This window comes from Choloepus didactylus, chromosome 1 (assembly GCF_015220235.1).
Source record: "Choloepus didactylus isolate mChoDid1 chromosome 1, mChoDid1.pri, whole genome shotgun sequence".
Taxonomy (NCBI): Eukaryota; Metazoa; Chordata; class Mammalia; order Pilosa; family Megalonychidae; genus Choloepus; species Choloepus didactylus.
Genome location: NC_051307.1, coordinates 53,617,012 through 53,740,382, shown reverse-complemented (window position 1 = coordinate 53,740,382; position 123,371 = coordinate 53,617,012). Strand labels below are relative to the sequence as shown.

The window sequence follows — 123,371 nt, the reverse complement described above, 5'->3', positions numbered from 1 at the left end:
GGAAGGCTAATGTCCATGCCCAGTTTTGTCGTGTGTGCCTGTTATTTGAAGCACTTCCATCACACTGGGTTGTCTGGGGCAGCTATGGGCTATGGGGCTGGTGATGGGCAGGAGTGTTTCCTGTCCACCAGGATGATGGCTGTGAGCGGACACCCCCCTTTTCTTGGGAAGTTACGGTGTTTAGTGAATTTTCTCAGCCACTGGATTATTGTCTTTTGTCTCAGAGCTCTCTTAGTTCTGCTCTTGTCTTGACCTGCCCAAATTGCAAGTCTTTGAAGCTTTCTGTATTGGGCTTCTTAGAGTAATTGTTTTAGAAAAAGAAAAAAGGATTAAAAAAAAAAAGAAAGAAAGAAAATGGCCTCCTCACAGATCTAATGGGTTATTGAAATGCTAAGAGAGAAAGCAATTAGGGCCATTAAGGAAAGGTCCACAGGGCAGAGAGATCAGCTTTTCTTCGGGATTTGCATATGAGCCTCAGGGCCTGAGCTCTGTCCTTCCCCTTTCTATGTTCACCAGAACTCCAAAAATCCTCCGCTTTTATTTTGGAGTTTTTCGTGCTGTTTTTTTCTATGCCTGTCTCCTCTCTGCTGGGCTGGCTGCTCTCAGATTCTCTGGTGTCTGGTCTCAGTCTATCTATGGTTGGAGTTTGGATCAGTAGAATGAGTTTCCGATAAGAGCTGCCACTGCAGTTCTCCCTTCTCCTTCCCAGAGTTGACAGCCCCTCCTCCCACGGGACTGAGCCTGGCAAGGAGGGGTGCGGGTCTCCTGGCCACAAAAACTTACAGATTTCGCTGATCTCAGCAGTTCGACATTTTCATGAGTGTTGTATGAAGTATGCCCAAAGTCAGATTGCTCTGTGGTGTCCAGTCCACACAGTTCCTGGCTTTCTACCTACTTTCCTGGAGGAGTAACTAAAACATACAGCTCAGCAGTCCGCCATCTTGCCCCACCTCTCTTCTATTCTTATTGATTTCTCTCTACTCTATGTTATTGTCAAAGCTGAACATGTGCTATTTTACAACTCTAACACAAATTGCCCTTCTGCACTTTTGCTTGCATTACTTTATATACTTGAATTCAGTTACCTCTTTTTATTACCTATTAAAAATTCTTTTAGTAGTATCTAAAAAAATCACATTGTAAAGTCTTATGAAGACTGTCTTGTTGAAGGCCAACAAGTTCCCTGTTTGCTTATCATCTCTCCTTCTTCTGCGATTTTCTAGTGATATGCTTATTCCTCTCTTAGAAAACTGATATAATTCAGTTTATACTGAAGTTAGTTGTTTATATATATATATAACTTCCTTAAAAGGTTATATATTCCTCAAGATGTGGGTCTGAATTTTATTTATCACTGGAATCCTTGCAGTACCAGACTGGGGTCTTAATCAGGGTCTAGACTGTTTTAACATTTACTCTCTTACTGTTGCTTTCACCTCCACCAGTAATCATATTTAGTTTCACCTATGCTAGTGATGACTGCTGCCTCTTAGGATTTTAACATTTTTGCTTATTCTGCCACCACCAACTAAAAATAGAGACAGTTAAGAGTTAGCTGTTATTCTTTTCCTCACTGAGCCTCTCTCATCTTCTTTGTGTTTAGGTCTCTTGATCTGCATACAAATAAATATTTCTCTATAAGAAAGTTGCTTTTAAGGGGATTTGAATTCAAGAAATGTTAATAGGAGTATACCCATACTTTTTGACTGCTATAAAATTGCTATCTCTAAACAACTTAGAACTTTTTAAACAAATTATTATAAATCAAGCTACCCATTTATTGTTATTTAATACCTTTATTTATCTTTTTGTGTCTTTCTGCAACATAGATCAATTTCCTGAAAATTTTATGTTGACAAACTGAAATCACCTTATGGTAATTTCTTTAGTTCAAAGTTCAAGGTTCCAAACTTGGCAAACCATGCTTATTATTATACTGTATACATAATTAGCACAGGTATTAGTTTATATTAGGTAAGCCTAAAGTCTAAGACACCAGCTGATTGAAAATTTTCTCTTACTTTCTACTTATTAACTAGAATTAGGAAAATATTTTTGTTGTTAGCTGTGTTATGATTTAACAATAATAATTTTTTATTACTTTTTTTTACTTAAAAGACTTTGGTGATCTCACTTCTATACCTTTTGAAATTTTACATCAGTTAAAGTATTTTTGCTTCTTTGTATAAAGATTACAATATCATTTTTTTTCCATAAAATACAAGAACAACCAATTTCACCACTGAGTAAAAGTAAAAACTGTTATTCTTTTAAAAATTAGTCCCAAGTGTCATTTAGGAATTTAGTTGTAGGCTACTGTGCTGACATCATGACAAAGGTTGGGTCTAGTTTTGTTTTGGTTTTCTTTTCACTATTCAATGCTCATGGATTAATTACTGGAAGTGATCCAACTGTAAGGCAGGGATCTTTTTGGATCCTTGAGTTGCTCCTTGAGTTGGATGCTGGAGGGTGAAGCACAGTTTACTGGATCCAGGTTTACTACCTAGTAGACATCAAGCTCAAAAAATTCACTGTCTCCAACTTGGTATTCCACTCCCTGGAAATCTATTCAGTTCCAAAACATACCTCCAGTTCCACCAAATCCTTTCACAAACTGGGATTCTTCTTGTGACTTATTGTGACAATTTTCAGTGTAGCTCTGAATATTTTATAATTGTTAGCAAACCATTCTATCAGGGGCATGCTCTCAATCAGCTCATGTTCCTGTCCTGTATCTTTGTCTGTGAAATGAGATTTATCCTTCTCTTGTTCTGGAGTGAGAGAATTCTCTCCTCTTCTGTGCCTTGGCAATGAAGAACATATCTCATTATATCCAGATTTTCATAGACTTTTAGAATCTCTACAGCTTCCATTTCCAAAGCCTTTAGTGTATCTTCAACTCCAAAACAGTACTTGCCCTTGTCCTGACTGATTTCATCAAAATATTGTCCTATTAATTTCTTCTCTTGAATAAATTTCATGTTGGAGAGAAAGAACTCCAGTAGATAAGTCAGTAGATTGGTTGAATCTGTTTTCATCACCATAGGAGATATCAACTGATTTTAAAACTTTTGATTGGAACTGCTGATCAAACATATCAGATTGCCTTAGTTCAGTTTTAAAGTCAGCTGATCCAGCTAAAATGAGACCAACCAAATTCACTTTGTCCCCAGAAATAAACAGCAGCACAGCAGTAACAATAATAACTTAAAGGGCTTTTGTTTTTCTGTAGTTGCATACTGTATTGCTGGGAGTAGTAGAGAGAGCCATAGGGTTGAGATGCAGAAAAGGAAACATGAAGACATAAATGAAGTGTTGCAGAACTACTTACTTTTTAAGTAGGTTTCACTTTTTTCTTGCTGTCAATATCACATCTCATTTAGTTATCAGGATGATGTTCTGTTAAAAAGCTGGGTGAGAGTACGCATTGTGATCATTTGCTCAGAACTTCTGGTGAACAGCTGGAAATGAAATAGATTCTAGTCTAACATGACTTTCTTGATACATTTTACATGGAAACCATATGATATGATAGAGATCTCCCAGTAGAAGATGTTATATTTTTGGCAATCAGGAACAACTAATATTTGTCAAACTAAAATAATTCATAGGTGTTATTCACAAGTTTGGATATTTAATTGATTTGTGGAATGATTGAAAACCTACTCCTTACATATTCTGATTCCTTGATGATAAATATAAATTTCACAAGGGGAATCAAAAGCCTTGTGAAGTCATTATATTACAAACTATTTCAGGATTATTTTGCAGTAATTCAATATATGTTTATTGAATACCTATTCAGTGCTAGGTACTAGGGATACAGAACCATACTGCTATCATCTGAGGGTTTTCCGCTTTCTCAGGAGAGAGACACTAAGTAAGAAATGGCCAGCTATTTTATTAGAATCTGCTCTACCACATGCCTTTGGGCCATGTAGGCAGACTATGACCAGTGAGCTGTTGGGAGGCATCTGGAAGGATCTATTTATTCCAGTTGGTAACCAATATCTTTCTTAATTGAAGTGTTTTCACTTACTATCAGAGCTGAAGTTTTAGGCCCTAGAAGAAGTCATAGGCACAAAACAGAAAGTGCAAGTTCATTTCTGTATGCAAGGAAATCTACCACAACCTTGCAAAAGAAATAACTTTTGAATGGACAGAACTAAGATGCATTGGGCAAGAATTTACATTAATGTTGTATCCAGGCAAGAGAAAAGACTTCTAGATAGAAGATGATAGTTCAAACAATGCTATGAAAGCATTGAGGCCAACTTACATCTTGCTGCAAGGATCAGAACAGTATGCTGGTTACTTGTAGCCCAGGGGAGTGCCAGAAAATATCATATCTACATTTACTTAATTGTAAATGTTAAATGAATTGTTATACTGAGACAGTATGGTAAAAATATTATGATGTTGGGGTCAGGTTTAACTGGTTTTCATTTCTAGCTCTGATATCAGGCAAATTATTTAAAATCTCTGTGCCTCAGGGTTCTCATTTTTAAAATAGGATGATACCTATCCCTTGGATTAGTTTGACGATTAAGTAGACTATAACACTTCAAGTGGCTTAATACTGAACATGTCAAATGAATAAATGTAAACTCCTACATCTGGCCCAAGAATGTAGTCGATAAATACATATTAATTCCATTTTTCCCTTCACATCTCTCAACTTGTGTTACAATATCTACTGATTCTTCACTTTTTGGGGAAACAATTCTCTAAGAATGAAACTATTCTCCTAATTAGGTAACCATGATTCCAGAGTAGACTTTTTGGTGCAGCAGAGAGTAGTGGTTAAGAGCACAGACTCTGCAACTTTGGTGGGTACAAAGTCCGGCTCGGACGTCAGTAAGCTGAGTGGCAGCAAAAAACAGTCTTAACCACTCTGACCCTCAGTCTCATTTGTAAAGTATAATATACCTCACAGAATTTATATGAAAATTATGAGTTAATAAATTTAGAGCACCAGGCACATGTAAGCCCTTTTTAAATATTAGCTCAAAATAAACAAAATATAAGGCACCTTAAGTTGTGCAAAGAACAACATTCTGGAGTGAGAATTTGGAGACATAGCCTCATCTCTTACACCTGCTAGGTTCCTAAGTCAAAGTGTTTAACTACACTAAATCTTCGTCTTCCTTCTTATAAAATTAGATTGATATTTCCTACCTGTCTAGCCTATTTTACAGGGTCAAATTAGATGAGATGATGTAAATGAGAGTATAGATATCGTTTGAGCTATGTAATTATTTGAGATAATATTATCTTAATTATTTACAAGCTACCAATGCTATAAGAACCACTTGTTAGGCAGTTATATATGAACTATTTTATACTTTGCTGCATTGAATCGAATGTGCACCCAATCATATAACAACTAGATCACATAGATCTACCACATGGGTTTTCAGCTATGCTTCAACTTCATGCCCCTTATCTTATTTTTCTCCTCATTTATTTCTTTGAATGATTACTAATTTATAAAGATTTTTTTTCTTGACATTTAGATTCTGGCTTTTACAGTTAAATTCTCAAGGGTGAACTTGAGGCACATTTTTTTTTTTCATTTTTGCTAGTAAAATGTAATTGTATGAGCTCAGTAGAGAAGTCACTTCCACAAATAAAATGTTTAAATTACTCTATAAAAGCATACAATTTCAAGTATTTTAACCTACTTAAAGGAACAAGTGCTGTGCTGGGATTAAGCCAATCCAATTAATTTGCAGAAAATATACTAAAGATGTTTTTGTATATACAAGAATGAAAGGTGTAAAGGCTAGGATGGAACACTGATGATCTTTGTGGTGAATTAATCTGGACCTTCCCACCTTTTTACCCTCAAATGCTAACTGCATGATTTCTTTCCAACCTCATTAACTTTAAAGTGAATGTCATGAATAGAGAAGATAAACAGGATTAGAGGAAGAACAAAGGCTGGGGCAGGAGAGACAGGTTTGCAAAGTGAAGAGAATTGTGCTTGTGTTTTCAACACAAATAATAAAACTGTGCCCAATTTGGAAAGTTCTCTGGGTTTATATGTTATATGTTATGTTACATGTTATGTATTTATAGGTTAACCTCCTATTTTTCCACATATGTAATCTTTTAGAAATGTGCCATGTCCTGATATATATTTTTTAAAATGAGATCTATTACTGTTATTACTTGTGAAGTTGGTATTTCTGTTTAAGCTGTGTGAGTCTGGACAAATCCTAATTGTCCACAATGCCTTATGTGAAATTAATTCTTATTAGCTGTGCTATATCCTGGCCCATTTTTTTCAGATTCAGCTGGAGTCATAATTTGAACAGATTTAAATTCTCTATTTCTTTCTTTACCTCTGTTTACTATCTTTTATTTCTCTTTTAATTCTCTCTTGCCATTATTTTTGTCAACCTTCTCTCCCTCTTCTTTCCCACTATTTTTTTTTTTTTTTTAATTTTCATCCTTTTCAGTCTTTTCCTATGGTTAGGTTTAGGCTTAGGGTAGTTAAACCCCAGATATTTATTAATGGAATTGCGTATACACACACACACTCATATTTTTTCAATATATTCTTTCAATGAGTGATAATTTTCTGGCATAATTCTATACACAATTTTAGAGTCTTGCATGTATGTTTCTTTGTGTATCTTTGAGTGAAACTGTTTAGATATTAACTTTCCAAAAGGCTGTCATCATGTTTTCATACCCTGTGTTGAAGATAATTTGCTGAGAATTCTTGAATTTTTAAGAAAATACTCAGGCATGCATCATGTTTCTTGAAGTTTTGTTTTGATTGGTTATTTATTGGACTGATTATTTTCAGAGCCTCTTGTTTATTCAGGAAGGGAGCTCTGGCCATAAACTTGTGATTCACAAAAGCCTTTACTACTTCTTGAAACATTCATTTACAGGAAGCTGCCAAACAATCTGGTTGTCTGCTGTGATGAGTGTCCAGTGCCCACAGCTCAGTCAAGCTGCTTGTGGCAGGGCCTGAACACATCCACTTCTAAAATTGAGGGTGATGCTGTGCAAGCTGCTCTGCTATGGCGCCTGAACAGACCACAGCCTTGCTCATCACAAGACTCCACACAGCTGACTGAAATTATGATCTTTCTGACCAATATATATTTCATTTATTACTTTGATCTGTATAATGGTAAGGTGATTTCTTTTATTGTATTTTTAATCTTGAAATATCATTAAATAAGCAAATTACATTAAATTTAACAAAACTATGGGAAATTGAACACGTTTCATTCATTTACTCAATGAGACATTGATATTCATTTTCTCAGGAAAATAGGGGTATGGCTATTGCAGAATTATATTCTGCTAAGTCTAGTAAAACCAACAGATTATTAAAATTCAACTTGCCTAAGTTCACACAGCTATTAAGAACCAGTGCCAGAATTTGAGTCTAGATCTGTCAGTTTCCATAACCCAAGAATATTCTGTAATTTAACAATAAAGCCAGGAAATTGATTTCTGGGGAAAATGTTAGGTTAGGCTAGTGATTCTCAAAGTGTGGTTGCAGAATCTGTATCACCTGGCAAACTCCAATTCTAATATGTTAATAACCCTAACTTATTCCATATACATCCTGTGCTTTCCTGCCTTGTGTAAGCTGATATTTGGCTTTTTGTTTATTATCTTGGGTGAGAAATAATTCAGGGCTGAAAATAGAAGAGAAAATGTGTCTTCAAAAGTCTAAAACTATTCAAGAGTTTGCTTCAGCTACCTCTGAGGTAAACCTAACATATATGGAAAGAGTCCAGGTGGAACTTTCTCTCCTCACTCGGTACAAATGCTTTCCCCAGAACCAGGGCTGGGTGGAGGTGGATGAGATGGGCAGAATGAATAGGAAGTGATAAGAGCAAACCTTGGAGAGGAAAGGCTGAATTATGCCTTAATTCACATAGTTCCTCTACCACAGCTTGAAAATGGAAAAGAGATATTTGTCCACTGAGCCTAATGAAATGGGGAAAGTCAACCACAGGATCTGAACAGCCTATGCAAACAAGAATGGGGGTTTTCATAGAAGTAGTAAGTATGGAAGCAGAAGAGAGGGCCAGGTGTGGGTGATGGACCCCTCAATCAGTACAAGACTGGTGAGATGACTCAAGGACAAGGAATGCCAGACATCCCCATGCTGTGGTACCATGGTAGCTTTCTGGTCCACCCTTACCTCTTAGCCGTATCCCTGGGGAAGAGACAACCTCGATTTCATGGTGATTAATTTTCTGCCATCTCAGTGAAACTTGTCTCAGTATAGAAATCAAATGGTGTGATAAAAATATAGTCACATTTATTTTTTTAAACTTTATTTGAAATTAATTCAAACCCTATAGAAAAGTTGCAAGAATAGTATATAGATATCCTTTCCTACATGTTCTATCACACTTTTTCTCTCTATGTATTTACCCGCTATCATTAGTCTTTTTTTTAAGCCACATGAGAGAAAGCTATAGCTGTAATGCCCCGTCATCCCTTAATACTCTGATGTTTATCCACCCAAAATAAGGTCCTTCTCCTATATTACCTCCATGTACCCGCCAAAGCCAGATATTAACAATGATAAAATATCACCACCCAATTGACAGACACCACTCAAATTTCACCAATTGTTCCAACAATGTTGCTTTTCCTTTGTAATCCAGGATCCTATCTGGTAACCCATGTTGCATTGAGTTGTCACCTCTCTTCAGTTTTGTTCCGTATGGAACAGTTTCTCAGTCTTTCCCTGTCTCTCATAACCTTGATAATCTTAAAGAGTATGGATTTTTCATACTCTACCTATGTCCAAATAATGTTTTCTCATAACCATATTCAGGCTGTGCATTCTTGGAAGACATGCAACAGAAATGATGCTGTATTCTCAGTTCTGCACGTAATGTTGGAGGCACATAATATTGAGTCATCCTAGCAGTGGTGAGGTTAACTTTGATCACCTGGTCAAGTTGGAGTGTACTAGGCATCTCCATTACCCCTTTGTAATTAATTAGTTTTCTATGGGGAAATATTCTGATATTACACTACTCTTCTATTACTTATGAAATCTCCAACCAGCCTTAGCATCCATTGATGACTTCCAATGCACCATTCACCATTCCATACCGGTGGACAAATGGTTGATTTTTTTATATAATGCTGTCCTCACATATTAGTTGTCATTCTATTGTATGTCTCCATTGTGTTCTTCATCTCTTCTATTGTGCCTTTCATTTTCGTAGGTTCTGTCATTTGTTTTTTCAAGTTTTCGAGTTCTTCTATATGGACATCCTGTGTCTACTTAATATCCTGCATCTCTTTTGCCACACTTTCTTTCAACTTGTTAATTTGATTTAGAAGATTTGTTTGAACATCTTTAATTAGTTGTTTCATCTCCTGTGTCTCAGTTGAGGTGCTAGTTTGTTTCTTTGGGCCATATCTTTGTGCTTGCTGGTATGAGTCCTGATTTTTGTTGTCTAGGCATCTAATTTTCTTAATTAGTTTATTCTGGATGTCATTTTCCCTCTTATGCCTCGAGTTTTCTTGTTGGATGGGCTTTGTTCTCTGTTTGTCTCTCTCACTGGCCACTTGTCAGGTTGGCTCTGTCCCCAAGTCTACCTCAATAACCAGGCACCCACAGGGACCTGCCTTAGGGAAGGGGGATAGGCACTGGGAAACACAGCATGGTCTCTGTGTGTGGTAAAACAAGTCTGCTGGTTCCTAGTGGTGCTTTGTTTTTCACTGGCTAGCAAGACCTGGGTTTGTTTTAAGGCCCTGCTTTAACAGTTGGGTCATCCCTATTTCTCACCCCAACCAAGGTTGTTTCCATGCAGGGTTTGTAGACTAGCTCCAGTGACCCTAAAGTAGTTTCTGGAGAGTCTTTCAAAAGCCTTTCAATTCCCTTGCACTTTCTGTTCTGTACAGCAGATGGCACTGTTTGGTGACTTAATTGTCCTCAGAAGCTGTTTTGTCTCTAAGCACAGGCTTCGTCTGAACAGGTGGGGCTGAAACTGCAGGATTCCTATGCCCTCACTTTGCCAGTCAAAATCTGGCTTGATGTGGGGTTGTGTCCCCCACTTCACTTGTGGCAGAGGACTCCCCCAGCTGCCCCAGTTTTCCAGCCATCCCCCCAGCAAGGAAATGGCTGCCCCCTGCTGTTTCCCTCAGAGGTGGGGAAGGGCTTTCGGACCTAGGGCTGGGAACACAGTCACTGTCCACCTCTTCTCAGACTCTTTGTCCCTCACTGACCTGGGTCTTGAAATGTCTTCGCCTGTCTCCCGGGTCTCCAAATGGTGGGGGCCTGTCTCACTGCTGTGAGTGATTTTATAGTCTCCCTATCCCTGTTGGGAGGGATCCCAGCTGCTGTTTCTGTGCCCTTCCCGCACTGTGTGAGACCGAGTGGGGGGATGAGGAGGAGAGAGGACCGGCCAGTCAGAGACAGATTCCTACCTGATATTTTCTCTCTTTCTTCAATTCAGCATTTCTAGGGTCCTTCTCCAGTCTGATTCTTCCTCAAGAGTTCTGAACAATTCAGAATTGTCCTTTATTTTTATTGAATCTCTGGAGAGAGGTTTTCAGTAGCTGTTTACATTGCCATTTTGATGACTGTTGACATGGCCCGAGTAGTCCCAGTGTGTGAGGGCCTCCTCCGTGGGTCCCAAGGGAGAGGAAGTGTTTGTCCTATCTGTGGCTGCAGTGCCTGGGTCCTGGGAATCAGTTGTCATCCTATTGTAAGGGGGAGCTTTCCTTATTTATTTATTTATATTAGTGTAGATTCATGGATTCTTATTTTGTTCAATGGAATGACAACCCATTACTCTTATTGTATATTTAGATGTAAATTTTCCTCAATTTGGCTAATGTCAGCCCCTTCAAGCAGACCCTTGTGTCCTTTTGAAACATCTCCATCATTCTTTAAGCATTTTCTTGCTGTCTGGCACAATAAGAAATCCCAGGCCTATTTTGTTTTTCCTCACCCCAGTCCTGGAATCAGCCATTTTCCCAAGAAGTTTTGGTTCCTTTTAATGGAAGAAGGTATTCAGAAACCAAGATGTAGGTACTCCATGTGTTCATCACTCTCAGGACATCAATGATTCAAGGACCTATCAGCAAACAGAGTTAGATGGAATATATGTTCATATATTTGTAAACCTACATATACATGGTCATGTATATTTCTCTATATATGAGAACTTGAATAAAGAGCACATGCTGATATCTATTATTTCAATCCAAACCCTGAGGATTCTTTCTAACCTTCTCTCTAAATTTGAAAGTGTCTTTTCTGGCAGTAAAAATCTATTCCCTTCATCTTCAACACACACACACACATACAGGCATACATGTTTATTTGCTCATTCAATTTTCTCATTTGTTTATTATCATTAATCTCCCAATCACACTGGTTGCCTCTCCACCTGCCACCTCTGCATACCCCCAACTCACCTCACTTGCTTGGCTTCCCGGCACACAGCTGATGCCTCTGTGCAGCACCCTTACCCCCTTCTCTGGCCTGCTTTCTTGTCTGCAGGTCATGCAGCTGGCACCACTCGGCTGGGAAGCAAAGGAAAGGGAGATAGTTATATTTCATATACACCTGATTTTTGTGGATGGTTACATGTCCTTTTCAAAATTTACTACCTATCAGAAAACCGTCTAAATTGAGTTTCAGTTAAAATAATACATTTTTCTTGAAGCCCTCTCACATCCTCCAAGTTAGGATAACTTGTTCCTAGTTTTTGTCATTCTCCATTCTCAGCTCTGCCTTCAGGGCATTAGGTCTTTGGGAAAAAGAATATGCACATCACTCGGTTGACTGGACATTTCCTGTCCCTTTCTAGCAGACGTTTCCTGTGACATGTACTGGAACTGGCTGAGCCCTTTTCTTTCTTTTCTCCATATAATCTTTGAACAGATTTTGTGGATGACCTGAATCACCATAAACACCATCAATGTTTCTGTCGTTTAGTTTTATCATTACCTTCGTTTGCCATCCAGCATGTGCTCTGGGTATCTGTGCCTGTCTCTAAGAGTTGATCCAATTCTGGGGATGCAGTTTTGGTCCCTGTTTCTCCCACATTCAAGCTAATTTTCTGTTAACTTCTGTAACCACTTATCTCAAGATGTCCAAATCCTACCAAGGGCCGCAACTGGTCATTAGTGCCTTTGTCTCTGGGTTCATAGTTCTCTTAACTGTTGTGCACAGCCCTCCCCCTAAACTGTAAACTTTGAAAGAGCGAAACTTTTCTTTTTGATTTTTATATCCTCTATAGAATGTAAACCAAAGCTTGACACATGATAGGTACTCAACAGATTTTCCCTAAATTTGAATATATGATGAGCTACTTTTCTCTGATATCCCACTTTGGAATTGTTCCTCATCCATCTCACTGATTTGGGCTAAGATATGGCATAAGGAATATTTCCAATCTTGTAACTCCACCCAATATAACATGGTCAGTGTAGTGGAGTGTGAGATAATATAATTTCAGAAAATTTCCCCAAAACAAAAACTATATTTTTGTGGCAATCTATATATTTTTATCCAAAGTTTCAATATATCCAATGTATCCCAAATCCAATGTTTCAATGTGTATATTTGCCATCTATTTGGAACTTCCCCAAATCTTGAATTAATCATATTATTCAAGAAAATATTATTGATTTTTCTCCGAGATTCTCAGTTTCTGTAATCCCAGATGATTTTTACTCCTTTGATAATTAGAACAATATACGTAGAATTTTCTGGCCATTCACATGTTTGCCAGGCTGTGGCTTGGCATTCACAGGTCAGAATCACTCATAATTCAGAGACATCTATTCTCACTGCAAACACTTTTAACTATAATATATAAAATGCCAATGATTTTTAAAAGTCACTGTGTGTTGAATAACTGATTTATCATTGGATAATATAGAAATATCTCAGATACAAAACTAAAAATATTCCCTGCACTTGATCTCTGGAATCTACAAGTCAACAGACACTTGTTTTTTTGTTGTGGGTTTTATCTGATAGCTTAGTAAGAATCATAAGAGATAAATTATAGTTACAATTTGAGCTTTGTGTTCAACTAATTCTAAATTCTGTTTTTAAGGCAATTTCCTTAATAAATGAATATCCAGTTACATCATTCATTTGAGTTGTTTGCACATTGTAGGGTCTTAATTAATATTTGGTCTGTCAATATAATCCAACATAAAGACTTGTCCGTGCCCCAAATACTGATAAAGTAGGCTCTTGATTAAAACTATATTTCATACAATTAACTGACATTCAATGATAATTTGGAAAACATGAAGCCCTTGTTCCCATGACTTATTCACTTAGTGAAAACTTGACATGAGATGGGTGAATGGGCTCTCTTGAATTTCATTTTGTTCCACTCTTGTTCACCTTTTCTGTTTGTGAAACACATTCTTATTTTAAAGATTCTTGAACACACAAGAGAAATTGGTCATTAGATCTTTATGCTCTTCCAATGGAAATAGCAAGATTTTTGCTGAAAGAACATATTTTAATGGAGTTTGTTTTTTAAAAATGCACAATATAGTCAAAACTATATTTATTACAAAATAAATTAGAACCTTCAGTTTACAAAATAAATTTACAAAATAAATTTACAAAATAAATTTACAAATTTACAAAATAAATTTTACAAAATAAATTAGAACCTTCAGTTTCTCGAAAGCATTGTTACCACAAGTGATTTCATATTTCACATGCCAGGCCCAAAAGGTCCAAGAGAACATGTAAACCAAAAATTGGTAATAAAATCTTTTACTTTTTTGCCAAGTAGTGTAATATAATCCTGCCTTTTGACAGTCATCCAAATTTGCTCCTTAGAATCTTTCTTAAATGGAAGAGCTTATTTTTCCCTCCTATTTTGGTGTGGGAATTCATTTATTTATCATGATTGTTTCCTTCTCTGTCAAGACCAGGCATCTCTACAATTGGGCTATTTTAGAATTTATTTTAGCATATAAACAGAAACTAATAATAACATCCAATAAGGCCTGGCTTATTATGGAGTGAGCTTTAAATAAGTATTTGTTGGATCAAAATGACCTTGTGGAACACTGATGAGAAATCATCAGATATCGATGATGTCTGCTGACATTTATTGTAGCCACTTTCAAGTCAGACATAAAGCCTGCTTTCCATTCTCAGTCTGGCGAACCTATTATCCTTAAAGCCTTTGTTTGCAAAATACATTATCAGTAAAAGCAAAAAGTGCTGTCAAAAAGATACTGTGTGTTTACATAGAGCTCAGTTACCTATTTTACACAGTGGTAAAAAATAAAACCAGTCATGTCTCTCCTCCACTATAATGTAAGGCACTGCAAATTTATGAACCTCAACAACTATAATAAATGCACCCCAGGGAAAATATAATGTCTCTAAAAATTCACGTATGTAGTCTCACCAGAAGAATTTGCATTTGATTCATTGTGTTGGAACAACTATTGCAAGTTTTCTAGCAAAATGAATTTTACATACTCTACCTGGAAGTTCAAGTATTGAATGTGATTTGTAAGTTTAATATATATTGCAAGGCCAAACACTCCCTGTTGGAGTTAGAAATTGTATTTCACTTGAAGGTTTTAATGCAAGTTTAACTAAAGATGCATTAGTTAAAGGTTTTAATGCAAGTCTTATCAACATCGATTTCATTCGTAATATTATAAACAATTAATTTGTGGTTAAGTCTCCTTACTCTCCAATAAGAATGTACTCCGCTTTGTTGAGAGGGCCCTTGCTCAGAAACGCCATAGGTTTCTATAGCTAACAGTCCTTACTAAAACTCATCCATATCACTTTCATAAGTCACAGTTTATTTCCATTTTAATAAAAACTCTGAAACATGAAATGAGACTTTAGTTTTAGGATTTTGTTCCAATGTGGCATTCATTTAGGAAACTTCTTGCAGTTTGGAAGGGGGAAATATTTGGACAAAGCCTCAGGTTTTATAGATGACATAAAGGAGTTAAAAGACATAAAATTAGTATAACCTGGAAAGTTTTCATAATGATCCTCATTTGTAGATGGGATTTATTTAAAATAACAAATTTTCCATCTGTGGAATAAGCATTACTTGTGTAAATTTAAGAATAAAGAGGAACACTATTTTAAAAGCAAAGGCTAAAGGGTACTAACTAGCAACATTCCTTAAATATTGGAATGAAGTTCATTAAAATACCCAGAAAGCCAGAATATGTTTAATGCTATTTTCCTTTTCCTAAATGCTTGAATTTTAAAATAATCCTCAATTTTCCATTTCTAGATATCATAGTGGAGGAACTAGTGAGCTCAGAGACACAGACTTGCTTTATGAGTGACCACATGGAATCACAGATAGAACTTAAAGTCGGAAGTATGCAGACCTAAGTTCTTGTCGCAGTTCTGCCCTCTATTCATTGTATAACAATTCATGTTATCCCTTTGGGTCACATTTTCCTTTTTATAAAAAGAAGGATTGGGCAACATAACTTCCAATATCCTTTTTTGCTTTAAAATCAGATATATCTGTGTTCATTACTATTATTTTTGCCCCTAAGACTCATAGATGAATTCCATGAAATTAAAGACAGCCTTGTGTCAGTCAACCCATTCCATTTGTCTGAGTGTGCTGGAGCTTCCCCTGAGTTCTCTTCTATTTTCTACTTAGTAAATCACACTTATTTTCTCATTTTGTTGTGTAGTACTGGGTTCACAGGTGGCTCACTCCATCAACTTGGTTGCTATTTGATTTCAAAGTACTTTTGCCAGAATCTATAGAATATTACATTTGTCTGTACCTGAGCTATGAACTGAGTGACAAAGGGTAGGCAAAATCCTTGGGGACTTGATTTTAAGTAAATATGAGATATTATTATTGATAGGTCATTCAGCTTAAGAAGAAAGTTGACAACTCCAGATTCTTCTATGTATTAGCAAACTATTTGGAATGATTGAAATGACATTTATATTTGAATGACTCTGAGGGTCTGGCCTTAGGGACATTTACTGTTTGGAAAGGAACATGGTTTGTTTAATTGAAATTTCTCTGTCTGTTACAATTTCCCATGTCAGTGCAAATAAGTTTACATTCAGTGACAATTGTTAAATTTAGAAGAAACTAAAATGTTTGCATCCTTACAGTGTACATGTCTGTGAACATCAGTCTGCCAAAAAAGCTCTGAGTAGCAGCAGACACAGAACTTGGCCTTATGTAGGAAAAACTGCCAGACGGCAAGATAATTATTTAAAATATTGGGGTTTTCCACATTGGTTCTTCTTTGCCTTGAGGGAAAGAAGCGGATGTAAAGACATCTGGAAAGCTTTCATAAAGTGAGATTTTACTTATCTACCTCTGGGTAGATAGTTTTAATTTCCAAACTCTTTAACTGTAAGGGGAATACTTTTTTTCTTTGCTCTATGGAGTATTGTAGGAGAGAGGGAGAGCAAGACCTGTTACAAATAACAGCCCAATGTGGCTGAATCTCCCACATGTTGAAATTAAAGATTTTTTAAACTGGACAATGCAAGCATACCTAGGAGAATTATTTGTGTAGTATGTGGATATTAGACCTAAGCCCTTTTGTCCATTTTGTAGTGTGAATCAGAGAACAATTTTCTGTTTTTCCATCTGGTTCTGTTTGCTGTGATAGATTATTGATGTGACTTTAATACAAGGGAAGTTGTTGTTGCTGTTTTAATACAGTAAGAAGAAAAAAAGATTGCGGGGGGATTGAAATCAGCGTATGTGGAGTAAGAGTTCTTCTTTCTAGCTCTTCACTCTTTTTTGCATTTGGCTATTTTACTTTTGCACTGAATTGGGAATTTGTGCTTCCTTTTGTGTGAATCATCTTTGATTGATGGTCTTAAGCTTTAGAATTGTTGCAATGGAATTAGATTCAGTTGCAGAGAAGTGTATGCTGAGAGCTTTGCACCAGGCAAGAGATTCTCAAAATACTTGTGCCAATTTGGGTATATTATGTCCCTCCAAAAGCCATGTTTCAATCCAACCTTGTGGGATATTTGGATTATGTTGTTTCCATGGAGATGTGACTCACCCAACTGTGGGTGAAACATTTTGATTAGATATTTCCATGAAGGTGTGAACTTGCCCATTTGGAGTGTGTCTTAATTAGATCACTGGAATCCTTTAAGAGATGCTTGGGAGTCAGCAGATGCTAGGAACACCCCAGATGCTTGCTGACGCTTGCTGATGCTTAGAGATGTTTGGAGTTAGTGCAGAAGGATGTTTGGAGATGCTAAACTAGGAGATGCAGCCCAGAGTTTTCCCCAGAGAAGCTAGGAGAGACCCAGATACATTTTGGAGAAAGACATTTTGAAACACAACCTGAGATCAAAGGACCAGCAGACCCAGCCTCATGCCTTCCCAGCTGGCAGAGGTGGCCCAGATACCGTTGGCCATTCTTCAGTGATGGTGTCATCTTGTTGATGCCTTAATTTGGACACTTTTATGACCATAGAACTGTAAATTTGTAACCTAATAAATCCCCTTTATAAAAGCGAATCCGTTTCTGGTATTTTGCATAATGGCAGCACTAGCAAACCAGGACAATACTTATGTAAGAGGCAAAGAGAAGAAAATGAGAGAGAAAAAAAAGCATTTCCTTGATGAATAGATATCACTAAGTAGTTCCAAATACAAAGAACAAGCTCTAGTTGGTGAGGTCCAAACCTTGAATACTGGCTCCCGCTGTTCATGGGAGGACTTTCTGACAATACTTTGGGGAAACTTGGAAAATGTATATATGGAATTTTAGCAAGACGGATTTTGAACTGCTTTTGAAAATAAGAGTTAAGAAGAATACAGTCTTCAAAAACAATCTGAAGGTGAACATTTATTTAGTGCAAGAGGCATGGAAAAGACAGTCTGTTATAAACTATTTTATGGAAATATATATTTATCTGAAACTATTTCCCATCTTACAACCTTGATACAAACATCACACTTTCTACTTAGCATTACTACTGTTGGTTCTCCAATTCCATGCAATAAACTGTAGTGAAAAGTTCAGAATTGCTAAACTTTATAGCTTGAGTTTCAAAAATATTCTGGGTTGTTTTATTGGTATGGCAAGATATGGGGTGCCATGAATGAGCATTTGTTGGCCTGGCTTTCTTCAGGAAAGCTTTCTGTCTCTCTCTGCTCATTTGTTAGCTTTTCTTAGTTATTCTGCTTTTGGGTCATGGAGGGGAAGAAGGTAATTCAAAGACATATTTCTCTGCCAGGACACTAACAGCTTAGAAAAGACCACATCATATATGAGTTTCTTGGTGAGTTGAACTCGAGGGATTCCTGAATTTACTGAATCTTTTCATGTTAACCCTACAGGTTGCAAATGTGGCTTCTGTGAATTTACTTCATTTCTTCTGATTTTAATTTTTAGTGGTATACACTTTATATAGTTGAGAAATTATGTTCCTTTATTATTTATATGGAATTGTCACATACGTTCCTTGTGGAGGAACATTTCCAGATGGCCTATATGTTGTGATTTGCTGTAACAGTGTTTCTTCTAGTATGTAGCTAGCAATAATCATTTTTAAAAGAAGGTGGGAATGTGCAACAAATATATCTTTAATTACTCATGCTTTGGGTGACTATCCCTTCCTCACCCCCCACATTTAACTCATAGGCTTATCTAGTGGGTATGGCAGAAAAGCAAAAGATAGAAATATTTCTCTCCATGAAACAAAAAGGAAAAGAGTGCTTGAAGTATAGAGACTCTTTAAGTTTCCCCTTGAGAGGCCAAGAAAAAAAACAAATAGAAGAAAGAACATCTGGAAGGAGAAAATACACATGAGAATTCTTATTTGACTCATGTGGGTGACTTTTGTTTCTAAACTCTTTAATTACAATAAGAATAATTTTAGTTAATCTAAGGCCTCACATTGGTGGGGGAGAAAAGATCATTCACTTATAGTTTTACATGTATAAAACCATTTACTTACTCTTTTCTCATCATTCCATAAATGTAAACATAAGTTGAACTTCAATATGTGTTCTTTTCGTTGCCAAAAGGAACACACAATATATTATATATGAAATAAGTTGTTCTTCCTTTTAACTTGTACTTTCAATTCTATTTAAAATTATTCCTTAGTTAAAATGTTAATGATAAATTTTTTAATGTTTTATTATGTAGAAACTTACAAATTACTTGTAGAAGCTGCTTCAAATTACTAGCCTATGTTTCAAAATAGGCTAGCCTATTTTGTGGCATGACAAAATTCACCGACATAAATTTTGAAAATTGTAAAGAATTTTTCATTTGCAACCATGTTTGAAGACTTTCAAAATATTGTCTCATTGATTCACAGATGTGGTGACAATAGTAGGGGTGACATTGAATAACATATATTCAGACATTTAAAGGAGATAGTCTCATTAACTCCAGAGATGTCTGTTCTCTGTTAAATTGTTTTTTCCTTCATTGTGAATTTTGCAGATTTTGTTGATTTGGGTTTAGAGGAAAATACAGCCACATATCTCGCTTAGGATGGTCCATGTTTATGATGCTGTATGACACTACACTTTGAAGAGGGGTGCTGTCTTTTAAAGGCAGTCTTCTATTCTATGACTGTTCCTCTCTCTGCATCAATCAGTTTACACCGCAAGGGGTCAGAATTCATGAACAGATGTACATATATATTACTTAGGGGTCCAGTTTTAGGGCAGTGTTATTTCATCTTATGCAGTGTTTTTTACATTTTGAGTTAGAAAAATCTCCCTGAACATCTACATCATAACGTAGAGCTTCTTGCAGTTTGAATTTTCTAGCTACACACTTGACAGGGCATTTCTCTTAGGATTTCAGTCTGTAGCTTAATTCTTCTTTTCCCTTAGCTGCCTCGTTTCTCTTCCATCTGATGTCAATTCAGTGCTTTCATCTAATTTAAGATGAAGAAACAAGTGAATGACTGGCAATGAACAACAAAATCATAGATCAGGATGTCCCCAAAGCCATTATGAATGGTCTTGAAAATGACTCTTGTTCATGGAATGACTGGATTTGAAGTATGACTGAAATTCGGGAGTTGAATATGAGGATGACATAACTATGAATGCCTTCTCTAATGGACAGCGTCTATTATTTTCTTTCATGTTTTCTCTGACTCCTGGAAGTCATTGGAGTCTGTCTTCTCCACTGTACTGAAATCTTTTCTTGAGCAGGGGCCATATCTTGCCCATCTTTATTTCTCCAGCATTTAGCACAAATATTTGGCATGTAGTTGGCACTGATTCTGTTTTCTGAGCTGAACAGAATTCAGTAAATGTTAATGTGTCAGAACGACCTACTGTATAGTTATTTTTATTGGTAGAGAAATATTAAACATGAGGGGAAATACTTATATAATGTTAGCCAAAGATATAATACCTACTTTACTTTTACTCTTAATGACAGGAGGAGAATGTGCATAGTTTATAAGTCATTGGGATGATTTGGAACGATTACCAAGCTAATTATTGCTTTGAGTAAAGACAATTGTCTAATTTTTTAGGTAAAACACAGAGACATACTTCCCCAAGGAAGAAGACATTCTCATTATTTTGGAAACAGTAATGCATAGTTTTCTGAACAAGCATCTTTTGTATTCAGTCTGCTTTGTGTTAAGTTTAACATCACATTGGTCATGCTAGAAATTTCGTTTAAAATCATAGAATTTAAATTTTAGAATTGGAAAGGAATTTATCATTCATTTAGCACACATCAGTATGTTTTGCAGAAATACTTTTCACCATTCAGCAAGATGAGCACCAGCATTTGTTAACACGATGGCTCAAGACCTAAACTTTTAGTTATTACACTACGATCAAAGCTGAGGTTCAACTTGTGACCACTGGGAGTCACTGTGTAGCCGTCACAGTTAAAGAGGCCCAACACCATCCACTTTAGCTTTCTGGGCTATTGGTGAGATAATACTCATCTCTAACCCCAACCACTAGCCTTTTCTGTTTGCCAGACTGGTAATTATTAAGTGCCCACAGATGTTGGGTGCTGTATTAAATTAGGCACCAGAGTCAGAACAGGCTGCTTATGTGCCTAGCCTTGCCCCTGCCCCCTCACCATTAAAGCTCTTTAAACCTCCTTATGATTCTGATCAGTTTAAATATTTTAATACATTTATTTATGAATTTTTGCCTTAACAGAAAACATTGTTATTTTGTACTTGCTTATCACATTGACTAGTATGTAGTAGAGCCTCAATAAATCTTTTCTGAGTGACTGGAAGCTATTCCAATTATTCCTTCTTGTCTTTTTGATATTGTCCTTATTTCTTCTTGATTGGATTATTACCCAATCACTGCTACCTATCCTGCATTGCTCTGCTTACTATCCTCTGTTGCCACTGCAATAATGAAATTATTTGAAGTGAACAATTTTCTTGCATACCAATTATTCTTCCTCCTTCATTCTGCTACAAGAATTTAGAGGTCTTATTTCTACCATCTCAGTAAAGAATCACATCACTTTTCAATGGCACCATTAACAGTATCACTTTTGTAATGGAGACTAGAAGTGAACACGAAAGCTGTGGGATTTTGGAAAACAACATTAGTTATTGAAAAGAGTACTAAGCTCACAAAAGGAAAATCTACACTTTAATTTCATATCTTTCATCAATGAACAGTTTCAATATAGAGAAATTATATTGCTTATCACTTATTATATTGCTTCTTCATTTATAAAATCCACCTAACTTTTATCAAATGCCAAGTAGGGACAAGTAAGTACTAAGTATTGAGGGAAGTACAAAGATGAATTAAGAAGAGTCTAATGCCTTAAGAGGTTTACTGCACAGTTATGGAAGCTAGAAATGCATATAAAAATATAACAAATTGAACTTTTTAGGCAGCATTTAAGTACCAAATAAGTGGAACAGACCATAGAATTAAGATGTGGGTGATTCATTTTAGAATAGATCTGCCATGATAGGCTTCATAAAAAGTGGATTTTGCCATTGGTTTTGAAGGATGCAGGCACTCCATTTCCTGGAAGGGAGGGGAGAAAAAATTGGGAGGAAGGGTGTCGTGGTATGTCTTGGCAATAATAAGGGAATATTATGTCTGAGGAGGTGAACAGGTGCAGGGGAAAGCAGGAAAGACTATTAAAGAGGTAATGAGTGCATTTTGTGAATATATTTTTAATCATGGTTTAGTGATCATAATGGATGATACTTGCAATTGGTTCTTGGAGGTTGCTCCTCATTTTATATTGCACTCTTCTAGCTAGAACAATTGGATGTCTTCTGTAGGTACTTCATCCGGAGTTATCACATCTGGTAATTTTTCCTTGAAAGTTGTTACTACTGATGATACAAGTCTAAATATGGCCAGAGGATCTCAACTTTCTTGCAGAAGTATTGTCCTTTCATCGAAAGAGCCTCTTTCTTTTCAGTTGGCAACGGCTGGAACACAAGAGGCCTGAAATTGAGCAACCGATTTGTTACAAAGAGAACAGAGAACTGTAAGTTATATCATGGGGTTTCAGTTTTCTTTTTGCCTTCCATTTGTTTATATTTTCCAGAAATACTTCCCGCCAGACTAGGAGCTACTGATGCTGAGCTTGCATGATAAAACTTTGAGGCATTTGCAGATACATTTATGGCAGGAAAAGTTGCTTGTTGAACTAATTAAATTAAGTTCATATCTTTAAATATTTTAATCATTTGGAAAGTAGAAATGTGTGCTTAAGGTGAAAAAAAATTCTCTTTCTTATTCACTGTATTCTTACTTCCCTCCAACATGCAATGTTTAAGGGCTGCCAATTCAGGAAATCAGCCCTTTTATCCCATTACTGAGAAACAACCTTTATTCCCATATCTGCATAAAGACTTCTGTTCCTGTTAATGACAATAGATTTTTGGTCCCATTAAGGGAAGTGGATCTTTATTTTTGTGAATGTTGTAGAATGAGAAGGCTAGAACCTCACAGTAATAAAGATCAGACAAGCTGATTAAATGAAGAAAACCATAAAGAAAACAATTGATTCTTGTTAATGATTTTTGTTTGTTCAAAAGAGCTTCCATTAGTAATTTTTCCCCATGGAAGTAACAGTGAAGGAATGGATATCATAGAAAATAGAAACAGACCTATTATATATGCCTGTGTGTATGTGTATGTGTGTGTCTGAATTTTAGAATCAGATTCATTATATCGTGAACTCTCAGTTACCTATATAGCATATTAAGGGTATAAAAGGAGATAACAATTTTAGACTAACAACTGGAAGAGGCAAATGGAGTAGCTGATACAAAAATATCCTACTTCACATTCCAGTGCCTGGTACAAGACTGTGTTAATCCCATGTCTATTCCAGGCTTGCAGTATGATTGAAAAAAATATCTCAACAAAGTAAGTATAATAAAAAAATTTTCTATTTAAAAAAAAACTGTAGAGATTTTTTATAATTAACTTTTATAATATTGCAAATAACCTTTACATATATAAAATGTAAAATATATTAGGTAAGCTTGGAATAATCATATAACAAAATTTAAAAAATAATTGGTCACATATGCAACTTCTTTGGCCTTAGTTCCTTCTATTTGGGATTAATCAAAGAAGAAAAGAGACACCCATAATCTTTCTCCATAATGATATCAGGGGCATAATTATTGGTGAGCTTGGCCTAAATGTTGAACTAAGTGAATGAAGTAGGTCTACAGGACATCAAAACAATCAAAATAAAATTAAACAGTCACTAAGCTGGTTTTTTTTTTTTTTTCTTTTTTTTTTTACAAACATGTTCAATTATTTACAGGAACTTTTGCTTTGAATGGTTATGAGACTGAGACTATAAAATGCAACTAGAAATCCATGGCTGCACTTTTCCTTACCAAAAAAAAAAAAAAAAAAAAAAATTCAAATGGGTAAATGAGATAAATCAATGATATAATTGGTCCAAATTAAAAATAAAGATGGGAAAATTTTCTAAGGTATTTTAATTACTAGTCCTTCAAAATTACTTAATGAATATGGATTATGGTTTACATTTGCATTTTTAATTTATACCTGCCCACACACCCATCTCTCACAAGGGTTTAGTGCTGGTTGGGCAATAAATCTTATATATAAAAGAAAAAATTGAATGAACAAAGACTGGTATCTGTAAACAGAGTCCATATATTATTATTTGGTCTCAGAGCAGAAGAAAAAACATTGTATACGTAAATGGCCATTTGTCTTCAAAGTTTCCTTAGCTAAATTGAAAACAGTAATTCCAGGTTTTGTCTTTTGAGACCATAAAGGACTTTCTTGCTTTTAAAAAATAGATACATTTTTCTGTATAGTAGTGAAAAACCAGAATGAGAATTCTTTAGGAAATAGGGAGTTAGGAGGAGGCTTAGAAATTGTCTAATGACCAGTTTATCTCCTTCAATGTATAGATGGGTAAACTGAGCTACAGAGAGAGGTAAGCATGTATCAACATTTTTTTCCTTTAACTTTTTATTATGGAAACATTTTTCATATATATAAAAGTAGAGAGACTAGCATAGAACCATGGTCTCCAATATGTTAGTCACCAGACCATGTGGATACAGCATACTTCAAATGTAGCTAGTGATACATGCTGAAGTGATAATATTTTGGAATTAAACAAAAAATATTTTTAAATGAAATTTACCTGCTTCCTTTTACCTTTTTAAATATGGTTACTAGAAAATTTGAAATCACATATATAGCTCACACTATATTTTTACTGGAAAATCTCAACCTAGTACCCCCATTTGCCTATATACCTACATCAACAGTCATCAAATTATAAGCCCATCTTGTTTCATTTCTACTTCATGCACTTTACAACTGCCTTTGGGCATACAGATAATTGGTTCCAGGCTTGACATGGAACACCTTGTTGAATATTGCTTTTTCCCCTTTTAAACTGAAGTTTTTTGTGTGTGCAGGTTTTACTATCTCTTAATTATTCAAGATTACATTTCTGAGATTAACAGATTTCAATAGGTTAATAATGCATTCATGTGTTTCCCTTATAGACTATTATTTTAATTCAATTGATAAAGATTCCTGGATCTAATTCTCCATTTACATTAGCTGAGGTAAGACAGGGAAGATATCCCAGCTTTCTTTGGTGTTCCCAGCAAATGCTGTCCACCTGGGCAAATCTTCTTTAGGGACAGTTAAGGTGGAAGTTGATGCTGCATATATGTTGGCTTTCTTCTGTGTGCCGCCTAGATCCACGTCTACCTTTCTCTGCTCCTGGGAACTCTGACCTGGAGGGGCTATGTCACCTGGCTTCCCTGTTCTCTGTCTCCTTGGTGAGGATGTGGGGAACACCAGTGAGAGATGGGAGGAAGGAGGAAGAGTGAATTTGGGAATGTAGTCCCATGGTTCCCTTCCTGTAGGGTTGCTTGGGTGGTTTCTGTCCTCCTGGTCCCTCTGTCTCTGGATTTTGGTCACCACTCATTGCCCTGGCCCTTCAGACTAAGGGCTGCTAGCACTATACCCCCTACCAGCCCAGGGGGTACTGCCTTATCCTTTGTGGGTTACAAAATTATTTTGTTAACCCTGCCCCCCCCCACACACACTATCCTAGTTTTAATGTAACCTCTGTTTTCTGTGGGATCCTGACATTATATAAAGAATTCCAACCCTGGCTTTTCATGTTAGAATTCCAGTGTGACTTTTGATATCTCCTCATTCTTAACCTCAGAAGCTGAGTTTCTACTTGGAGAAGAAATTGACATGTTACTGGACACTCTGGGAGTTTACAAGCAAAGGCTATAGAACAAGGATTTTCTCACATTCCTTTCCACCTAAGTAATAAAATGTATGTTTCACTGGACTGAAAAATAGAAGTAACATTCCAAAATATCCTTAAAAACTAAACAATTTTTCAAGGTATCTGAGCAATAAAACGAAGGAATGAGGCAGCAGCTGCAGTCCTGAAGTCAATGCATTTGGACTTGACTTTAAATCAACGCCACAGACGAATGCAGTTTGCTAAGGAGAGCGCTAAGTTCTAGTGCACTTAAGAGCTTCAGGTTTCTAATAAGCATTTTCTTCAAAGCAGTGGCTTCATTTGCTCTGTGATTTTTGTCAAGTGCATAGCATATCAAAGGATAAGTGTTTGCCAAAGCTTTCCTTCAAGCCACAAAAAGGGGAGTTTTGTTTGAAGAAATTCAAGTTGCACTGGCCGGCTCCTACTGTGAAGATGAAAGGAATGACTGGATTTCCTCTTACTCTGTTGTTGTTTGTATCCCTCAAATATTTTAATCAACATGAAAGGACTTGTTGCACTGTGAGAGCTGCCCAATTTGAGCAAGCTATTTAGAAGCTGCCAAATAGATTTGTAGCTAATAGAGTTGTATTTGTCTGTGGTGTCAAAGAACAGATTTATGGGGGATGATGAATAAAGGCCAGAATGCCAGGCATGGGCTGGTCAGAAGATTATTTTCAAAATGTGTTTCTCCACTCAGATTCTTGATAAGTATTATGTGCATTTAAAGAAACTTCAAGAGAGTTTGTAAAGGCTTATTTTGGTCCGGCTACAATGTAGCATTGAAACATGATTATTATTAAACTGTGTGAATTCTGTTTATGTACATGGCTTATGAATCAAAAAGAATAATTTCACCTTGAAAAATAAAATTGCTTTTGAAATGATCTATATTTTACTGTATGAAAGTGTTCACCTTAATTTATTGCTTTATATTTTCTTTTTAAATTTCTTTTTAAATTTCTGCCAGTCTTTATCATATGTTGTATTTCTGTTTATGAGTCTGTCTCTGAGCTTTCTATTTTCTTTTATTGGACCGTTGTTCATTCTTGGGCCAATAATATACTGCTACCGCAGTGTGTTTTTTTCTTTCTTCTTTTCTATCTCTCTGTCTTTCTTTTTTTTTTTAACTAAGGCTGTATAGTATGAACCAATTTCTGGTATGCCAAATATTCCTATTTTTTCTTCTTTTTTATATAGACTGTGCTATTTGCCGACTTTTGTTTTTCCAAATAAATTTTACAGTACATGTATCAAATTTCTCAAAAAATCCCTACTGGATTAGAATTGGACTGAATTTATAAATTACTTTAGGGAGAACTGGCCTCTTTATACTTTTAAGTTGTCTCACCCGACGACATGGGATGCCTTTTCATTTATTCAGCTCATTTATAACCTACATTAGAGTTTAAAATTTTTTTTCCTTAACAGCCCTTAGTTGTTGTGTTTAAGGCAATTCCTACATTTACAATGTGTAAATAGTATCTCTTTTTATTATATTTTCTGACTGTTATTGTTGGCATGGAGAGATACTATTGAATTTTGGAATTTGATTTTATATCAAGAAACCCTGATCAATTTCTTTATTATTCTAAAAGTTTGGTCTGTCAGTCTCATTGATTATTGTATGAGGATGACACTCACCAGTTTTTTTTAAATGCAATTTTATTGTGATATGTTCACATACCAGGTTATCATCCAAAGTATATAATCAGTGGTTCACAGTATTGTCATATACATGTGTATTTATCATCACAATCAATTTTTGAACATCTTTACCCTTTAAAATAAATAAAAATAAAAATAAGAATAAAAATAAAATAAAAAAGAACCCCCCAAAATTCCATACTTCCTATCCCCCTTTATCATTCATTCATTTTTGGTCTTTATTTTCTTACTCATCTGTCCATACACTGAATAAAGGGAGTGTGAGCCACAAGGTTTTCACAATCACATGGTCACACCATAAAAGCTATGTAATTATACAATCATCTTTAAGAATCAAGGCTAATCTGGGTTGCAGTTCAACAGTTTCAGGTATTTCCTTTTAGCTGTTTCAATACACTAAAAACAAAAAAGGAATATCTAAATGATGCTTAAGAATAACCTACAAAATGACCTTTTGACTCTACTTGAAATCTCTCGGTCACTGAAACTTTATTTTGTTTCATTTCTCTTCCCCCTTTGGTCAAGAAGGCTTTCTCAATCCCATGATGCCAGGGCCAGGCTGATCCCTGGGAGTCATGTCCCATTTAGGGGAGAGGGCAGTGAGTTTACCTGCAGAGAAGGCTTAGAGAGAGATCACTACAGTTTTCATATTTACTAGAATTTATTTCTAGCTTCTTATAGATATATTTTGTTTTTCTTATCTTTTGTCCTAGCTTCTTAGATAACAAATATTATCAAGATATTTGATAACCCCGATTCTATACAACTTTTTCAACTACCTTATTTATCTTCTTATTTTGATACTATCTTCAAGACTGTTTTCAAGGTGGCTTTAATATGGCAAAATATCCAAAGTTTTATATGCCTGAGAAGACTTTTTTATCATGTCCTAATGTTTAAATGATAATACGGTTGAATATAAAATTATTGTTATAAAATGATTTCTTTATCTCCTTGCTGCTGAGAAGTCTAAGGTCAAGTGATTCCCATCCTTTCATAGATGATCTGCTTTTCCTCTTGGGAAGCTTTTGGAATTCTGCTCTTGTCTTGAAATTCTTATACAACATAATAAGATATCTAGAAGTGAGGCTGTTTTTATTATTTGTTTAGTTTGGTACTCTGAGGCCATTTAGTCTAAGGTCTTAAATCTTTAATTCTAGGAAATTTATCCTCATTATTTCTTCTTTCCTTTTTTACATCCTCTATTTCATAGACTCCCACCATCTGGATGTTGGCAGTAGTACTCTCCATAATTACTTGGATTTTTTTTTTGTCTGTTTGTTTTAATTTCTTATCATTTTAGTCTTTCCTGTTATATTCTTTAAGATTACCTCAATCTAATTTCCTGCTCAGTAATTTGTCTTTAAACTGTATCCTTCATGCTGTTTATTCCACCGCTTTTCTTCTTTCCTTCAACTACTATAGTTTTTATGCCAAATATTTTGATCTTCAAGTTCTTGTTACTATTTGATGTTGCTAGCATCTTCCTTCATCTCTTTAAGTATTTTATTATACTAATTTTAATGTTTTAATCACTTTATTCTGCTTTAATTCACATAGGTTCAATTCATTGTCTTTTTTAATGGTTATATTTATTCTTTTGTCTTATATGTGCATCATCCTGTGGGATTATCAGATACATGGTAGTGTCTATTAGGAAAAACTGAAGACCAAGGTTTTTTTCCTGCAATTTTATTGAGATTAATTCACATATCATATGATCATCCCAAATGTACAATCAGTTGTTCACATTATCGTCATATAGTTCATTCATCACCACAATCAATTATTTGAATATTTTCATTTCCAAAAAAATAATAAAAAGAAGAATAAAAATAAAAGTAAAAAAGAACACCCAAAACATCCCATCCTCCTATCCCCCCACTATTATTCATTTACTTTTTTTGTCCCTATTTCTCTACTCATCTGTCCATACACTGGATAAAGGGAGTGTGAGCCACAAGGTTTCACAATCACACAGTCACACTGTATAAGCTATACTGTTATACAATCATCTTTGAGAATCAAGGCTACTGGCTTACAGTTTAACAGTTTCAGGTATTTCTCTCTAGCTGTTCTAATACACTAAAAACTAAAAAGGGATATCTATATAATGCATAAGAATAACCTCCAGAATGACCTCTCAACTCCACTGAACACTAAATTTTAATTTGTGTGTCTTCTGGTAAATTATGGGAAATGGTGGAGAGTTTCTGGCACTACAGAACTGCTGCTATTCACTCTAGTTTATATCATCATCAGAGGTGGCTACTCTCTGAGGTGAGAAACTCACTGTTTTAATTTGCTAAAGCTGCTAAAACACAATATACCAGAAATTAACTGGCTTTTAACAATGGGGATTTATTAGCTTACAAGTTACAATTTTAAGGCCATGAAAATATCTGAATTAAGGCATCAGTGGGAAGATGCCTTCTCTGAAGAAATGCTGCTGGCATCCAAGGTTCCTCTGCCATCTAGCAAGGCACATGGCTGGCATCTGCTGGTCTGTCTCTCCTGAGTTTCATTGTTTTCAACTTCTGGCTTCAGTGGCTCTTTCAGCTTCTGCGTGTCCTTGCTTGCTTCTATGGACCTTTTCTCTCTCTAAACTCTGTAGGCTTTTTCTGTCCTTTGTCCTCTCTTAAAGGACTCCAGTAAAAAGGATTAAGACCCAACTTGAATGGGGCAGGTCACATCTCAGGTGAAATAACCTAACCAAAAGGCCCCACCCACAATAGGTCTGCACCCATAGGAATGGATTAAAGAAACATGGCATTTTCTGGGGTACATAGCTTCAAACCAGCACACTCACTTTCAAAAATTCTTGGAAAGGATGAAGGGATACAGTCTCCTGAGTAATCGACTAATCCTTGGTGTGGAAGAAGGAATGCTGGAGGACAGATGCTCAGCTTGTATCTGTTTGAATCCACTCCTCAGCTCAACAGAGCTTTTGCACCACCCCAAGATTACTTTGTGGATATTGGTGACCAAGGCTGTTACCAGCATACACTTCTGTGGCAAAGTGGCAGGTCATGACTTTCCGAAGCCAACATGTGGAGAAGAAAGGGCAGAATATGTTTTCCTCACAATAATGACCAGTTCAGGATGATTTTTAGTTCCTCCCTGTGGCTTCTTGCAGGTTTTTGCTGTGACTGGTTACTTTTGTTAGTTCCTCTGATGTGATCTTTCCTATAATTTCTGTAGTTTTTTGGGAGGGATCCAGCAGAAATTTTCTGAATGTTTTTCTGCTCACTTATCTTCCCCTCTCCTTCACTGCCTCCTCCCTTCCCTCCCTGTTTTCTCTTCTCCCCTCCCCTCCTAATCCCAGATAAAGAAAGCAGCAAGGTTAGAGGTATTAAGGTCTGGAGTTAGCAGGAACAAACTATTCCTGTTCATGTCAAGCTCTGTCCTGCAGTGTTCTGTTATGTGCAGAACCTAAAACAAAGGTTTGTAATGTTTTCAATCTAGTCAGTTTTCTTCTACTGAAGGTATTTGTTCAAGGAGAGGAGTTGTCATTGACAGGCATTGGTGATGCTTAGGAAATTTACTTATGCAGTGCCTCTTTCTTAAAAATCTCTCTGAGATTTTTCTATCTTCTAGTCATTCTGTTATCATTTCCCTCACCTTTTACTGGGTTTATATACTTCCATATTCCATATAGTTCATATGATCTCAGAATTTTCAGATCCCTAGAGTCTTCAGTTGCAGTTGCTTAAGGTAAAATTATTCTAAGAGATAGCCAAGAATTGTGCAAATATTCTTGGGAGACGTTCAGTTCTGTTTTTTCTTCTTAAAATCCAGGCATCTCAAGAACTTGTTGGCTTCTAACCATGTTTGTAATGACCACATGCATCCCTTTTATAAAAGGACAGTTTGATTAACTATGGCTCTTTCAGGATGGAATTAGAGATGAACATTTTCCAAGTTCTCTTGGCTTTCCTATATTTTCAAAGTTCCCACCAATGAACTAGTGTAATAAGTAAACATATAGGAAAGGGTACTTAAAATGAGTAATAAAATATTAAGGGACATGCCTAAAGTTCTAGGCCTTTTGATGTAGCAACTCAGGACCTGATAGTAAAGTCTGCCAACATTTCTGTGTTTCTCCAAATTCAGTGAGATGACAGTTTAGACATCTAGAAGCAAAATGTCTTTTCAAGTGACTGTATTCATAAAATCTATATGAATTTCTTTCTAATATTTCACACTTCAAAGAAATATGTTAAATACAAGAAGAAAGCAAATAATGTTATAATATCTGATTCCTGAAAAAAATTAATCAGTGAATACTGGCAGAGGTTTACACCTTCTAGAATTGGATCAAAATATGGAATTGCTTGTTCAACACCAGTTAATGCAGCATGTTGTCCAGACATGATGCCTCTTTATTCTTACAGCAACAGTTGAAACTAATAAAAAAGACATGTTTCATAAATGGAACATTTATGAGGAGAGAAAATATGTTTTCTTGGACCTTCAGAGTAAAAACTGCTATGAAAAGCAATAGCAATTTAATGCATAAAGATTTGTTCTTTTCAGCTAATAAAATGTTTTGGGTTGCCAAACTAAACACAATTGGGTCTCTCCATAAAACTGAAAAGGTGCTGTGATAAGGAAGAGAACTGGCAACTTCTTAAAGCATATGTCTACTTTGGTATAGACACATGCACATTTTCATTTGCACATACATTGCTAATGTTTTACTCTGCAATTTTCGCATTTCTTCACACATTTGATTAACCATATGCCTCTGATGACAATCCAATCTTAAAGCATGGCTTCATATAGTGAATGAGAACTATAATTAAGCTATAATTTTAGACTAAGTCTTTAATGCATTTTGATCTCTCACAAGGTTCTAATGTAGTTTACAAAATGTTCCCAGATGTGCAGTCTAGTTCCAGATCAATTTTATGTATGTACAGAAATTCTAATGCTTAAACTATAAAATATAACATTTATCCTCTTTGTTGTGGATGGTTACATTTGGATCATAATCTTAAAATTATTAAGATCATGGGAAGTTGTACAGAGTAATTTCAGTTTTTAAGTTTTGCATTTGTGCTGAAAATCAATGACCATAATCTTTGAAAATTTGGGTTCCATACATTAATCCTAGAAATTTAAGATATTGACATTTCCTCCATTTAATTTTCTATTGAATCTTTAGAGGAGAATGGCATGGTAAGGGACAGAATTGAGGGATGGAGCTGGCACAACACATTTGAAATTTAGGTAAGATATCTTTGTTTCTAATTATTTGATCCTAAGTATTTCCTAAATAATTTTTTTATACAACTGTGTGTCTGATATGATGCTGGGGATTAGGAACATAAGGGTGAATGAGTGTTTTGAAAGAGGTCTTGGTCTGGTTGAGTGGTAAGAAACATGAAAACATTATCAGGGATGAGTAGGATGTAACAAGGTGAACATAGAGGGGAACAACTCTTTAAGCAGAAGCTTCATTAGCAAGGATGTGAGTGTGGAAACAGCATAAGGAATCTCAAGCAGTCCTATGTCTCTAGGGAGTAAAGTTTAATGCCTGGAAAAGTAGCCAACAAATGCTGCACCAAATACCTTTTTCACTTGTCTTTAATGAGTTTGAAATTTATCTGCAATGGAAGCAAGTTAAATGCCTCTAAAAGGCTATAATGATTTGGGCCAAATGGTTAGAGGATTCTTTAGATAAATATACCAGTTTCAACTAAACCTATGACCTAGGGGCACCCCCAAGAACAGTTAGTGCTTATGGACATCAAGACACATGTTTTATTGAATGTTTATTGCAGCATATACTGAAACAAACCAAACTCTGTCAATGGAAGAATGTATAAATATATTGTGGCATATTCATACAATAGAGTACATCAGTGGAAAAGAATCAACCAGAGCAGCTACAAGAATGAATCTCAGAGACACAGTTTTTTTTTTTTTTAATTTTTATTTTGAAATAATTTCAAACATGTAGGATGGTTGCAAATACAATACAAACCCATATGGAGAACTCCAACACCCCTCCATCCCCAGATACCTGTATCTACCAATTTTATATTTTGCTACCTTTGCAGTACCTTTCTTTCTCTTTCTCTTTCCTTCCTTCCTTCCTCCCCTCCTCCCCCCTCTCTTTCTTTCAACTATATCTATTATCTTTCTATCAATTATCTATCTACCTATTTATCATCTTATGAACATCTGAGAGCAGGTTGCATATATCATACTCCTTGAACTCATAACATTTCCATGTATATTTCCTATGAACAAGGATATTCACCTATGTCATTAACTTAACTGCAGTTAATTCAAGAAAATTAATATGGATATAAAGCCTAAATTCTATGTTCCAGTTTTTCCTTATGCCTCCTTTGAGCTTTTCTCCTCCATTCTTAGATCCACTCCAGTATCACATATTGCATTGATTGTCATTAACTCTTAATTAACTGTTTTTTTTAAATTAACTGTAGAAATTTTTTTTTTAAAAGATATACAATAAAAAGCCATTTCAAACAAACCATAACAAGGGAGTAAGAAAAAGACAACTAACCTAAAATAACTACTTTACTTCCAACATGTTCCTACTCTACCCCAAGAAATTAACCTAATATAGCAACATTTCTGTGAACTTGTTCCTACCATACCCATCACAAATTAACAAACCATAGTCATTCCTGGGCATTCCCAGAACATTAAATTTACCTACGATAGCTTATCTGTTCTTATTGGGTTATCGTTGCCCCTTCATTAATTGCTCTATATTGCTAGTTCCCCTACATTCTATATTATAAACCATTTATTTTAGGAATGTGTTGTTTAACCTCCAGGTGTTTGTGAATTTTCTAAGTCTCTGATGGTTATTGACTTCTAATTGTATTCCGTTGTGGTCACAGAATGTGCTTGAATGGTTTCAATTTTTTAAATTCATTGAGGCTTGTTTTATGTCCAAGCATATGGTCTATTCCGGAGAAAGTTCCGTGATCACTAGAGAAGAATCTGTATCCTGGTGATTTGGGATGTGATGTTCTACATATGTCTGTTCTACATATGTCTGTTAAATCAAATTCATTTATCAGATTGTTTAGGTTTTCAATTTCCTTATTGGTCTTCTGTCTGGTTGATCTATCTATAGGAGAGAGTGATGTGTTGAAGTCTCCCACAATTATTGTGGAAACATCCATTGCATCCTTTAGTTTTGCCAGTGTTTCTCTCATGTGTTTTGTGGCACCTTGATTGGGTGCATAAACATATGGTTGTTATTTCTTCTTGTTGAATTGCACCTTTTATTAGTATGTAGTGGCCTTCTTTGTCTCTCTTAACATCCTTGCATTTTAAAGTCCATTTTATCTGAGATTAATATTGCTACTCCTGCTTTCTTTTGAGTGTAGCTTGCATGAAATATTTTTCCCATCCTTTCACTTTCAATTTCTTTGTGTCCCTGTTTCTGAGATGAGTCTCTTGTATGCAACATATTGATGGTTCATTTTTTTTGATCCATTCTGCCAATCTATATCCTTTATTTGGAGAGTTTAATCCATTTCCATTCAACATTATTACTGTGAAGGCATTTCTTGAATCAGCCATCCTATCCTTTTATTCTAACGATCTTGACGTTTTTTCATATTCATTGCTCTCAGTTTTTTTTATGAAATATTGTTTCTACAATGATAAATTTTGATATTATAGTATATTTTAAACAGAAGGATAAATTAAATGATATGTCAAGAAAATTAAATTTCTGATTATTTGAAACTACATTTTTAAACATGCTTTATTTCTTTTTCAATTTATATTCTTTTGTTGTTTACTTTATTAAATGTAACAAAATATGAATATAAACTTTTTATTTGAAAAATGAGCAAGGTTTCAGAAAAAAATGAACAAATAGTTGTTTGTTCCCCACCAATCCATTTAGACTTTGCTTGAGATTGCAAAACGAAGATTAAAAAAAAAAAGCACACCATGTTTCTTCCTGCCTTCCCTGCTACTACACCCCAAACTTCAGAGTGTAGCACACATTTTCTTGGGTGTTATCTATTTAAATTGATCATCTGGCTTCTCATGGAAATTAGTCATGTTTTTTAAAGGGATAGGACTAGAGGAAAGAGTAATATTCTGAAGCTCCAACTGACTTTCCTAGAACTTTTTAAAATTCAATTTAATTCAATCTTCATGGTTTATTCTTAAATATTACTCCATAAAATCCTGTCTTATTAGATAATATTGTCAAACAGCAATGGAAGTATATAGAATGTCAGGCCTAAATTCCAGATAAATATCTTTAACAAGGAGTTTTTATGAAGAATGAATGGGACAGAATATTTGAAATGGCTTTGTTAATGAAAAGAGTTATACAAATATGAGGCATTATTATCACTCATTATAGTTATGAATTTTAACTCCCATTTAAAATGTTTCTTGTTCTACTTGGCATTTGCTTGAATGCATATGTGGTTACTTTTACTTAATAGAATCTCTCCCCCTAAAATGAGATTCATAATGGATTCTTATTAAAATGGTATAAATGCCAATGTAAGATTCAGAGGAGGGAATTAGTTCTAATAACTACAATACAGTCAGCACTCAATCAATTTATGTATCTTGAGTTAATTTCTCTTAAATATGCTGTCATTACAAGTTCCATGAAAGCCTGGTTGAGGTATGTTAGAATTCTATTAATGCAGTAGAGCTATTTGTTTCCTGAATGCATCATAGATCAGTCTCTCACTTCCTCAAGCCTGAACTTTCTTCTTGTTTCTCCGACAGCGTGTGCTAAGAATGATAATCTGGTCAAGTAGCAGGGTGTAATATGCCTCTCTTGGTCATCACACAATGGATTTATTTATTTATTTTTTTTATGGTCCATGGAAGTTTGAAATACAAGATTATAGGTATGCATCTATGTATAAATATCCATCATATTGCTGCCTCCAGGGATGTATAGAGTGAGAAGGTTTAATTAATCAGATGCAGTGAATCATTATCTTTTCAAGCTTGTCTCTGGAAGGAAAGCAGATGCTTGAATTAGGTTGGACAGAAAAATGAAAACTATTTTCAGACCTGAAACCAACTCCAACTGACTTCATAGAGTGAGCTAGGTTATGTGAATTGTGAGAAATCCACTTTCCTCCTTAAATGGAAATAGTGTTTACTAATATAAAAGTCTTGTCAGGCCTAGGCAGAAGGAATATGATGATGGATAAATTGTCAAAGCAGATTTTTGGAGCTGACTTCTAACTGGCCAAGTTTAGGCAAAAAAATTTGCTTACAACAAGGGAAATAAAATCTCCCCTTTTCTGGGTGATATGAAATTGATTCTTTCCTATATTCTGAAGAAAGTTTATCTCCTCTTGTAGGTGAAAGAAAGTTTATGGATACTGCCCAACTTGGTGGACAACAAAGGGTCTGTGCTTAATATAGAGATTAAAAAGTAATGATAGCTAGCTAACAAGTACCAATTCTTTCCATGTTTCAGGCCTTGTGCTTCCCACTGATTAACTCATTTAATTCTCACAACATTCCTTGATGAAGAGACCAAGGCATGGTGAAGTTTAGTTATTTTAAAAAAGTTACACAGATAAAGGTAAGAAAATCATGGTTCAATCCCAGGGAAGTCTGGCTCCCCTTCACTTCACCACTACTCTGTTTTACGAAAGTGAAGGGTCTGATGAAAGCTCACTACAAAAATAATGCAATTGAGAAGGAAATTTTGTTGTTTCTGTCACATGTAACTTTTCTTTAAAGAATAACTGAACTTATAACCAATAATACTACACAGTTGTCTAATAACAGGTAGATCAAGCACCAGGATATCTTCTAGAGAGTGAGGATATTGACAAATCTCTAGAAACTTTGTATAATTTATGAAGTGTTTTTATTAATATCATTTTATTTATACAAATTTAGTCAATGGAAAGTTAGAAAGTCCTATTTAATTTGACAACACTTACCCTGCAACTCATAGCATATTAAATAAGCCTAATTACTTCTAGCACCTCTCTTTATACAAGGTATATATACAAATCCTTTGTGATTTTCTAAGGGCCCTCTGGAGAATCCCAAAGACAGTTGGTGATCAAAGAGAGTCATTTGTGGTTTAATTTTGGGAAGACAAAATGTCAAGTAGTTGTCAGGTTTGAACATTGTTAAATGGGTCACTGTGAAACAATATTTGGTTCCTCATTTAAAAAATAAATAGGTGCTAACATGATTACCAAAAAACAAAAATAAAAAATAAATTCTTTCAAAAGTGAGAAGACTTGTTCTTCTATGATAAAGAGCCAATAAATGATGATAAGCTTAATTCAAAGCATAGGAGATTATCCTGACAAAATACAGAATCTTTGCCTTCCAAGCAGATTATTCAAATGATTAAGAAAAGCCTTGAACAACTTCTTAATATGAGCAGAACAACTATCCAAGAAAACTTGGACTTTGTCATTTTAACAGAGAGACAACAAAACTCTAATTTTGTATGAAGATACTGTCTGATAAGAAGACCCTCACAAATCTTTTAAACCTATTGAATCTTAGCCAACCTTGATAATGACAAATAAAATTCCTTTTCTGTGAATATTCTACAAACTTCTATATCCATTCAGGTTTTTTCCTACATACTCCTGTTTCTCATCTGCAATAACCAACCATTTTACTTTAGGACAAAACTACTCTTTTTTCTTTAATGAAAACACATCCTGCATACATACCTTATATAATTAAGTTACCAAAAAATTATTGAAAATTGTCTTCAAGCCAACATCCTACAAAACACAATTATTTTTCATATAAAGTTTGTCACAATAAGTCAATCTGCTTAAATAGAAATGTACATTTTTTAATCATCTTAAAGATCTAGTAGATATAAGGTGAGCTGATTTTATCAGTAAACCTGTATAAATGCAGGAAGACCATACCCAAGCAGAATAAAATTATATGCTTGCATTGTACTTAGCTTGATAACTCAGAAGGCATAGCTGATTTTATTTAACTATTAAACTAGTCTCATTTGTAAAAGGTTTATCTGAATTATGTGAACTTGAATATTTTGTAAACATGTGGGTTTAATTCTACAGATTTTTTTTTCATTTAGAAATATTACAAGATTGGTTTCTTTAATTTCTGGGACTTTAGGAATATATATATATATATATATATATGCTTGTCTATCTTTAAGCCAATTCGAGTTGAGTTGTTTTAAAGAGGTTATAAATTAACTTGGTAATACCATTGAGTGGTAGAAAAATATTATACAGCAAGCACACAGACAGGCACCAAGAGCTTCCAGCTTCAGTTAAAATTTTTCAGCCACGAATCGTACATAAAAACCCATAAACACTGGAAACATAGAAATGCAAAACTCACTAGTTTATATAAACTATGCTTAGAATCTTGCCATTTCTTAAAAGACTCAGTACCAATTAAATAGGCATCTCATTCGACCTGTTTAATTTGGAAGGCTTTTTTCTTGAGTGTACCTCTGAGATGAATAAGTCTGTCTAATTGGAATATTCTCTGTAAGGGCTATTGCAACTCTAGGCTGCCTTTGGTAAGATTTTGCTGTATTTGTTAAATAGGCACAGCATCCAGCCTTCCCATTTTTGAGCATGTTTTATGCTGGGGGGCCAGAGGATGAAAAATCAAAGATTTTAGAGTTTGGAGATTCCATCTTCATCATTTCACTTCTTACCTTGTGCAAAGGACAAAGAAACCTGCAGTAGCAAAAATAAAACTGTGGACTACACCAAAAGGCCAGGATCTCAGGCTCAAAATTTGAGCCCTCTAATCAACAAAATTGACCCATTAATCTTTGGACTAAAAGCTAGTGATATCACAGACCTCAAACCCAAAGACAGTGGAGCTTGAATCTGAGAGAGGCTCACCCATGACCCTTGGGAACAGTGGGAGGACAGAGGACTCAAAGGGTTCATAACTAGTGCCTTCACCTGTCTTTCTTGTTTTCTCTAGAGTCATCAGCATTGGCCTTCAGATCCTGTTCTCATCACCAAAACTAATAAAAGAAAAAATTTTCATGCAATTTAGGATCTCACAGCTTTATTGAGCAATTCATGAACCTAGCAGCACCCCATTCAGAGAGTAGAAGAGAACTCCTGCACTGTATTTTATAGCGTGCCCTTCTGGCTGGCATCAAGCCAGTCCACATCATATTCTCACATAAGTATCTGTTTATCGTTTGTTACAAACATACATTTTTCTCAATTTGTTTATATTCTAATTGTGGTCAACATGTCTCCAGTGTTTCTTTTGGAGATATCAAGACCATTAATATAAATACAATACACAACAATCCGCAATTTAATCTTGGTTCACGATATTTTGGCATCCACTTTCATTAACATTTTAACACTATAATTCCTAATACAATCAATACAATAATTTCTTTAACATGTTCAGACATCCATTCTCCAAATTTCAAAAAGTTTCATTTTCCAAGCTATTCAAATATGTTATCTTGATGATTTTTCTTCCAAGTAAATATCATTTTTATAACACTACAAGGTGTGCAAGGACTCATAGCATGCTGCAATGTTTTTTCTGTTGCTATATAGGCAGCATTTAGTGCAGCTATTATTTTGCAAAATGTAGCTCACAATCCTTTCCTGCTTTCGGGAATAAGGGGTAGATCTGTTTTGTCTCTTCCTCCAAGTTTTGCTTCAACTGATCATACTTTGCCAATGTTTTATTTACATTAATTAGGGTAAATTCTTTCTTAGCAACATTATACACCTCATTGTTCAACCTCAGAGTTACTTTCTCTTTTATGGACTGGGGATAATGAATTTTTATGTGAATTGCAATGTTTGCAACTTGTTGAAATTTGATACAATCTCAAGCAAGATGTTCCACATTCCTTGCCTTATTCCAAGAAGCTGTATTCCTTTCATTTTTAGAGCATATTATCATAGTCCAATTACTTAGATTTCTCTAGCATTTTGGCCATAGGTGGATTTATTTCTGGTATCTGTGCATAACTAGGGATTATATAAGTACCTAATGTTCACTCTTTCATACTCTGAGCTGTTATCTATATACTTTCTATCTTTGTGGGTGTGTGGTCTGCTCTAAGCATTCAGACTTCTCTTCAAAATTGGGGTATTGCCATCATGTGATTTCCTGATTTCTTTATTCCTCCTTTTAAGGCTGATACATACATTTCACATGCTCTTAAGTAATCACATCCATTATCTTAAGTCACATACAATTTGAATCTAGTCAGATTATCAGCCATATTTTGTGCTTGTCATGAGTGTTCATCTTAAAATGTTCCACATATCTTTTGGCTTCTCTTGGAGAGTGCTGCATTGGTTTTCTAGCTGTATTTTGTCTATAGTTTTCCTACTCTTCTGAGTGTTAAAAATCCATTTGACCCTCTGTTTATTAAAAAAAAAATAAAAAGAATTAAACAGAGGGATACAAAGGCTGGAGAAAATGTGGAGAGAGGGATGCATCTATTCACTGTTGGTGGGGAAGTAGAACAGTGCAGCCCATCTGAGGGCAGTGTGGTGGTTTCACAAGAAGCTGAGTATGGGACTGCCATAAGGTACTGAAAACCCATTATTGAGTAAATACTTGGAAGAACTGAAAAGAGGAAAATGAATGGACATTTGCACAATGGGCTTTATGGTGGCAGTATTCACGATTTGCAATATATGGAGATGGCCTAAGGGTACATTGACTAATGAACAGAATGATGAATTGTGGTGTATGCATACAATAAAATATTGAGCAGTTGCAAGAAGAAATGAAGTTGTGAGGCATGCAACTAGGTGAATGGACCTTGAGGACAGCATTTTGAGTGAAATAAGCCAGAAACAAAATGACAAACATTATAATGCCTTACTAATGCAGACTAACTATAATGTGCAGGCTCTGAGAATTGAATCTTAGAGCACAGTTTATGAGGGGAAAGCTTATTGTAAAGGCCCCTAGATTGTAAGTTCTTACTGCAGTCACATCTATTACTGAGTTGTAATGGTTATCTCTAAATTCTGAGATGCTGAGCTTTTTGTGTACAGCCTGGTTGGTCTCTGGAATTTCATGTATCTGTGTGACACCTGAGACTCAGAGCTAGAGTTTGGCAGCTGTGAATATCAGTATTAGCCCATAGAACAACTGTTTAAAAAGCTGAAAAAGAGATTAGGCTTCAGTAAGAGACATGAATGAAGTGGATCTGGTTAGGACTAAGGCAAATCAGACTAAAGGGTAAAGCACGATATTGATGGGATTTTAAAACTCCAACTTCTGTGTGAGTCCGAAGGAAGAGACACTTATTTGGTGCAAAATCTATATTTTCTGTAGCACACTATCTAATTTAACTTGTATGGTCAGTTTATTCAAACACCATAATTACAAAGAACTTTGAACAGGGAGTGAGATCTGATTGGTTTCTACAAGCTAGTGGGAAGCCCCAATACATCCCAAAGTAAATTGAGCAGAGAATAAAAATGTACTTGCAAAGCCCCCTTGAGGGACTGGGGAAAATGTGCAAATATTAAACTTCTCTACCTGGGGATTAGTGATATTCTCACAAGCACTGGGGCTACCAATTTAGAAGGCCAAACCCTCAATCTTGGGGCTTGCCCTTATGAAGCCTGTTAGTACAAAGGAGAGGCTAATCCTACTTAAAATTGTGCCTAAGAGTCACCCCCAGAGAACCTCTTTCTTGCTCAGATGTGACCTCTCTCTCTACGCCAAGTTGGCAGGTAATCTCACTACTCTATCCCCTACGTGGGACATGACTCCCAGGGGTGTAAATCTCCCTGGCAATGTGGGACATGACTCCCAGGGATGAGCCTGAATCTGGCTTTGTAGGATTGAGAAAGCCTTCTTGACCAAAAGCATGAAAAGAAATGAAGCAAAATAAAGTTTCAGTGGCTGAAAGATTTCAAATGGAGTTGAGAGTTCATTCTGGAGGTTATTCTTATGCATTATTATTTTAATTTTTAGTGTATTAGAATAAGTAGAAGGAAATACCTGAAATGGTTGAACTGCAGCCCAGTAGCCTTGATTCTTGAAGATGATTGTGTAACTATATAGCTTACATGTTGTGACTATGTGATTGTGAAAACCTTGTAGCTCATACTCCTTTTAACCAGTGTATGGACAGATGAGTAGAAAAATGGTGACAAAAAATTAAATGAATAATGGGGGGATGGGATGTTTTGGGTGTACTTTTTACTTGTATTTTTATTCTTTTTTTGGGGGAGTAATGAAAATGTTCAAAAATTGATTGTGGTGATGAATGCACAACTATATGATGATATTGTAAACAATTGATTGTACACTGTGGATGATTGTATGGTATTTGAATATATCTCAATAAAACTGAATTTAAAAAATCCATTTGACCTATTCTCTTTTTATTTTTTTAAATTTTTTATTAACTTTAATTATCAAAAAACATTGCAAACAAAACAAAGCAAAAGAATAGGAAAAACAAATATCCTGAAATAACTTCATTGCTTCCAATATGCTCCTACCAAACCACAAGAAAATTAATGAATTATAGTCATACCTGAGCATTCCCATATCATTAAGATTATCATCAATATCTTATCTGTTCTTACTAGATTATCATTCCCCCTTCACTAGCTGTTGTCTATCTCTAGGTCGCCTATATTCTACAATATAAGACACTTGTTTTGCATTTTTCACAGGGTTCACATTAGTGGTAACATACAATGTCTCTTCTTTTGTGTCTGACTGATTTCACTCAATGTTATGTCCTCAAGGTTCATCCATGTTGTCATATGCTTCACAACCTCATTCCTTCTCACTGCTGCACAGTATTCCATCATATGTATGTACCACATTTTGTTTATCCACTCATCTGATGTAGGATATTTAAGTTGTCCTATACTCCTCTATATGAAAAGAACTATTTTCTTTTTAAAGTGTCCAATGATTCCTTTATCTATTTTCTGTGTTCTTGAACATGATTATGATTTCAACATATTCTAGGTTCTATAATTCTTCTTAAGTGGTATATCCATAAATGGTAGGCTATATGGTTCTTGAAAGCATTTACTCATTATTTGTGCTGTCACACTAGCTATAAATTCTCTATTGTTAAATTGTAAGGTATATCCTACTTTAGAGAAGATGACATATTTTTTGTAAGCAGTTAAGTTCCCAAATTCCAAAAGTTGAAATAATTGATGTCATCTGATAACCTGGTGGTATACTAAGGGTAATATTTTGTATAATAATCCTTATTCTGTATTTTTCCTCTGTATACGTTACCTGGTTCATCTGTGCAACCAAGTTAGGTCATAAAGTCAATGGATCCTTTTGCAAAATTTTTACAGATCTATAAGGGTTATAGTATAACATTGTATCATGCTTCCGGTGATCTAATTTTAGTTTGGGTATCTTCATCATGAACTGTGCCTATGTGGTATATTTTTAGGGTGAGAGTATAAGGTTATCAAGCCAAATGAGGTTATGGAATTTTCAGCTATAGCATTTTACAAAATTTTGTCCTTAGCAGTCCAGTCTGTAACTCATCCCTAAAAGACATGGGTCTGTCTGCAGTTGTCACCAATCCTGACATTAATGTTTTAGCTATTTAAGGCATTTGTTTTGGTTTCCAAAATTCAAAATAGTCAGTATGAGATGCCCAATAATATAAGGTAACATTTTCCCAATTGCCTAGTTCTTCTGAATTAGTTTGATGATAACCCTTATTTCCTGGTATATTAGCAATACCACCATAACAGGTAGTATTGATTATCACTTTTGAATTTTTCCCTAATTGTTCCATTGTACTACTTTTGCAAAGTTTATAAGTAACTCCCCAGTTATATTTGTCAATGCTCTATGGGTGAATTAAGGGTGGTATATCTCATTATTGGGAACTTGCACTATAAGGTCTCATTGGCCTTTTCATTGCAAATTTGCTCATAAGTTGTTTGATTCATTGACAGAGTACTACTAATGTTAGTCTTTTTATAAGGCATAACTGTATATTTATAATCATTCAAAAATGGTATAAAGCATATTGTCGACTCTGGTCCTGCAGAGATGTTCACTGTTGCTATTTACCAGTGCATGATTTCACATATAGTCATTATTTCATATCCTAATAGCCAGAATTTGTTTAATGCCATAGAAGAGTCCATAGCGCATGTCCTCTGTAATGCTCTTCTTCTTGTGCTTCGTTTATAATTTATGTGTAGGTACACATTTTGCATTTGTGTGCAATAATGGCAAATGATTTATTTTTAAATCATCAGTGAATGTCTGGTGGGTATGACCCACTTATAAATTCTAGTCTAAATTTAGGGAATTCTTATAGTTCACAAAATTGACCATGGTTAATACTAGGGGAAATATCCTATCTTGTTAAGCTCATTATCAAACCACTCCCAGAATATTTTTGGCTTAAAGAATTCAGCTTTTGATGTGGCTAATTTAGTTTCATGTATAATCATATTATGATAATGGAACATATTTGAGTATTATTTGTGGTTTCATAGCTCCATGGCACACTTATTCTCATTATTCTATTGTATGACAGTGGAGGTATTTTCACCTTAACCTTAGACCATTCTGTAGAATTTAACAATTGTCCTTGTGTGTATGAGAGTTATAAATTTGGTGCATGGCCATGGTATACTACTAGGTATAGTGCCATTTCCCTATTTTTTCCCTGCCTTTTTTTTTCCTTTTGCCTTTTCCTCATTATTATAATAACCATCATAATCATTGTCATATACATCATTATTAATTTCTCCAAATATCTATTGTGTCATAGCCAAATAGTATAAACCTCTTGCAAGTACCATTCACAACTTTTCCTATTTTGTGGGTCATGTAGGATCATGTCTGTTACAAGAGGTGTCATATTTCTGCCTGTAAGATTATAGTATCTATTCATAGCATATCCCAGTGTTGTTTGGCATTTTCCCATTGCTTGGCAAGCTACAGTATATTAGCATTAGTAGGACAATGGTAGTTCTTTTGTTTTGCCCCTGTGGTTAAATTATGAACGCTAATGTACTTATGGTGGTGATTTCCAAATTTACTTAAGCATCTCAAGCTATCATTAACATTTCTGCTAGAAATGTTGGTTAATCTGTGCAAGCATGAGAGAATAAATGTCCTAATTCTGATGTATTAATATACTCAGATAGGTATCCTGAGATGCAAAGTCCTGCTTGTTTCTGCTAGCCAGTATAGCCAACCAGAAATTAAATATTTTCCCTTTAGTTTGTGTAATTAGGTCCTTCGTAGTTGTGATTATGGTTGTAGATTCATTACCAGATTTACCAGTCATACTTTTTCCTTGCCTCCCATGATTGGTATTTTATTGGCAATATCACTCAGCAAAAATGTAGCAAGCATAGCAGTATTCAATAACAACAGGGTATAGCCTTTTAGTGCCTCATCATGGTTGATACTTTGCTCCACTGCTTCTCTCTATTCTAGGAAAGTGCAAAAGTTACTGCGGTGTAGGGCTGGTGCAGTAGGAGGTATGGGCATAACTTCGGATTACACAGAGTTAAAGTTGTTTGTTGGTGTGATGGTGATGTAGAAGTTGGAGAGGGTGGAAACATTGCTACTGGTTTCTCCATTCTTGCAGTGAGTTCATCTTCTAAGCAGGATGCTGACTGAGTCCAACCAAGACTGCCACAATCAGTGCTCTGCAACACATCTGCAAGTCAGAAAGGCATGATATTAGTATCCCATGCTAGATATCCTTTTTCTAGGGTTAGCCAGAAAGTCTTGTGTGAGGCTGGTGCTACAACTTCCCAATCTCCAAAGTTCTGTCCATGCTTCTAACAATTTTCTTTCTATTCCTTTATTTAGCCTGTCTTTCTGTATTACCACATATTTTCATTTCAATAGGTTGTGTTCTAACCATGTTTGTAGGACTAGGTAATTTTAACCTTTCCCTATGATTTAAGGCTTAAGCAGCATTCCAGACTTGTTTAGACCAACTTATCAGGTCAGAATTCTTTGTAAGTATTCTCAATGTTTCTTTTAATAATCCATTATGTCTTTCTATGCTTCCTGTTGCTGTTGAGTTGTATGCTGAATGAAACTTCTAGCATATTCCTTCATTCTTTGCCTATTTTTGCACTGTTTTTCCTATAAAATGACTACCTTGATCTGATTCTGTGATTAGAGGGTTTCAAGAGCTTTAACAATAGATTTGTAGTCATTCTTTTTACATGAGTCTACTATATCATAATAGTAAGCTTTAATTTATGTTAGTGGCATTGGACCTATATAGTCAATTTGTATTATTTCAAAAGCTGTTGCTGCTTAATGATTGTCAGATATAATGTTTTTTTTAAATTCAGTTTTACTGAGATATGTTCACATACCACATATCATACTGTTCATAGTACCTTCACACTGTTGTGCATTCATCCCTTCAATCTATTTTTGAACATTTTCCTTATACCAGAAAGAATCAGAATAAGAATAAAAAAGAAAAAGAAAACCCAAATCATCCCCCCAACCCACCCTATTTTTCATTTGGTTCTAGTTCCCATTTTTCTACTCATCCAGCCACACACTGGATAAAGAGAGTGCGATCCACAAGGTTTTCACAATCACACTGTTACCCCTTGTAATCTACATTGTTATATACTCATCTTCAATAGTAAAGGCTACTGGGTTGGAGTTTGGTAGTTTCAGGTATTTACTTCTAGCTATTCCAATACATTAAAACCTAAAAAGTGTTATCTATTTAGTGCGTAAGAATGTCCACCAGAGTAACTGCTCAACTCCATTTGAAATCTCTCAGCCACTGAAGCTTTATTTCATTTCATTTTGCATCCCCTTTTTGGTCAAGATGTTCTCAATCCCATGATGCCAGGTCTAGATTCACCCCCAGGAGTCATATTCTGCATTACCAGGGAGATTTACATGCCTGGGAGTCAGGTCCCATGTAGGGGGGAGGGCAGTGAGATCACCTGTCAAGGTGGCTTAGTTACAGAGAGGGCCACATCTGAGCAACAGAGAGGCACTCAGGGGGAGACTCTTAGGCACAGGTTTAGCCTCTCCTTTGCAGTAACAAACTTCATACGAGCAAGCCCCAAGACAGAGGGCTCAGCATGTCAAGCCATCACTCCCCAATGTTTGTGAGAAAATCAGCAACAATCCACGTGAGGAAGTCCAACAACTCCACATCCTCCCCCAGTTCCTCAAGGGGCCCCGAACATATATTTTTATTGTCTGCCCAAATTGCATTGGGATGTGTTGCTATTTCACTCTAACCTATACAGACCTGACATATCTCATTTCCTATTCAAAGTTCCATATAATTGTGGTGTTTGAACAAACTGACTATAGAAGTTATATCGTTTAGAAAATATAGATCCTACACCAAATAAACATTTCTTCCCTTGCTCTCCCATGGAAGTTGAAGTTTTAACACACGGTTAATTTCAACCTTAACCCTTTGGCCCGATTTGCCCTAATCTTAACCAGATCTGCTTCATTCATATCTCTAATTGAAGTCTGGGTTGTTTCTCAGCATTTTTTTTTTTTAACAGTTGCTGTATAGGTTAATGCTGACATTCATATCTGCCAAGCTCTAGCTCTGAGTTTCAGGTGTCACACAGATACCCAAGGTTTCAGAGACCAATCAGGTTATACACCAAGGGATCAACATATCAGAGTTTGGAGATAGCCATTACAATTCAGGAATAGATTTGACTGCTGTAAGAGCTTGCAATCTAGGGACCATTACAATAATTGTTTTCCTGTTAGGCTGTGCTCTAAGATTCAATTCTGAGTTTACACATTGTAGTTAATCCATGTTGGTGAGGCATTATAGTGTTTGCCTTTGTTTCTGGTATACTTCAGTCAAAATGCTGTCTACAGGATCCATTCACCTCCTTTCGTGTCTCAAAACTTCACTCCTCATAGTTGCTCAATATTACATTGCATGCATACACCACAGTTCACCATTATTTTTCCTCAGTCAGTATACACTTAGGCCACCTCCACCCCACTGCAAATCATGAATACTGCCTCCATAAACACCAGTGTGCAAATGTCCATTCATGTCTCTGCTCTCAGATATTCCAAGTACATACCCCATAATGAGGTTGTAGGACCTTACAGCCCCTACATACTTAGGTTCCTGTGGAAACACCACAGTGACCTCCAGAAAGACTACACCATTCTGCCTCCTCATCAACAGTAAATAGGTACATCACTCTTTCCACATTTTCTCCAGCACTTTTACCCCATTTATATTTTTCCTACAATTTTATAGAGATATATTCACATAACATATAATTATCCACAGTGTACAATCAGTTGTTCATGGTATCATTGTATAGATGTACATTTCTCACCACAGTCAGCACTTGAACATATTGATTACTATGAAAAAGGTTTTTTTGGCAAATAATCAAAAAGATAATAGTAAAAAGAAAAATAAAGTGTCATATACTACAATATATTAGTAAGGACAGAAAACAACACCACTACCAAGAATCCCATATCCCTCCCTTATATCCCCCTCATACACATTTAGCATTGACATATTGCCTTTGTTACATTTAATGGAAGCATATTACAATGATACTGTTGACCATAGACTCCAGCTTGCTTTGATTATGTTTTTTCCCAAATACCATCCCTTTTTCAACACTCTGCATGGTTGACATTCATTTGTTCTCCCACATATGAGAACATTTTTATATTTGTACATTTAGTAACAATCATTAGCCACCCCAGTTTTTGCTAAGTTATACAGTCCCAGTCTTCATCATTTATCTTTACCTCAAGTGTCATTCATGCGCCTATCCCACATAGGGATATTGTGCTGCCATCACACAGTGTTATGCTATTTCTGGATCTATACAATCAATCCTGCTGAACATTTTGTAGTCCTTCAGCATCAAATGACTGATCTCTACCCTCTTTATATTTCCTGGTAGCCTGTGTTATCAGCTTTTAACTCTCAAAATATGCTCACTAATGTTAGTTCATATTAGAGAGATCACACAGTATTTGTCCTTTTGTTTCTGGCTAACTTCACTCAACATAATGTCCTCAACGTTCATCCACGTTATTATATGATCCATGTCTTTGTTCTGTCTTACAGCTGCATGATATTCCAACATGTGTATATACCACGGTTTGTTTATCCACTCATCTGTTGATGGACATTTGGGCTGCTTCCATCTCTTGGCAATTGTGAATAATGCCACTATAAACATCAGTTTACAAATGTCCGTTTGTGTCTTAACTTTCAGTTCCTTTGAGTATATACCTACCAATGGAATAGCTGGGTCATACGGCAGATCTATACTTAGCTTCCTGAAAGACCTCCACTCTGTCTTCCAGAGTGGTTGCACCATTCTACATTCCCACCAGCAATGAATAAGTGTGCCTTTTTCTCCACATCCTCTCCAGCACTTGTAATTTTCTGTTTTTTTTGGATGATGGTCATTCTGGTAGGTGTGAGAAGACAACTCATTGTGGTTTTGGTTTGCATTTCCCTAATATCCAGTGAAGTTGAGCATTTTTTCATATGTCTTTGAGCCATTTGTATTTCCTCTTCAGAAAGGTGTCTGTCCATGTCTTTTGCCCATTTTTTAATTGGGTTGTTTGTCTTTCTGCTGAGTTGTAGGATTGCTGTATATATTCAGGATATTGAACTCTTATCTGATATTTGATTTCCAAATATTGTCTCCCATTGTGTAGGCTGCCTTTTTAATTTTTTAACAAAGTCCTTTGATGTACAAAAATGTTTGATTTTTAGGAGATCCCATTTGTCTATTTGTTCTTTGGTTGTTCACGCTTTGGATGTAAGGTCTAGGAAACCACCTCCTATCACAAGATCTTTAAGGTATTGCCCTAAGTTTTCTTCTAAGAGTCTTATGTTCTTAGCACTTACACTTAGGTCTTTGATCCACTTGGAGTTAGTTTTTGTATAAAGTGTGAGGTAGGAATCCTCTTTCATCCTTTTGGAAATGGATTTCCAGTTGTCCAAACATCATTTGTTGAAGAGGCTGCTCTGTCCCTGTTGCTTTGGCTTGACTGCCTTATCAAAGATCAATTGTCTGTAGATGCAAGAGTCTGTTTCTGAACACTCAATTCAATTCCATTGGTTGGTATCTCTGTCCTTATACCAGTACCATGATGTTTTGAGAACTGTAGCTTTGTAGTATGCTTCAAAGTCAGGAATTGTGAAACTTCCCACTTTGTTTCTCTTTCTCAAGATATTTTTGGCTATTCAGGGCACCTTGCTCTTCCAAATAAATTTGGTTATTGGCTTCTCTATTTCTGCAAAGTAAGTTGTTGGGATTTTAATTGTTATTGCATTGAATCTATGAATCAGTTTAGGTAGAGGTGGCATCTTAATTATATTTAGTCTTCCAATTCATGAACATGGTATGTTCTTCCTTTTTTTTAGGTTCTGTTTGATTTCTTTTGGCAGTTTCTTGTAGTTTTCTTTGTATGGGTCTTTTGAGGCCTTTGTTAGGTTTATTCCTAAATAGTTGATTCTTTTGGTTGTTATTACAAATGTAATTTATTTTTATTTCTTCCTCTTGGTGCATATTACTTGTGTATAGGAACACTACAGATTTTTGTGTGTTGATCTTTTAGCCTGCCACTTTGCTGTATTCATTTATTAGCTCTAATAGATTTGCCGTAGATTTTTCTGGATTTTCTACATATTGAATCATGTCATCTGCAAAGAGTGAAAGTTTTACTTCTTCCTCTCCAATTTGGGTGCCTTTTATTTCTTTTTCTTGCCTAACTGCTCTAGCTAGAACTTCCAGCACAATGTTGAATAACAATGGTGATAGTGGGCATCCCTGTCTTGTTCCTGATCTTAGAGGGAAAGCTTTCAGTCTCTCCCCAATTAAGTATGATGTGATTTGTGGTTTTTTCATATATTGCCTTTATCATATTGAGAAAATTTACTTCTGTTCCTATCCTTTGAAGTGTTTTCATCAAGAAAGGATATTGAATTTTGTCAAATGCCTTTTCTGCATCGATGAAGATGATCATGTGTTTCTTTTGCTTTGATTTTTTGATGTGGTGTATTACATTAATTGATTTTCTTGTGTTGAACCAGCCTTGCATACCTGGAATAAACCCCACTTGGTCATGGTGTATAGTTCTTTCAATGTGCTTCTGGATTCTATTTGTGAGTATTTTGTTGAGGATTTTTGCATCTACATTCATTAAAAAGATTGGTCTGTAATTTTCTTTTTTTAATGTAGTATCTTTGTCTCATTTTGGTATTAGGGTGATGTTGGCTTCACAGAATGAGTTGGGTAGCTTTCCCTCGTCTTCAATTTTTTTTGAAGAGTTTGAGCAGGATTGGTGTTAATTCTTTCTTGAATGCTTGGTAGCATTCACATGTGAAGCCATCTGGTCCTGGGCTTTTCTTTTTTGGGAGCTTTTTGATGACTGACTCAGTCTCCTTGCTTGTGATTGGCTTGTTGAAGTTGTCTATTTCTTCTCAGGTCAATGTTGGTTGTTTATGCTTTTCTAGGAAGTTGTCCATTTCATGTAAGTTGTCCAGTTTATTAGCATATAGTTGCTCATAGTATCTTCTCATTATCTCCTTTATTTCTGCACGGTCAGTAGTTATGTTTCCTTTCCCATTTCTGATTGCATTTATTTGCATCTGCTCTCTCTCTCTCTCTCTTTTTTTTTTTTTTTTTTTTTTTTTTTTATTGTAGCTAGGTGTCCATCAATTTTGTTGATTTTCTCAAAGAACCAGCTTCTGGTTTTGTGGATTCTCTCCATTGTTTTCCTGTTCTCAGTTTCATTTATTTCTGCTCTAATCTTTGTTATTTCTTTCCTTCTGCTTGCTTCATGATTTATTTCCTGTTCTTTCTCTAGTTCCTCCAGGTGGACAGATAATTCCTCAAATTGCTCTTTTTTCTCTTTTAATATAGGCATTTTAGGGCAATAAATTTCCCTCTCAGCACCACCTTTGCTTCATCCCTTAAGTTTTGATATGTTTTGTTTTCATTTTCATTTGCCTTGAGGTATTTACTAATTTCTCCTGTAATTTCTTCCTTTACCCACTGGTTTTCTAAGAGTGTGTTGTTTATTCTCCATATATTTGTGAATTTTGCAATCTTCTGCTTGTTATTTATTTCTGACTTCATTCCATTATGATCTGAGATAGTGTTTTTTATAATGTCAATATTTTTAAATTTGTTGAGACTTGCTTTGTTACCCAGCATGTGGTCTATCCTAGAGAATGTTCCATGAACACTTGAGAAAAACATGTATCCTGCTGTATTAAAGTCTCCGACTATTATTGTGGAGTTATCTACTTCTCCTTTCAGTGTTCTCAGTTTTTGCCTCATGAATTTTGGGGCACTCTGGCCTGGTGCATAAATATTTATGATTGTTATGTTTTCTTGATGAATTGACCCTTTAATAATATGTAGTGTCCTCCTTTGTGTCTTTTAATTGTTTTACTTTTGAACTCTACTTTGTCTGATATTAATATAGCTACTCCTGCTTTTTTCTGGTTGCTGTTTGCAAGAAATATCTTTTTCCATTCTTTCACTTTCAGCCTATTTTTGTCCTTGTGTCTAAGGTGAATTTCTTATAGACAGCATATAGATGGGTCCTGTTTTTATTCCATTCTGCCAGTCTATGTCTTTTTATTGGGGAGTTTAATCCATTAACATTTAGTGTTATTATTGTAAGGGCAGTACTTTCTCCCATCATTTTATCTTTTGGATTTTATATGTCACATCTTATTTTTTCTTCTCTCTCTTTTCAGCCTTCCTGATAATCTTCATTTCTACACTTTTCTTCAAACCTCTTTCTCCTATCTTTTCCTATCAGCCTGTAGCACTCCCTTTAGTATTTCTTGCAGCACAGGTCTCTTATTCAAAAACTCTCTCAGTGTCTGTTTGTCTGGAAATATTTTAATTTCTCCCTCATTTTTGAAGGACAGTTTTGCCAGATATAGAATTCTTGGTTGGCAGTTTTTCTCTTTCAGTATCTTAAAAATATCATACCACTGTCTTCTCACCTCCATGGTTTCTGTGGAGAAATCTGTACATAGTCTTATTGAGCTTCCCTTGTATGTGATGGATTGCTTTTCTCTTGCTGCTTTGAGAATTCTCTCCTTGTCTTTGACATTGGACAATCTGATCAGTAAGTGTCTTACAGTAGGTCTATTGGGGTCTATTCTGTTTGGGGTGTGCTGTACTTCATGAATATCTAATTTTCTGTCTTTCATAACGGTTGGGAAATTTTCAGTAATTATTTCTTCTATTATTCTTTCTGTCCCTTTTTCCCTTTCTTCTCCCTCTGAGACACCCATATGTATATTTGTGCATTTGATGTTTTCACTCAGCTCCCTAAGACCCTGCTCATATTTTCCCATTCTTTTCACCATCTGTTCTTTTGTGTGTGTGAATTCAGATGTCTGGTCTTCCAGTTACTTCTCCTTTCTTGTACCTGTTCAGATCTACTCTTGTATCACTCTATTGTCTTTTTCATCTCCATTATGCCCTTCATTCCCATAAGTTCTATTTGTTTTTTCAAGTTGATGAATACTTCCTTATGGTCACACAGTGTCCTCCTTATATCCTTCATCTCTTTTGCTATGTCTTCCTTCAGTTCATTGACTTGATTTTTTAGTTGATTTAGCTTTGTTTGAACATCTCCAGTTAGTTCTTCTTCCAGTTCATTGAACTTATTTAGCAATAATTGCTTCAACTCCTGTGTCTCAGTTGAACCAATAGTTTGTTCCTTTGGCTGGTCCATATTTTCATGTTTCCTAGTATGGCTCATTATCTTAAGCTGTCTAGGCATCTGACTTTCTTGATTAGTTTATTCTGGAGCTCGTTTTCAGTCTTTTACCAAGGTTTTCTTGTTGAATGGCTTTGTTCTCTAACCTTTGGTTTTCAGTTCAGCCTATTCTAGACCTTTAACTTAGATTCTGTTTAGTTGATCAGAGTTTTTCACCTCCTGTTTTTCTGTTTCTTGCCTTGCCTCTATGTAGCCTTCTTGTGTGATGGTCTCCTCAGATATGGTCAACCCCAGTCAGGTTTTCCCAGTCCAGAGAGGCCCAGGTCTCAGGAGGAGAGTGTGTTCTTTCCTTGAGTATGAGACCCTCCTGTGAGGGCTTTAAACTCTGTGCATCTCCTATGCTTTCCAGAAGGTGGTGCTTGCCAGCCCACAGTTACCCCACCAGTGTAAGGAGGCATGGAGCCTTTAGTTCTCCAGGTGACCCTGACCCTGTCAGAGACATGGCTGACTGAAGCTGGTTTCTGAATTCCAGCCCCTGGGATATGAGTTCCCAAAAGGAGAGCTACCACTGGAGCTGGGCCATGCTCCCCTTTTCTTGGGAAGTTATGGTGTTTAGCAAATTATCTCTATCACTAGACTTATTGCTTTGTGTCTCAAACCTATCTTTGCTCTGTGCTTGCCTGGGCCCAAATTGCAAGTCTTTGAGGCTTTCTGTAATGGGTTTCTTAGAATAATTGTTTTAGAAAAACAGAAAAAGATAAAAAAGGAAAAGGAAAAGAAAAAGAAAAAGTAAGGGCCAGTATGGACTATTTACAGTCCTTGAAGATCTACTGGGTTATTGAAATGCTAAAAGACAAGGAATTGAGGATGATTAAGGAACAATCCAGAAAGCAGGGAAACCAGCTTTTCAGACAAGGGTCCTGGCCCTCTGTATTTGCATATGTGCCTGATTCTGTTTGTGACCTGCCCTTCTCTGTATTATGTTCACCTGAACTCCAAAAAGTCTCTGTTTTTATTATTTATTTATTTATTATTATTTTTTTTTTCTGTTTTTGCTAGCCTCTCTGCTGGACTGACTGCTCCCAGATTCTCTGGTGTCTGGTCTCAGTCTATCTATGTTTGGAGTTCAGATCAGCCATCTGAGTTTTTAATCAGAGTTGCAACTGCAGTTCTCCCTCTTGGTTCCCAGCATCGATAGCCCCTCCTCCCACAGGACTGTGCCTGGCAAGAGGGGCATGGGCCCCCTGGCTGTGAGAACTTACAGATTTTGCTCATCCCAGCTGTTCCATGCATTCATGAGTGTTGTATGAAGTATGTCCAAAGTCAAATTGCTCTGCAGTGTCTGGTCCATGCAGTTCCTGGCTTTCTACCAATTGCCCTGGAGGAGTAACTAAAACCCACATTTCACCACTCTGCCATCTTGCTCCACCTGTCTAGAGACAATGTTTTTATTATTATCTGATTTAAATTTTGTACAGATCTCATATTTTTGAACAATGTTTCTTGCAATGTGTGCATATGTGGGCAAATTCTTTTTTATCCATTTATTTGTACCATGTAATCCTTGGTGTCCTGTCTGCAAATGCGCCCAGTCATACATTTTCCTTCGTAGTGTCATGTCACCTTTCTGAAATTTCCATTCTCTCTTTTCTTTCTTACTACCTTAGACATAGTTGCTCCATGCCCATTTTTTTATCCTAGTTAACCTGTCCACTATATTATTATGTTTTGTTGTCTTAGATTTGTCCTTTTATGTGAGGGTACATGTTTGAACTGGCTACTTTATCTCATATTTCTTTGCCCCAAATGTCTTGGTTATTAATTTGACAATTATTCACTTTCCATGATCCAAACCATATTGTCATCCCATTAAGCTACTACCCTTCAATCTGTAAATACGGATATTTTCTTCTTTTTTTCTATTAGTGTTTGTTCAAGTGCTGGCCAGATTGCTACAAATTCTGCATATTGTTCTGAATGTCCTTTCCCTCACTAGTTGAGGTTTTTGTATCTTTGGTCCTCAAGGCCACAGCCTTCCAGGGTTACAGAGGAGGTCATGGTGGCTCTGAATTCTGTAAACCATGTATTTTTTGAGTGCCTCAGACCAGGGGTGTTCCCATTGCCTAATTGCTTGTGTTTGGATCCCCTCAACCCTTGGGAATTCCTGTAAGGTGGCAGTTGGCTTTACTGAGATTTCCTCATTTAATGTAGAGGGTCCACCATCCTTCTGAATGTCCCACTCAGAAATATACCATTTCCAGTTGAGCACCTCTTAAACCAACACAATTCCTTGTACTCATCTGGTGTTAGCTTGGCCCATGCCAGTATGGGTTGCAGGATTCTTAGCAGTATGCTAAATTTTTCCATTAATTACTTTGCACATTCTAGTGTTTCATCTGGTGCTCAGGCATCACGCAGAAATTTTTTTAGTACTGAAACTATTGTATAGAGTTTGGGGTCTTTTGGTGCCTTGGTCCATAAGAACAAATGTTGCAAAACCTTGTGTAATTTAACATTCTAGTTTACATTTAGAGTCTGGTGGTATCATGCTAATGTGTAAGTTGCAAAGCATCTTTTAGTTATTGTAATGCTAGTTCCTGCTTTTCTCTTCCAGTACATTTTGCTGTTCCTTGTTGTTTCATATATTGGTTTCAGCAATATACCCTTATGGTGTATATGCTGTTTCCTATAACCAAATAAATCCATCATTTTTTTGTGTTTCTTCCTTTGTGTTGGCTGGTTGTAGCTGTTGCAATTAGTTTCTGGTTGGATTTGTTATCATTCATTCTTCTGAGGACCAGTGTATTCCTAGCAATTTTACTGTAACATCTTGTCCTTTTATCATATCAGGATTGGTATAGATACGTGTTAGAAAATGTATGTAAATCTTGTGTTAACATCTTGTGTGCTATTTCTGGGGTATTAATGTATCCTTGTGGTAATCTAGTGAACATATACTGCCTTCCTTCCAATGAGAATGTTCTCATTGGTTGGCTTTGATTAGCAATAGGTATTATAAAGAACCTATCATTAAGATATATGGTTGTATATCATGTACTTTTTCCTGTTGTAATTTTTAAAATTAGTGTACCAATATCTACTTTCCAGAGTAGAGCTCCAATTTATGACTAGATGTATTGAGATTTCTAAAATCATAAGTTAATCTATAGGATCCATCTGTTTTTTTACCTGATCAAATGGGACTATTATAAAGTGAGATGGTGGGGATTATTAAGTTTTCTTCTGGTAGCTACTGTACCTTTTTGGCAATATTCTAGAAACCTCCTTTTAAATTACTTTTGTGGGGTGTGAATTACCCTATTTACATCTGGTAACACTAGAGGAGTCCGTTTAGCCTTTGCTAATGCAACTGTCATATATTCTTTATTTCTATTTACATTCCCAATATGTTTTCTAAATTAGGTCCTCTTAGGCATTTGTCTTCCATTAGCTCATTTCTTTGATATAATATTCTTGTTTACCCAAATTCCTATACTAATTTTGCCTCCCAAACCTTCAATATAATCCCTTTGTTATTTTCTTTCTCTGTTAATCTGGCTTTTAGTCATTGTAATTTGGGATTCAATATCTACCAACTTCAAGTGTTGTTCATTTTTACAATTATCCTTACAAATGCCATCCTTACACCAGGGCAATTATCTCTGACTTTGGCCAGGAGTCACAGATTGCCAAGACCTTATAGCGATATAATGTTTCAATGGCCTCCATCCTTTTTCATGATTTATATTGCATTGTTTGCCTCATTGCCCTAGTTATGTAATTGTATTGACTATTAGTATGACTATCATAAATCTTGGTCAGTAGCTACAGTTCATCAGGCTATTAGTTGCATCCCCAGCAAAGGACCAAGTGCCTGTTCTACTGCTGTTAAATTTGATAAAGGCCACTTTTAACTTCCAGACCTTAGCTATCCAACCAACCAGTGATCTTTCTATTTCTGGATATTTTTCTTCAAAACTTCTAAGTACTTGCTTTAGCCTAGGATCATTTGATACATTTCCTAATTGTACTAATTTGCTGGCTGTTAATGGCAAATTACATCCTCCTTTGGACCATCGATCTAATAGCCACTGGATTTCAGTTGTTTCTCCATTTTGCAAGAATTCTTGCATTGTTGATAACTTCTTGCCTAGTAAATGCCCTTTGCTCTGTTACTGCATAGGGTCATCCCCATTATTGTTCTTAGTAGTTTTAACTGTAGCCATGGCTCTCGCTTCCCATCCATCCAGGTTGTGTGGATCATCTGGGTAATCATTGTCTCCTGTCAAGGGATCTAGGTCATCTCTGGAGCCAGTGGGTTGGGATTTGGGATTGGTCTTTTAGACATAATCCTTCTGGCCAGAATTTCCCTTTTATTTCTAACTTTGTCTATGTTGGTTATTGCTACCAGAAATAAGGTATTTTGTCCTTCTGAGCATTTGGAACTATAGGCTATACATAACTCTTCTTGTAGGATGATCAGGCCAACAGCCAAAGCATTTCTAATTGTACATTTTGTCTCATGAATCCTCTATTGGCCTCCAAGGATCCTCATTTTTTTAAACACATAGTTTTCACTGTTTAGTTGTTTAAAAAGATTTTTCCTCATCTTGACTATTCTCCAACTTTTTCTCAGGTCATTTTCCCAAATGTAAATGCCAATTAAAATTAAGAACATACCTACTGATTCTCCCCTCCTATAGTTTTTTTTTTTTTTTAAATTAGAATTCAGAATTTAAATCAGTTGCAGTGCCCTGACAAGGCCTACTATGCCAATTGTCATGTAAATATAGTTGTCATAACAAACCCAAAGCAGATAAAAATCTAAAGCAAATTTAGCACTTGAAAGCAGATCTGACAGGTCACTAGTTTGGTTGCTCAATTCAGTTTATTTGCTTGCTTAATTGCAAACTGCCATATGACCAATGCACAATGGCCAGGTCAAGAGTACACAAGACATTTAAAGGTGGTAGATATGAGAGTCTTGATAGTACATCACCCGAGGGTGGGAAAAAGTAGGCCATGCCTTTAACGAGGGGTATCAGGAGCCAGGTCCGACAGCATTCAGTGGAGATTCCAAATCCACAGAGGGAGGCACTGATCTGGTTGCACTGAGTCAGCTAGAATGGCAGCAAATATGGCAGCATGGCATGGGCATTGGAACTGGGGGTCAGAGTGACTGGGTGTCAGCTCACCTGATGCTCATGGAAGTGGTGTCTGCACTGGATTTTATAGGAAGTATCCTTCTGGCTGGCATGAAACCAGTCAATGTCATAGTCTCACATAAATGTCCAGTTACCACTTGTTACAAAAATATGTTTTTCTCAATTTGTTTTACATTCTAATTGTGGTCAACATGTTTATAGTGCTTTTTGAGATTCAAGATCATTAATATCATTTCAACACACAACACCTCCAAGTCTGAAATGTCAAAGACAGGGTAATAGATACACATCTTAGTTTTTAATATTAACAGGTAATTTGAATCAAACCCTGGAATTTCTTTCACAATAATTCTTTGGGACATATTCAAGTTCTTCCATGTTTTTATTTTTCCCTGTATTAACCAGACACCCGAACTTCTATGTCATTCTGAAATTTGAACGTGGGCAATCAAACTTAAACATTTCTGATTGAGTGAATTATTTTCTGATGGAGGAAGGTTATTTTCACAGTCTGATTCTATTATCATTTAGTGAACTGAAAGGGTAATTATTAAATAATATGGCCTATTTGGAGAATATGACGGTTTATAGCATTTTTGTATTTCTTTAAATTTAAATTTCTTTAAATTCTTCTTTCTTTCCTCCCTCCCTCCCTCCTTCCCTTCCTTCCTTCCTTCCACCTTTCTGTCTCTTTCTTTTCCTTTCCCTCCTTCCTTCCTTCTTTCCTTTTTCTCCATTTTTTTCTCTTTCACACCCTCTTTTTCTTTATTTCTTATAGGAAGTTCAACAACCCAATAGACCTACTTATCAGCAGGTTAAAAATTATGGAACTATTAAACTATTGCCTTCATAAACAGCTACTCACTAACCAAGTAAAGCTGAGAATTCCCTACCGAGTCTATTGCAAACATATACAAAAACATTTGGTGACATAAAATTTATGTTTTAAGATTCATGAATCATATTGGAAAAGTTGATATTTAATAAGAACTTTCAAGTATTATGTTAAGGCAAAATAATGCTTCAGAAATTTATAACTGATAGCAGCCTTAACCTTTCTGATTTTTAAATATTGTGATTTTGGTAAAAATTCAGCAGATACATAAGAAGTGAAATAATTTTATGGTGTTGAAATAATTAAAATAACTGAATCAGTTTCATGAGAAATATGTAAGGAGAGCTAATTTCTATGATTTAAAATATTCTTTAATATTTGTGCAATATTTCTGACTGTCTATTATAGAACAATAATAAGAATCGATATAGGGCTTGTAGGGAATAAAAAGAGCAGCCAACTGAATTATCTTACCTGGATATATGCCAACTAGCAGACACTGAAAGTTTGAATCCTTGTCCTAATGCTGTTCTGACCATAAACTTTAAATGAACCCAAATATATTAACTATGTTGATATATTAAAATGAGATGCCTCTACTAGTATTACATCCATATGTGCTGACCGTAATTGGGAAAAATTAGATTTAATGTTTACAAGACATCAGGCCCCCAAAACAGCTGTTCTCAGGGCCTGTGCCCCCTTTGGGCCTTTATACTTAAACGTCCCAGAATACGTATTCCATTCATTCCAGGAAGGATGAAGTACACTTTTAACCAGCAGCAATTATGGAAAATGTCCAGATTATAAAAGTTTTATAAATCATTTTATGGATGATATTAAAGCATAATAGCCTTTAATTACTTATATCATATACTGTCACATTCATACTCTCAAAACAGGCATAGCCATAGAGCAATTTAAATGATCATGTGTTTGCACATAATGCCAAAATCTACAGTACTCATGAGCTTCAGTGTAACTGTCATGGGACTGCATGCTGCTTACAGTATTTCCTTTCCTAGTATTCTTGGAATTGTGTGAATGGTTCATTACAGACACATATTTAGCACAGCTCAGCTGGCAAAGCAATACGACTAAGAGTTACATTATTCTAACAATAATTTCTAAAAAGTATTTTCCTTAATAACTGACACTATGTATGGTATCAATATTTTGATTGAAAAATAATAATTTTTGAAATAACACCTATAAAATGAAGTCATGCCTGCCTAAAGTAAGTTTGAAAATTAAATAAAGAAATATGTAAATTAATTTTTCCCGGTTGTAAGTTAGATAGTGAGAATTCTGTTCTTTTGTATATCTCAGCTTAATTGAGAGAGGAAATTTGTCCAAAGTGCAAGAAGTGTCAGTGAACAATGCTGGAAATCATATACAGTTTTTCTTTCTCATTCAGATTACCCCCATCCTAGCTAATACAGATGTGCCTTGAAAATGAAAATCACTATTAAGAACAATAAAGGGTCTGAGAAATTGGTCTACCTACAAGCTAATGAATTAGCCTGCCACAGTTTTATGAATTTTTAAATAAAACATGACATCCCCAAGTTAAAGGACATAACTACTTACAGAATAGTAAGCAGTATGTGCTTCATGTGTACATTATTTCCCCTTCCTTCCCCATGCCCCAATTTTTATGAGGGACACACAGAAGGACCCAGATGGATTCTGTGTATGCAGTAGGTTTATCTCATAGCTGAGGAACCCCAAGCTTAGGGAACTCACAAATTCATAATGAGTTGCAAGCAATCTTACCCAACTTTTGCCATGAAGGGAGACAGTATCTTTACTGTACTGGACAGTGTGTTTACTCTTTCTCTCTTCCTTCTGCTATGGAAGGAGACCCACTATCTCTGTCTTCCAAGAGTGTTTGCTGTACAAACATTCTTGAAAAGAAGGTCCAGAACAAAATGCAATTAGTGTCCCTGTTGATAAAAAATGTAGAAACATGAAATAGCCATGGAAATTTGTCTCCTAACACTATCCATCCCTTGTTTCTACAAAATCTTGGCTCATGGCAGATATTTCCAGGAGTCGCCACTCTAATTAATTTATCTGATAGAGGCAAGGGGACCAAATCTGTTCACTTTTTCTCAAATAGCATTTAATTAAGGCTATTTTCAATAAGATTCCAAGCAACATGATGGGGCCAATGTATGATTTACCTCAACCATGTGCCTTCATGAACAAGTAAGGTCTCCTTTAGAAAGCCAGTTTGTTTCTCCTTAAGTTTCTGTATTGACCTTTTTACTTGGCTCAAAGAATTAAGTCAGGTGTAGAAGGATGTATTGGAGATAGGTCAGACTTTTCTTGGTCATAAGAGGAGGAGCTGTAGGACATTCTCTCATTCATATCAACCATGATTGGTGAGTTCAGGCTCACGTGAATCTTTCCTGAGGCTGAGGTGATATGTCCTTAAGCTTTTTGCAGTGTATTTGAAGTTCTCTTATGACCACCATGAAGATGCAAGTCACCATGTCTTTAAAAAGGAGCTATTAATGTTGGACCTACATGAGAAATACAGTCTTAAGGGAGTTCCTGGAAAGAAAGTGTTGCTTGCAATTAATTAATCAAGTGGGACCTATATAAGTCATAGGGCACAGGTTGAGAATACTTCCAATTATTTTCCTGGCTGACTGGTAGGCTTTAAGCTCTCTAGCGCAGTTTGAATAATCAAGTCTCCTCCTGAATTTTAGAGGGTCTGCCAATTTATTCGCACTACCAGCTGGTTGGCATTCTTCTATCCCACAGAGTGAGAATGGGGGTGGGGTAGATATCTGGGGATATTTTCAGAGTTAGGACCATCCACCATTCTTTCCAATAGACATCTCAATAAGATTAGGAGAAATGGTAATCAAATCATGGTCAGAATTGGCTGAAGGTGGATGGCAGACCTAGGATTAAAGATAACATAAGATATATAAGTCTGTAACATTTGCACCAGGACATTTCCCTTCATGAGGAAGGCAAGAGGGGAGGTTCTGAAAAAGATCATTATCTTTTCTTCCCCATTACTTCTGCAGCCCAAGTTGTTCCTTTCTTAGGCTCCAGGGTTGTTGCTCTCCCTTTACCTCCATAAAATCAGTATGTTCATTCCAATAGCTAGACCCTCACCTTTTCCCAATTATCCCCTTCTCACATGGTCTTATTTTCCTAGGGCTACCCTAACAAAGTACCACAAACTGGGTGCTTAAAACAACAGAAATTTATTCTCGCACAGTTCTGGAGACTAAAAGTCTGAAATCAAGTTGTCGGCAAGACCAGGTTCCCTCTAAAGCCTCTAGGGGAGGATCTTCCTTGCTTCTTCCAGCTTCTGGTAGTTTGAGGCTTTCCTTGGCTTGTGGCAGCATAACTCTAATCTCTGCCTCTGTCTTCTCATGGACATCTTCCCTGTGTGTCTATGTCTCTGTATCCAAATTCCCTCTTTTTATGAGCATATCAGTCATATTAGATTTAGGGCCCAACTTACTCCAGTATTATCTCATCTTACTAATTACATCTGCAAAGACCCTATTTCCAAATGAGGTCACATTCTGCGGTTCTGAGTGGACATGAATTTTAGAGGGACACTATTTAAACCCACTACACACACCCAGCCCTTTCAACCAAAAGGAAGAGGTAGAAAAGCATTTTTACAAAATTATACAGACCTATTGTGTCTCCTACTTTGGCCTTACTGTAGGAAGATCCAGCAAACAATGTACATCCAAATGGTTATGATCCTTATGATCTGAGACCATGTCAAGCCAACAAAAGATCTAGTTGACTGAATCAGAATTAAGTTTGAATCCCTTAGGCTCAATTTTGACTGGGCAGCCACCTGGACAGGATGACAATCAGGCCTGTCTGCAGATGCTATTAGGAGAAAGAAAGTAGCTTCATGCTCTGGAATGGCCAGAATGAATGTCAAATTTTGAAAATAGTTCTGTATAGCCCCCTACCCATTCATCATGATCATCTCTAGGAACTGGTTGAGAGTTGATTATTCTTTTCTGAGATAGCCTTATTTAGTGACCAAACCACCTTATGAAGATTTGTGAACTAGGAAGGGGTGATAAAGCTAAAGAAAGAAAATATTTCAAGCTGCTTTTTGAGGAGAACATTCCAGAAGTAAGTAGTATCAGATGCTTAGGGATGGCAGGTAGTGTGCAAGATACATCAAACACCTTAACTGTTAACCAATGGTTGAGGGATTTTGCAATAAAAAGTATATCACTGTCAGATTGCAAATGATCTGGGAAGCAGAAAACACAACTCAAAAGCCAGTAGAGGGGAGAATGTTTCGGACTTTGGAGAGAAAGACTTGCCTTGCTGACACCTCAACTTTGGACTTCTCTTAGCTTCAAAACTGAGGGAGACAGAATTATCAGGACCAGACAAGAGAAAGTCAGAACAAAAAATTCTGCATCTGTCCTGCTTCAGGCCAGTACCAGCCCAAACAAGGGCAAGGAACATGGTGATAATTTCTTGAGAGCTGGCGGGGCAAGATGGCAGACTGGTGAGCTGTATGTTTTAGTTACTCCTCCAGGAAAGTAGGTAAAAAGCCAGGAACTGCGTGGACTGGACACCACAGAGCAATCTGTCTTTGGGCATACTTCATACAACACTCATGAAAACGTGGAACTGCTGAGATCAGCGAAATCTCAAATGCCACGAGGCCAAAAACAACAGAAAATTATAAAGCATATGAAAAAACCAGACGATATGGATAACCCAAGCCCAAGCACCCAAATCAAAAGACCAGAAGAGACACAGCACCTAGAGCAGCTACTCAAAGAACTAAAGATGAACAATGAGACCATAGTACGGGATATGAAGGAAATCAAGAAGACCCTAGAAGAGCATAAAGAAGACATTGCAAGACTAAATAAAAAAATGGATGATCTTATGGAAATTAAAGAAACTGTTGACCAAATTAAAAAGATTCTGGACACTCATAGTACAAGACTAGAGGAAGTTGAACAACGAATCAGTGACCTGGAAGATGACAGAATGGAAAATGAAAGCATAAAAGAAAGAATGGGGAAAAAAATTGAAAAACTCGAAATGGACCTCAGGGATATGATAGATAATATGAAACGTCCGAATATAAGACTCATTGGTGTCCCAGAAGGGGAAGAAAAGGGTAAAGGTCTAGGAAGAGTATTCAAAGAAATTGTTGGGGAAAACTTCCCAAATCTTCTAAACAACATAAATACACAAAACATAAATGCTCAGCGAACCCCAAATAGAATAAATCCAAATAAACCCACTCCAACACATATACTGATCACACTGTCAAACATAGAAGAGAAGGAGCAAGTTCTGAAAGCAGCAAGAGAAAAGCAATTCACCACATACAAAGGAAACAGCATAAGACTAAGTAGTGACTACTCAGCAGCCACCATGGAGGCAAGAAGGCAGTGGCACGATATATTTAAAATTCTGAGTGAGAGGAATTTCCAGCCAAGAATACTTTATCCAGCAAAGCTCTCCTTCAAATTTGAGGGAGAGCTTAAATTTTTCACAGACAAAGAAATGCTGAGAGAATTTGCTAACAAGAGACCTGCCCTACTGGAGATACTAAAGTGAGCCCTACAGACAGAGAAACAAAGACAGGACAGAGAGACTTGGAGAAAGGTTCAGTACTAAAGAGATTCGGTATGGGTACAATAAAGGATATTAATAGAGAGAGGGAAAAATATGGCAAACATAATCCAAAGGATAAGATGGCCGATTCAAGAAATGCCTTCACGGTTTTAACGTTGAATGTAAATGGATTAAACTCCCCAATTAAAAGATATAGATTCGCAGAATGGATCAAAAAAAATGAACCATCAATATGTTGCATACAAGAGACTCATCTTAGACACAGGGACACAAAGAAACTGAAAGTGAAAGGATGGAAAAAAATATTTCATGCAAGCTACAGCCAAAAGAAAGCAGGTGTAGCAATATTAATCTCAGATAAAATAGACTTCAAATGCAGGGATGTTTTGAGAGACAAAGAAGGCCACTACATACTAATAAAAGGGGCAATTCAGCAAGAAGAAATAACAATCGTAAATGTCTATGCACCCAATCAAGGTGCCACAAAATACATGAGAGAAACATTGGCAAAACTAAAGGAAGCAATTGATGTTTCCACAATAATTGTGGGAGACTTCAACACATCACTCTCTCCTATAGATAGATCAACCAGACAGAAGACCAATAAGGAAATTGAAAACCTAAACAATCTGATAAATGAATTAGATTTAACAGACATCTACAGGACATTACATCCCAAATCACCAGGATACACATACTTTTCTAGTGCTCACGGAACTTTCTCCAGAATAGATCATATGCTGGGACATAAAACAAGGCTCAATAACTTTAAAAAGATTGAAATTATTCAAAGCACATTCTCTGACCACAATGGAATACAATTAGAAGTCAATAACCATCAGAGACTTAGAAAATTCACGAATACCTGGAGGTTAAACAACACACTCCTAAACAATCAGTGGGTTAAAGAAGAAATAGCAAGAGAAATTGCTAAATATATAGAGATGAATGAAAATGAGAACACAACATACCAAAACCTATGGGATGCAGCAAAAGCAGTGCTAAGGGGGAAATTTATAGCACTAAACGCATATATTAAAAAGGAAGAAAGAGCCAAAATCAAAGAACTAATGGATCAACTGAAGAAGCTAGAAAATGAACAACAAACCAATCCTAAACCAAGTACAAGAAAAGAAATAACAAGGATTAAAGCAGAAATAAATGATATAGAGAACAAAAAAACAATAGAAAGGATAAATATCACCAAAAGTTGGTTCTTTGAGAAGATCAACAAGATTGACAAGCCCCTAGCTAGACTGACAAAATCAAAAAGAGAGAAGACCCATATAAACAAAATAATGAATGAAAAAGGTGACATAACTGCAGATCCTGAAGAAATTAAAAAAATTATAAGAGGATATTATGAACAACTGTATGGCAACAAACTGGATAATGTAGAAGAAATGGACAATTTCCTGGAAACATATGAACAACCTAGACTGACCAGAGAAGAAATAGAAGACCTCAACCAACCCATCACAAGCAAAGAGATCCAATCAGTCATCAAAAATCTTCCCACAAATAAATGCCCAGGGCCAGATGGCTTCACAGGGGAATTCTACCAAACTTTCCAGAAAGAACTGGCACCAATCTTACTCAAACTCTTTCAAAACATTGAAAAAAATGGAACACTACCTAACTCATTTTATGAAGCTAACATCAATCTAATACCAAAACCAGGCAAAGATGCTACAAAAAAGGAAAACTACCGGCCAATCTCCCTAATGAATATAGATGCAAAAATCCTCAACAAAATACTTGCAAATCGAATCCAAAGACACATTAAAAAAATCATACACCATGACCAAGTGGGGTTCATTCCAGGCATGCAAGGATGGTTCAACATAAGAAAAACAATCAATGTATTACAACACATTAAAAACTCGAAAGGGAAAAATCAATTGATCATCTCAATAGATGCTGAAAAAGCATTTGACAAAATCCAACATCCCTTTTTGATAAAAACACTTCAAAAGGTAGGAATTGAAGGAAACTTCCTCAACATGATAAAGAGCATATATGAAAAACCCACAGCCAGCATAGTACTCAATGGTGAGAGACTGAAAGCCTTCCTTCTAAGATCAGGAACAAGACAAGGATGCCCGCTGTCACCACTGTTATTCAACATTGTGCTGGAAGTGCTAGCCAGGGCAATCCGGCAAGACAAAGAAATAAAAGGCATCCAAATTGGAAAAGAAGAAGTAAAACTGTCATTGTTTGCAGATGATATGATCTTATATCTAGAAAACCCTGAGAAATCAACGATACACCTACTAGAGCTAATAAACAAATTTAGCAAAGTAGCGGGATACAAGATTAATGCACATAAGTCAGTAATGTTTCTATATGCTAGAAATGAACAAACTGAAGAGACACTCAAGAAAAAGATACCATTTTCAATAGCAACTAAAAAAATCAAGTACCTAGGAATCAACTTAACCAAAGATGTAAAAGACCTATACAAAGAAAACTACATAACTCTATTAAAAGAAATAGAAGGGGACCTTAAAAGATGGAAAAATATTCCATGTTCATGGATAGGAAGGCTAAATGTCATTACGATGTCAATTCTACCCAAACTCATCTACAGATTCAATGCAATCCCAATCAAAATTCCAACAACCTACTTTGCAGACTTGGAAAAGCTAGTTATCAAATTTATTTGGAAAGGGAAGATGCCTCGAATTGCTAAAGACACTCTAAAAAAGAAAAACGAAGTGGGAGGACTTGCACTCCCTGACTTTGAAGCTTATTATAAAGCCACAGTTGTCAAAACAGCATGGTACTGGCACAAAGATAGACATATAGATCAATGGAATCGAATTGAGAATTCAGAGATAGACCCTCAGATCTATGGCCGACTGATCTTTGATAAGGCCCCCAAAGTCACCGAACTGAGCCATAATGGTCTTTTCAACAAATGGGGCTGGGAGAGTTGGATATCCATATCCAAAAGAATGAAAGAGGACCCCTACCTCACCCCCTACACAAAAATTAACTCAAAATGGACCAAAGATCTCAATATAAAAGAAAGTACCATAAAACTCCTAGAAGATAATGTAGGAAAACATCTTCAAGACCTTGTATTAGGAGGCCACTTCCTAGACTTTACACCCAAAGCACAAGCAACAAAAGAGAAAATAGATAAATGGGAACTCCTCAAGCTTAGAAGTTTCTGCACCTCAAAGGAATTTCTCAAAAAGGTAAAGAGGCAGCCAACTCAATGGGAAAAAATTTTTGGAAACCATGTATCTGACAAAAGACTGATATCTTGCATATACAAAGAAATCCTACAACTCAATGACAATAGTACAGACAGCCCAATTATAAAATGGGCAAAAGATATGAAAAGACAGTTCTCTGAAGAGGAAATACAAATGGCCAAGAAACACATGAAAAAATGTTCAGCTTCACTAGCTATTAGAGAGATGCAAATTAAGACCACAGTGAGATACCATCTAACACCGGTTAGAATGGCTGCCATTAAACAAACAGGAAACTACAAATGCTGGAGGGGATGTGGAGAAATTGGAACTCTTATTCATTGTTGGTGGGACTGTATAATGGTTCAGCCACTCTGGAAGTCAGTATGGCAGTTCCTTAGAAAACTAGATATAGAGCTACCATTCGATCCAGCGATTGCACTTCTCGGTATATACCCGGAAGATCGGAAAGCAGTGACACGAACAGATATCTGCACGCCAATGTTCATAGCAGCATTATTCACAATTGCCAAGAGATGGAAACAACCCAAATGTCCTTCAACAGATGAGTGGATAAATAAAATGTGGTATATACACACGATGGAATACTACGTGGCAGTAAGAAGGAACGATCTGGTGAAACATATGACAACATGGATGAACCTTGAAGACATAATGCTGAGCGAAATAAGCCAGGCACAAAAAGAGAAATATTATATGCTACCACTAATGTGAACTTTGAAAAATGTAAAACAAATGGTTTATAATGTAGAATGTAGGGGAACTAGCAGTAGAGAGCAATTAAGGAAGGGGGAACAATAATCCAAGAAGAACAGATAAGCTATTTAACGTTCTGGGGATGCCCAGAAATGACTATGGTCTGTTAATTTCTGATGGATGTAGTAGGAACAAGTTCACTGAAATGTTGGTATATTATGTAACTTTCTTAGGGTAAAGTAGGAACATGTTGGAAGTTAAGCAGTTATCTTAGGTTAGTTGTCTTTTTCTTACTCCCTTGTTATGGTCTCTTTGAAATGTTCTTTTATTGTATGTTTGTTTTCTTTTTAACTTTTTTTTTCATACAGTTGATTTAAAAAAGAACGGAAAGTTAAAAAAAAAAAAAAGAAAAAAGACAAACAGGGAAAAAAAAAAAAAAAGATGTAGTGCCCCCTTGAGGAGCCTGTGGAGAATGCAGGGGTATTCGCCTACCCCACCTCCATGGTTGCTAACATGACCACAGACATAGGGGACTGGTGGTTTGATGGGTTGAGCCCTCTACCATAAGTTTTACCCTTGGGAAGACGGTTGCTGCAAAGGAGAGGCTAGGCCTCCCTGTATTTGTGCCTAAGAGTCTCCTCCTGAATGCCTCTTTGTTGCTCAGATGTGGCCCTCTCTCTCTGGCTAAGCCAACTTGAAAGGTGAAATCACTGCCCTCCCCCCTACGTGGGATCAGACACCCAGGGAAGTGAATCTCCCTGGCAACGTGGAATATGACTCCCGGGGAGGAATGTAGACCTGGCATCGTGGGACGGAGAACATCTTCTTGACCAAAAGGGGGATATGAAAGGAAATGAAATAAGCTTCAGTGGCAGAGAGATTCCAAAACGAGCCGAGAGATCACTCTGGTGGGCACTCTTACGCCCACTTTAGACAACCTTTTTTAGGTTCTAAAGAATTGGGGTAGCTGGTGGTGGATACCTGAAACTATTAAACTACAACCCAGAACCCATGAATCTCGAAGACAGTTGTATAAAAATGTAGCTTATGAGGGGTGACAGTGGGATTGGGAATGCCATAAGGACCAAACTCCACTTTGTCTAGTTTATGGATGGATGTGTAGAAAAGTAGGGGAAGCAAACAAACAGACAAAGGTACCCAGTGTTCTTTTTTACTTCAATTGCTCTTTTTCACTCTAATTATTATTCTTGTTATTTTTGTGTGTGTGCTAATGAAGGTGTCAGGGATTGATTTAGGTGATGAATGTACAACTATGTAATGGTACTGTAAACAATCGAAAGTACAATTTGTTTTGTATGACTGCGTGGTATGTGAATATATCTCAATAAAATGATGATTAAAAAAAAATATATAAAAAAAAAAAAAAAAAAAAAAAAAAAGCCAGTAGAGGGGGGCAAGATGGCAGCATAGAGAGGAGTGGAATTTATTTAGTCCCCTGGAACAACTAATAAAAAACCAGGAACAACTAGTAAATAATCAGGAATAACTGCTGGGGGACAACTGTGACTGTCCACATATTGTACACCACTCTGAACTGGGTGGAATGGCTGAGATTGCAGCACAAAATCTGTAAGTAAAAACTGCAGAACTGCACCAGGATTCCCCCCATGGCAGGCTGAGCTGCAAAACCTCACTGTGGGAGAAACAAGCAGTCCCAGAGCAAGCTAATATAGCTCAGCCCAACTCCAACTGGGGTTTTAATCAACAAATGTGGACAAGCTACAAATATAGGCAAACCCCTAACAAGCAGAGAGAGGCTTTTAGTGATGACTGACCTTAAAGAGACAGAAAATTCCTGTGTCCCAGGAAAGGGAGCCTAGAAGACCAGGTTCTGTCTCTGGCAGATGGGTGAAACTGGAGAGCCATAGACTGCCTCTGAAAGGGGGCTTTATTTCCCTTTCTCTCTCTCTCAATCTGAGTGACTCAGTGGAAAGAGCCTCAGCCATTTTCAGTTCACAGCACTCTGACCCAGACAGGGATGGAGATAACAGAGTCAAAGAGACAAAGAAGCTATTCAAATGCAGAAGACAACTCCCTATGGGGTGCATCTACCCTAAGAAGAAGGAGGTGGAGCCCAGCTATAGTGCCAGCTGACCCTTCAGAACTCAGACTCCAGGGGAAAACAGCCAAAACAGAAACTTAAGGGGCCACACCTCCTTACACCAGTTGGGAGTGACAGGCTGACAGGCACCATGTGCTGGGCAGGTTAGGGAAAACACAGCAGCTAGAGACCTCACAAGAAAGTCTGTCAATCTTCTAAGACACACCCTCAGGGAAACTTGGCACTGTATATAACCCCATTCTGAGATCTGAACCTATTCTGGTCTGGGAAAATCTGGGGTAACCAAGGAAACCAGATGCCTAGACAACAGAAAATTACAAACTACACTAGGAAAAATGAAGATATGGCCCAGTCAAAGAAGCAAACTTACACCTCAATTAAGATACAGTTGAGAAATTGTTTCACTTTAATGAAACAATCTATTAAAGATTTTCAAAGAAATATGCTAAATCAAATCAAAAACAAAATCAAGAATTTCAGGGAAGATATGACAAAAGAGATGAAGGCTATAAAGAAAACACTGGGTGAACATAAGGTAGAAATCAAAAGTTTCCAGAAACAACTGGCAGAATCTATGGAAATGAAAGGCGCAACACAAGAGATGAAAGACACAATGGAGACATACAACAGCAGATCTCAAGAGGCAGAAGAAAACACTCAGGAACTGGAGAACAAGGCACCTGAAATCCTACACACAAAAGAACAGATAGGGAAAAGAATGGAAAAATATGAGCAATGTCTCAGGGAATTGATTGACAACATGAAGTGCATGAATATATGTGTCATGGTTGTTCCAGAAGAAGAGACGGGAAAAGGGCCAGAAACATTATAGAGGAAATAATCAATGAAAATTTCCCATCTCTTATGAAAGACATAAAATTACAGATCCAAGAAGCACAGAATACTCCAAACGGGATAGATCTGAATAGACCTATGCTAAGACACTTAATAATCAGATTATCAAATATCAAAGACAAAGAGAGAATCCTGAAAGCAGCAAGAGAAAAGCAATCCATCACATACAAAGGAAGCTTGATAAGACTATGCACAGATTTCTCAGTAGAAACCATGGAGGCAAGAAGGAAGTGGTGTGATGTATTTAAGATACTGGAGGAGAAAAACTGCCAACCAAGAATCCTATATCCAGCAAAACTGACCTTCAAATATGAGGAAGTGTTTAAAATATTCTCTGACAAACAGACAATGACAGAGTTTGTGAACAAGATACCTGCTCTACAGGAAATACTAAAGGAAGCCCTACAGACAGATAGAAAAAGATAGGAGCGAGAGGTTTAGAACACAATTTTGGGTGTTGGTAGCACAGCAATATAAGTACACTGAACAAAGATTACTGTGAGTATGGTTGAAAGAGGAAGGTTAGCAGCGTGTGGGACACCAGAAAAAATGAGGAAAGATGAAGACTGGGACTGTATAACTAGAAGGGTCAACAATTGTGATTAAATGTACAAATATGTTTTTAAATGAGGGAGAACAAATGAATGTCAACTTTGCAAAGTGTTAAAAATGGGGTTGCATTGGGGGAAAATACAATCAATGTAAATTAAAGACTATAGTTAACAGAAACATTGCATTATGCTTCCTTTAATGCAACAAAGGCAATATACCCAAGCTAAATGCATATAAGAGGGGGACATAAGGGAGGGATATGGGACTCTTGGCATTAGTGATGTTGTCTGACTCTTTTATTCTACTTTAGTTTAATTCTGTTTTTCCTTTTGTTGCTTTTTAGCTGTCATTTTTTTTTCTTTCTTTTTCTTTTGTCTCTACCTTTTTTGACTCTGCCTCCTTCTTTGTAGAAGAAATGGAGATGTCCTTATATAGATAGTGGTGATGATAGTGAATGCATAAATATATGATTATACAGGGAACCATCAATTGTTTACTTAGGTTGGAAAGTATGGTGGGTGAACAAAACTGTCTTAAAAAAACAGATTGATGAAGAAACCTTGAGGGCATTATATTGAGTGAAATAAGTCAGACACATAGGACAAATATTGTATGGTCTCATTGATTTGAACTAATTGTAACATGTAAACTCATAGACATGAAATATAAGTTACCAGGACATAGAATGAGGCTAAAGAATGGGGAGCGTTTGCTTATTATGAGCAGAACGTTTAACTAGGTAGAACTTAAGTGATTGGAAATGGATAGAGGTGATGGTAGCACATTATTGTGAGAAAAACTAACAGTGCTGAATGGTATGTGAATGTGGTGGAAAGCAGAAGCTTAGAGTTATGTATGTCACCAGAAGGAAAGTTGGAGGCTAAAATATGGGAATGTATAATGAGTCTTGTGGTGGACAATGTCCATGATTAACTGTACAAATAATAGAAATCTCTTTCATGAACTAGAGCAAATGTATGACATTATAACTAGAAGTTAATAATAGAGGGGTATATAGAGAAAACTATACATATTGCCAACTATGTATTACAGTTAGTATTATTTTATCATTCTTTCATCAACAGTCACAAATGTACAATACCAATACTATGAGTCAATAAAGGCGGGAGGGGTGATTAGGGGTATGGGAGGATTTGAGTTTTCTTTTTTCACCCTTATTTCTTTTCTGGAATAATGAAAATGCTCTAAAAATTGAAAAAAAATTGTGGTAACAGATGCATAGCTGTATGATGGTACCATGAGCAATTGATTGTGCACTTTGGATTTTTGGATGATTGTATGGTATGTGAACAATCTCAATAAAATTGAATTAAAAAAAAGACAAGTAGAAATATAACAAGATTCTCATAGGAAGCAGAGTTTTTAAATGACCTTGAGTTCTTTCCACTGAACAGATTGACCATGTCTATTTTTGATTATGCATCACTAGTACTAAGGTTGAATAACTGAAACACAGTAGCAGAACTCACTGGGTTTCTGTTGAGCAGAACTAAAAGTCCCAGTCATTTATATGGTAACCCCTGGGAATTGAGGGCCTACTTAGTCTCAAGCTCTCGAGCTCTGCTTCAGGCAGTGGAATGGGGAAGAGTCTCCGCAGAGAGAGAGATGCCCATTTTTTCTTGTAAACTCGAGATACCACTGGGACCAGGCCGATTGCATCTTGGAATATGCCATTTTCCACTTGGCAAGTGAATATTGTTGGTCTCTTCCGATCTTCATAGCTATTGGTTATATGCTGACCCACCTCAAAAATGGGAATATCAGTCAAGGAATCATATGACCTCCTTGTGCTAGTCATTCATTTTTGGCAAGAGCTCAATGGCAAGCTAATAGCTGTCTTTTGAAATGAGTATACCCAGTGGCTGTATCAGGGAGATGATGAGCCTAAAATCACAAGGAGCTCCAATGAGTGGAGGATTCTTTCCTCTGCCACAATGTCCAATACACAAAAATCTCTCCAGTCACAGAGCTTCATAGCTCAAAGAAGTCACTAGAGTTGTGGGACTGCAAAGGTGGAAGGTGTGTCACAGCTTGTTGGGGAGCTTCCAGCGCAACCTGTTGATTACACCTTTTCTCAAAGGATTCTGATTTTCAGGTTAGCTAAAATAAAGAACAAGTAGAATGCTCAACAGAGACACATACTGTTTGCAATGCCCAAAATGTCATTAATATGCTGGGTGTCCTCTCTGGTCATCAGGTGTCTAAAGAGACAGCATTTTTTTCTTTGATATCTGGAGGCATTGAGCATTGTGAATCCACCTAAACAGTCCCATGAAACTACTTGGCAAGCAGGCCCCTACATTTTTTGTTCAGAGTTTTTAGATATCTTGTAGGAAGAGTTGTGATATTATTGCATTAAGGACCATGAAACTGGGCTTCTGACATGCAGACCAACAGTATAATATCATCTATAGAGTAAAAACTCTGGGCATTAGAGGATAGAGGCACTCGTGCTAATTCCTGACCCACCCACTGGTGGCAAGTCACAAATATTGGTTTGTCCCACCAATATAGCTCTACATGTGGTTTTCCCTTATTGGGAGACTCCTCTAAGACACTTATGGGATGGTAAAATACAAGCATATAACAAATAAATCCTACTATACATTCGTATGTAAAAGCATCAACAACAGTATTTTGATTGTCCCAAAGGACTTCACCTATTAAATCACATTAGTTTCTCTCTCTCATTGTGAACCCTGCCCAAGCAGCATCAGTTGAATTTGGCCATTTCTTCTCTGCAGGACTGTGTAGGATGGTGACTTGGGTGCCTATATTTAACAGAGGCATACAAGTTTGAGTTTTTCCCCTCTCTGAAGTCCCCCGGAATATTTAAACAGATGTATATGGTTATCAGTCCCTCTTGGGGGCAAAGAAACCTCAGCTTATCCTAATAATCTTTCTCCTTAAAGCAACTGAGTTCAGGGTAGAAGGGGCAGGAGGGATCAAGAACATGGAAGTAATGAAAGACTGACACTATTAAGTGTGGCACTTCTGGGTTTTAGTGGTGCAGGAGCTGCATGTAGCTCAACTGAACAAACATTTAATATCTTTGGCTGACCCAATCTCCCATATAAGATGGCAAGTTCATCATTACTGACACCATCTATTTCAGCTTTGGGGGCTCATATCTCTAGTCACATAGCCTTTCAGCTGGGGCTGTGATGCTTACTGCCCCATTATCATGATAGCATCCTTACCTCCTCCTGCCTGGACTAGAGTGACCAACAACCAATTGGGACAACTTATTTCAATCCTATCTCTCATCACGTAGCCTTTAAAATCCATTAACAGCTTTTCTGTCTGGTGGCGGCCACCAGGTGAACCAAGATGGGTGCTTACCAGTACATAACAGGAGTTATGGAGGAAGAAGCACTCCGATGTGGTGTGGTTTCTTCTGAGGGTCCGCTGCTGGCAATACCGCCAGCTCTCTGTGTCCACAGCTGCCTCCCCAACTCTCACCCCTATCCCAACTGACCCGATAAAGCATGCAGACTGGGATACAAGGCCAAGCAAGGGTTTGTCTTCTATAGGATTACAGTGCACCGTGGTGGCCGAAAATGCCTGGTTCCTAAGGGTGCAACCTGTGTCAAGCCTGTCCATCATGGTGTTAATTTGCTCGAAGTCTTCAGTTGCTGAGGAATGAGCTGGATGCCACTGTGGGGTGCTGAAAGTCCTGAATTCTTACTGGGTGGGTGAAGATTCCACATACAAATTCTTTGAGGTTATCCTCATTGATACATTCCATAAAGCTATCAGAAGAAATCCCAACACCAGTGGATCACCAACCCAGTCCACAAGCACAGGGTGATGCGTGGGCTGACGTCTGCAGGCTGCAAGAGCTGTTGCCTTGGAAAGGGCCACAAGTTCCACTACACTATTGGTGGTTCTCCCCCTGCAGTTTGGAGAAGGCGCAATACCCTCCAGCTCCACCATTACCACTAATTACTTAATGTTTATAAAATTCATACCTAATAAACAATTTAGGACAGTTAAAAAAATCCATTAACAGTAGGATAGTAGGGGACACTTACTCTTTCCCCTCTTGCTCACTCCTTAGGCAAAAGCATTTGCTACTGAATCCCAGGGAGTCTTCTCATGGCCTCTGTCTTCCAGAAAGACATGGCTCTTCCTGCATCCCATCCTCATTGACAAAGATAGTCACGAACTGTGAAGGATATGAGATTTTACCTTATTTGCAAACTAACAAGTTAGCATGATATACTTTCTTGGAAGTTGGCAGAAGACATGAGATTCCAAGTCAGACACAAAGGACTTTGCCTAGCAGGCAACATGAGCCTCATGTTTATGATGATGCACCTTGCCTTTCAAGTCCCATAGTGTGATTTATGGCACAACTGAGGAACACTGACCTTAGGGAACCTGGATCTTTTATGATGGACTGCAAACAAATCTGACCGACCTTTGTCCTAGAGGAAGATATTATCTTTATCATACTGGGCAGTAAACATACCTGCTCTCTTCTCTGAAGGGAGACACTTGATCCTATATCCTTCAAGGTTGTTCTCTATGCAGACATACTTGCAAAGCTAGTCTGGAACAAAAGGGCAGTTAATGCCTTTGTTTGCAAGATCTGAAGAAATCCTAAAGACTCATGGAGAATTTTCTTCCAACAATCACTTAAAATTAATGACCCTTTCTTTTTAATATTCCTACCAAAATATTATTCCATTTAATTTTATTCTGTAAAACTGTGGATTAGTATAGAGTTCATCATGAATAGACAAATGGGAAACAGAAACTCAAGTGTGAGCCCACCAGACTTGTGCTTGTGGATCAAATATTATTCAGCCATTAAAAGGAATGAAGTCCTGATACATGTGACAACATGGCTGAAACTTGAAGACACCATGTTGAGTGAAATAGGTCAGACACAAAAGGACAAATATTGTATGATTTCACTGATTTGAAATAATTAGGATAAGCAAACCCATGGACTCAGAATCTAGAATACAGGTTACCAAGGAATAGGGTGGGGATAGGGAATGGGAATTTAAGGCTTAAAATGTTCAGAGTTCCTATTTGGAATGATGAAAATATTTGGTAATGGATGGTGGTGATGGTAGCACAACATTGTAAATGCAATTAACAACATTGAAATATATATCTGAATGTGATCAAAAGGAGAAATTTTAGATTGTATATGTGGTAGCAAAATAAATAAAACTTAACATACACACAAAGTGAAGGGTCACAGGTAACTCGTCTTACACATTAGGGCATGCTGATCTACTAATAAGGTAGGATTCATTAATTAATACAACATATATTTGTTGAGCTAAACACTGTTTTTGGTTTTGTTCATATGGAATACAGCTTCTCCTAAAAGTTAGAGATTCGGTGTTGTGCTGGTTTATATATATTATGTCCCCCAGAAAAAAGCCATATTCTTTAATGCAATCTTGTGGGGGTAGATGTATTAGTGTTAATTAGGTTGGAATCTTTGGATTAGGTTGTTTCCATGGAGATGTGACTCACCCAACTGTGAGGGACATCTTTGGTTAGGATGTGACCTCTGATAGAATGTTTCCACGGAGGTGTGGCCCTGTCCATTTAGTATGGGCCTTGATTAGTTCACTGGAGCCCTATAAAAGCTCAGGCAGAAGGAGCTTGCTGCTAGCAGCAGCTTACAGAGACATTTTGAACACAGCCATTGAAAGCTGACACTGACATTTTGGAGAATGCCATTTTGAAACTCAGCCTGAGAGCAAGCAGATGCCAGCCACAGGCCTTCCTAGCTAACAGAGGTTTTTGGATGCCATTGGCCATCCTCCAGTGAAGGTACCCTATTTTTGATGACTTATCTTGTATACTTAATGGCTTAAGACTGTAACTTTGTAACCAAATAAACCCCCTTAATAAAAGCCAATCCATTTCTGGTGTTTTGCATTCTGGCAGCATTAGCAAACTGGAACAGGCATGTAAAATAACTATAATTCAATTTGATAAGAACAGAGATAAGGTGGCACTTCAGAAAAGAGACTGATCCTTTATGGGGAGAGTGGTAGGAATCTAGTAAAGAGCATGCTCCTTTATATGGGTCTTGAAAGTAAAGCATGAGTTTTCCAAGGATAATGTGGTTTGGAAGAGAAAAGAATTCTATTCAGAAAGAAGTGTGATTGATGGCAAACATTGACAGGGTCTTTCAGGAAATAACTTTTAGTTTGAATAAATACAGTACAGATGAAAGAATGGTATAGGAGATACAACTGGGTAGCTAAGTGGAGCCAGCCCAAGGCAGGCCTTGACTAGTTGTATTACTGAGTTTGGGCTTTATTGATAGGTAAAAGGAAAATCTTTGAAAGTTAATGGATCAAAGTGTGGCATGATCACCCTACATAAGGTGAGAACCTCTTGACAATAAATGTGATTATATTTGTGAAATATACTAGAAGGCATGGTCAAAGAAACAGAAAGGAGTGGAAAATATCAGAGACTTTCGAGGTGGTCTTTTGGAAATTGATTGGAAGATATATGTGTAAGAAAAGGCAGGAAAAAATTAACAATAATTACTTACTTAAAAACTTTTGAAAAGTGGACAACCAATGAGGAGAAACTGTGCAATTGTATTTTTCACCTCATATTGGTGATGGTAAAAGTTTTATTTACAAAGCTTCTAAAAATAAACTTGCTAAATATTGCAAGGATGAGCATGAATTGATGTTGTGCTCCTCTGTTGTCTTGTTCCATTTTATGCACTTGTACATTGGCATAGATTGCATAAAACTGTCCTAATTACCAATGTTACACATGTTTGAAATGGTCTCTTATCCAAAAGTAGAATCACTTTGGACATTTTTTCCTTTATGTAACTATTGTGACATTAATATATTTACCCAATGAACTGAAAGTAGAATAAAGCATTTGCTATAAATTCTGAGATTTTAAACTTGAGGGCCAAACACTCAAGGCATCTTCCCAAATTGCTGCTTTGTTAAACAACTTAGAAATCAAATATCTTCATTTCTATGTTCTGAGGCTATTAATATTGTTGCTCTAGTTTCAGTGCAGTAGATAACAAGAAAGGGAAACTTTTTACATGCAGTAATCAGTGGCTTCATGCAGAGATAAAAAATACAAAGGATCTTTGCAAATAATTAAATGTCTTAATTCTGGAGAGTCTTTGATTAACACATTGGAAGGCAAAGCACCTCCAGAGTTTTGGAATGTGGCATTGTGATAATACCTCAGCTGATCTTTCATTGTTCTAGCTGAAGATTAATTATCTCCCTTCCTCCTATAATATCCGTTTAGTGTCTTATAAATTGGATCCAGCTATTAGCACTATTCATTTATTTCCTGTGAAGAAGGTCTAAGCTTTATCTACTTGAGTGTTAGATTTAGTATCCCTTTTCATTTCCTTCTTAGCTAAATACATGTTCTTCTAAATAGCTTTATTCTAATGTCTTTTCCTCACTTCACCTCCCACCACAAAGGGAAACAGACACACATACACACACTCACACACTAATACAAAATATCTTTTTCTCCTTTTCTTGGTTACTTTATAATAAGGTTATTGTACTTATTGAGATTTGAAAAACCATCATAAAATGGGAGAAAGCTTTTTTTCAGTTATCATAATTTGTGTCAGCTCTCTGACTTCTCAACAACACGATATTGAAAGGGAGAGAGAAACAAGTTGGGCTTCAGTAGTTGTCTGTCTTCTAAATTTATACAGTAAAATGGCATCCAGGTAGGCTGGCAGAATGTTTTGTAGGGAACAATATTCTTCTTCTGTTTGTGTTGTGGTGGGCAATCTAGTCAGTCAAGGGATTTTTAACCTTCTAAGACATTTTCCCTAATTGGATGTACACCCCAAAGAAGAGCTGGGATTATGTGGGGAGTGGAGTCCAGCTCCCAGCCTGGTAAGCCAGGGTACCAGACCTATGGCCAAATAATTGCAGCAGCCTTAAGGATGATTCTAGACCTACAGGGACCAACCGAGGTGCAGCAGGGCAAGTGATCAGAAAAAAGGAAGATGTTGGATTATTTATGATCTCAACTGAAATGAATATTTATTGAATTTTCACATGTTGAAGTCTTTTCTGGACTTAAAATATAATGGGAGAGTTCAGAAAAGAAAAAAAATCAGTTGAGTTGACTATAAGACTAATTTAAACTCTTCTACATATAAAATGATCAAAATATAAAATTTTTTAAAAACTGAGAAACCGTTTTCAATAAATATTACAAAATATTAATATTTTCAGTAAAAGATTCATTAATCTATTGGGATAATCAAAAACACAAAGTAAACGCAGCAGGGACTTTTATCAATACAGCAAAGGATCTGAAAAATGAGAAAAATAGTTCCCAAAAAGGGAAATTACAACTGGTTAATGAAATAAGTTCTCCTGATATAATTAAAAAATTTTAGGTCATAATGTCATTTGTTGACATAGTTACTATCTCTTGTTTAACTTTCCTTTTTTCCGCCTTAGGGTGCATGGTAGTCAGCGGTTCTTCTTGACCAAAAATATCAGATTTCTCCCTGAGACCAAAGATGTGAAAAGCAAACATTGAAAAGTAGAGTAAATTTAGAGAATTTGAGTTCCTTCTCTGCCTTATTTCTGACAGGGCCAGTAAAGTAGAGGTGCAGATAAAATTCTGAGCCATAGAGGCTGGTGGTAGAAAGACTTCTCTTTAGCTTAAATTAACTTTTCTCAGTGTAACTTCCCATATTTCAAAGCCCAGATGCTGATAAGATGAGATTTGAAAAACCGTTCATAAAGTGGGAGAAAGCTTTGTTTCATTTATCATAATTTGTGTCAGCTCTTTATGACTTCTCAACAACACGATATTGATAGGGAGAGAGAAACAAGTTGTGCTTCAGTAGTTATCTGTCTTCTAAATTTATACAGTAAAATGGCATCCAGGTAGGCTGGCAGAATGTTTTGTAGGGAACAATATTCTTCTTCTGTTTGTGTTGTGGTGGGCAATCTAGTCAGTCAAGGGATTTTTAACCTTCTAAGACATTTTCCCTATTGGATGTACACCCCAAAGAAGAGCTGGGATTATGGGGGGAGTGGAGTCCAGCTCCCAGCCTGGTAATCCAGGGTACCAGACCTATGGCCAAATAATTGCAGCAGCCTTAAGGATGATTCTAGACCTACAGGGACCAACCGAGGTACAGCAGGGCAAGTGATCAGAAAAAAGGAAGATGTTGGATTATTTATGATCTCAACTGAAATGAATATTTATTGAATTTTCACATGTTGAAGTCTTTTCTGAACTTAAAATATAATGGGAGAGTTCAATCGACTCCTATTCTTCAAGAGATCTGGAAATGTATTTCATTTTTCCTGAGGTAGAAAATTTCTGGTAATTTTTTGTTGAGACAGAATGTAAACTTATACTACTGGTTGATGTGTTAATTCTTGAGAACAAATGAAAATATACATTCTTATTATAAATGCAATTTAGAATGTCCGCGTTATATTATTTCGCCTTCTAATGTAGAAAATAATTATCCTAATAGTTAATGAGTAATAACAAATATTTATTATGCTTATTATTTTTTGAACATTTTATTATGTGTAAGACTTTAGACCAAGCATTATACATAGCAAAGTCATTTAAGTTTTGCCACCCTGAGTGGTAAGCATTGTAAATGAGAAAGCTGAGGTTAGACAGATTAAGAAAGAGCCAAATTTAGGCAATCATTAAGTGGCTAAGGCAGAATTTGGAAGCAAGTAAATTTCTTAAATTACTCTTTTGACAAATATTTATTATAGACCTATTATAAATCAGGCACTGGTATAGGCTTCTATTGTTACTGTCCATGCTCCTTCGACTTCACCAAGCTCCCCAAGGCCTAACTGTATATAGTGTTGTATTTAAATGATTTAAACAGTTAAAGTGCTTAGAACAATGTCCACCCAGCCCATGGTACACATGTAATAAATGCAACCTATTGTGTTATTATCCAGAGTTAACAGTGACACTGTAAGATGAGATTTTATCATCATTAATTCTATACATAGAAACTTAGATCACTGTTGTTGACAGCACCATCATTGCCCAGTGAAATGGAAAATCCTCTAAAACTTGATGATTCTTTCTTCCTGTGTTGTGAGCCACAGAATTTAATTTTTTTTTTTCAAGTAAGTGTGGAAATCCTCAAATGTTTGCTCATCTCCTTGTTGTCCTAAAGCTCTGGAGCACCCATCTCCTTCCTTATGAAAATGGAGGGCTTATTATGCTGAAGACTATCGCTTCTCAATATTCTTTATTGACACTCTGTTGAGTTGATTTTCTCTCTCGCTCTGTTTTCCTGCTACTTATTTGTAGAGAAGTATGTATTTTAAAAGTTGTTATTTCTCACTCCACTTGTGGGTTTCTGTTCTCTCTTTGTGCACTTTCTTTTATTTGGCAGCAAGAAATATTGAGGTCCTACAGGGCAGGGTTATTGTCTATTTTTATAGTGTTATGCTCTTGTGAAACTGTTATTCAATTTAAAGAATAAATTGCATTCTATGTGAAATGCCTCAGGGCAAGGTTGGCCAAACGACCTGGCTTTGTGTACTTCTATTTTAAAAAATACACCTTTGGTTACTGTCCTTTTGGAATGGAAACATGTTCCATGTTTCTGGTCTGCAATGGGTCATCTTAGCATTTTCTATTCCAGACCATGGAAAGTAGGAGCTATAGAAAAACACCTAGTCAGAACTTTACTTCCAATGTTTTCTCATGCTGCTAAGGCTTCTTTTAAAGCTGATTTGGCTATGCTGACCTATTTTTATTATCTTAGTTAGTTTTCAGAAAAATTTACTGTTTCAAAGAGGAAAAGAAAGAGACTTTTTGCTTTTCTCTTTGGGAGGAGCTAGGAACCTAGTGAATGAATTTGGGGGTATTTTTATATTAATCATAGCTTTTTTTTTCAATGCCATACCCAGGAATAAAGTTGTTATTGGTGGGGTATTCAAAGTTTTAACAAAATTCTAACATATTTGTATGTATGATTCAGGCATGATTCAATGATGTGAAAGATAATTTTCTTTATGGGAAGTCACTGCAATCTTCTGGAAGCTTCCATAGTTTTCTTGCATTCACCCATGTCCTGGAATGTTACTGATAACCCTTTGAGACCCTTGATGTCAAAAAGGAACTTGGCACCATGCTTAGAATAAAACCTGGTTCAATTTTTTTGGGATATGATGGGTCTTTTCATCTTTCTTTTTATATAGCACATTATTTATCTTTATTTCATGTGAAATATATTTGAATAAAAGTAGTTCCAGGAAGGTCATGAACTTAGCAAAACTCCCCAGTTAAATAAAGGGCATATCAATTCCATATTTTTTTATTATGCTGCTTATTTCTCCAGTTGAGAAATACATGTTGGAGGAAAGTATTTCATGATACTATTTACATTTAAATAAAGTTTAAAGTATCAGGAATGGAAATAGAATTTATCAAATAAAAATGCAGAATACTAGGAAAAAAAGATTTTTTGTTTTCTGAAATTTAGAAAATAATTGTCATAAACTCTTTCTTTACTCATAAAAAGACAATTTTACATGGTGATATAATGGGGTCAGGATCATACTGTTTCAGTTAACCAAATTACACTGGATGAATAAGGTAATGGTTTGTTTGAAAATGGATACACTCTGATACTAGAGTTTGAAAGATTCCCCATGTCTTCTTAATAAAGCTCATCATTTCAAGCTTCAGCAAAACACTTTAATGATGATGTAATTAACTTTCAATGTGACTGAATTTGCAGGTAGTTCTGATATTATAATTTTATTTTAGAGAATATATAATGTGGTTGCTGTGTACAAGCATGTCTCCTTAATTGGGGCAAAATAGGGAATTATACTGACTGTCTAGATTCCTTTTTTCTTTTTTTTTTTTTTAAACTATATAAACATTGACCTTTAAATGATTAGTTTTCCAAAGGTTTGCTGCCAATGCATACAGATAACCTAGTAACTAATTCATTACAAATGAAATGCGATTAAATAAATGAAAATTAATAGCTATAAATGTATAAAGTTTTCACCGGGGAAGATTCATTCAGCCTTTATCAGATACAAATACTTCTCAATTAGCCACGACATTGAAGTGGGGTGGGAAGATACAAGACAAAAAGAGCAAAATGCCTGGGAAAGAAAATTATAAACTTTGCCACAAAATTATTAACTTCCGGTCTTTGGTTTCAGCAATGAAGGGGTATCATATTACTTTGTTGTTAGGAGAGGCCACTAATATAAAACACTGACCCAGTTTCTCATTCTATAAAACTCTTTGGGAGAATCACACTCCACTGGCAAAATTCAGTCTTTAGAAGCATAAGCACAATTATTAGATGCTTTTCTCTGAGCTAAATTATTCCCCTAGTTGTTTAAACAGGAAAAAAAAAAGTTCTTTGAGACTATTCAATAGAAAAGTAGACTAAAGAAAGCTTTATAGTGACAATTACTACTTCTTTCACATCATTAGTTGATATAATCTTTCTCCTTCTCAGTAGTAGTTTTGACTATACTCATTTCAGTTCTGAAAATGAAATTCCCATGGACTGGTTGAGGCCAACAACTTAGCTCGATAAGATTGTAAATTTAGATTTCATAGGGCATTTTTCTCCTCTTACAGTTTTATACTCAGGGAAGCTAAACCACAGTCATCTATGCTGTTTCTGAGAAACAAATATACCAGTTTATTGGATTTCGTTTTGGTGAAATTAGAGACTACAAGCTTAATTTTAAAAGCCCCACATTTTAAAGTACTCAATAATTTTGGAAATTTCTTCTTTTACACTTTAATTTAATTGTTATAAATTCTGTCTGGGCTGTGATGTTGTCATTTAATGAAAGTGGAAAGAATGCAGTGTTGGTAATTAGAAGGTGTTGCAATCTTATTTTTGCCACTAGCTGACTTTTCAACATTCTTCGATGCACTTAACTTCCTTGAGCTCAGTTGTCTTTATTAGTAGACTAAGGGATTGGACAAAATGACCTTATTTTGCTTCTGCCTCCTGCATTTGTACCTGCTGTGATTCTTTCCAATACCAAAGCTGCTTGTTTAGAGATTTTGATGTTTCTGAACAGAACTCCTCTTTATTGTGGCCTACTTTGTATTCATTTCCTGACTTACGTTCACTTTGTGAGGTACACAGTCTATATTTTTATAGACAAATTTACAGAAGAAGAAATCTGGTTATGTGCACTTATTTAACAAGTTTTATTTGTTTTATTATGCTCCAGGTATTCTTTTTTTTGTTTGTTTCTTTTGAGTAGTTGTAAGTTTACAGAAAAATCATGCATAAAATGCGGAGTTCCATATACCACCCTATTATTAACACCTTGCATTAGTGTGGTGCATTTATTAAAATTCATGAAAGAACATGTTTATAATGGTACTGTTAATTATAGCCCAGCATTTACAATAGGGTTCATTGTTTGTTGTACACAGATATTCTTTTAATATATATCATTAAACATAATAGGCAAAGATCACAGCTTGTATTTCACTGAGGAGACAGAGAGAGACAAGAATTAAAACCATGATACACTTGAATACTAATGTGGGAATGGGTCTGTTGTGTTCAATGAACAGCAAGGGAATCAGGTGTGCAGGTGGGGCTCTGCAAGCAAATGGGAGAGTATTAGAAGCATGGTAAATTAATTTCACTACTGGCCCCCACATTTTATGCCTTCCTGACTATACTCTTTGGTAGTACTGCTCCAAATTGACAATGAGTTTGGCCATGCACCAATGGGATATGCAAACCTGATTCAAAGAGAGGCTGGTAAAAACCTTTCCACTTCCTTTTGGAAATCTGCCACTACCTTGGAACAAACCTAAACTAGTGTAAGGAATGGAGCAGAGCTGAGTCATCCACCTGAGGCCATCCTCCATCAAAAAGCACCAGGTGACCCACCAGCTGACTGCAGACACTACAACTGTCAAAAAAAAAAAAAAAAAAAAAAAATTGGGACTTGGTAAAGAGAAACTTTATTCAAAACAATTACTGCAAAGGGTGAAAGGGGCTATTGCAATACGAAGAATGCCCTTGACCATAAGGTCCATGAGCATCTCAAGAGTTAGGCAAAAATGGTTTTTCTTTTGTAGAGAGGAAAGAACCAAGTATAAGGAAGTGGGATATAAGGTTGGTATGATCAGAATATTTTATGATGAAACAATTCATTTTTTGGAGGGTGCCCTTAAAGTCAGGGATCTGGAAGGAGGAGTGAATCTTAACCAAAGTTTGTTTAACAAGCGTTTTGTTCTGACTGATTGATGGAGATGAGTGGTTTAGCTAATTACTTATAAGGCAAAGAATGGGAATGTGGAGGGTGTGTGACTGACCTTGTCACAGGTAAACAAGTGGGTGTCCATGAGTCTTATTTAAGTCGTGCAGGGAAGTGTGATTCTTTTCAGTAAGCTGTTTTCTGGCATAAAAAACCTCCACTGTTTTCCAGGATTACAGGGTTCAGGTAAAAATTTAACATTGTCAAAACTGACCTCTAGATTCACATGAGCTAATAAAGTGTAGTTGTTTTGGGTCATTAAGTTAAAATGTGGCTCATTATGCAGCAGTAACTGATTTAAAAGTAAAGTCAGTGAGATAACAGAATTTGGGGGTAAATCCTATGGGACCCTTTAAACATTGTAAGGATTTTGGGTTTTACTATGAATGAAATGAGACGCCATTGGCAAGGTTTTGAGCAGACAAATGACATGATCTTATTAATATTTTAAAACTCTCACTCTAGGAGCTGTGTGACCATAACTCTTCATTCCAAGTCTTTCTTCCCTGCCCATCCTTATTCACAACCCCAAATGCAGAAGAGGGATTAGAACCTTATTTGACCTGATGTTCAATATATGAAGAGAAATGTTTGTGTTTATCTAACTTGGATTTATCAAGACATTCATGTGGCAGCAAAGATTTGTTCTGGAATTTCATCTTTTTTTTTCCCCAGGAAATTCTACTCTATTTTGACAAAGAATAATTTCTTTATGCCAGGTACAACTTTCTTATCTAATTGTTTTTTTAAAGAGAAATAGTAGTTTTACATGGGATTAAAGTTTCATGCAGATTATAAGAAAAGAGGCAGGGGAATCAGACTATATGACATCCTTCTAATATTCTGGAATGTAAGATCCCTGCAAACTCAGTGACCTGATAAAATGATTGAATTGTTCCAACCCAGGTCTTGAAGGGCTCAGGTCAGTGCAGCTGCTAGACAAAAGAATATGCCAGGCATGGAGTCAGACGTGAGTATTATTAGGACTTACAAACAGGTGAGGGTCCCCAGTGACAGTCATATGAGGAAACTAGAACTCGTGCTCTGCAAGTGTGGGGAATGCAAGGGGCAGCTTATAAGGGTTTAGGACAAAGACATTCCATAGGGTATGAGAGCAGAGTTTCAGCAGGTTCTCATGACATAGGGGTTTGGAGGTTTGTTATCAATACTGATCAAAGGAAGAGAGTTTAATGCTTTGTTTACAATACCAACTGTGATAGTTAGGTTCATGTGTCAACTTGGCCAGATGATGGTGCCCAGTTGTCTGGTCAAGCAAACACTGGCCTAACCCTTTCTGCAAGGACATTTCATGACAGGTTAATAAACCAGAAGGCTGGTTTATTAAATCATCAGTCAGTTGATTGTATCTGTAGCTGATTACATCTACGATCAACTAAGGGAGTGTCCTCTGCAATGAGAGAATCCAACAGTTGGATTTAATTTAATCAGTTGAAGATTTTTAAGGGAGAAGGGAAAACTTTCCCTTTTTCTTCAGCCAGCCAGCCTCTCCTGGGGAGTACATCGAGGACTTCATCGGAGTTGTCAGCTCACGACCTGCTCTACAGAATTTGGACTCGTGCATCCTGCCCTATGGAATTTGGACTTGTGTATCTCCACAGTTGCATGAAACACTTTTATAGAATCTCACATTTGCATATATCTCCTGTTTGTTCTCTTTCCCTAGAGAACCTTAAGTAATACACCATTTGTACCTTCCCCACCCCCACCCCACCCTGAGGAGTTCTGATGACCTTTAACTTCTGTCCTGGATCTCCACACTAATATTTTAGAATTCTATTTTCTTCTAATATTCTAGGAACCAAATTTCCCAAAGCAGTTGTTTACTGCATCATGCAGGTGATATTTCTTGGTCACTGAGCAAAAAGCATCAGCCACAGCATTTGTTCCAGAACTTCACACCTCTATACTCAAAGCTATGAGTCAGTTTGATTGTTTTTCTTTTTTTTTATGCAATTTTATTGAGATATATTCATATAAATACAATTATACAAAGTGTACAATCAGTTGTTCACAGTATCATCATATACTTGTGCATTCATCACCACAATCAATCTTTGAACATTTTCATTACTCCAAAAAATAAAATAAAAATTAAAAAGCATCCAAAACATCCTATTTTCCTCTTCCCCCCATTATCCATTTCCTTTTTTAAATACAGTTTTATTGAGATATATTCACACACCCTACAGTCATCCACAGTGTACAGTCAATTATTTACAGCACCATCATACAGTTGTGTATTCATCACCAGAATCAATTTTTGAACCTTTTCCTTACTCCAAAATAAAAATAAAAGCAAACAAGAACACCCAAAACTTTCCATCCCCTCCTTCCCATGCTATCCTTCATCTAATTTTTGTCCCTGTTTTTCCACTCACCTCTCCATTCACTGGATAAAGGGAGCATGAGCCACAAGGTTTTCATAATCACTCAGTCACACTGTGCAAGGTACATAAATAATTGTCTTCAAGAATCAAGGTCACTGGGTTGCAGTTCAACAGTTTCAAGTATTTCCTTCTAGCCATTCCAACACACTAAAAACTAAAAAGTGATACCTAAGTAGCACATAAGAATACCCTCCGGAGTGACTCCTAAACTCCATTTGAAATCTCTCAGCCACTGGAACTTTATTTTGTTTCATTTCTCTTCCCCTCTTTGGTTAAGAAGATTTTCTCAATCCCACAGTACTGGGTCTAGGCTCATCACCAGGAGTCATTTTCTGCATTGCCAGGAGGATTCGACAACCCTGGGATCGGGTCCCACCTGGGGGGAATGTAGTGAGTTCACCAGTCGAGTGGTCTTAGGGAGAGAAGGCCACATCTAAGCAACAAAGAGGCTCTTTGGGAGAGACTCTTAGGCACAATTATAAATAGGCTTAGCTTCTTTGCAGCAACAAGCCTCACAAGGGAAACCCCCCACATTGAGGGCTTGGCCCACCAAATTGGCAGTCAATGTTTGTGAGAAAATCAGCAATAACCCAGGTGTGGAAGACCAAAATTTCCACATTTCTCCCCAGTTTCTTGGGGGGGGGGGAGGCTGTAAATATATTTTTTATTATCTGCCCAAATTACTCTGGGATGTGTTACTATTTCACTGCAGCCTAAACTAACCTACCGTATCTCACTGCCTATTCAAATTTCCATGCAATTGTGGTGTTTGAACAAATCGACTATAGAGTTGTACTGTTTATAAAATTTAGATCCTGTACCAAATAGATATCTCTTCCCTTGGTCTCATATGGAAGTTGAGGTTTTAAAACACAGTCAGTTTCAACCTTTACCCTTTGGCCTGGCTTGCCCTGGTCTTAACCAGACCTGCTTCATTCATATTACTAATTGAAGTCTGGGTTCTTTCTCAGCTTTTTTTTTTTTTTTTTTTTAACAGCGGCTGTATGCACTAATACTGACATTCATATCTGCTGAGCTCTAGCTCTGAGTTTTAGGTGTCTCAGAGATATGCATTGTTCCAGAGACCACTCAGGTTATACGCTAAGGGATCAGCATCTCAAAGTTTAGAGATAGGCATTACAATTCAGGGATAGAGTTAACTGCTGTAAGAGCTTACAATCTAGGGACTATTACAATAGTTATGTCCATGTTAGGCTACGTTCAGTGATTCAATTCTGAGTTTACACATTGTAGTTATTCCATATTGGTGAGGCATTAAAGTGTTTGCCTTTATTTCTGGTGTACTTCACTCAAATCCTATGTACAGGATCCATTCACCTCATTGTGTGTCTCACAGCTTCACTCCTCCTTGTAGTTGCTCAATGTTCCACTGTATGTGTACACCACAGTACACCACTCCATTCTTCAGTCAATGTACCCTTAGGTCATCTGCACCCTTTGCAAATCATGATTACTGCCTCCATGAACACCAGTTTGCAAATGTCCATTCATGTCTCTGCTCTCAGATCTTCAAATGACATACCCCATAATGAGGCTGCAGGACCTTTTGGTCCCCACATACTTAACTTTTTGTGGAACAACCACACTGACCTTCAGAAAGGCTACACCATTCTACCTGCTCATCAACAGTAGATAGGTACATCCCTCTCACCATGTTTTCTCCAACACTTTTATTCCTATATATATATTTTCCTACAATTTTATAGAGTTATATTCACATACCATACATTTATCCACAGTGTACAATCAGTTGTTCATGGTATCATCATAAAGTTGTACATTTATCACCACAATCAGCACTTGAACATATTGATTACTACAAGAAAAAAAATTTTTTTTTAGCAGTAAGAAAAAAAATGATAAGAAGAAAAATAACATGTCATACAATACTACATACTAGTAAGGACAGCAAATAACACCATTACCAAGAATCCCATATTCCTCCCCTATATCCCCCTCTCATATATATTTAGCATTGGCATATTGCCTTTGTTACATTTAATGGAGGTATATTACAATGTTACTGTTGACCATAGACTCCAGTTTGCTTTAATTATGTTTTTTCCTGAATACCATCCCTTTTTCAACTGTCTACATAGTTGACATTCATTTGCTTTCCCACATGAAAAAAACAGTTTTATATTTGTATATTTAGTAACAGTCATTGGTCACTCCAGTTTTTGCCAAGTTATACAGTCCCAGTCTTTATCATCTATCTTTACCTCTGGTGTCATACATTCTCCTATCCCACCTCTTTCAGCTTTACTCGCAGACATCTTTGTTCAGTATACTGAAAAATGAAATTCTATTTCTGGATCTATGCAATCAATCCTAAACATTCTGTAGTCCTTCAGCATCAAATGGCTGGTCTCTGCCCTCTTTCTATCTCCTGGTCGCCTGTGTTGTCAGCTTTTAACTCCCAAAGTTTGTTCATTAATGTCTGTTCATATTAGTGAGACCATACAGAATCTGTCCTTTTGTTTCTGGCTAACTTCACTCAACATAATGTCCTCAAGGTTCATCCACATTATTACATGATCCATGTCTTTGTTCTGTCTTACAGCTGCATAATATTCCATTATGTGTATATACCACAGTTGGTTTATCCACTCATCTGTTGATGGGCATTTGGGCTGCTTCCATCTCTTGGCAATTGTGAATAATGCCACAATAAACATCAGTTTACAAATGTCCATTTGTGTCTTAACTTTCAGTTCCTTTGAGTATATACTTAGCAATGGAATAGCTGGGTCATATGGCAGATCTATATTTAGCTTCCTGAGGAACCTCCACACTGTCTTCCAGAGTGGTTGCACCATTCTACATTCCCACCAGCAATGAATATGTGTGCCTCTTTCTCCACATCCTCTCCAGCACTTGTCATTTTCTGTTTTTTGGATAATGGCCATTCTGGTAGGTGTGAGATATCTCATCGTGGTTTTGATTTGCATTTCCTTAATAGCCAGTGAAGTTGAGCATTTTTTCATATGTTTTTGAGCCATTTGTATCTCCCCTTCAGAAAAATGTCTGTTCATGTCTTTTGCCCATTTTTTAATTGGATTGTTTGTCTTTCTGTTATTGAGATGCAGGATTCCTTTATATATTCGGGATATTGAACCCTTATCTGATATGTGGTTTCCAAATATCATCTCCCATTGTGTAGGCTGCCTTTTTACTTTTCTGACAAAGTCCTTTGATGTCCAAAAGTGTTTAATTTTGAGGAGATCCCATTTGTCTATTTGTTCTCTGGTTGCTCGCGCCTTGGGTGTGAGGTCTAAGAAACCACCTCCTATCACAAGATCTTTAAGATATAGCCCTACATTTTCTTCTAAGAGTTTTATGGCCTTGGTGAAGGTGAAAACCTTTTTATTTTTTAAAAAGAGACTTTTACATAATTAGAATTAGTTGAGAAATCATTGAAAATTAAACTTGGAAAGACTATTGTTAAAAATAGTTATATAATATTCGCTGATATTTCAAGTGATTGTCTGAGCACTCTGTTCAGGATGGGTCATGTGGAGGGATTAAATAATGGGTGGATGCCAAATATGAAAGCATCCTCCAAAATTGTCTTAGAATGCCTTTAGGTTTTTTTAAAGCTCAAGTACTCATATTTAGAAAGCACTAAGGAAGGGATTTCACCTGTAATTTTTCCAAAAGACCCCTTTGGAAAATGATTGATTGGCATTTGGCAGACATCCCTTATTGTGTCACAGTTTCATTATGGTCTTTTTAGCTTCAATATTAGGAAAAGAATATTTCAGAGTAAGCAGCTCTGTGCTATTCCCAAAGGCAATAACTAGAGGATTAAATACAATCAGTTTTCTGGAGCCATAAATATGCTATTGAACATATGTTGGAATAGTCCATAAGGATGCATATAATGAAGAATGAGCTAAAGATTTTTTTTTTTTTTTTACTCTAAAATTTCTTCTACTTAGGAGCAAAAGGCATTTGAAAATGCAAAAAATTGTGGATTTAGATTCAAAAACCATCAACTTCAAGGTAGTTTTGGCTGTGGAAATCAAGTTCAGATATTGTTACATATATGGGATGATGTTTACCAAAATCAGAGTTTCAGAAGATAGCAGAGTGATGCTAAAAGCAATTTTATAAGTTTTGATAGATCTTTCTATTTAAAAGTTTTGCTAGATGGTAATGTGATCACCAATTTTTGGAACAAAATACATCTCATGCTATATATCTGAAGTCTAACAATGGGTAGTCATTTATATTCTGTCTATTGAACCTGTCAGCAGTGTTTGATATAGTTGATCTCCTGTCCTTAATTGACTCTTTATTTTTATTTTCAGGACACTGCACTTGCTTGGCTTTCTTTGTAACTCACCAGTTGCTAATCCTCAGTGCCTTTGCTAGTTCCTTCTTTTCTTCCTGACCCATTAACTTTGGCATAGCCTAGAACTCAGGTTTCAGACTTCCAGTTTTTAGCTATAGTCTATTAGTAATCATATCTAGTCCCAAGGCTTTCAATACTATCTATATGTTGATGACTCCCGAATTTTTAAGTTTCCTGTCCAGCCTGTGCTTTCAAACTACAGACTCAGATGTCAACATTTCCACTTGACTGTCTAACAGACATTACAAATGGAACATGGAGTTTTCAAAGCTCCAAGAATTCTGCCCCAAATCTGCTCTCCACCCTCCCACCCCAAAACAAACCTGTTCTACATCCACTCTTCCAGTGGCTTAATCTGAAACCACTGGAGCAACACTTGTCTCCTTTCTTTTCTCACATTCTATATCATATTTGTCAGGAAATTATGGTAGATCTATCTTCAAAATATATCCACATTTGACCCCTTCTTGCCACATACACTGATGCTTCCCTAGTCTGAACCATCATCCTTCTAAAATATGAGCCAGAACACATCATTTATTTCAAAGCAAGAAAATGGTCAATGTCCCTCCTGCTCTGCAACCCTCCCCTCTTCTCTACCTCCTCTCCTACCATATGCACACATGCTCAGTCATCTTCAATACACTGATTTCCTTGCTGTTGTGTGAACAGACCAAACATGCTCCTGTTTTAAGGTTCTATTCTGGAATGATTCTGGAATGTTCTTCCAGATATCAACTGGGTTAAACTCACCACCTTGTCTAAATCCCACCTTTTCGATGAGGTTTACCCTGTTCACTGTAATTAACACTAAAATATGACAAGCCATACTCCACCCACACATCCCCTACCACTCCCACTCCCATCCTTGAACTCCTATCTGGACTTCCTTAACATGCTTAATTTTTTTTTTTTTCATTTTTTCCATAGAACTATTCACTTTTATTGTCTTTCCTCTACCAGAACCTTTCATTTTGTTCACTGACGTATCCAAGGACCCAGAAGAGTGCTTGGCACTTAGTAGATGCTCAAAACGATTTCTGAGGGAATGAATGAATGAATGTGAGAAAACCAGAAAAGCTATAAAACCTGGCCAATATCTCATCTGCAGGCAGGAAAGAGCAAGGAGACAGAGTAGTTTTGAAGAAGACAGTAGTTTAAAAGAAAAAACTTGTACTCTTTACAATCTACTAGGTCCAGCTTATTTTATTAACTTTAATACATTTACTATTTCTATGCAAAAATGTTTAAAATTTCAAGATTATTTATCATGGAAAACAAAATTATGTATGTTTTGTATTAAAGGGAAGAAGAACCAATGATTGACTTAGGAAAACAATAGGATAACAAAGAACTAGTGCTGCGATCTGTGAAGTGATCAAAACTCCAATGCCAGGAGGACTTCAAAGACAACAACTTCAAAGCACCTGAGTTTTAAAACTGGGTATAATGTCTGGCGTGATCTGGCAGGTTTTGAAAGGATAACATTCTGTCTGAATGGTGATAAGGCTTCATAAAGATTTATAAGAGTTTCTTGAAGCTTATGATTTGTATATCTCCTTCATCTTTTCCTTCATTTGTTGTTATAAATCCCAGCTGTTAACTGTATGCAGTTTTTTAAAGGCTTGTGTGCTATATATTTTATTCCTAGAGACTGTTTGGATGCCTTCAATTCCTGCATGGTGTTCAAATCTTAAAAACTTCATACTAGGAAGAAACTCTTTAGAAAATGGAAAAAAAAATCAGGTGATAGCAAATATTGTTAGTAACATTGAGCAATAGGAAAACTTAGTTTAATTTAAAAATAGCTATATGACTGAGTTCCATTCTCAATATGTTTGACTGAAGTGGAACTAGGAATTAAAAAAGAAATGAGGAAATTGAATGGACATCAACAGTGAATTTCTTGGGAACAGGGGGGAATAAACACAATAGTTGAACATTAACAACAACATTAAACCAATAAGTTTTCATGCAGCATTATTTTGAGAATTTGGCAAAATGTGTATGTCAAGTTCAAAGCTTTCAAAGACTCCCTTTGGACTACTCTAAAGCAAATTTGCTTAATTAAATTTCTTTAATGATTAAAAATATTTTTGGACTCAAGTTAAAATATTTACTTTTGATAGAAATAAGTGAGTTTCATTTATTCTTGTTACTTAACATAGAAAGCCAATACCTAGTTATTTTTGAGCCATTATGAAGCAATTTCAAGCACTCAGGATGACTGCTAATTTTTGATAAGTTGTAGTAGGAAGAGAAATGTGCAGCACAGAGCATTGGGACGAGGCAAGGGTCCAGTGTGCCGTTTTTCTGTACTCGTACTATCAGTATGAGATAATGGGTATAAAAATAGGTTATATAAGATTGTTTCCATAAATAAATAAATTGGAAATTCCTGCAAAAAAGGCATTCTAAAAACAAAATTGTTAGCATTTACATGAAATTGACCTTTATTGCTCACAAACATAAAATTAAAAAGTTTAACTGGAGTTTTAATTTCTTTGTGATCTTAATTATGCATCGATTAAATCTTCTATAAAACATGAATGTGCATGAAGTCCACTTTAAATCAGCATTCAAATCTGCCTCCAACTTTTATGTATATGTCCAATCTTTAATAGAATAGCTAAAATATGGCAAAACAGGAAAAATATTTAACTGCTTCACAAACAATATGGAATTAAAAATAATATATTGATAAAAGTGGGAAAAAAGTTAAATTTTCATCTTACTAGTTAAACTTCGTGTTATTTTTTCCCTAATATATGCTACCACAGTTAGAAAATACTTCCAGTGTGAAAGAACTAAGACCACAGTGTGCTGTCTAGAGTGATTTATGATCTTACAATGCTTATAGTAATGTTAAGTTTCAGCTCTGGATCACACTATTATAACGTGTCAAACATTTTTCAACTACTTCAACAGTTGACTACACCTGTTTCCACTTTGCAAATCCTTTCAAGTTCATGGCACTTTGATCGAAAGGGAAATATTTAACTTGTGTCTTTCTTTTTCAATCTAAAACTTGAAAATTTGTACTTATTAAAGATTTTTGTATGATGTATTAACACTAGTGGGATAATAAATTGTTAAAGTTTTGCAATTTTCTTTCATTTGTAAAGGAATTTTTCCTGGAGTTTCATTTGGGCTATTTCCAAGGAAGTAAGTAGGACAAATGTAAAATTTTACTAAATTTATTGTAATAAATCAAATCTCTTAATGCTTAATCAAAATATTTTGGGTATACATCTCAAAATTTGATATATATCTATATACATATGCATCCCTATTTAAATATGCATCCATATTTAAATATTTAATGCCAACAGTAGGTAACGTTTGTCATATAGTTATTATTTGGCATTTTGGTCAGACTACTTATTTTGGCAGCTGTAAGCAGAAAGAGAGTGAGGCCCTTGTTATCTTGTTATCTTAATACTTTCATATGGCCTAATTGTCATTGGAGGTCACCATTTTTCTGTTCAGTCAACCCTAATAAGTTGAAACCACGGTGATAAAATAAGCATCTCAATATTACTTCCCTCACTCTTAGTACATGCATTTTATTAATTCCAGATTACATGAATAAGGACTTGAGGAACCATGTTTAAATTGAAAATAACAATGACAATATAGATTTTCACAAGAAGAGACTGGGAATGTTTTCTACAGATAAAAAGTTTCACGGGGTGCTACAGATAAATTAGACAAGCATTACTGAGTAGATTTTTCCTCATAAATTAGATTTTATGGATCCTAATTTTCTCAGCTTTCAGATACTCCCTGGTTTTATGAAGCATTTTGAGAAATTCTCCTTTCCTATCCACATGGAATTGTAATAAAGGGCTTTACTTACAATGTCTTAATCTAAGCAAGTTATAAACTAAGTATGGAAGACTCAGGTTTTTTAGCTAAGCAATCCCCCTTAACAGAGATAATATTATAAGGGTGAGCTTGGATTAGAAATTTCAAAATATATTATCAACATGCTTGAGGAAGATTTCCAAGTATGTAATCTAGTGTGCTAGGTGACTCTGTAAAGCCATAAAATTCTTTTTGGTAAAATGAAGACACTCATGCCTTCAGTGAGCCCAATTTTCTCAAGTTTGACAGCATCACAATTCCCACTGGAGAGAGCACCATCTGAGGGAAATCTTCAGTATTTCCCATGTTGGAGCACCCATATATTCACCAAGAATGATTTCTGTGCAAGACATTGTTGCATTATGTCTGTTGTTACTGAGAGGTTAGGCTCCATGTGAAATGTAGAATCCCAAGCTATAAGTGATTATGCTTTATAGAGCCATGGAGTGAACAAAATAGGGGAATTTAAAATTATATTTTCTTATTTATAAAAATTGAGATGACCTCTAAAACTCCAGAGAATTTTCCAATGTGAGTTCAACTTGTAAACTCTATAGGATGGGTGTGGTGAGAAATCGACCAATTAATAGCAAAGGGAATAAAGGTATATTACTGTGCTGTTTTGAGGTGTGAAGATCATCTTTGGGACACATCTAAATACTGTCCGGCATATAATAGGCTTTTGAACAGTGGTACCTTTAAAAAAAAGAATGTGTCTAGTATTCTCAAGATGTCCATCCAAATTCACAGTCATATTATTACAGCTACATTATTTTACAGCTACCATCATTTTCTTGGACAGTTATCAGAAATCGCTTTCTCTGTTGAAGTTCTTGGTCCCACTACAGCAACTCCTTAAATGGTTACTGGAATAATGTCTATTTAAAACATTCAGCACTAATTCCACCCATTCTTTTTCCTTCTAATTATCTTGGGTTGGACTGGGCTTCTTGACTTTTGCAACTAATATATTCCCCAAAGTCTTCTATCCTAATCAACCTTTTAGTGATATAGAAAATATCCAGATATACACTCTAATTTATTACACTATTCAACAAGGGAGTATCTTGAAGATTAAAAGTTCAAAATGCAAAAGACACAGTCTCAGTATCAAGGCCATCACAATCAAGTTAGGTAACAGAAACACATAAAAATAACTACTAGATGGTGGCAACTGCTATAACAGAGAAATGGGCTCTTAGGAGGAAGAGATGAGGTCAATTTATTCCCTCCCAGGGTTGGTTGAGTGCTTTTAATCTCTTTTGCTCAGAAACACCTAGGGAAAGGATTTATAGGTAAGACTAGATTGACCATATTTTGTTAATCCTTCAAATCCTGTTTTACTTTAAATTAACCCAGAACATTATATTCATCTCCTTTCTCTTTATTTTTATCATGGCTTTCATGCTGATTTTCATATCATATTGTTGTGTCTTATGGAATGATCAATTAATACTCACTTAGGCTTCAGCATAACTTGTCAGAAGTCTCTTTGTTATGATGAATATAAATAGTGCAAATACATTGCAGAAAAATTATTAAGAAAATGAAAGCTGTTTTAATAAATCACTTAGTAGCATGGAATTCAGCATACAAGGTGGTTTGGGGATGCTACCCACCATGGTCATTTGTATACTTAAATTAATTCTTTTTTCAACTGTACTTTGTTGGCCTTGTTTGATGAACTATATGGGATAAGTACATAATACAGCTGTATGTTTTAAAACTATGTTATTATTCACTTTAGTCACTCATTCTGAATGGTCTCTCTGAAAAATAAAAATCCTGAATAAGTTTTTTTTAAATTTTACCTGTTAATGATATGTTTGAGAATAAAGAGTATTCCTAGATATAACTTAGATAGCTTGTCCTGCTATCCATTACTCAGAATATCAAGACATCATGGACTTACTTCATTTGATAGTCTTCATGTCATTGACAATTCCAGCTCAATATTACTACTGTAGACTACATACTTTTCATTTTTTAACATGTTTTACCCCTTATTGTCTCTTTTTTCCTGGTTTAAATCATCCATCCACATTTTTTCTGACCTGGCATTTGGAGTCTTTCTTACTATTTTGTCATTCCCTTCTTTTTCCTGAGTTTAAATCTATGATGCTTTTGAGTGTTGCTTCTTTGACTTTGTTGAACTGCATTAAAATATGCTTGAAATTTTTAATTATGTAATTGCCATTAGGCCTATGGGTAACTTCACACCATGGCTAACATGCTGAAAAAATATCCCAGGAAACTTGTTTTTGTAGTTATTCCCTTTCCTGATAACCTCTAACAGGCATTCATTGTCCTCACGAGCTCACCCTCCTGATTGTCCAGGGGGATCTCCCTCTACTCTCCTGGTATTAATGCTGTTTGGAATGTACACTGCGTTTAGAACTTTGTCAAAACTACACTCAACTCACTCCCTTCAAAAACTATTTATCTTATTATCTGTTCCTCTGATCCTAACCTATGGTGGACAGCTAAAAATACTAATCTACTCAGTGAAATAATGAAGGCTAAAATGATAAACTGCACATTCAACATAACTTATTTCCTAGAGCCCTCTGAAAATGCAATATATTTAATCATGGAAATGAGAACAGTGGCAGATATTTCTGGTATAAGGTAAAGCTGTTAGGAACATACTTGTGTGTTACATGAGTTTTGGGAAACTCAAAGTCACACCAAATGAGTTCTCTGTTTCTTATGTATTTCTGTGTCATTGTATATGAAATCATTTATGATGGTCTTCATTGCTTGTGATAAAATTTCACAGTTGCTGGTTGTTTCACAATTTTTCCTTGTGAAATATATGGATCTTTAAACTTCAGTGAGTCTATATTCTAAAGGGATGTAGAATAGCAATAATCAAATATGCTATTACTATGACATTTGCCATTGAGTTAAATCAAATAAAACCTGCATTGACTAAGTAACACTGTTGGCAAAATAATTTGTTTGTGCCATGTGAGTCTAAATGATTTTGCTAATTTGAGAAGAAGAAACTTTTCACAACATGCTAGAGTCTTAGGTTTTCCATCAAATTCCTCTAGACTATATTTTTGAAACAAACAAAGGCAAGGAATGGAAAATACATGGATTCTAGTTATGGAGTAGGCATTTTTGAGGCCCAAATGTAGGAATTTCTGCACTATTTTAATGTTTGATGAAAAGTACTTGAAATTTGGTACATATGGTAAGCATCATACCTACCCAAGTGTTTTTCCTTTACACTCTTGCCCTTTGTAATTTTCAAAATGTGTGGGGTTAAGGTGGCAATTACATAAGCATCTGGACCCTGCTCTCTCTTAAAATGGAACAAAAGGTGTGAAATAGGGAACACTTTTGTATGTTAGTGTGTTTACAAATCACTTTGGGTTTTCCCCATGACTCACTCACAAAGTGATTGAAGGGTGATGATGTTTACAAATTAGCCTTTCCTTCTCTGTGAAGTTTCAGGCTTGAGGCTTACGCATCTTCAGAAAGACAGTCCAACAGCTGCTGCCTTGCTATAGGAATCAGAAACAGGCAGATATAAAAGGAAGTAAGGACAGGGGCAGCTGGCCAAGACAGAGGAGTGAGTGCTGACTCAGCCTCTGGCACAAGCCTCCAGGCACAATCAGTGGCACATTCTTTTAATTCCTGGTTTGCCTTAGGATGTTAAATTAGATTGTTTTCCAGGAGAAGCTCCCTAAATAGTATGCTCTGATTTTAGTAAAAAAACTGATTTATGTTCTTAAAACTGAAGGAGCGTCTGCTGACAGTTCTAATTGCTGTTCGAAAACCAGAAAGGAGAGCTTGTATTAAAATAATTTTCTTCACAGTGAGATTACTAAGAATTCACCTAGGCAAATTGTTTAAAGCCTACTCATACAAATCAGTTTATGTCAAAATAAAACAACAAAAAACTTAAATTAAAAAAATTTGGAAAAATTTCATTTCCAGGTATATAAATTTCCAAGTCTATCAGTAATTGGAATTGTTTTTAAAAATAACTCCTAATTTTAACTTTTCTTAATTTTAAAATATCAATAAATATTAAATTACAGTATCTTGTAATTCATAATTAACATTTAATCCTATATCTCTAGCAACTGATGAGGTGTTTTATTGATTTTCCAGACTTTCTTTTTTTTTTTGGTGAGAGCATCTATTGTTGGTGACTTCAATAGTTTAATAAAAGCAATGATTGCTAAAAAATAAAATGATGCTGGCATTTTCGTATAATGGGCATACAAAAAGTCCTGTATAAAATTTGCCTATACCATGTCTATACCCAATAGGTGATATAACAATTGAATAAAACAATGCAGGTATTTTATACATCACAGTATACTTTGGCTATAATATTAATAGCTTGCAAGCTACATAGCCAGATTTATATAATTCCATTTAGACAGGCATACTGATTGAAAATTCAGTCTTTCAATTTACCCTGTCTGTATTATTTCTAAAGCTCAAAATAATGATCTTGTTGAGAAGCACTGGCTGTCTCTTCTTTTAATCCCTTCTCCTTTGGGAATGTAAAGATATTACACAGTTGTCTCAGCTGCTACTTGGCATTCAAACCAGATCCCTGAGCTGCCAGGCATTTCTAAATCTCACTCTCTCCTCTTTTCCCAAGTCGTTTACAGTTGCTGTATGGCACCCATAAACTGCATCTCTAAAGGGAATATCCAACTGACAGCAGCAGAACAGGCAGTTCTTGAATCTGTTTGGGTCTCTCTGTGAAGACTGTAACATACACAAGTAGTTACACATTCAGCCATCTAACTCAGTGGACTTCTCAAAGACCAATTGATGTTCCAAATTTGTTCCTCTAAGGTATTGCTCTAGGACAGAAACCTTCCAAAGACAACAATCTAGGAATTTCAAAACCTCAGGAAGTTTGTCAAAATATGTGTGGCAATACATTTTTTGATCCAACATTAATGATGAAAAGTCCATTTCAGTGCCTTAAATGCCTTGCAACATTTTCAAGTCACTAGTGTTAGCTTTATGTTGACAGTGATTTCCATATGTATAAATAGCAATGGCCTGTTCTTTCTCTTCATCTAATCAAACCTGTATGTGTGTGTATCAGTAAATACGAATGTCTCAGGCAGGAAAACAAATTAAAAACTTGCTACATTGTGTCAGATGTTAAAGTGACAAGCAACTTGCCTTTGAGATCTATATTAACAGACATTTTGTAAGAAGGCAAAGTTAATGTGCCCCTGGAGCTACAATTTAAATGACTTTAGCTTTATGGTCTTTTAATGTGGGACCCTTCAGCCTGGAAATGAGGTAGATTTTCCATCCTCGGACTGAAATCTGCTCAGCGGGTAGCTTCCCTGCTATCCTCTGAGCAGCTGTTAGTAGCAGGAGAAACAGTGCCCTGCAATAAAATTGATTGCTTCAACCTACACTTCTTTACACTCTCCACAGCTCCATTTTCCGTTGGTCTCCTAGCACCTGCTCCCCAAAGCATCAGATCTGATCTCCCATTGGTCCAAATGCAAATTCCAAAAGGGAAATGGCTGGCCAGAAAATTCATGGCACTGTTCTGTGAGAATTGTGGGGACTTGAGCGCCTGTTATCGCTAAGGTCGTCAAGATGATAACAGGAAAGGTCTGCCAAGGTGGGGGTTTTATTGTGATTAAGATCTTGGTTCTAAATCAAGACGTGGCAGCTCGTATCTCTAAATCATTCCTGCCTAGACACTGGGGAGGACAGAGTGCATTAAGTGAATTTCCAGCAATTTTGAGCCTTATAAATTTTCCTGGGCTTCCTGGAAGCCTCACATATGGATAAGTAATACCTACTTGATATTTCCTTTCAGATTACTGAGGATCAGTTGTCAGTCCTTAGAAATGTCCACTTTGAATACAAGACAGGAGCTGGTATTTTCATAACTTGGTTTTATCAGGGGAGTGGTTCAGCCTTAGGTGTCAAGGGTGATTGGTGTGATGGCAAAATTGTTAATCTTAATTTTAAAATGTCATAACACTTCATTTTGGCAATTAATAACTGTCACCCTGCCTTTCTACTTGGAATTCTGGTTGTGCCTTATCCCAATTTAATACCGAAATAATATTCAAAGGCGCTTCCAGGCAACTTTTCCTAATGAAATGTTGTGAATGATTAAATCTTGTCATTATGTAGTCTTTGCATTGTTGTATCATGTAAAGTAATTTGCACAAACCTTTATTGTTTGTTTGGCTCATGATTTAGAGTATTACAAAATTCAGAAAGCTAATTAAATATAGTCTTCATATGTTACTTTTAGAATGTTCTACCAGAACTTGGGTATTTGCAACACCTTATCCCTTCCTAAACCATTTTAGTGAAATCTAATTTTCAATTGTTTTCAGCAAAAAAGGTACAAAGTTTAGAGTTAGAATTTATCCTAGACAAATTCATCATGAAATACCACAGTAATTGACCAAGCCAAATAACAAAAATGAAATAATTAGTGAGAAAAATATGTATCTATTTTAGAATGAAAACATGGGGTTTCTTTCCCCTCCAAGGGGAACTCTCTACTTAACACTTTACAAAATGTTGCCACTCTGTGAAAAACAAAAAACATATGAGGGGTTAGATGGAAAAAATATGGAAACCAGATTTCACCAGGGTTGTTAATATTAGTCCTAGGGCATTCTGTTTGGGAGTTCCTTGCACACAACAGTGGAATTCCTGAAAAGATAGTTTGACCATTGACAGAATTATGTCACTCCCAAGACTGTCTGCTTCAGGGAAACCATTATGTGCCTCACAGTTCTTGCTTAACAGTAAACCCAGCACATTTGCTTGCTTCAGGTAATTTCACATTAACTTTGACTGAAATATTTGTATTAAAAGTCGAATGTGCTAATATACTTAAATATAAAAATTTAAAATCCAGATTATTCTCTGTGTGTTTTAAACGTGATATTAAAATAGTTTATGTAAGAAGAGCACATGTACATAAAAATTCCATATTAAGGTCAGAATAGAACTTAAAAAAATAATCTGTGAATAAAAACATAATTATCTAATTTCTGGGGAATAGATATCAATATTGTAACAATTTTTGCATTGAAAACCATAAGGAAACACAAATACTTGACTAAATTAAGTCCACCTAAAATACGTACTAAATTTATTGTTCTAATCTGTCAATTTCAAAAGAAATCAAAGAGTGGAGTGGATTGGAGTAAAGATATTGATAAACTGAAAGTTGGGGTGGAGTTGGGTTTTTAAGAAGGGAGGAGTTTTGCTACTCCCCAGCATGTTTCTATAATTTAGCATGTTGGGCCATGTTTACTTCTGAATATCAAAGGATGTGATCTCATTCTTCAAGAAGACGCTCAATTTGTAAAGCTCTGGAAGGAAGAAGTTATGGACATTTTAACCTATTTCTCCCCAGCAGGTTTCTATAATTTTGTAGCAGATTGGACCACGGGATACAATGTTGGTGGTTGTGAACACTCTAAGGGCATGGTAGGATATGGGTACATTCTCCAAAAAGATGTCCAATTTTTGAATGTTCTGACTAGGCATATCTTAACAGTCCTCAGAGTAAATGAGAAGGTTTTGGGAAGAGGCTATTGATTAGTAATTATAAATGATATTATGTCTTAAGTTTTTCGATTCACCATTAGTAGTAATAATAAGCTACTGTGCTCCAGGGACTGTACTAAGTCATTTCCGGCATATCAACCCCTCCCACCAACAGTATGAAGTAAATATTAGTAAAGCTGCTTCAGAAAGGTTAGATAACGCTCTCAGAGTCACATGGCTAGAAAGACACAGGAATTTCATTCAAAATCAGATCTAAATCCTTTCAAAGTTCTTGTACCACAACTCCACAAAAGAACCCTGAGCTTTATTTATTCTCTTTCTATCTTTCTGCACTTCTCACATTTTTTGTATTAAAATACAGGAAATGACTTTATTCCTTTGATCTTTTAAAATATGTTTTTTTTTTTCCTGCTCTCCCAGGTATTCAGTAGAACTTTTTTAGATGTTGGCAATTTTACCTAAAAAGGTAAAACTATGCACCTCAGCTCTTATAAAAGAGGTAAAATATGAAGATTCTTGTCAGAAACATATCTTTTAAAATTCATTACAGTAGCACAGAAATGTTTATTAGCAATAGAATTTTAAAGTACTGAGAATTAACCTTACTAATCTAAGCATTCGTACCTAAAAAGTACTATTTTCTTCAAAAGTGCTTACTTCCTTTAGAAAAAATACAAGCAAACAAAATTCAGCTATTTGCAGAGTATTTTTAAAAACTATTACAGTGAACAAATTTCAAAATTTAACATTTCATTGTCCAAAGTCTTATGTTTAGGACAAAAATTTCTATTAACATTTCTGATTTTTTTCAAAACTGTTCATGAGTTAATTAATTTTGTATTAACTATATATAGATATATCCTTTTCTCTCAAAAAACTCTTTGTCTTTTCTAATATTTCTATTTCTACTTCCTTCAGTCTTAAAGGGTATCTATATTGTTTAGCTAGCTCAATTTAATAAAAGCGTTTTATTTCCCTCCAATATATATACATAGACAGCTCATGGTTTTATATTCAGGAAGTGCCTAATAATAATTTATTAAATGGATTAGTTTTTCCACTCACTAAATATTTATCCATTTTTCTGTTCCTTATGTTTACCACAATCATGGAAATAATTTTTGAATGAGATGATAGAGATGACTTTTCCTTCTTTCATATTTGACATATAGCATGCACTTAATAATGGAAACAGATTATTGAACGGTCAATAAAGATAAAAATATAAAATGAGTATTTTTGAGTTATTTGTTTTACCTTTTCTGTAACACAGAGACATTTGGATCAATTTATGCATGTTTCTAAACTACCGCCTATTTTTCACTATTTCAAGCCCCTAAAGGCTCTGACCTCTAAATACTTATCTAGTTTTCTCTGGTATCTCTTTTCTCCTTTTCCTGGACTTCAGCAGCCTTGGTTTTATTTCATTTCCATGGATATGTAGGATCATTCTAGCCTTAGGGCTTCTGCCCCATCATCTTCCTCAACTGAGAGGCTTCTCCATGTTCTATATAGGTGGGGGCACGGCTGGGCCTGGTAGCAGGGCCTGAACGGCTACAAACAGAGATATACTGCCTTTGAATACCTCACTTATGCTTCTCCTGATCTTGCTTTCACCTTGCTTCCTTACCATGTTTGCTCATCACATTTGGAACAATGTGAAATCAAATTATTGCTTGTAGCCACAGAAGAAGAGATATTAACTAGGTTTCTTGAATGAATTGCAATTTGCTTTATACTCAGGCAGGTAAAAATAAAAGGACCAAAGGCAGAGAAGAAGAAAATAGCTCATCTTATGTAAGGATTAGGGTGGTTTGTTATGCAGGAATTTGAGTGGTTTGTTACGACTGACGCATAGAATGTGACTTATTTGCCAACAGATCAATAGATTCATTCAGCCTCATGGCTGAGCTGTACCATGTGTTAGGTACTATACACAGGGATGGAAATTCAAAGAGGAATGAATTTTAATTCCATTTCTAAAATAGAGCACCGTCTAGTTTGCAAAAACAGGAAAAGAGTCTGGAAAGTTTAGGTGAGCAACAATGCTACAATCCACATACTCCATTTTCATGGGATTTAATAATTTTATGGTGCAATCATTATGGTGTCAATGATGGTTTCTAAATTCAGGAGTGATTTAATCCTATATGCATTGAAAACAGTTACCCTGGAAGGTATATAAAATGAGACACTTTGGGCTTAGAATTCTTTTAGAAGTTTAGTGCTGTGAAATCATAAGATCTTGAAGTATAGATGTAGAAATATAGAGAAAAAACTAACTATAATTAGAAATATTTAGGTGAGAATTAAAAATGCTCTGTGTCTGACTGAATGCCAGAGATGAGTGATAAGAAGCAGCCTGAGATATCTTGGGATTTTTAATTGAGGGACTGTGCATCATTATGGCTTTCACTGAGCCAAAGAATAGAACAGGTTGGGAGGAAGGTGGAGATTGGAAAGAAAGGAAAATGACTTTAGTTCTGAACTTAAGCAGCTTGAGGTACTTATGGGAACTCAAAAGAGAGATATCTAATAGGCAATGGGAAATTCGGCATTTTCAAATTTTATTTTTAAATTTTCAGTGCCCTAAGTGCAAGAGACAGTAATCTTTGCCTCATGATGGTTCTCAAAGGGCCATCCCTGAACCATCAGCATCAGCATCAACCATGGACTTGCTAGGAATACAAATTTTTGAGTCCACCCCAGACCTACTGACTCAAGAACTCTGGATGGGGCCCAGAAATCTGTGTTTCAACAACCTCCTCAGGTGATTCTGATGTACGCTAAAGTTTGCGACTCAGTATTTTAGCTTGCTCTGCATATTCCTACATATGGAAACATAATATTGAAAAATAATTTGAAGGTAAGTGGCAGGTAGAAATGAAACTTCTAACCAATTATTACTAGCTTTCTTCAAGCTTCTTTGTCAAGATTCTGTAAGGAAAAATATTTGCATTAGTATCTATTGTCGCATAACAAATTAACCCAAAGCCCAAAACAATTTAGCATTTATTTTCTCACTGTTTCTTTGGAAATTCATTTAACAAATATACCATTGAGCTTCTGGTCTGGAGAAGATGGCATAGATCTGTTTCCCTCTATTTCTCTTGACTAAATACAACTATAAACCTTGGACACTGTGCAAGAGACACCAAAGGAGAATTCTGAAATGTGGTATGAAAAAAGGCAGTCTGGTTTGGGACCCCAAATCTTGAGGAACAACATAGTGGCAGGGCATCTGTGCCTTCCCAACAGAAGCAGGTCATACAGAACTGGCATGATTTGACCCCCAATCTAGCCACAGAAGCTAGTCCAGGTAGGCTCCTGCCTCCGCTGGATCTAAAGAGTGTCCCTCTGAAAACATCAGGAGAGAGTGACATTGCCAACAAAGGGGATCAATGGAGATCTCCAGTCACAACAAGTTGCCAATGGAAGCACTATCTTTCACCTTGGGCCTGAGACTCGCCTTTCCTGACAACTGACACCAAGATATGCAGGAGGAACTGGCAACAGAAACACAGCTACAGCCCGTGGCCAAGCCAGGAAGCCACTTGACTCCCACAGGCCAAGACTCTCCTCTTCTGCCCAGAGATATGTGGCCTGTGGATAGAATGGGCAGGAGGTGATGCTGTCAAAATAAGCAAGGCAGCCCTGGGGCCTCTTTGTCCCCATAGGCACGAGACTCTCTTTCCCTGCCCATAGACACTGGGGTCAGCAGATGGAGCTGGCATGAGAGACCCAGACATAGCAAGTAGCTTGGCCTAGGAGACCTCTTTGACCCTGGCAGCCTAATACTATGAACAAATTTACATTCATAAATTAGATGATTTGGAAGAAACAAAATGGAATACTACACAGCAATAAAATGGAACCAAACACTGATACATGCAATAACTTGGATGAATCTCCAGAAAATTATGCTGAGTGAAAAAAGCCAATCCCAAAAAGTTACACACTCCAAAAGGTTATATACCCTGTGTAAACATTTATGCAATGAAAAAATATTAGAAATGGATGACAGATTCTTGGTTGCCAGGGATTAGGGATAGGGGATGGTAAAGAGGGAGGTGGATATGGTTCTAAAAGACCAATAGGAAGGATCCTTTTGGTAATGGAACTGTTCAGTTCCTTGACTGTGGTGGTGGATACATGAATCTACATATGTGAAAAAATATATAAAGCCAAATACACACACACCACCCAAATGTGTACAAGTAAAACTGGGAAAAGCTGAGTGAGATTGCAGGATTGTATCAATGTCCATATCTGGGTTGTGACTTTATACTATAATTTTCAAGATGTTACCATTAGGGGACAATGGATCTCTGTGCATTAATTGTCACAAGTGCGTATTGATCTGCAAATTATCTCAATAAAAATTTAAGTTGATAATATGTACTGTTTCTGAGATTTTTACATAGTCATTTTCTTTCAAGGTACCATTTTTCCTGTTTCTCACCTTGATTCCATGATTTCTAGTTTGTAATCTACTCAAATGCATCTGCTATAGTGCAGACAGATTGTTTTTGCATGTTCCCAATATAAAAAGAGAATATTCCATAAGCAGCACAACTATTCTTTATTTTTTTGGCGAAACAAATTTATTTCCAAATTCCCATCTAAAACTTCATATTTAAACTTTATGTAGGTGTTTGAGTAATTGAACTAATATTGCTATGTGTAGGATAAACAATAGTATAAATTCTAAAATACATAATTAGTATGACAAAGATTAATTATAGCTGGATGATATTAAATAATTTCTGGGTATTCTGCAAAAGATCAAGAATGTTATATCTTGTAACCTTTCCTTCATTAATGCACAGGGACTACAAAAATACTGTGGAAATATTCACCTTTTATTTATAAAGGTTGTTTGTAAGAGAATCATGGAAAGCTCAGTTTGGCTAACAAGCTTGTGATTCTCCGAGGGAGATTTAGCATCATGGGAGGAAAGAGCCTAACTTTGTCTTCATTCTAACCCAAATGTTCCTTGTGCCTTCTATTTGTTTCTGAAATCCAGGCAAACTGAACATAAACCCCACCTCCCTAGATTGACTTGCTCAAAGCCTTCCCCACAATTCCCAGACCTCACCTCCTTGTGCTGCTCTATCTTCCTATGTAGTCACTGGTACATTAGGTGGCACCCTCTGTAAATCTGGATTTGAAGGCATGCCTTTCACTTTTCCCCACAAAAGAACTGCTCCTGCTTGCTGTACTATGATGCAATCATAGCTTTACTGAAAACTGTACATTGTTTCACTAGAGAAAATCAAATTGTGATTCTCCCAGATTTTCACTAATTCCTCTCTACTTTCCAAAGCAAAGGAGGCAATGCTTCATCTGATGTGTGACTCTCCATGCTGCAAGTGTAGGCCAGTCACATATTTTGACTTCTTTTCTCATGGGTTGCAGCCTTATTGGAAATCTAGTGTATAAATAACTTCTTTCCCCACCATTTTGTACATTAACACATAGAGGAGAAAATAGGGCTTCATGGTAATATTCTTGATCATATGATGTGTAGAAGGCGTCATGTCCAATAGTCCTGTACTCACTGTGCACCAGTTTCCTGATTCTGCTTGGTAGGGGCAAGGCATTTCATATTAGACGTTTAAGTGTGCTTTTCCATTTTGATGATGACATAGTTATTCACAAACTTTATCAAAAGTCATCAAATGAGGTACTAAGTGCTATGGACACCAAATTATTGATTTTGAATTGATTTTAGCCTCCTCTCCCCCTACTCAAAGTGGGGTTTCTGGTGTTGAAAGCTTGAGAAGGCTTTTGGTGCAGCAAGAAACCTAATGCAAAAGAAACTGGATTATGCTACTGTGAAGCAGTAAGCAGTTATTTGTTCAACATCAAGGCTGCATGGACTGACTTATCCAACCATCTCATTCCTTCAGCTGAACAGAGGTTAACATTAGCAACCAAAGTTCTAGGCAGTTCTGACATGGCAGATTGTGGAGATTATCATTTTTCTATTGCAGGATACAGCATGTCATTCTAACTCTGTCACAATAATCCAAGAATCCGTTTGCATTTTTATAACAGATTTTTAAAAAATCAAGGATCCAGTCACAATTATACAGTCTTCTTTATCTCTCAAAGTATTCTTTCATCAAGAAATCATAAATGTTGTGAAGACTGTTAATCCAAATGGTGACTCCTATAAGGCAAAAACAATTTATGCAGGTGATAGAGAAGCTGAGAGCAAGGGAAATGCGGATTTGCCTCAACATTGTCAATTTAAAATTTACTCAGAAGCCAAATGTTTCTTTCCTAGACCCTGGAATCTGGGCTGACTGAGCCCATCTGGGAAGGCACAGCAGCCAGATGGCCATTATGAACTGCTGGGGAGGCCCTGCAGCAGTGAGAGCAAGTCTCAGAAAAGAAAGCTCTTTGGGACACAAATGAATACAGGCTTAATTTGTATTTTAGGGCTTTTGGAGGAGATTAAGGACTGCAGTGGCATGTTTTTAAACTGTAGCAGGGAGGTTTCTTTGTCTTTATGCTAGTGAAGCTGAATTATAAATTTGGGGAGAATCGGAAGTATGAAAAGATGCCATAAAAGGAAAGAAAGGGAAGCTGAATAATTGTATGGCTGTGCAGATTATAAGCAGTATGTAAAATGATTGTGGTCAAAGAGCCTCTTCAGTGCAATGTCCTTTGCAATCGATTAATGTCACGGGGATTATGATTTTAGGAGGGGATAACCAGCAGAGGATAAAGAAAGCCTGATAACAAGGAATTAGAAACAGAAAATGTATTGTGGCCTGTCCTATTCATACTGATGTCAAGGTTGAAGGGACACAGTTCATGAATTTGGGAAGCATTAATGCACTTGTCATGGGACATTGCAGACCTTGTGTATCTAGATTCCTAGCAAATGCGATGATGATAAAAATTAGTTCTGGTCTAAGATTATCAGTAAATCAGATACAGATACTCATCTGGCTTTTCAGACTTGGATCTTAATCTCCCCCTCATCTTTCCTTTATTAGATGGCTTAAATTAGATTTACTTATTTCACTGAAGACCCTTTTTCCCATGGGAGATGTCTCATAAAGACTGATGAAGGATTCTGGAACAATAGGCTGAAGTTCAATCAACACCAGTTTAACTGAAAAATGCAATTAATATCTGTCAGATTTTTCCATGCTTGGTGACTGACTCCAATTATCATTCAACCACATTTTGCCACTCCCAGTTGCCTCAAATAGTCAGTTTGTGACCAATTCTATCCTGACTATTAATTAATTATGCATTCATCAATTCAACAACAAAGTGTTGAGGACTCATATTTCCTAGGTGCAAAGGGATGCAAAGTTGAGTTGATCCCTACCTTCAGGGATCTCATTGTCTGATAGATTGGATAGAAATATTAAAAACAGCATACAAAGTGCTAACTGTAATGATAAAGTTATGTTCAGGATATTAAGATACAAAAAGTCAATTTGTGGGCCTGCATAGGTTTCCTGGGGCTTTGCTGCCACACAGGTTCATTAGTGAAGTGGGTGGAGAGGCACATGCCACCAGACTCAGGCAGAGGAAGCAGCTGCTGAGCAAAGGCAAAGAGATGAGAAACAACATGTTGCATGCAAGAAACTGCATGCATTTTGTTATTGTTGGCAAGTAAAGTCTGAATAAAAAAGGCAAGGCTTGAAGTGTGGACAGGGTCTGGGTTATGGAGGGCCTTGTTTATCAGATAAGGACATTGGGGTTCATTATACATTTGAAGGAGAACTGTTAAAGTGTTTTGGGATTAGAGTTGCAAAGTTGTCCTGTTGTGAGAGGGTGTAGGAGAGGGTCACATGTCAAGAAACTGCAAATGTGCCCTAGATACTGAGAGTGTTCTCTGGCTGATAATAGCAATATAACGGGGACCTCAGCCATAGAACTGTAAGGAACAGAATTCTGCGGCAATCACATAAACTTGGAAGAGGACCTCACGCTCTAGAAAAGAATGCAGCCTGGCAGATAACTTGTTTGTAGCCTGAGCAGAGGTGAGTCTGAGCTCCTGGCCCACAGAAACTGTGAGATGATAAATGTGTGTTGTTTTAAGTTACTAAATGTGTACCAACTTGTTGTGCAGCAATAGAAAACCAATGTGGATAGAAGAGAAGGAATGGATCCAGGAAAGATACTGGAGGTGAAATTTGTCAGACTTTGGTGACTGATTAGATATGGAGAGATATATTTCTTTTCTCTCCTTATCTAATTCTTCATTTCTCCTGAGCACTCACCTCCATAAGATTGAAGGTTATTTTGTTGGAATTCCTGTAAATCTGTGTGAGAGTTTTTTGTCTTTGTTTTGTTTTGTTTTTCTTCCTGCCTGGAGGAGCATGCTCAGCTGGTGTATAAGGCAAGTCTAAAGTGCCAGAAATAATGTGCCTGGCAGCTGACCTCAATGATGAAGGGAGATCAGGCAGATGACACCCAATTTGCTCACTCCACTTTTAAGATATTGCTGAGTAATATTTTATACTGTATTTTTGACTTCCCTATTGGGATAAAACTGGCTAGAGCTATAGCTATCCCAAGTGTAACTTGCTTCATAACTCACACATTATTGGCTTCTTTCTCTTACCTATCTCATTTCTCCACTCCTGTATCCATATTTCCTGGGATCACTTCTCAAATACACTACTATTTCTGGTTTTCATTTTGGGTGACTCAAATGAAGATAGTTGACTTCCAGGATTTAAGTTGAATCATTAAATTTCCATTTTTGCAGGGTAAACATGACTGCATACTGACAGTTGGATATGATTGTAACTAGGTTGGGTGACTGGTTAAAAGAATGATGGTGAAAATAAATGAAATGAAGATTAGAAATAGGGGCAGGTTTGGGAATTGAGACTGAGTCCAGTTTTAGATAAGTTGATTTTTTTTGTGGCTTGTGGGGCTTTCAGGTAAAGAAGTCCAAAGGACTGTATTTATCAGAGTCACAACACGAAATAGGTACATGCAAAATGGGTTTATTAAAGCAATTTAATGAAGGAGCTATTTCCAAAGATCTTGGCAGGGATAAGAGAATCAGCAATGAATGATGAAGTAGCCAGATATTAGGAACAGCAGAAAACTGCTTTCATTCCTGGGCCTGAATAGTCAAGGGGAAGGAGCAAAGTTCCCAGAGCTGGAGTCATCAAAGAGAGTGGCCAGAGGGAAGCTAGGTCATAGAGAAATGCAGCCCCTGCTGTAATCTCAGGCAAACAGGTAAGAGATTATTTGGGTAATAAATATCCCAAACTTTCTTTTAACCCTCTGATATCCTACTTGTTTCTCCCATTGACTGAACCCGAGTAGATGACAAGGAAACAAAGAAAATGGACTCTATATAAGTCAGTCCTCCTGGAACTTAAATAAGGTTGCAGAGAGGCAGACAATGGAACTGGATGGATGGGAGCAAATTGAAAACAGCCAACACAATGTGTGAAAGCTTGTCTGAGATTTGTGGAGTAGTGATACAAATTTGAGAACCATTCAAGTGGGTAGATAAAATTCCTTAATGAGGGGCTTCCAGTTAGGATGCAGAAGGCCTTGAAACATCTTTGATATTGGTGCATTAGTTGTCCCTTTTTGTGTAACAAATTATCCCCAAACTTAGTGTAGTAAAAGAATAAACATTTGCCATTTTGCATACTTTCTTATGGTTGGTGTGCTGCTTTGGATGTATTTTGTCCCTCAAAATGCCATGTTCTTTGATGCAATCTTGTGGGGGCCGACATATTAGTGTTGATTAGGTTGGAACCTACTGATTGAGTGTTTCCATGGGGATGTGACTCAATCAACTGAGGGAAAGACCTTTGATTGGATAATTTCCATGGAGGTGTGCCCCCACCCATTCAGGGTGGGTCTTAATTAAATCACTGTAGTCATATAAAAGAGATGACAAACAGAAGGAACACAGTGCAGCTACAGCCAAGAGAAACATTTTGGAGATGGCCATTGAAAGCAGACTTCTGCCAACACTTTGCTCTGGAGAAGCTAAGACAGGACAAAACACCCAAGAGGAACATTTTGAAGAGCACACAGGAGCTGAGAGAGAAGCTGGAACACAACCTGGGATCAGCAGACAACAGCCATGTGCCTTCCCAGCTAACAGAGGTTTTCCATATGCCATTGGCCTTCCGTTGGTGAAGGTATACTTATGTTGATGCCTTAATTTGGATATTTTCATGGCCTTCAGACTGCAAATTCGTAACCAAATAAACCCTCTTTTATATAAGCCAATCCATTTCTGGTATTTTGCATAATGGCAGCATTAGCAAACTGGAACAATCTGAAATCTAGGAGCGGCTTAATTCGGTGGTTCTGACTCAGGATATCTCATGAGGTGGCAGTGAAGCTGTCACTCGTGTCTATAATAATCTAAGGTTCCACTCATAGAAGATCCACTTTCAAGAATGCTCTCCTATGGCTGTTTATTGGTCTCCTCAGTTCCTCACCATAGGCTGCTGGAGTGTTCTTACACTATGGAAACCAAATCCCCCAAAGCAAGTGATCTGAGATAGTGGGAGAAAGAGCACTTTCATATATGAAGGCTTCATTATTTGTTTAATCTCACACAGAATTTACACACCATAATTTCTGCCATATTTTATTCATTAACTCACACTCAAGGAATTAAATTTGCCCACTTGAATAGAAGAGTACCAAAGAATTTGTGATCCTATTTTTTAAAAAATTACTGTATTACTACAACAAGAAGAAATTCTGTATAAACTAAAATAATAATGCTTTCTCTTAACATCACCAGAGAACTGTGGATATAATGAAGTAGGCATAAGGATGATGGAGGAAGCCTCTCAGAGACAGATATCAATGGCCACCTAGAGTATAGTTTATGACCCACTGATGGAGGAGGAAAATGTCTGGGATTGGTTTATGGATAGATCAGTTCAATGTACCAGCAAGAAATGAAATGGGGAGGTGCTGTACTACATACCACTGGAGACAGAGATGAAGGGAAATCCTCTCAATTGGCAGATCCTTAGGAGGTGCACCTGATCAGCCATATGGTTAAGAAAGAAGGGCTGTCCAAGGTAAAAATATATAGGGAATTTTGAGCAGCAATACATCACCTGGCTGATAAATCAGGGACCTGGAAGGAGAGAGACTAGAAGACAAAAGTCAAGGAAGAAGAGGCATGCAGATAAGTATATGAGAGTGGGCATGAAGGGTAAAGATTTTTATATTACTTGTTAACATCCAACAGAGAGCATCCACCATGGGAAGGCAATAAACAACTATGCAGACAGAATGAGTTGGCCAGTCAGTTTCAGCCAGGCTCTCATCCCCCGCAGTGGGCACATGAACAAAGTATTTACAGCAGCAGGGACAGAGGATTTGCATAGGTGCAACAGCATGGGCTCCCACTCATCAGTGTTGGTGTAACTACTGTAGCTGGAAAATGTCCAACATGCCATTGACAGAGACCAATTTGAGCCTCCAAAACAGTACCATCTCTTGAGGAGACCAAGCAGCCATTTGGAGGCAAGTTTGATTATACGATTCCCTCCATCATGGAATGGTCAGTAAATCATTTAGATTGAGATCAGTTCATATTCTGGAAATGTGGTTGTCTTTCTTGTTTGAGAAGCATCAGCTGGCTCCTTTATTTGAAGGCATTGCAGAGTGTTTGATCCATCAACAAGAGACCATGTATAACACTGCTTTGGACCAAGGCACTCCTTCACAGCAAAAGTGCTGTAGCAGTGGGCACATGATAATTGGATTCACTGATTCTATTATATAGTACTCTTCCTAGAAACCACTGGTCTTAAGAATGATGGTATGGCTTCTTATAGCTTATATGCCAGTCTAAAAGGGAGAACTTTAAAGAGCAAAACACTCTAAATCAATAAACATTGTATAGTTCTGTGTTCATAGAATACATGTGTTTGAGAACAAAAGGGTTAAGTAAAGTGGCCTTTCTTATCATTACTTCCAGTAACTTACTAGGAAATTTGTGATTCCTGTCCCCATGACTTAGAGTCTCTAGATCCACAGGACTTGTTCCCAGAGGGGGAACAGTTCATTTTGGGAATGCAATAAAAGTCCAAATGAAGTTGAAGCTACATATGCTACCTAGTTAGATACTTCAGGTCCTTGTATCACATAAACAACAGACATGAGAACAAATCATCACATTGGTAGTTGTGAACTTCAGGTCCTTGTATCACATAAACAACAGACATGAGAACAAGTCATCACATTGGTAGTTGTGAACTTCAGGTCCTTGTATCACATAAACAACAGAGATAAGAACAAGTCATCACATTGGTAGTTGTGATTGACCCTGATCATCAGGAAGAAGTAGGGGCTCCTGCTGCATAATAAAGGAAGGGAAGAATATGCTTGGTTCTCAGGTGATGTATTGGGATACCTCCTGGTGTTTCTATGGCCAGTTTAGTGGTCAGTGGACAAATAGAATAGTCATTACCTGAGATGGGCATAGTAACTAGGGGCTCAGACTCCTGAAGGACAAAGTGATGCAAGTGGATGTGAGTGGCACAAGGTAGACTCTTCCTGGTCAAATCATCCATCCTCTATCTGCTAGGAATATCAGTGGCTGATGGCTCACAGGCATATCTTTTATTGTGACTTTCACTAGGATATGGAGATCAGCCTCATCCTATGTTGCATCTACGCCCAGGGATGATCTTTACCTAGCAACTACAAGCCAGGGCTTGTAGTAACTCTTTTCTGATCCTTTAACTCCTATTTTTGGAAGTTTGTTTTCCAAACTCCTACCACAATTGTTTGAGCTCTATTTTCTACAATAAATCCCTTATTTCAAAATATCTATAGTGATTTTGCTTCCCTTATTGAACTCTGATCAATTCATATGTCCTTGCATTGTACTATAATATGTTTATATTTTCTTCTTTTCATTAATACATGCAGTTTTTCACTCTATGATCCCATTTAATCTGAGGTATTACATCTTTCTCAAATACAGGAATTTTTTAGACATTTTTACTTAGGACATTTCTTTGATTCATTGATTCATTTATTTACTTTCTTTTTTTCAGTTCTTTTAGATTCCAACAGTAAGGATGTTGACATTTATACTTCTATCCTCCAGATCTCTTAAGTTTTCATTTACAGTTTCCCATCTCTTTATCTTATCTTAATATCTCATGCAAGAGTTCCTCCATAAATTGTTTACCTTCCTGACTTTTTCCTTTGGCTGCATCCATTCTTATATTCAACTTTTTTTGAATTATTTGTTTTCCATTTATTATATTTTATTACACAGTACCTCCAGTTTATTCTTCTTTATGACTCATTGCCTTTGATAAATGTTTTTTTAAGATTCCCCTTATTTCTTTGATGATAGTTGTTGCTTGGAGTTACATACTGAGAAAAAATAATGTTCTTACTACTAATCCATTCCTGTGGGCATGAACCCATTGTGAATAGGACCTTTTGATGGGTTACCTCAGTTAAGGTCTGGCCCTGTGTGAATCAGAATGGATTTTAAACCTATTACTGGAGTCCTTATAGAAAAGGCCACAGAGAGAAAAGCATAGGGAGTAGCAAGATGCTGGAAGTCAATGGAACCCAGAAGACAAAGGAGAAGATGCTACCATGTGCATTGGCAAGTGACTGAAAAGCCAAGGAACCCCAAAGATTGCCAGCCAGCAGGAAACAAGTCTTCTAGCCTATGAAACTCTGAGCCAATTCCTGTTATTAAGCCAACCCATTGCATGGTATTTGTTTTAGTAGCTGGGAAACTAAAGCAATAATTAATATGTTTGTTTTAAATGCTTGTTCTCTCTGGTCCTTTATTCTGCTTTGTGTTATAAAATGGTCAGTTTATTGCTTTTCTCTTATCATTATAAAATCTGTGATAGTGCTTTCTTTGCATGGCATGTAAACAGAAAACATCACATTCAATTGAGAAACTTTTAATACATTTTTATTAATTGGGTGGGATAGTAATAAAAGAAAGGTATATGTTACCACCTCTACTGTCAATATAGTACTGGAGTCTGGAGTCCATGGCTGATTCAATAAGATACAAAATACATTTGGAAATAACATTAAAACTCTAATAGGTAGACAGGTGAAACTATCATTATAGGTGATATGCTCTTCTATTTATAGCACTCAACAAAATCTTCTGATATACTATTGTTACTAAAACAAAAATGCAACAAGTATGGTGGATTAAATACTAATTAACATAAACCAAACACTCCTCTATGTCAGCAAAAATTAACTAGGAAATATTAAAAAACAAGACATGTATAGTAGCAATAAAATATATAAAGGATCTAGGAGTTTACCAAATAAAATAAACAAAAACTTTAAAAATTAAAGTACTCTTTTAAAAGACACACAAAAAGTTTGAAATTGGAAGAAAACCTATACCCTGTTTTGGAGAGGATGACCTAACTTTCCTGTAAAGGGGTCATAGACTTATACTGCCAGAGCCATTTGGTACAGATATAATATAGGCTTTACTGGAGGGAAACTTACAACAGAATAGTAGTAGGTCACATGCCTTTTTCCAAATTTTTATTATCCCACAGCCTATGCAGGGTATGTGTATGGTCCATTTGTTCTAAGGCTAATGTTCCAGTAGAGAGGAGACTGTGTCCAGCAGCAGGTTGGACTTCAACTGAGAACACTCCAAGCACAAGAATGAGCACTGTCCCCAAACCTCATTACACATCTAGAGGTTAATCTGGAAAGTCAGGTGTGCCAGTTTGTATATATTATGTCCCCCAGAAAAAGCCATATTCTTTAATGCAATCTAGCGGGGACAGATTGATTAATCTTTTTGATTAGGGTGTGACTCCTTGATTGAATATTTCCATGGGTAATTGACCCTGCCCATTCAGGGTAGGTCTTGATTAGTTTACTGAAGTCCTTTAAAGGGAGCTCACAGAGAAAGCAGAGAGAGAAAAATGCCCTGGGATATGCTAAGCAAGGACACACAGACATTAGATGCTTGGAAGCTGACAGAGTTGCTTGCTGACACTTTGAGATGCTAGCCCAGAGTTTGCTCCAGAGAAGATAAGCATTCTAGTTTGCTAATGCTGCCAGAATGCAAAACATCAGAGATGGATTGACCTTTATAGAAGGGGGTTTATTTGGTTACAGAGTTACAGTCTTAAGGCCACAAAGTGTCCAAGGTAACACATTAGCAATCGGGTACCTTCACTGGAGGGTGGCTAATGGTGTCCAGAAAACCTCTGTTAGCTGGGAAAGTACGTGGCTGGCATCTGCTCCAAAGTTCTGGTTTCAAAATGGCTTTCTCCCAGGACGTTACTCTCTAGGCTGCAGTTCCTCAAAAATGTCACTCTTAGTTGCACTTGGGATATTTGTCTTCTCTCAGCTTCTCTGGAGCAAGAGTCTGCTTTCAACGGCCATCTTCAAACTGTCTCTCATCTGCAGCTCCTGTGCTTTCTTCAAAGTGTCCCTCTTGGCTGTAGCAGCTTGCTTCTTCTGTCTGATCTTATATAGTGCAACAGTAATTCAATTCACACCCACCCAATGGGCGGGCCAACACCTCCATGGAAATTATCCAATCAGAGTCATCACCCACAGCTAGGTGGGGAGCATCTCCAAAGAAACACTCAAAGAATTACAATCTAATCAACACTGATAACGTCTGCCCACACAAGATTACATCAAAGATAATGGCGTTTGGGGGACACAATATATTCAAACTGGCACAGTAAGAGAGGAAAAAATGCCCCAAGAAATACTTGCTGATGCTTAGAGAATCTTGGAGATGCAGGCAGAAGGATGTCTGGAGATTCTAAGCTAAGAGAAACTCAGAGACATTTTGGAAAAAACTATTTTGAAACCAGAACCCTGGAGCAAAGAATCAGCAGACGCCAGCCGTGTGCCTTCCCTGCTAACAAAGGTTTTCTGGATGCCATCAGCTGTTCTTCAGTGAAGTTAAACTCATGTTGATGCCTTAATTTGGACATTCTCATGGCCTTTGAACTGTAAATTTGTAACCTAAAATACCCCCTATATAAAAGCCAATCCATTTCTGGTATTTTGCATAATGGCAGCATTAGCAAACTGGAACAGCAGGTGAACACCTAGTTTCTCTAAGTAATAAGACATGTATGAAGGAATGTCCCAAAAAGGAGACAACACTGAGTGTGCACATGAAGGAAGGGCCAAGATCTGCATATAGGGGTGCAGGGAAAGCCTTTCATGCCAAGAATGCTGATAACGGTCAGAGGTTAAGCCAGTTCTCTGAGAAGCTACTGATAGAGGAAAGGTGGTGTCCAGGGCCATCCAGAGTTGTCTCTCATCATTATCATTGTAAAGATGTTTATTCTCCCAAAATTAATGTTATAAAAATAAATGTAATTCAAAATAAAATTTCAGCATGTTATTTTGAGGATTCAATAACTTATTAAATTGATATGGCCATTTTTTAAAGATAGGAAACATGTATCCTAAATAATAAAAGATATACTATAGAAATACATGATAATAAAAATTTGGTACTGGTGTAGACATAGCATATAGATCATTGCAACAGACTAGAATAAGGTTCTTGAAACTCTGTACTTTGACATTTTGAATCGGATAATATTGGGGAGGGGGTTGGGAAACTAATGCAGTTGGTTCTGCTTTATGATTTCTTGTCCTTGATTCACTGCCAGTAACAAACTCTCACTCCCCCACTGGAACATCAAAAAGTGTCCATTGTAGAGAAACACTCTACTAAAGTGCTCAAAAATAAAACTCTGTATTAGTAGAGATCTAGTTGTTTTTGTGTAATTGGCACTCTCTACACCCAGTGGGGAAAAGACTTAAATATACCATTGGGAAAACTGGCTAATTTATAGAGAAAAGTAAAGATGGAAAACTATTTCTTTCCATATGTAATGGTGACTGCTCAAAAGATTAAAAACACAAACATAATAAGTGGAATAAAGCTAGTAGCATCCTATTTGGAAAATAATTCATTTATCTTGGGGTAGGAAAGGAAATCTTAACTAAGACCCCTAGGGCACAAATCCTCAGGCAAGACCAAGTACACCACCTAAATATTACCCAATGGATATTTAATGGAAAAAATATTTATGAAGCCTGGAAGAGTTCAGGGACAAAGTATGGTGAGGCATCTGAGGCTAGCAATAGTGGATAGCCTTAATCACCTATGGTTCTGAAGGGGCCAAAGGAGAGAATGGTGATGAGAATGTACTAGAAATATAGTTATGGCCTAGTAGGGGAATGCAGCCATTGCCAAACCATGGCCTGGAAAGGAAGGAGCTGGGAGAATAACTGCTTCCTCCATCAATCTTTTCTCTTGCTTTCCATTCTCATGCTGATGCCTCTCACTGTCTGAATATAATAGAAAACCAGAGGGCAGGAGTGGCTTGGTTGGTTGACGCAATCCATCAAGGTCAGTGTGCCTGTTTGGATATATTGTCCCCAAAAAACCATATTCATTAATGCAATCTTGTGGGAGCAGACTGATTAATCTGTTGATTAGGGTGAAACCTTTGATTAAATTATTTCCATGGAGGTGTGGACCCCACACATTCAGGGTGAATCTTGATTAGTTCACTGGAATATTTAAGAGAGAAGCTAAGAACTGACACAGACCCAGATGCTTGCTGATGCTTAGAGATGCTTGGAGATATAGACAGAAGGATGTTTGGAGATGCTAAGCTAGGAGATGAAGCCCAGAGTTCATCCCAGAGAAGCTAAGAGAAATCCAAGAAA

At 36.5% G+C, this 123,371-nt stretch overlaps 2 pseudogenes; one reads left to right on the top strand and one right to left on the bottom strand.

The window, feature by feature from the left end:
* Positions 1-2,503: 2,503 nt before the first annotated feature.
* On the bottom strand, positions 2,504-76,434 carry LOC119509800 (annotated as a pseudogene).
* A 63-nt stretch (positions 76,435-76,497) lies between these two features.
* Positions 76,498-77,120, top strand: LOC119509749 (annotated as a pseudogene).
* Positions 77,121-123,371: the final 46,251 nt, after the last annotated feature.